Below are 144,179 nucleotides of genomic sequence, written 5' to 3'. Positions count from 1 at the left end.
GAGCATATAGATAATGGTGGAATCATAGTCATCTATGTAGGAAGGTTTTTTCTTTTTCTTTTTGATGGCTGAGGGAAAGTTTTCATTAAAACTTCTTTATTTTTCTTTTTAATTAATCAAAAAAATTGACCAATATTGTGTATATTTATTGTGTACAACATGTTTTGAAATATGTGTACATTGTGTTATGTCTAAATCATGCTAATTAGCATATGCATTACTTCACTTACTTTTTTGTGGCGAGAACACTTAAAACCTACCCTCTTAATTTTCAAGAACATGATACATTGTTATTAACTATAGTCACCATTTTATACAATAGATCTTTTGAATTTATTCCTTCTATCCAACTGAAATTTGTTATCCTTTGACCTACATCTGCCCAAATCCCCTCTCTCTCAGCCTCTGTAATCACCATTCTACTCTCTACTCTTATGAGTTCTTTAAGATCTCTTTAAATAAGAAAGTAATATCCTGGAGGTGAAAATCTACTCTACCTCTACACAAGGCCAGTTTGGCCTCTCTAGTAGAAGTTGATAAAAATCTACTTATAAGTTTTATTCTTACTGATAGAGGAAAAATTGAGAATGCAGAACTATAGATAACCCTAAATCATTTATACCCAGTTTTTGGAAGCAGTAAAGAATAGGCATTTAGCTACATGCTGGCATGCCATCCATGGACACACACATCATACACTCACTTACCCATACATTTCTTTTTTGTTTGTTTTTGTAACGACGACACTGACATGTGGAAAGTAGCAACAGAGAGAGACAGATAACTATTAGTTCACTGTAACTACAATTTGGCACTAATTCATTTCTTGTCAATGGAGCAAGTAAACAGAGACTTCACCAACATAGGAAGTTATGGTATATTGCCTTTTGTTTAATCATAGCCCCTGCTAGCCTGACAGAAAGCCACACCCTGGGTCTGTATAGCATGGGGAAATCACTACACTTCTGCTCAGAAGCACTCCACGTCTTAGATGTACCTCCTGGCTTTCCCATGCACAGTGGCTCACATACAAACCCTTGATGTATGGGTAATCCATGCTCAATGTGTTTACAGAGAGATCCCCAGCTGGGATCTCCTGCTGGAGGAAATGCTAGATATGATCCAGTGCACAATACATTTCAATTAAAGCAGAAAGGAGTTGCTAGTTCACAGAGTGCAGTAAGAGCTAGAAGATTTGTCTAGAATGTAAGATGTGAAGATAAAGGTATTGGTAATATTAGACAGTAGCTTTCTAGGTATACAATTACTTGGAACAGATCACGCTGCCTTCCCTTTCTTACCCTCAAGACTTTATTTCAAATCTAGGTGAAATCAGGTTAAAATAATTGGCTGCTTTGTCAGGACAAAAGAAAGAAGAGCCCAGCTTGAGGAGGTAGTGTACAGACTGGCGGGGCAGGGTAGAGGGAAGAGAGTAGCTCCCTCATTTTGCCTAGGTGATATCTCAAGTGAAGTGGTGGTGGTCATGAGTGAATGTTATGGGCATTTTAAGTGCATGGGCTCACATTAGTTCAAAAATGTCTCTAGATTTGAACTCAGGAAGTAGACACTTCAAGTAGGGAATAGGAATTTGATTAGGCCCTAAAGTTCTCTATTGCCCCTAAATTGCAGTAGCCCCTCTGAGATTTTCTAAAACTGTAATTCCTGCTGTCATCACCATGTTCAGCTGCAATGGGTCTATGGCTCTTCTTCCAGCATTCTAATTTAGTGTGAACAAAAACCCTTCTTTTTTTTGATTTTCTGTTTTTGTTTTCCCTCAGCATACTTGATATTAATATTTTCAAGAAAAGACAAAATAATAGAATATTTTTGTCTAAGGAGGATAAAAATAATAATATAATTGAAGAATATACTTTTAAAAGCCCTATGAAAATAGAAAACTTATGAAGAATGCGGTCTTTTGTTTTTGTTTTTTTTCCTTAAAGTTACTATATTATCTCCATATACCTACAACTACTGTGCTGGCTTTGGATTCTTGATTGCCTGATTCCCGATCTCCACTGAGTATGCAAATTTTAAGTTACCATTATCGAAATCATCTCCTGAACCATTTGTCCCTATTTTAGTGCAAACCAAAAGATATTATTTAATTATTTTATTTTAAGATATTATTTAATGACGATTCCCCCTTTGGCCATCTTCATTAAATTCCTTGTCATGGGCCTTTCATTGCTAACGGTTGGACCACCCACTTGGTTTCCCTAATGCTATGTCTACCTCATGGAAAACAAGTGACACTATCTTGGCCATAACACACACATGCATTGGATGTTGGATTTTGATCTACTTGGTCCAGCTGCAAAACATGTTTATCCAATAACAACTAAATCATCACGTTAGGTCATGAAAGAAAAAATAATTTAACATTAATTCAGGTTCTTTCCTTTGCTCACATTTCTTGAAAACAATGAAGGTCATTCATAGCTCTCAGCATACTATTTCTACTTTTTTTTTCTTCAGAAACTACCTTAATACCAAGCAGTACTCTTTACTGATTTATTCACAAATTCCATTAAAAAAAATCTTGCCTCCTCCCACCTCCCCACTCCAACAAAAAAGCTTTTCCCTAACCTAAGTCCATGCATTTCTTCTTTTTCTACTGGGCTTGATTTTACATTACAAAGGTCTGAACGACCACTCGGGGATGCTAGCAGAAGTCTGCTCAGCAAGCTGGCAAGGGAGAGGAGAAACTAAGAAAGTAAAGCCAAGATTCTTTTTAGTGGGCAGGGGAAAGGGAAAGTTTGGGAATGCGTAGATATTAATAATTATTGTTCTTCCATGCCTAGAATAAGAGTACACGTACTCAGCCCGGGAAAGTCGGTGTATCTAGCGTTCTTTGAAGGATAAATTGGCCAGGCCCTTTCCTGCAGTCCTCCTTATTCATAACCTCTGCCCCTTATCCAAAATTCTAGGGCCCAGGTCCTTCTCTGATCCTAGGATGTCCTATTTTTAATTCTTTAAGTCGATGGTATAGCAAAGCTATAACCCTCATATTTGGAGTCAAACCAAAAACCCTGAAAATATCAACAGTAACCCCAATTCTTTCAAGTTCATCAAACCTCTTCTCCATTAAAAAAGAGAGAAAGTCTTGTTGCCAATATTTTTTGAGATGGTAGCTGGGTTTTTCAGGTACTTTTCCCCCTACGCATATTTAACTTTGGCCTCAGACATGTGAATTTTACTTTAATATGGCTTTTAAGAAAGGAAAATAGCACTCAAAATAGCAAAAGCACATTTGAAGTAATTGCAGGATTTGAGAAGATATGAAATTGGGAATGTTGAAAGTAAATTCTTTTTGGAAATTTTCAATACTCTTTCTGGACCAGCAGTCCCCCTTCCCCCTTGACAAGAAACTCTATGGTTTGCAGGAACACACTGGTTTAATAAAATTGGCCTTCTTCCTTCTACTAAAAGTTTACCTGCGAGAGCCCCGAACATAATAAAATCAGATTATGAAGGCAATCATATTTACTTGTAATAAATCAAATCTTACAGACATCAGTTAAGTCTCCCTACTGCACTGGGACAATATCATGCGTGCATACATCAATACCTGAGGTGTCAGAAATATATTTCATAAGTTCAGAAAAATTGCACATATACTTGCAGCACTATTATGAGCAGTGAATTTGTAATGTGAACATTATGATGTATAAGGTGGCTTTGTTCCTACATTTAATAAGGACCGCATGTCAAGCCCACAAACCTAATGGAATTTGCTGGTGATTTCTTACCATTAAATGTAGGTTATTGTTTTCAGGAGAAAAAAAAAAAGAACTTTTCCTTGCTTTGCTAACATTATCCATTTCTAAGCACACAACCTCCCTCTATATAGTAGCAGCCTCTTTAAATTAGTAAATAAATAAATAAATAAATAAATAAGTAAAATCAGACCCACCACTGTGAGACTAAATTAGGTTGGACTAAAATACCCATTGGCCCCACTCTTTGTGTAGAAGCAGCTGCCATGAAAAGCTATGCCTTTTCTTTTCAAAGACATCTTTTTAAATTGTAGCAGTCCCAAAACGCACTGTCTTCTGTAGAAAGGCCTCAAAATAATACAACATTTTCATCATAGCTTCATGGAACTTTTACAACTCTTTCCCCCTACCCAATGCTTCAGATTGCTTGCCTATTTATATGGCTTATGAAATGAAATTTGAATTTGAAGAATTATTAAATTTTGCAGTAGGGATTTGGGGGACTTGGTATTTGTGAGTATTTAAGTGTTCTTTAATAATTTTGTAGGTTTATTATGACTATATGCCCCACTATTGAGAGCCTCTAAAACACAAGGTAGGGTCTGATAAAAAATAAGAATGAAATATCTCTTGTTTCCTGTATTTTCTCAAAAATTTTTCATCAGCAACCTATGTCTAGGAGGTCTTGCTATATTAGTTTATTAGCTCACATTCTCTTAGTGGAGGGGACAATGGTTAGAATAGTGTAGAAACTAGAAGGGGCAGCAGTAAAATTGATAAATCTGTATGGGATCAGTGTCTGAGGCAGGAGACAAGGGCCTGTCAGACATACCTGATGCTCCTAGAAATATAGGTTCTACTAGGCAAGAGTACCATCTCTCTGGCCGATTCACTTTTTGTTATTCGTCTCAAGCACTGGCATCTAGAAAGATTTCCCAGACGTTTCTTTTTCATTCTTTCCCATTTTCTTGTGCACCTTCCAATCTATTCTATTCTTTTCCATGCCACTTTAGTTTTACTGTAGTACATAGTTGGTGCCTTTGATTGTTTTAAGAATTAGGTAAATTGAAATGTGTGATGAACTCTCTACTTATATGCGGCTTACAAGATAGGGAAATAAGACAGTGACACCACACAAAGGTGTCACTGAGAAGACAAGATCCTAGCACATGCTCAAGTGAATGTTTACTGATAACAGATGGTGATGTTATTAAAGGAGAGAGAATGTGGAACTGAGTGGTGGGTTCCAGTGGGGACCATGAGGGGTAGGTTTTGTATCTGAACAGAATACAGACAGAGGGAAGAAAGGTCTGCAAATATTCTTTCCACTTTCTGGGAGAGAAAAAAATTCATTACTGTTTAATTTTGCTCTTTAAATTCTGCCCAAAGAAATTTCAAGCACCTCTCTTTAAAAAGTTCAGAACTTTTACTTATCACAGAGTATTTTTAAATGGAACATTTCCCTCCTTTTGATGTCTTAGAAATAAGCATTTCCATTCACAGCTGCTCTCAAAGATGCTACTTCAAAAACCGCCCACTCTGGATCTCCGAAACAGGTTGGTATTTAAAGAGCCCTATGGCTTATTGTTCATAACACTTAGATTGGATACACATACAGTGGAAAAACAAAGTTCGGTGCTGCAAGGGACTGAAAACACCGGTTTCATTGCCCTTAAATCTTAAAGAAAAAGAAAAGGAAGAAGAGAAACAGGCAGAAGGGAAGGAGAAAGAAAAAAGATTAGCCAACATTGCTTCAACACTTACTACATGCCAGCTTTGTGCCAAGTTCCCCTTATGTCTTTCAACCACACAATGACCCTTTGAGGCAGCTATAAAGATTATCCCCGTTCTTAAGGGCTGGGGATGCAATACAGAGAGAGGTCCCATGCTGCTACGTTTCAAACTCGGGTCCATCTGCTTTACAGCCTGTGTGATTATCCACCACACTTACTCCCTTGCTAAGAAGACTATCAAGAAGGGCAAGTGTCTGATTTTGCTTTGTTTTGTTTCCAAATCAACCTAATTTAACTGAACACTATCCCAAGATCTCAAGATCTTAAGGTTTCATGGCCTTCAAATCTTTTCCTTATTGCTAAATAGTTGATGGAACAAAAGCAAATTTTACTGGTGAATTTAATTTTCAATTATTCAATTAAAAGTTTTGGGTGGCTGATAATTTTATTATTAATAAGCAAAAATGAACCATCATTAGGAGGTGAAATGTCTTCCCTATGTCTCAGATGGGGAGTTGTTGTGGTCTGAATGTTCATGCTCTCTTCAAATCCCTATGTTGAAATCTTAACCCCCAAGGTGATAGTATTAGGAGGTGGGGCATTGGGAGTTGATTAGGCCACAGGGACAGAGCCCCCATGAGTGGAATTAGTGCCCGTGTAAAAGAGACCCAGAGAGGTCCCTGGCTCCCTCCACTGTGTGAGGTTAGAATGAGCAAACAGTTGGCTCTGAGGAAGCAGGGCCCTCACCAGACACACTGAATCTACCAGTGTCTTGATCTTGGAGTTTCCAGCCTCTGTAATTGTAAGAAATCAGTTTCTGTTGTTTATAAGCTAACCAGTCGATGACATTGTCTTATAGCAGCCTGAACAGACCAGGAGAGGAGTGAGAATGACTTGGTTTCACTATCTTCACTCATATTATCAAATACTGAATAACGGATGTGGAAAGTCTTCAGCGTGGTGGCTTTATAATGTGTCAACTTGGCTAGACTGGACTACGCTTCTCAGAGATCCCCCTTTTCTGCATGTTTTTGGGCCACCAGAGAGATGCCTGTGTGGGATTTGGTGAGCAGAAACAAAGCGCAGCCATGCTGTAGCTCACACGTTATTGTATACCCATGGTCTCTACTCACTGTTGCGGGGCAGTGGACAGGCTGGAACTGGCCCACCTTTCCCAGATCCTCCTTCAGCCTCTCTGACTCCTATATCTGGTTAGTATTTAGCTCTATGACAAAGTTTACTGTTTTCTTCTACAGGATTCCCACAATATCAAGGTCAGAGGCAATGCGAACTGACATGGTTTCAGTCCATGCCTGTGGGTTCCAGTTTATGCGTGCATGTCCCACTTTGTTCTTGCTGCCAAGCAAGGGGTTGAATTGCATCCTCTTAGAAAGATATGTTGAAGTCCTTACCCCTGGTACTTCAGAATGTGACCTTATTTGGTAACAGAATCTCTACAGAGGTAATCAAGTTAAACGAGGTCATATGACCTCATCCAGTTGGACCTAATCCAGTATGACTGGTGCCCTTATTCAAAGGGGAAATTTGAACACAAAACCATGCACAGAGGGAAGATGACATGAAGAGACACAGATAGAATGCCCTGTGAAAGTGGAGGACTAAATTGATGCATCTAGAAGCCCAGGAATGTGAAAGATCATTGGTGGAATGCATGGAACATGTTGCTCATATCCCTCAGAAGGAGCCTACACTGCCAGCAGACACCTTGATTTTGGACCTGCAGCCTCCAGACCTGTGAGAGAATAAATTTGTTATGTTCAACCACCTAGTTTGTGATATTTTGTTATAACAGCCCTGAGGACTTCAAGTTCCAGTGTCAGATGCAAGTACAACAGCCTTATAAGGATTACTTAATCAGCTTCCACAATCATGTAAGATCAAACCCCTGTAATGATTCCCTGGCAGTTCAGCTTCTCTGATTGATCCCTGACTGATAGGTGGAAAAGAAATTAGTTGAAAAAGGACCACAAAGCTCCAAGCACAGTTGCACAGTAGGTAAATTAAGGGTAACAAGAAGAGGAACACTACTATGATGTTAACAAACGGTATAAGCCTGAATCTTAATCAACGCAAAAAGCTGACGGCTTATAGCAAAAGTTCTTCTTTTTCTTCTAAACACCAAGGCTACACTATTAAACTTGTTAGTTTATTGATGTTTCCTGTGTTTTCACTGTTTAAAAGTGATAATTTTTTCCACCAAGTCACCAAACAAGCCTTGAACAATTTTTGCTCTTTCAAAGAAGTTAAATACGAAATTCAGGGAATTTTGTCTTTCATATTGCTGTAGACAACATAATTATCATTTACCAATACTGTAACTTTCTTCGAAAAAAATTTCAATACTTGGCAGGTATTACTTTGTTAAAACCCTGCCAGTGTCCTTCTGATTTAAGTCATAGTACAATTAATTAATGTTGCTTTCAACACAATCTTGGTCCAGCAGCTGGTCAGCAGGACAGTGAGGAACAGCACCCTGGTGGTTGTTCAGATCCACACACAAATGTGTTATTTCCTCATGGAGAATAGCAAATCTCCATTAAGCTTGTAGATTTCCTGAGATTTTTATTAACTTTATTACAATAGTTTTTTCTTAAGATTGCTAATTGTTTTGGATCTAAGCTGAGGAAACTTTATTAGTTACTAAACTATACAACCTAACCATAGAGAAATGTGTTCAAGTTAATTTTCTCCATGAACAAAAGCATTTTAATATCTTAAAATTTGCCTTTGAATTGTTTGCATATTTTTATACAGCAAGATATCATCTTATAAATTATCACTTATTGATATTTAATCCTTTCTTTTAAAGACTTTAATCAGATATTCAGAAAGCTCTCTGAGACTCAACCATTTGTAAAACATTTTATAAGTAGTCTTGGCAAAACAAAGATTTAGCGGTCATCCTTAAAACACTGCCTTATCGCCTTTAAGCAGGTCATCAGTTCAGCTATAAACTCCTAGAAGTATACCAACCCGTTCTCAAATAGATTTGTGAATTTAATATCTTTTTCAAGGTAGAACACAAGAACAAATCTAATCAGCACAAGCTCACGGTATCTAATGACTTTAAGCCTGGTTCTGGTGTTGCTTCTGTACTTGATACCATATAACTTATTTATATTAGTATGGAGAAGCTTGATATGGAATATTCATCATTTTGTCCAATTCCATTTTCCTTTTTATCCTGTTCTGCATGCTGCAACCGATATAATTATGTAGTACATCCATTTAAACACATGACAACTCTCCCGTAAAGCAGCCCCTATGTAAGAGGTGGTTTTTCTTTTTAATAGCCTGCTCTATTTCAGTTGTCTTTTAAAAATATTAAGATAAGGGAAAAAGTAATAAGCTATTTTTTTTTTACCAGAGATCTTTGACAGAGTAACAATTAGTTATTGGACCATTTTAACTCTCCTAAGCAAATTAACTTATTTGCTTCCATAGTCAAAATAGTGAGTTTAAAGTTAGCTGCAGGAGGTGACATAATTACAGTTGTTAAGAATAAAATATTTCTGGTTGAGGGAATCACAGACATTTTGCCGAGAGAGTAAGCAGGAAGAGAAAGACTGTGAATACATCAATCATAGAGCTGTTGGGAGCAAAGTCAAAGGAAAAGGAGAGAGGTGAAAGGAAAGAAGAGAGCTGGGAGAGAATAGGAGTAGAATCAGAGTGAGAAAGAATCATATACCAGTAAATCAACAAGTAATAAAAAGACAATGCTTTACTTCTCTGCATCATCAAGGTGAAGTGTTTGCAACCAAGAAATTAAATACTTTATTCAACAAAACTGCTCACACAATAGATGGAACAGGCAGAACTGGCCATATGGCATCAAACATAATAAAATCTATTAGTAAAATAAGAGTTAAAATGACAATTAAATATTGGATAGGGTTTTATAGAATTCCATTTTGGGTGCTCATAGACGTATTCATATTTCTTTTAATTATGTGCCCAGTTGCATATTTTCTTAAGAAACAGAGTTAACAAAGTAGTAATTTACATATCATTTAATAAAATATATTTGCTTTAACAGAAAGGAAACATTGCCAGGATCATTGGTGTGGGAGAAAGCAAATTAATTAGCTTTTAAGGGGCCTGGCTTTTGGTTCTAATTCTGCCATCAAATTTCTTTTCACCTTGAATAAGCGAGTACTTAAAAGGCTCCACTTTCTATACTTGCCAAATAAAGAATTTGAGGTAGACCAGCATTTTTCAAATTTGATTTTCAGCCACGCAACAGTTTCTTCCAGCATGCATTTTATAGGGCAACCCAGTCCACAAACCTAGAGCTGCTTTGCTTGAAGCTCCGGTGAGAAGAGCCTTGGGAGGCCAACTGAACTCCATCCTTCTCCTGTCCCCACCACATCCAAACCTCCAACAGCAGGGGGCAACCTGTTCCAGAACTGCAAGCACTGGAGAAAGTAACCATCCTCCAGAGGCTATATTTTGGTGCGCTTATTTCTCCTCTCAACTGAATCTGAAATGCCTGATTTCAGCTGATCTGCTTTGGGGACCATACGTCATTATTCTGGTTTTCTGTTCTTTTAGTTACTTACTTCAGTCATATTGTAAATTTCCTTTTCTTTTGTCATTGGTTCTCTCCAAGCCCAGGCGGGCAGATCACAAGGTCAGGAAATCGAAACCATCCTAGCTAACACGGTGAAACTCTGTCTCTACTAAAAATACAAAAAAAAAAAAAAAAAAAAAATTAGCCCGTTGTGGTGGTGGGCGCCTGTAGTCCCAGGTACTCGGGAGGCTGAGGCAGGAGAATGGCCTGAACCCAGGAGGTGGAGCTTGCAGTGAGCCGAGATCGCGCCACTGCACTCCAGCCTGGGCAACAGAGCGAGACTCCGACTCAAAAAAAAAAAAAAAAAAGAAAAAAAAAGAAAAAGAAAAAAAGAAAAAAAAGAACTTGTCCTGTGCCTTATTAGCAAATTAGCTCCACTTGGCTAATCCATTTTCATTGGAAATTCTGTGATTTGGGTTATATTTCCTCATCTTGGAGAAAATCTTTCATTACCCGTTTACATCAGCTTCACCCTTCAACATTTCGGAATGCTCAGGCTTCCTTCCATTTCCAGTATACTGTAATGCAGATGTTTTATCATTTCAAACACTTTACATAGAGTTGTGTTAAAGGTTTATTTATCAAATGAAATAATTAATGGCAAATTCATTCAGTCATAGTCTTTTTGCTTATACTGTCAACTAGAACAATCTACTTGTTTCTCTTCAGGTTGCCCTATTTCAGTCCCTGCCACTAGTTGAAAATTTAATAAAAATTATAATGAAATTTTGCAAGTATATTTCAATTGCAGATTTATGTTTTAATTTTTTGGAGTCAGAGAATATATGTGGATGCTTTTAAATGCCTTGCAGCTTCAAAACGCTTGTAACATAAAACAACACTTCTTTCTTCACTTCTCCCTGATTCTTGATTCCTGTCTCTGGCAGGTGACCATTACTTACATTTACTTCTGGTATCTGTTTCTATATTTCTAAATGATATCTTTATTTTTTAAATGTTATTTTAGATATTACCTATTGACCACTGCCCAAACCCAAAAGGCACACTTCTACTCCTTCTAAAAACTTAATGAAGTTATGTCACAATTTACATAAATAGTGTTTACATGGTTATGGGCTCTGTGAGTGTTATCTGTAGTTAAACCATGTAAAACACAATAGTTACATTTTTATATGCACTACTTTTTGTTTTTCCCAGAATTAGTAATTGCTTTACTTTTTTATTTTACAAGTTTTTTAAGTGCTTACTGTTCACAAACTGTCTTTAGAATTGTAATTCCTGGCCAGACACATTGGCTCATGCCTGTAATCTCAGCACTTTCAGAGGCCAAGGCAGGAAGATCACTTGAGCCCAGGAGTTCAAGATGAGCCTGGGCAATATAGTGAGACTGTCTCTACCAAAATTTTATTTTAAAAATAGCCAGACATGGTGGCATGTGCCTGTAGTCCCAGCTACTTGAGAGGCTGGGGTGGGAGAGTCACTTTAGCTTGTGAGTTTGAGGCTGCCATGAGCCTATCATGCTACTGCACTCCAGCCTGGGCAATAGAGTGAGACTTTGTCTAAAACAAACAAACAAACAAACAAACAACAACAACGTAATTCTTCACATATCCAAAAACATCAGGTAATCTGTTAGTTTTATTATTTAATTTTTTGAGGGCTATCTTATTCTTGCTCCAATTTTGCCTGTTTGCTCTTTTGTCCTGCTGCACCACTGTAATTCTAGGGTTTTACTTCATTACCTCATTTTGGTGTCATACATTTTCTAGTGGATTTCTGTCTGATAAATGGTGCATGGGAGCTACATTTCTTAAAATATGCATATCTGAAAAATGCCTTTTTTTCTATCTTTTCTTTTGGTTGATAGTTTGACTCCACAAAATCCATGGCTAGAATTTCAAAAGCATTTTTTGTTATTATTTTTTTATCTTACTTTAAGTTCTGGGATACAAGTGCAGAACATGTAGGTTTGTTACACAGGTATATGTGTGTCCTGGGGGTTTGCTGCACCTATCAACCCATCATCTAGGTTTTCAGCGCCACATGTATTAGCTGTTTGTCCTAATGTTCTCCCTCCCCTCACCCCATACCCACCGACTGGCCCCAGTGTGTGTTGTTCGCCTCCCTTTGTCCATGTGTTCTCATTGTTCAAACCCCACTTATGAGGGAGAATATGCAGTGTTTGGATTTGTGTTATTCAAAGGGATTTAATCATCATCTTCTATCTTTCAACTTTGCTTTTGAGAAATCCAGCACCATATTGATTCCTAATCTTTTGTGATGTGCTTTATTAATATGTTTCTCCTCTTTGGACGTATTTACCAACTCCTGTTGAGCCATGGTATTCTGAAACTTTATAATAATGTACTGAGTGAATGTTCACTTTCAATTGCAGAACTCCTGGCCTTGTGTTCTAGAATTTTTGAGTGTGGGTATTTTTTTTATTTGATCATTTATTTCTTTCTGTTTTTTTTCTTTTTCTTTTTTTTTCCTTCTGGAGATTTTGACGGTTTTGTGCAGATCCTTCAATTTACTTATATCTTATTTCTCATTTACTTTCTCTTCTGTTGATTTTATTTTGTTTAATTTTCTTCTCATGATAGAAGCCCAGAAATCACCTAATCTTGCATAGGTCTTAATGAATTCTTTATTTATCCTATTTATGTTTAATTTCAATAGTTCTTTTAAAATTTTCTCAGTGTTCTTATTTTTAAAAGAACTAGGATTATTGTTATTATAATAGCTTCTCTTAATCTATCTAAAGATAGTAATGATATTTTTATAATATAACTATATTTTCTACCACTAATGTACTGATTCCTCATAGTTTCCTCTTACTCTTTGTTTTAGTCCTTATGTTTCTGGTTGAGGTTTTCCTCAAATATCTGATGATCTTTAGCTCTCCCATTCATATTTGAGGCACTAAAGGGTGACATAGAAACTCTGGATCCTTAATCGGACTTGTCAGGTGATCTAACAAGAACTGATGGTTTAATTGAAAGATTCTTGAGTATTCTTTAAGGTTGGCTGGTCTATTTCCTCTGAGAAGAATTTGGTCAATCTTCAGGCTGGTGGTATAAGCTTGGCTGCAAATATTCTCGCTGTGGTGAAGGAAAGGAGCTGGTAATCTCACTAGTCTCTATGTGACATTCATTAGGTCTCCTGTTTCCAGCTGTACCTGATGTCCTCAACACTATGCTCCTTTTGATTAAATCTTCCCAGAGAATATACCTCTGACCTTTCAATCCTCCTCTGGAGTTGGGGAGGGATAGATTCTTGACTATGTGGGTAAAGGGAGAAAATGTAGGATGAACTAGCTATATAAAGTGCAGGTCCTAGTGAAATATGAAATTGTCAAGCTACTTGTTCAACATTTTTTCAGAGTTTCAAGACGGCAATAGCAGATCAGTAAAGTACACGGGGTGTTCCTAAGTATGGGACCCTGTGCAAGTACACAGGTTGCAGGCCCATGAAGCCAGCCCTAGATTTAGATATCTAAGTACCTGTTAATTAAATTTTAATGTAATTATTTACAGTCCTACCTGCATGCCTAGTTCTTCAGGGATACCTGGTGCCTCTAATCCCTGAGTTTCTTAAATTTCTAAGGCACAAATAAACTTATTTTTTGACTTTCTTTTTCTTCTCCAAGACTCCCTTTACCAAGTGCTTGATTGTCATGTTGCTTTAGTCATCTTTGACTAAAGCCTGTCTTCGAGCCTGCACAGTTGTGTTGAAATCTTTCACATGTTGTCTTCTCCTTTCTTGTTCTCTTCATTCTTATAGATTATTTGTCTTTTCACAAGTCTATTGTCTCTCATTTTACTTGTGTTTTGGAAGAAAATTGAAATACATTTTTGCCATATTGAATAGGAAATCTAAATTTTAGTTTTATAGTTTTCCCAAAACTTCTTCATTGATTTTTAATATATTTATATTTTCTGTAAGGAATAGAATGCTTATTTGGTCAAAAAATTATTATATTTAAAATATTCTAACAGAAAAATATTAATCTTAATAACCTGTAATAAAGTAATAAAGGCATTTAACAATTACTTACTTTGGTAATTAAGCCAAGTTAATTCTTAGATGTGCTTTCTATATTAAAGTTATCTCTATTATTTAATCATTTGACATTCAACAAATATTTATTGAAAACTTCCTGTGTTCCTATTGTTACTGGCGGAAGGTCCTGACTATGAGACTTCCACATTCCTGGCGTTTTGAACAAAGAATTGGACAAAACACACAAACAAAACAACGAAAGGATGAAGCAATAAAAGCACAGATTGATTGAAACAAAAGTACACTCCACCGAGTGGGAGTAGGCTAGAGTAAGCAGCTGAAGAGTGCTGGTTACAGAATTTTCTGGGGTTTAAACACCCTCTAGAGGTTTCCCATTGGTTACTTGATTACAATCTGTGTAAATGAAGATGTGGCCCGTGACCAGTCTGATTGGTTGTGGGAGGGGACCAATCAGAGGCTGAAGTAAAGTTACAAAGTTACATGCAAATGAAGACTAGGCCTGCCACCAGTCTGATTGGTTGTGGAAAGGAACCAATCAGAGGTACTTTTCATTCTTCCTCTGCAATGCAGTGCAAAAAGAGTAGCCTCTGATCCTTTTGTTACTTTGCTGTGGAGAGGTGGGGTTTTCCTTTTATTAGTTCTAGGAAGTTAGTGTGAATCAGTCATAGGTTCCCTGCCTCCAGATCCTATTCTCTTTCCTCACAAATGGCCAGGAATTGCTCTGAGTGCTTGGTTATATAACATATTTATAAAACATTACTGTATTAGAGAGCCTTGGAATCTCCCTTGGGGAATCTTGGAGAAAGTCAAGTTCAATGTCCTTACTTTAAAGATAAAAAAGTGAAGAAGACAAAGATAAAGAATAATCCAGAGAGGTTATTAAATTATGAAGTTCTTTAAGAAAGAGACGTAAAGTCTCTCTAGGCTCTTTGGTTGTTAGTTGCCTTGTATTAAAAATTGGTGATTCATAAGATTTTATTTTTAAATGTTTTAAGAGATATAGCATAATTTAAAACACTAAATTGGCCAGGCACAGTGCCTCATGCCTATAATCTCAGCATATTGGGAAGCCGAGTCTGGCGAATCACGAAGTCAGGAGTTCGAGACCATTCTGGCCAATATGGTGAAACCCCATCTCTACTAAAAATACAAAATTAGCCAGGCGTGGTGGCGGGCACCTCTAGTCCCAGCTACTCAGGAGGCTGAGGCAGAAGAATCACTTAAACCTGGGAGGTGGAGGTTGCAGTGAGCCAAGATCGCACCATTCCATTTCAGCCTGGGAGACAGAGTGAGACTCCTTCTCAAAAGACAAACAAACAAAACATTAAATTATAGATCACATAACATCTTATTTGTTATAAATACTTTGATATGGTGAAATGTATGAATATGTACATAGTTCTCAGATATTTGGATTTTGAACATTAAAAAGCAAATAATTTTAAAAGATGAAAATCGAACAGAAAAATTATATTAGGTTCTTGCAAACATAATTGTGGTCTTAAAAGTAATGGTGAAGACCACAATTACTTTTCCACCAACTAATAATTTATTCTATACAAATGAACCAAATGAAGACCATTGATCAAAAATCTAAGAACCTTTGCCTTAGGGAAGAGCACATCACTGGCAACATCTCCAGTCAAAGTCTTTTGGGGCAGCAGTGATACTCTGAATGCGACGTTGGTTGGGTGGCCCAGGAGACACAAGCAAGAGAAAGACCAGGAAGAAACTGGAGGCAATTCAGTGTTAATGAATGAAAGCCCCACCACTGCCTTTCACTGGATCCCCAGATTTGTGGTAACCCCAGTAGTCAGAGTCCTTGTGAGCAAGAAGCATTCAGCTGTAGCCCCTGTTAATAGGGTGGTCTCAGAAAGAAGCTGAAAATAAACTTTCATTGTGTCTCTTGTCAATGTCTTCTTGATAATAGATTAAATAGTTTTAAAAGGTAAAAATTAGACTCCCAAAGTCTCTTGAAAGCAAAAAGCAATTAATAATTTGAAGGGTCATTTGCAATCTTTTTGTACATTTTGCCCCACTAAACAATGACTAAAATAGTCAAAATTGATTAAATATCTAGTTGTATCAGGAGTTGGGCTAAGTGCTTTTCCTACATTGTTCTATTTGAATCTTATGGTTAACAATTTTGCAAGGTAGATGTTTAATAGAGAAATTAAGGTTCGTATAGACTAAATTCACTTGTCCAAAATGAAAGGGTAAGGGAAGGTGCCAAATTTTGAATTCAGTTTTCTCCTACTTCAAAGCCCGTGTCCAACCAAATACGCAGAAACCATGTTTATGACATATGGATTAGATTTATTTTAGTGTACATTTTTTCGTGATGCCGTGGCTGGCTCTGTTGACCAACTGATTACCTGATTATGAGAAAGAGTGAGATGAAGACATTAGTAACATCAGTAAAATTGTATCAAACAGGACTGAATAAAAACAACTGAGAACTTTATGGAAAGACATTCATAGGGCCCCCTGATTCCAGTGACATACATATGACTTCTGACAACAGGTCATCAAATATGACATGGTGACTCAAATTTATCATATCATGTAATGAGAACCGTATCACAGATTATTCTTTCTTTACTCATTAGTTGTCCTCCCCACAAAGTATGAATTGAACAAAATGAAACAAAACTCAACTCAACTCAAATCTGAATTCTTTCTGCAGGATATTGCATTATCCCCAGAAAAAAACATTGTATATCTGATAAAACATAACTATTGGGAAAAAACACTGACGTTGTGTTTTAAGACTGCTCTGTTTATGCCAAAGCATTAAAGTTTTCTGAAGATTAAAAATATCTTGCTTCTAGTAGAAACCTCTGAGAAGAGTCATGTGCCCTCCAAATCTGCAGAAGATGCAAAATTTATTGAGGAAATTACTAGAATATAGATGGTAACAGATAAAAAAGGAAAAAATGAGTACAAATTAGTTTTTCTTTTCCTTTCTCCAAGACAATATGCTCTGGTTAAAAATAAATTAAAAGTTCGTTATGAGAGAGAGAACTTAGCTTGGTAGAGCTGTGTGTGTGTGTGTGTGTGTGTGTGTGTGTGTGTGTACATTCCTAACTCAATTATTTATTTTTCTCTATCAACAACAAAGCATAATACTATATGAATTTAGATCAAAGAAAAAGTAATATGGACTACAGAGAGTGTTTTAACGGGAGAAGGAGGAAGGGAATGAAGGAAAGGAGGGAGGGAAGAAAAGAAGAAATGAAGAAGCCAAGTGCAGTGGCTCATGCCTGTAATCCCAGCACATTGGGAGGCCAAGGCAGGTGGGTCACTTGAAGTCCGGTGTTCAAGACCAACCTGGCTAACGTGGCAAAGCCCTGTCTCTACTACAAATACAAAAATAAGCCGGACGTGGTGACACACAACTGTAATCCCAACTATTTGGGAGGCTGAGGTATGAGAATCATTTGAACCTGAGAGGCAGAGATTGTAGTGAGCTGAGATTGTGCCACTGCACTCCAGCCTGGACAACAGAGTGAGGCTCTGTCTCAAAAACAGAAAGAAAAAAAAAAGTAGGAATGAAGGGAAGGAGGGAGGGAAAGAAGGATTATGGTTCACTGGCATCAAAAAAATATATGCATAACTAAGGCTATAGCTAAGTGAACTTCAGGAAAGCCAGAACAAATAGTACCGGGAAAGGAAAAATATTTTGTGGTTCTTAAACCAGTTGCCCAAGTGCCAGTGCTATTCATTGCTTAAGGTTTGGCAAATATGTTCTTTAACTCAGGTAAAGTAGAGTTCAAGTTTTTAAAAACAAGATATATTAAATGTATCAAAGTCTTTGGTGGGTTTATGTTATCTTGCAAGTAGAGTAAAATTTCAGACTCTTCACAGTTCTTGACTTGCTAGCAGAAGACATGAGAGTCCTGGGTCAGAGACAAAAAACTTTATTACTCATTGCATAGCAAGCATGGGTTTCCTTTGTCTTGGCAGGGAGACATGGAGGGTTCTAGGTAGATGCTGCACACACTGTGCTTTTATGTCACAGTTGAGAAAAGCTGAGCTTAGGGAACCTGAATTTTTTATCATATGCGATAAACAAACCTGCTTGCCCTTTGCTCCTGATAGAGACGTTCTGTTTATTATACTTGGCAGTATGAAGACCTGCCCTCTGCTCCAGAAGGAGGCACTATCTTCCAAAGTTGTTAGCTATCCAGACATCTATGAAAAGAGAGCGCGGAACAAAACCACACTGAGGACATTCAGAGACATGACAGATTCATGGAAAATTATCTTCTGACAGAAACATAAGGGTATTATAGTAAATATTCTAAGTGTGGATCAGTAATGAATTCCTAGGGAGATCCCCTAGATCATAGATTTGGCAACTCTTGTGAGTTACAGGCAGGATGATAATCAGAGTAGGAAAGACCTCCCCCAAGCCTCCAAATAATGCATCATATGGCTTAATAATTAGTATTGTATTTGGTAGTAAGCTTCTCAGTTACAAATTAGACAAATTATTTTGATCTTTCTGATTATATATTATTCTATCTATGATATTTAGAATAAGATTACATAGGGATTACAAAGTCAAATATCTACAAGGCCCAGCAAGTAACCGAAATGTGAAGTGAGTCACGTATGCACTGTAGCAGGGTTTCTCAATCTCCTTACTCTTGACATTTGGAACTGGATAATTCTTCCTGGTTGGAGGCCATCCTGTGCCTTGTAGAATGCTTAGTGTTATCTTTCGTTTCTACTTACTAGATACCAGTAGCATGCCCACTCTTAGTTGTGACAACCAAAAATATCTTCAGACATTGCAAGATGTCCCCAGAGGGGCAAAATCATGCTGAGTTGATAACCGCCGACTATAAAAGCTAAAGAAATCAGCTTAAAAGGTGCAGGGTCTATTCCCCCAGAACTGATGGTTGCAAGGTGGGAAGACTGGTCCCTTATTAAAAAATTTTCAAAAGAAGAAATCTATATATTTTAATGTATGAAAGCACTCAGTTTTAAAATATTGGTGTGTATATATGTGCCTTTCCTACATTATTTCTAGAGTATGACCAAGAGGGTCAGATATTTGAGGGGTTTTGGTCCAATATTTATCTGACCCTCATAGTCAGGACCATGTCCAACATAGAAACACAAATTTTTTTTTTTTCCTCAGAAATAATACCACACATCTACAGCCATCTGATCTTTGACAAACCTGAGAGAAACAAGAAATGGGGAAAGGATTCCCTATTTAATAAATGGTGCTGGGAAAATTGGCTAGCCATAAGTAGAAAGCTGAAACTGGATCCTTTCCTTACTCCTTATACGAAAATTAATTCAAGATGGATTAGAGACTTAAATGTTAGACCTAATACCATAAAAATCCTAGAGGAAAACCTAGGTAGTACCATTCAGGACATAGGCATGGGCAAAGACTTCATGTCTAAAACACCAAAAGCAACGGCAGCAAAAGCCAAAATTGACAAATGGGATCTCATTAAACTAAAGAGCTTCTGCACAGCAAAAGAAACTACCATCAGAGTGAACAGGCAACCTACAGAATGGGAGAAAATGTTTGCAATCTACTCATCTGACAAAGGGCTAATATCCAGAACCTACAAAGAACTCCAACAAATTTACAAGAAAAAAACAAACAACCCCATCAAAAAGTGGGCAAAGGATATGAATAGACATTTCTCAAAAGAAGACATTCATACAGCCAACAAATACATGAAAAAATGCTCATCATCACTGGCCATCAGAGAAATGCAAATCAAAACCACAATGAGATACCATCTCACACCAGTTAGAATGGCGATCATTCAAAAGTCAGGAAACAACAGGTGCTGGAGAGGATGTGGAGAAATAGGAACACTTTTACACTGTTGGTGGGATTGTAAACTAGTTCAACCATTATGGAAAACAGTATGGCGATTCCTCAAGGATCTAGAACTAGATGTACCATATGACCCAGCCATCCCATTACTGGGGATATACCCAAAGGATTATAAATTATGCTGCTATAAAGACACATGCACACGTATGTTTATTGCAGCACTATTCACAATAGCAAAGACTTGGAATCAACCCAAATGTCCATCAGTGACAGATTGGATTAAGAAAATGTGGCATATATACACCATGGAATACTATGCAGCCATAAAAAAGGATGAGTTTGTGTCCTTTGTAGGGACATGGATGCAGCTGGAATCCATCATTCTTAGCAAACTATCACAAGAACAGAAAACCAAACACCGCATGTTCTCACTCATAGGTGGGAACTGAACAATGAGATCACTTGGACTCGGGAAGGGGAACATCACACACCGGGGCCTATCATGGGGAGGGGGGCGGGGGGAGGGATTGCATTGGGAGTTATACCTGATGTAAATGACGAGTTGATGGGTGCAGCACACCAACAAGGCACAAGTATACATATGTAACAAACCTGCACGTTATGCACATGTACCCTACAACTTACAGTATAATAATAATAAATTAAAAAAAAAAATCATATCTAGATGACTTATAATACCTAATACAATGTAAATGTTGTACAAAGAGTTGTTATACTATATCATTTTTAAAAATTTGTATTAATTTTATTATATTTTTTCAAATGTTTTAGATTTGAAACATTTCTGTTTCAAATGATGAATAAACCACAGATAAGAAGAAAAAAAAAAAAAAAAGAAACACAAATTTTTATATATGTGTGTGGTTGGGATAGGTCATTTTTAAGTAATGCCCAGTAGGAAAGAGAGTGATATAGGGCATCGGAAGCATGCAAGGCAGCTTAAAAATGAGTCAATCAGAGAAACAATGAGATTAAAAAATGTTGCTTTGAGATGGCCATGTGTATTTATCCTTTATGGACCCTGCCTAGTATTCCTTTTACCTATTTTGGCTGCTCAGGTACTGCATCTGTAGCAAGTTGTTGGAAATTTTGACAATGGCATTGTCAGGGAGCTTCCCACCATGTCTTAGCTCTCCAAGAGAAAAATAAACTCTTGGGAGGAAGATGTGTTATCACAGCTCTTTTATCAACCATATGCACCATTTGCTGGTTTATCTACCTAGGATATGAGGTGTGCAATCCACTGGAAATAAACATCTTTATAAAATCAATTTTTAAAACATTTTATTCATTTGTACTAAGACTTCTGCTCACTCTCTTATTATATACTATGAAATAAATGTCTATGAGTCAATTCTCCAAAAATAATACCTTTTATAACAAAAAATTTTGGTAATAGTACTATATTTATGGAACATGAAGCAATATAAAAGTAATTCTTAGGATGATATTCTCCTTTTTTTAGTTGAGAAACATTCTAAATATGTCAAATCTACTGGGAATATAGTAATTAAGAATTATAGTTATTTTCATAAAGTGTTAAGTGATTATGCTATTTACTAATTAGGAATAACAAGTATTTTTCATCATAAAAAACAGAATTCAGAGTGATTCAAATGAAACAACACCATATTGTAATTAAATGACCTGGTCAGAGGAAAGTGAATGTTCACTGAATCTTTCACCTGTTATTCATATACAGCCACTTATTCCATAAATCAATTTGCTGACTTGGAATCCCTGAAGTCCAGTTTTGACAAGACTAACTCTCTAAAGTGTGAGAAGATAGTGATAGCAGAGTCTAGCAGTTTAAAAGTTATATGCTCGGGAAATATTTCAAAGGGTGTTAGACTGAATAAAGAAGTCTACCGTCTTTATGATGCCAACGAATCTAAACTTCACAACATGATATCTTCAGTTGCCAAGGTGTGTACTTTGTAATTCAATGACCAAAAATGGTTTCTGAAAACTTCATTCTCACAAATCTCTTTAGAAACAGATGGAGTTCTAAGACAAGCATGAGGTAGAGGAAGGTTTGCTTAGATTTCCCAGGCCAGTATTTCCTTTTATTTTACTTACTGCTCTGCCTACTTCACCTTTGGTTTCCTCACATTTACTCCCAAATTTATTCTCAGGAAATTATCTGATATTTACAATTTAGAGTGCGTTTGAGTCATATGTGGATGTATAAAGTAAGCCTTATATCTGACTATAGAATGAATGACTATTCCTTGTTATATAAATTTCAAGCATCAGCTATTAGATGTAGAAAAACCTGTCATGTAAGAAACCCTTTCTTTGGCCCTTGTAATCACAACATATGGATGGCATGAAAGAATTGCTAAAGAAAGGTTATATTTATGATGATTATGTCTACGTCAAACTCTTGTAGCCTGGCTCAGCCTAGGAAACATTCTGGATTTTTCGTTACTATAGTTTAACCTGAAAAGTTGGATGTAAAACAAGGATACGTATATATGAAACAAAGACAGAGTTGGAGCTCCCCAGAGGGCATTCAGACACAGGGCAGTGGCTCATGGAAACTTTGAGTCATATTGTCTAGGCACTGTGCCTCATTAATTCCTCTTCCTCACCCTTATCTAAAGTCCTCAAAGGCATCATGGAAAATTTCATGTGTTAAAAATCTTTTCAAAACTGTGCAGGCAAAGAGATGGAATATAGTCTCCCTGTTAGATTTCAAGAAATTGTATACATTTTATTCCTTCCAAAGCTGATACACACCTGGTCACTGTGGTAGTGAATGAATCAAAGCGCCATCTGTCACCTGTATCTTGAGTAAGTGCAACCCATGCAATGTAATCCTCAAGCAACTTCTATTTTCACTCCCACTGTCTCCCTAATTGCTCTGTTGGGTTAGTTCTTGCTCCTGGATAAAAACTCAGTCCCCAACTAGTTCAACTAGTTACTTTTGGGTAACACAGGGTATTCTCTAGTCACTTCCTGTAGTAAAACACAGTCTCAATTGAGTAATTATAAAGTCCATCTTGATTTGAAAATCAACACTGCCATCATGATTTAACTCTAAAAGCTTCTTCTCACTCATCTCCTACCTGCTGCATATAAAAGCCTCTGGTCAGCAAAGAGAGGGACAGCAGTCAGTTTCTCCCCTTCCAACCTAGGGCAGTGATTTTTTTCCCCCCTTTCTATGTTGCTAACCAGGGTTAGCTCGTAGGATGGGACAACATATAAGAAATCAATAATATAACTTAATGGTTACTGTCATTGTAATCCAAGGTCAGTGTATTAGTCTGTTCTCACACTACTGATAAAGACATACTCAGGACTGGGTAATTCATAAATAAAAAAGAGTTTTAATGAACTCACAGTTCTGTGTGGCTGGGGAGGCCTCACAATCATGGCAGAAGGTGAAAGGCATGTCTTACATGGCGGCAGACAAGAGAGAATGAGAGCCAAGTAAAGGGGTTTCCTCTTTTAAAACCATCAGATCTCGTGAGACTTATTCACTACCATGAGAACAGAGTGGGGGAAACTGCCTCCATGATTCAGTTATCTCCTACCAGTTTCCTCCCACAACATGTGGGAATTATAGGAGCTACAATTCAAGATGAGATTTGGGTGGGGACACAGCCAAACCATATCAGTCAGTATTTTCTGGGCTCAACAGACATTAAAATGTGACTCTTTCTATGAATTTCTGTAAGTTCTTCAGAGACCACTCCCATTACTCCCCTCATTGCTGAGGACCTCTTATCTACAATTCATTTGATGAGATCAAACACATCTCAATTCTGGCTTACTCCTTTCTCAGTTGCTAAGAATAGGGTGACTCTTTCAGCATCCTCTACTAAGGTCTGGTCGCACTTTTGAATAGGCTCTAAGATGCTCTGAGGCCAGCTCTCTGCCGGGCATGGCCCAAGTCATGCACAAGGGAAATAATCACTCACTTTTGGCCCTGAGAAACTCCAGGAGTATGAATAATTCATAGCAGCCCTGCTCCATTGCTCAATGTCTGGTACTGAGAGCAGGGGTTAAAACCCCTGCAATGTCAGTACTTTATCCACTTCTATCCTACTTAATCCATCAAATAGTGGACTTTGGAGCTATGAAGCTAGAGACAACACTGTAGTCTTCAAATGATTACCAATGACTGCAATTCACATGGTCCCTCTTCCCTTGCCTTATTAATAGGAAAATTATGAGAGTTTTCAGGAAGAAGATACATGGTCACTTGAGACTTTGTGTGGGTGAACATGACAGGCTTTAATGCCTTTTTGAAAATAGTTATCTACTTCCAACAATGAGAAGAAATGCTTTGTGATTCTTCCATTTCAAGCATCAATCTCTTGGAGGATCTCTCCCTAAATCCCTTCTAATAAAAGCACTCCCCAGTGATCTAGTGTCATAAGAATTTGCTCAGTCTAGGGCTAGTTTATTTCCCAAAAAAGCCATCTATAAGATCTACGTCAATTTCCTTTATAGCAACATTTTATGTAGTGTAGGGCAATAAAATAATTTTTAATCTTCATTTTGCGTGGGTTATTCACGGAAGAATACTTCTAGTCTGGAGAATTCTGACAAGGACTACAATTAAAGCTAAAATTTAGCTAGAAAGCAGAGTTTTCTTTTTAAGTATATTTATGGCCACTAACTTGAACAACTCCAAGGTCACTGCTTACATTGCAGTCAATGTGCATGACCTTATGTGGAGACTTGCACATATTTTGGGTGACTCCTATACATGTACATGCATTCTCATTCCTTTTTGGCAAGAGCAACAGAAAAGAAATTATGCAACTGTCACAAAGCATATGGGTGTGTGTGTGTGTGTGTGTGTGTGTGTGTGTGTGTGTGTATGTGTATTCTATTGACTGGAGATGGGCTTTGAAAAAGAACAAAAAAGAAAATATCTTGCTGCTCACTAGAATACAAGCTTTGTGATGGCAAGAGTTGTGTTCACTGATGAATCCTAAGTACTTAGACTATTGACAATACATCATAGAACCTCAAAAAATATTTGTTAAGTGAATGAATTGTTTGTGTTTCATTTTTCTCCATAAGAAAGAACTGAAAGTGATATTCCACCCAGTTCCCATGTGAGTCATGAAAAAATCTAATTTTATTTTACTTTATCTCTCAACAAATGACTTTTTCCAAAAGATACTTTGGAAAAAATAAATTTTATTTTGATAATAATTTATGAGGATTCTAATATGTTCCAGTTACAATCCCAGGTGTTTTCACCTAAGTTATTTAACTTGATCTTCCCAATAATTCTACAAGGAAAGTATCATTATGCATGTTTTTACAGGTAAGAAAACAATACTACAGAGAGTTGTGTAAGGTAATGCATAATAAATAGCAAAATAAGGACTTAAATATTGGTCTTTTGACTGCAAGCCCAACAGTTTATTCACTCTACTGAAACATGCACTTTAATTTTCATGCAGGAATTAGGTTATGTTATTTTATGACATGCTTCATTACATTATGTATTTCAGATTTGTTTCCTCGTTGTAGTATGAGAAACTCTATACCAAAGGAGAGGAGAAACTTAGAATACTTTTAGTCTTGACCCTAAACTTTTCTACCTAATCCTTCTTCCATTCAATTGGAATAAACTCTTAGGCTGGATTGATTCCAGCCCAGATGTGTAGTTGCTATAGATATATAACACCCTGGGGTGGGTGGTAGAGTGGAAGTGGGTTGGGGAGTATTGATACGGGCATTGTATTGACTAATAAGGGTGCGTGATTGTGAAAGCAACCCTCAGATCCAAGGCTATTTGAAGCAAAACCTGTTTTAATAACAATAGGTAGGCCAGGCACAGTGGTGGCTCACACCTGCAATCCTAGCACTTCGGGAGGCCAGGGCGGATGAATCACCTGAGGTCAGGAGTTTAAGACCAGCCTGGCCAAAATGGGGAAACCCTGTCTCTACTAAAAATACAAAAATTATCCAGGCATGGTGGCACATGCCTGTATTCCCAGCTACTTGGGAGGCTGAGGCAGGAGAATCACTTGAGCCTGGGAGGGCAGAGATTGCAGTGAGCTGAGATCGCACCACTGCACTCCAGCCTGGGCAACAGAGTGAGACTCCATCTCAAAAAATAAAATAAAATCAAAATAAAAACCACCACCAACAATAGGTAGATGTTAAAGACTTTCTTATGATTAAGATACATTGAAGCCCACTTTCTACATTACAACAGATATCTTCTTGGCTTGGGCTTGGCTCCTGATTGCAGTAAAAAATATGAGCCATAATGAGGAATATATCAATTCTGAGACAGAAGGTAGAGAAGCAACACTGATTTTGAAACATGATTATCCATGTGCTCCTAATTGAAGATCTCAAGGGTTTTGGAGTCAACTTAATAAATTATAGAAAAGCAGAGTTAAAATGAGAAAACTAGGTTTTATTTTAAATAATCCTGATGATATTTCTCAATATAACATAGATAAAGACTATCCATAGCCTTTAGTTTTCTGATTCTGGAAAAGTTAGGAAGTAAATCTGGGCATTGGGCTTCAACTCAAATGGTTGTCCACTGTGAAGGATTTCTTAAAATACTGAGGAAACATAGATGTTTATCACTCACACTCACTCTGTATCTCCGTTAGTCACTTATCTTATTGACCTGGAATTATTAATTTATTTACCTGCCTTCCATCATCAAATGTGTATTAAATGAATCAATGAATGAGCACCAGGAAACAATGTCACTGGAACATGTTGTTTTCTTAGAGAACTGCTATGGTTTGAAGGTCTGCCCTTTTCAAAACTCATGTTAAAACTTAAGCCCCAATGTGACAGTATCGAGGTGGGGCCTTACAAAGTGATTGGGTCGTGGTGAGGGCTCTGCCCTCGTGAATGGATTAGTCTATTCATGGATGAATGGATTAATGGGTCAATGAATTAACTGGTTATCATGAAAGTGGTGCTAGTGACTTTATAAGAAAAGGAAGAGAGATCTGCGTTAGGGCTCTTGGGCCTCTCGCCATGTGACACCCTGAGCTGCCTTAGGACTCTGCAGACAGTTACCACTAGCAAGAAGGCCCTTGCCAGATTTAGTCTCTTTACCTTGGATTTTTCAGCCTCCATAACTATAAAAATAAATTCCTTTTCTTTACAAATTACCTAATTTTAGGTATTCTGTTATAAGCAACAGAAAATGTACTGAGACCAGAACTTTGATTTAATATTTGCCTGTGTCAAATAGTCTGCACCATAAATATGTCTCATGATTGTTCTTTAGCTTTCTTTCCATTTCTAAGGGTTAGTAGTGGCTATAGATATTCTTTCCCCAGGCCAAACCAAAGGGAATAGAATGCATTTTGTAGTAATAACAAAGGACAAGCATCAATGACTCTTTTCTTAGAAATCGGTGATTTTCAGCTTCAGTTTGTCTACACATCATCTGGAAAGATCATGAAGAACACAGACGATCAGGCTGGTTGTAGAAGGATTGCTTCTGGCCTTCTTATTCTTACCAAGTTCCTAAGTGATTCTGGTAACTGGACAAAGTTTAATGATAGTTTCTTTGGTGGAAAACAATTGAATTGTAATACAATTTCTTTCCCCATTCGTGAAGCTCTGAACTAATGGAAACTCACCAAGGAATACAAGGGAAATACATAAAGAAAGAAATAGTGGCCAGGCACAGTGGCTCATGCCTCTAATCCCAGCACTTTGGGAGGCCTAGGCGGGTAGATCACCTGAGGTCAGGAGTTCGAGACCAGCCTGACCAACATGGTGAAACCCCATCTCTACTAAAAATACAAAAATTAGCTGGATGTGGTGGCATATGCCTGCAATCCCAGCTACTCGGAAGGCTGAGGCAGGTGAATCATTTGAAACAGGGAGGCGGAGGTTGCAGTGAGCCGAGATCACGCCATTGCACTCCAGCCTGGGCAACAAAAGCAAAACTAAAAAAAAAAAAAAAAAAGAAAAAAGAAAAGAAAGAAATAGTGCTAATGTTTGACAGCACTCCCTACCACAAGCATGTGGGTATTACACAGGCCATAGGCAACTGAACAACCAATAGTCAATTTGAATCCTTTGAGTTTGAAGGGAAATACATATTGTTTGAGGGTTTTCATATAGAGTTTGTGTGTGTCTGCATGCTTCCACAATTTTTTTTTCCAGATGAAATCTTATGTGGAATCTAGGCATGTAAAACTTGGTTGAACAGAAGTGTCTCTATTGAAATAAACGTGGTTGAGGGTGACATGGGCAAGTCAGGCCTACTTACCCACAGACCTACTCCTTTGCATCTTATAGTGGCTTTTAAGGGCTCCATGAATTCCTAGGGTTTCTTACAGCACAGTTTGAAAATCAGCAATGTATTTTATTACCTTTTCCCTACTATCCTCCCATATTCTTTTCGGTGGACATGAGCAATGCTGATTTAACAAATCATTACATCTAATTTATGGCCAGGTGTAGCGGCTCATGCCTGTAATCCCAGTACGTTGGGAGGCAGAGGCAGGCGGATCACTTGAAGTCAGCAATTCTAGACCAGCCTGGCCAATATGGCAAAACCCTGTATGTACTAAAAATACAAAAATCAGCCGAGCATGGAGGCACATGCCTATAGTCCCAGCCACCTAGGAGGCTGAGGCACAAGAATCGCTTGACCCTGGGAGGCAGAGGTTGCAGTGAGGCAAGATCATGCCACTGTACTCCAGCTTGGGTGACAGAGTGAGACTCCATCTCACCAAACAAAAAGAAAAAGAAAAAAAAAATCCAATTTATGGTCAGGTGCCAGTGACTTCCTACTGTAATCCCAACACTTTGGGAGGCCGAGGTGGGAGGATTATTTTAGGGTAGGAGCTCAAGACCAGCCTGGGCAACCTAGTGAGACCCCCATCTCTAAAAAGAAATTAAAAAAAAAAAAAAAAAACAGTCAGGTGTGGTGGGCCATGCTTGGAGTTCCAGATACTTGGGAGGCGAGGCAGGAGGATTGTTTGAGCCCAGGGGTTTGCAGCTGCAGTGAGCTAGGATCACACCACTGCACTCCAGGCTGGGTGACAGACTGAGACCGTCTCTTAAAAAAAAAATGCAATTTATACTTGATCCTCACATTTCAAAGGTACCTGTAAGCCAGGAAATTCATGCCAGATCTACTGAAAGAAAAGGCAAGATGAAATTCTTGGCATAGGTTTCCCTCTGGACATAGAGAAAAGCCTGAAGAACAGCAACACTGGGCATGCCAGGCAGATGAGTTTTCATCCTGCAGCTGCCAGTTTGGCTTCCTCGTCCCTCCTTCCCCTTTTAGGAGACACGTGTCTTTTTCAAGGGGAAAGGAAAGGAGAAAAGGTTCCTTCTGCTATTCCACGTGGGGCAATTTGCTCTCTTATCCTCAGAAAATGGTAACATGACTTTTAAACTTATTATTCAGATTGCCTCATTATTGCCTTATTTAATGCAGTCATTTTAACCAGAAGTTAATTTTTTCTTTTTATATGGACCTTGAGGAAAGCTTCTTCCTTTAATTTTAATTTTATAGTTTAAATTTCTTAGCAAACTGAATGCAGCTTTTAGAGGTTCAAGGGAATACCTGATATTGATTATTAATCAGACTATGTAATCTCTGAAGACAGGAAACAGATGTACATTTCATAGAGCTCCATCTACTTTACTTCAAAAGGAACTTGTCTGATATGTACATTTCATAGAGCTCCATCTACTTTATTTCAAAAGGAACTTGTCTGATATGTACATTTCATAGAGCTCCATCTACTTTACTTCAAAAGGAACTTGTCTGATATGTACATTTCATAGAGCTCCAGCTACTTTATTTCAAAAGGAACTTGTCTGATATGTACATTTCATAGAGCTCCATCTACTTTACTTCAAAAGGAACTTGTCTGATATGACACACGGAGAGATGATACAATTGTTTTATTTTTAAAGCAAAAACCATATTTATCCATGTTGCAAAGAAACCTAAGAGACGTACAAGCATAAAAACAAGATAGAATGAAACCTGCAAATATTCCTTTCATATCTAACATGACAATCTCCCTTTTACAATTATCTCCTAGGATTAAGTCACTAGAGGATTAGCTCCTTAAATCTACTTTCCTGAAAACAATTGTCAGGGAGTGCTAAAACTGATCCTTAATTCTTTTAATAGAGTAGCAGGAAGAAAGTGTACTTTTCCTTCAGACTATCAGAATCCTTTTGGGAAAAAGATATTTAGATGATAATAGTAGAATATTTTACTCTATGTTCTATATTTCTTTAGTGTCATTCTTAAAACTTTGCTCACCTGGCTGAATTTAGAGATGTTTACGGGAGAAAATTCTCTCTAGCTCCAAGAAGTGCAGTGAAAGAGAAAAGAGGTAAATTTCTTATTTGTATTAAAATACACATTTGTAAATGTAGACTAAAATCTAGTATTGGCATATTTTAAAATTGGTGGAAATAGGCAGCAAGATGTGCAGTTAGCTCTTCTCTGACCCTCATACTTGTGCTTATACACGAAGACCATGCACCTGCATGCATGTGATCAGTGCAGTGTGGAGCCTATAGTCCATCTGCAGACAGATGTTATACTGGCAAGCATATGTATCAGCTAATATCAAGGTTGCACATTCAGAATGGCACCAAAAATTTAGTCTTTACATTCGTAAGTGAAATACACTTTGAGGAATTTCATCTTCTCTGGTTGCTACATCTAGACTCACACATTTAACAAGAGCTTAGAATTGAAATTGGTTTTTCTATCATGCTACAAGTTTTTCCCCATTTTGGTTTTTGCCTTTAAAAAGGCAGACACAATATAAATATAGAAAGCAGTGGGCAAGACACACAAAATAAATGTAATTCGCTTTAATATTAGACCAGTCTTTTATGTAAAAAGTTTAAAAAGATAAACTGAACTAAGCCAAAAATATTACTTCAGGCATCAGGATGTTGATGTTTAGGGATGTAAAAAGAGATCGAATGACCCTTTCTTTGATAAATCTGCAGGTTTTTAACGATCTGGGCATAGTCCATGCAAAAGAAATTCAGGTGGTTCACTATAGGTTGAATGAATTTTAACCAATCTAGAATGTTAAAATAACAGTATGTCAGTAGTGATGAGAAAAGAGAATTATCCTATCTACAATTCTTGGAATATTGCCTAACAATCAGTTGAGAAAAGCCAAACCTCATCTGTGTAGTCAGTGCTTGTTGCCTTCTGATATGGAAGAGAATGAAGTGAGTTCTATTAGAACCTCAGTGTTTGTACCAATTCCTCTTCAAGATGAGAATGTTAAACTATTACTTATTTATTGCCCTACTTCAGGGTCTCGGTAATCTGAAAATATTTCCACTTCCACTGGGATAGGTTTATAGGCTTTTCCTAAATGCCATTTCTCTGTTTGAAGCAGCATTAGGAGAAAATGCCATGTTCTGATGAAAATGACATATCCCTACAGGAGACAGAGAAAGATCTCTTACAAGGGAACTGATGTGAATCTCCTAAAGTTGGAACATTAGGGAACTGGGTGCTGGCTAAGTCCTCATAGGTGAGTCACATCTATGGTGGCAGCCCAGGCCCAAATCCTAAATGATGATAACTACACCATCCGCTCTCCCCCTTTTCCTGGTAAAGATGAGTTTAGGGGCTTACAGGGGTGTGTGAAGGTTAATTTTACATGTCAACAGGCTGGGCCATGGGGTGTCCAGACATTTGGTGAAACATTATTCTAGGTGTTTCTGTGAGGGTGTTTTGGGTAATATTAACATTTAAATTGGTGAACTTTGAGTAAAGCAGTTTGTCCTTCACAATGTGGGTGGGCCTCATCCAATCAGTCGAAGGTAGGAATTGAACAAAAAGACCAGCCTCCCTCAAGCAAGAGAGAATTTCCCAGAAGATGGCCTTTAGATGTTATGTGCAGCATCAGCTCTCCTGGGTCTCCAGCATGCTGGTCCACCAAGCAGATTTTGGACTCTGGTTTCTTTAATGGTGCAAAGCAATTCCTTATAATAAATCTCTTTCTCTCTGTACATGTAAATATCCTATTGGTTTTGTTTCTCTGGAGAATCCTGACTAATATAAAGGGTAAAACTTATATGTGATTTCTGAGGACTTAGAAACTAACACTGTTTGGCTCAAAACCAGAAGATTATGGTCACCAAACTCCCTGGTAATGATTTGATGACTCTTTGATTAGATGTGACAAAAGTGGAGATGATGCGTTGTCAGGAGACATTGAAATGCTAGTCTGCAAGACAGCCAGTGTGCAAGAGTTAGCGATCCTTTACCCCTCTCATTCACTCATCCCTCCATTCATTTGTTGAACATTCAGTGAATATTTACTGAGAGCTTCCAAGGTGTCAGGCACTGCACTGGGCAAAGAATATTCTTGGATTGTAGTGATCAGTAGATAGAAACCACACTCTGCAGGTTTTACAGAGGAAGTTTAATATAAGAGTTAAGCTATAAAACTAAAACTCTGTAGGTTTTACAGAGGAAGTTTAATATAAGAATTATTAACTATAAAAGATAAGGAAACTTCACATAGTACCCTAGGGCTGAGGGAGAGTAGCCAAGAAAAAATAAACTTGGTGATCACATTGGAGAAGTTATATTCAGCCACAAAATAGGAGAGATATTCACCAGTTTAGCCAGTACAGTGTTAGTCTGGAATTCTGGGCAAACAAGAGTCAGCCCTTAGCACTGCAGGTGGGGAGCAGACCATCAGCAACTGTGACACGGCCATTCAGGCGGCCCTGTGCGTGGTGGGATGTGGGGCAAGGGGTCTTCGAGTTCTGCATTGAGAGTGTTGTGAACGGGTTATTACCAGATCCAGGCTACGCCGTTGGGTAGTTCCTGACTGTCTGTGACTCTGGCAGGCGGCAATGGAAAACTCTGGATGTCCTTCTGCCTTCCTCCCACCAGAAATTACAGAATGCTCCTTCCTCCTGCGATGCCCTGCCAGTGCCCTCTACTAAGAAGGCTTCACATCATGTTCCCTTTTAAGGAGAAATGCTTATAGGAACTCTGTGGTTTATCATAGCATATATTGAAGGATGTATTTGGAGCTGAGAGGCAATAAACTGGTAACTGACACACAGGTGAATAACATGTAGTCCCTTGCCTCAAGTTGCTCACTGCATAACATGTGGCACAAACCACGTATTAGGCTGCTTCAGAGGGATGGAACCAGTAGGATCCATATGAAAGTGGATTTATTAGGGGGAACTGGCTCAGACAATTACAGTGGCAAAGACTTGATAGGTTGTCTGCAAGTTGGAGAACCAGAGTCTGGTAGTGTGGCTCCCAGAGAAGCCGGTAGCCTGGCTCAGTCCAAAAAGCCCCAGAACCAGGGAAACCAACAGTGCAGCCTCCAGTCTGAGGCTGAAAGCCCAAGAGCCCATAGGGGTCCAGTGGTGCAAATCTCAGTGTCTAAACCTGAAGAACCTAGATTCTGATGTCCAAGGATAGTAGGAGAAAAAGGCCTCCCACTCCAGAAGAAAGAGAAAGAGTGCTTTGTGTCCCCTTCTTGTGCCTGCTTTGTACTAGCCAGGCCCCCAGCAGATTGGATGGTACCCTTAAGAGTGGCTCTTCCTCTCCCAGTCCACTCACTCAAATGTCAGTCTCCCCTGGCAACACCCTGAAAAACACACCCTGACACAATGCTTCACCAGCCATTTGGCATCCCTCAACACCAGCAGGTTGACACCTAATATTAACCATCACAGACAACTAAACAGACAATTATTTAATAGCATGACAAATGTTGTGTCTGAGGTGTCGTGTGCTAAAGGGAGATGCAACAGGGCACCTAATCCAATCTTGCCATGGTGGAAGATGGTGCTCAAGCTCCACCACAAATGTTCCCTTGAGTGTTATCCCCATTTGGTGGCAGACTCATGAATCTATACACTCCATGCATGTCTCCTCAACTTAGGCAAAGTGGAGTTAGAGTTACCCTCCAATTGCATGGTCTACAAATTGTCCCGAAATCTCTCAAGATAATTTCACATCTTTTTTCACGGAATGCAGTCTACATCTTACAATCATTATTCCCATCACCCAATCTGAATCAGATTTCTTATGGGGCATTTAGAGCTCTTGATTTCCTTAGAGAAAAAAAAAACAAAACAAAGAATAGAAAGACATTTTAAATCATGAGTTCTCTCCTCCTCTCAATGAGGAGAAGACTGAGAGCCTCTCACCCCTCTCACCTTGTACAAACGCAGTAAAAGAAGAAGATGAACAGTTCCATGAGGCAGTGCCCCACACTGGACACATGCACTCTGCCAATGGAAAAGTGATTTCTTTCTTTTGTCTGTGTCAGAAGAACCAGGTGTCTGCAAAAGCTTATGCCATCAGTGAACACTCAGCATCCTCTTAATGTAGAGCTTATCTTAGACATTATTGTATCAAATGACATAACATCCTGGAAGTCATAAAGAACCATATAAATGTTATTGTTATTACTTAGGATCATTGACCTGTAGGTTGGAAGAGCTGAAACAAGTATTTTTTATGTGTTTAAGTATGACAAAAAGACCAATAAAGACTACAGTCATGTTAGACCTTGGCTTTCATTTCCAGCCACGCCTCCTTCCCAGACTTGTTGCTGGCTTTTTCTCTTTTACTTCATGGCTCTCAAAGTTTGCCATCTTAACTAGCCCCAGCATAGCTAGTATCTGTTCAGCTGGGAGCATTGCTCTGGGGAAGCATTTTTTTGTTTCATCCCTGATTAACTGGGGGAAATTCTAGGACTTGAGGGTTGGTTGAATCATTTCTTGTTAAGATTCACAGGACTGGGCATGGTGGCTCACATCTGTAATCACAGTGCTTTGGAAAGCCAAGGCGGGTGAATCACTTGAGGCCAGGAGTTTGAGATCAGCTTGGGCAACATGGTGAGACCCTGTCTCTACTAAAAATTAAAGAAAAAAAAAAAAAACCTAGGTATGGTGGTGTGCCCCTGCAGTCCCAGTTACTTGGAAGGCTGAGGCAGGAGGATTGCTTGAGCCCAGGAGTCTGAGATTACAGTGAGCTGTGATCACACCACTGTACTCTAGCCTGGGTGACAGAGAGAGACTCAGTTTCTAAAAACCATCATATAAAAATATAAAACAGATTCATAGAGCTAAAGAGAAAGAAATCACGGGGTTGGGGGATGGGGGCAGGGAACTTATCCAGAATAGAAACTCAAAATCATAATGGCAAAAAAATAAAATAATAGGATAAAATTTGAGTTGCTTAGAACTACTTTTTTGTCCTTAAAATCAGCATATTTCTCCATTCTTTTCTCATATTGAAGTGATAAAAAAGACCACCCTTTCCCTAGAGTGATTGCTTTAGGTCATAAAGAACTGAGTGGTCACAAGTTGTCTGAGGTGCTCCTTATAAAGGACTTGACAGCTGATTGTGAAAACGCCTCCTTATCGCAGGGCTGAAATCAGAGCCCACCCTTGCTTAGCCTCAGTGAGGATAAGCTGAGGAAGTTTGGAAAGATTGTATCTGCCCATACCGTAGGAGAAATGTTTCAGATCCGAAGGAATACTTCTCTCTGTAAACCCCACGGATGCGTGCGTACATGTCTAGCCAGACTGCTAAGATAGAGGTTGCTCTTACTCACTCTCCTCAACCACATTAACTGTTAGAGGTATTTTATGTTAGTATTAAAAGTTTTAAAAAGAAAGAAAAAACTTCAATTTGTTATCACGCATATTCCTCGGTAGAATAATGAACTAGAAAGTATGTATACAATGTTTAACTATAAATTCCTCTCTGAAATCTCCTTTAGAAAAAGCTACATTCACTGATCTTATAAAATAACTTTATATCATATTCTTTTCTTTTCTTTTTTTTTTTATTCTTATACTTTAAGTTCTAGGGTACATGTGCTTAACGTGCAGGTTTGTTACATATGTATACTTGGTGCCATGTTGGCGTGCTGCACCCATCAACTCGTCAGCACCCATCAACCCGTCATTTACATCAGGTATACCACCCTGAACGCTCCCGATCTCGTCTTTTCTTTTCTTTCTTTCTTTCTTTTTTTTTTTTTTTTTTTTTTTGCCTTTGAAGGGAGAAAAAAGCTACTTTCTTCTGAATGGGACAAAGAAGTTTGTCTTGCACCTCCTGCTTGATGCTTTCCTGGGTTTTAACGAAACCCTCATAAGTGAACAGCTAATCTACCAATTATTTGAGTCCAGCCTTTACATTTAAATATGGATAAAATATAAAGTATTAGTTATACAAAAGGGAATGTGCCAGATTTCTCAATAAAAAGCCCCCTATGTCATAAAAATGTCCTTTCACTAATCAAAATATCACCTGAATGAAGTCATGATGTTAGCCTGATTGCATTTCCCTCATATATGTGCAGCTGCATTTGCAGCTCCATAAATGTCATTTGATTATGAGAAAATAAACAGGAAGAGACTCAAAGGGAGTCAGTACAGGGCCTGCTTGTTTACCTGCGGCAGCTTTCTTAGCTGAAGAACAAATGTCATGCAAATGGTGCACCAGCAATGAGCTGCCAATCACCCTGGCTTGGCATTCATGATGATTTGCTAAATCATTTAAAGAGACATGCTTTACTAAATGAAAAAATATCAGCGGCAAGGGCCTGTGTTTAAACACGAGGCTGAGTTATTATCCCAGTAGGCTGGAATGAAATGAAGACATCTTCCAATTAAAGCTTGCAGATGAACCCAGACAAACCCCCCTTTTTTCATAAAGACAGGCAGATTATGATTGGGAAGGAACAGCGACAGAGGCTTTCATTACACGCTGATTATGGTGATAAAATTCCCAGCGCTGTGTGTCTGCGGGCCCAACTTCACATTTGAAGGTTTTTAATATAATTTCCTTAGGGTGAAATGCTGAAGATTTATTAAACTTTATGAAGGGCTTACAGATCCAATTTAAGAGGACATATCATAGGGGCAAAACTGACAGACGATAAAATACATTCCAACTATAAGAAAAAAAAGCAAGGAGAAAGTTGAGCCGTGAAACTGTTTTTAAACATGTTTTGTTGGTGGTGGTGTTTAAGTGAAATCAATCATTTCCCCCAGTGTTACAGCCTTATTGGTCCATTGACATTTTCTTCATGCTTTTTACAGAAGGTGGGTATTGAGCCCAGTGAAGGGATGGAGAGCTTATCTAATTTTATTTGGAAGAAAAAATTTACCAAAATAATTTTGAGATCATCAGTTTATAAGAACTTCTCAGCATTTATAGTTTTTCTGCAGTGAAGCATGCATCACTTTATTCCAGCATCCCACCATTCAGACATCATGCTGATGTGGGTGCTAATCTGTTTCTTCAACCATTTTCATACAAACAGACACCTGTCAGGAAGACAAGTTTAGCAACTTTCATTGGCTCTTTTCTTCTTTGGAGGTTTCAAAATAGTTGTGGGGACAACTTTTCTTTCATTTTTATCATGATTTCATGAGCCTGTGCTCCTGGTATGAATTTAGGGTAGGAGTTTTATATAGGAAAACAAATAGTACAACATCACTCTTCTATTTGGCAGTGAAGAAAGGTTTCCTAGGTACCAATATAGTTTAGATAACTCCTAAGCTTTGCCCTTTCCCTCATATATAAGCAGCTCAGAATAGATCACAGGTAAGAAAGCAGTCACAGGAAACTCATGTCTTCTGTGGCCTTTACTTGAATTTGCCTAAATTGCTTTATGGATAAGACTTCTCTGGCCAGATATATTTTCTGGGCTTTCCTTCCTCTCTTCCTGCCTGCCTCCCTCCCTCCCTCTTTCTTCCTTCTTTCCATGGCTTTTTTTTTTTTTTTTTTGAGACAGAGTCTCGCTTAGTCGCCCAGGCTGGAGTGCAGTGGCGCGATCTCGGCTCACTGCAAGCTCCGCCTCCCGGGTTCACGCCATTCTCCTGCCTCAGCCTCCCGAGTAGCTGGGACTACAGGCGCCCGCCGCTTCGCCCGGCTAATTTTTTGCATTTTTAGTAGAGACGGGGTTTCACCATGTTAGCCAGGATGGTCTCGATCTCCTGCCCTCGTGATCCGCCCGCCTCGGCCTCCCAAAGTGCTGGGATTACAGGCGTGAGCCACCGCGCCCAGCGGCTTTTTTTTTTTTTTAAGTATAATTTATATAGAAAAAAATTACCTGTTTTAAGCATACAATCCAATGATTTTTAGTAAATTCACAGAATTACATAACTCTTACCACAGTCCAGTTTTTAAACATTTTTGTGACTCCAAGAAGATCCCCCGTGCCTGATTGCAATCAATACCAGTTTCCACTCCCCAGCACCAAACTCGAATCTGCTTTTTGTCTCCATAGATTTGCAGTTTCTAGATACTTTATACAAATGAAATCATACAATATGTTGTTCTACCTAGATTTTTCTTTTTTAAACCATTTCAGGGCCAAATCCAGATCTCACACTGGCACTTAGCAGAGACTCAATTTATATTCAAACTATCCTGGAAAACAGTTCAAGTCAATATAGGATTAACCTTATGGCTTTTTCATGATAAAAGGCTTTTTTTGTTTGTTTTTTTGAGAGAGGGTCTCACTCTGTCACCCAGGTTGGAGTACAGTGACATGATTTTGGCTCACTGCAGCCTCTACTTCCCAGGCTGAAGCGATCCCCCCACCTCAGCCCCCCACGTACACACCACTATGTCTGGCTAAGTTTTGTAGAGACGGGGTCTTGCCATGTTGCTCAGACTGGTTTTGAATTCCTGGACTCAAGCGATCCACCCACCTCAGCCTCTCAAAGTGCTGGGATTACAGGTGTGAACCACTGCGCCTGGCTGAGAGACTTTCTTAAGTAACCTTCGTGAAAGCCATTAGAAAGGTGGGAATAAAGGCCCTCTGTTTTTTAAATTTATTTATTTTTGGCATACTAAAATAAAATTAATATTACTTGTAAAGAATCTATTATATCTCAAAAATATTTTGCTTTTTACTGGGAAAAAAGTTTTCATTAGAGAATTTTGCACTATGCAATCACAAAGCTCTCAGAAGACGGATATAAACCCCAGACGGGGGCAAATGGGGGAGAAAACTAAATGCAACACACAGCCTAGCTTGGATCCTGGATCAGGGAAAATAAACACTATAAAGACATATTTATAAATAATTGGTGAACTTTAAGGACAGTATAGAGAAAATAGTATTATATTGATCCAGGATTTGATGATTGTGCTGAGAATGTATTTGTTCTTAAGAAAAACATCATGGCAAAGCATTTTGGGTAAAGGAGTGTGGCGTAAAAAATTATCTATGCAAAGAAAGAGAAGAGGAGAGGGAGAGAGCAAGACATAGGAAGAGAAGCAGAGAGAGAATGTGAGGGATAGACAGAGGTGAAATATTGCCAACTGGTCAAGGCTGTACTGGAATATTTTTTGTACTCTTCTTGCAACTCTTCTGAAAATTTTAATTTTTCAAGAAAAAAAGGCTAAAAACATGACAATGGTGTAACAGTTGTGTAAAGAATAGTTACAAAAAATTAAAAAAATAAAGCCTGCCCATTTCTCCATCTGCCTTTTTCTCAGGGTGAGCCTTACAGTTTAAAACTCAGGCCATTAACAGTGATGATGCTGATGTTTCATGAGAGCTCATTACATGCCAGGCATTGCTAAGTATTTTGTTTTTCTTTCACTTCTAAACAAAACGCAAAGAAAATGGCCTGACAGCCAAATGCTTTGTTTAAATATAATAATAAGAACAAGGACGTTCATAGCTTTCTTGACATCTTGACTATAGTACAAGCACAAGCAGAGTTCATGAAAGGCAGAAGATAGATCATGGTCCAGTATCCATGGCAGGCCAGCAGGTGTTGGATCCCAGTACCTGACTGCAGGCATCTAGGAGGAGGTATTGAACACGGCAGTTGCACCATTGTAAACACCAAGAAAAAGTAGGTGCATTTGTTATAACAAAACTACCAGCCACATTTAATGAATACTTACAATGTACCAGCTATTCCACAAAGTGTGCATGTGCAATGGATGCTTATGGTGTGTGTGCGTTTATATGTGTTTGTGTATGTGTGTTAGATCTATATCCTCATTGATTCCTCACAATAACCTCTGAGATAGGTACTAAATGTCCAGAATGAAGAAATTTGAGCTTGCCCAATGTTACATGGCTAGTCAGTGACAATGGAAGCCTCAAAGCCAGGTCTGTTTGACCTTGGGAATGGCTCTCCACCTGTAGTAGGTTAGTCTATATATTCAAATACAAGAAATAAGCATATGTGTTTCCTATTTGCTTTGTAACAATGGTAAGAGGATTTATGAAACAAAGATATATTATGATATGCTTTGTGGAAGAAATAAAGTTTCCTTAGCAGAACAACTGAAGCACTGGGAACATGATTACATATCAAAGAAAATCCAGTTTCCTGTCCCCTGGCTGTGTCATTGTCATGTATACTAATTGTATATCCCCATGGTTTAATAATAGGACAGAGGTGTGAAGAAAGGAGATATGTCTTGTTACCTACATTATTGTTAAGAGATTTACTTACCAATACAACTATGCATGACTCAGAATGGATTCCTGAGAGCAGATTCATTCAACTAATAATAGTTATATAAAATAAATATGTATTGTATTATATAATGTAATATTTATGACTCTATGATACATGATAATGATTGACATCAATGAAGATATGTTCTATTTTTACCTTATTTATTTTCATCACATGGTAGCTATTTTACATGAATGGGATTTGGGTTTTTGTTTTGTTTTTATTTTTATTTTTTACCCTAGCTGCTGCCACATATCTTTTGTGGAGAAATATGGCTCCAATCACCATTGCTTCTCTGATTTCCATATTCATTTCTAATTATATCTGGAAAGTGCCTCAAAAAATTTACTTGGGGATTGGAAATGTCCAAATCTGTTCAGGTTGCTGTAACAAAATATTATAACTGAGTAGCTTATAAATAATGGAAATTTATTTCTCTCCATTCTAGAGGTCGGGAAGTCCATGATCAAGAAGCCAGCAGATTCAGTGTCTGCTAAGGGCCAACTTTCTGGTTCATAGATGGCACCTTCTCACTGTGTCCTCACGTGATAGAAGGGATAAGCTAGGTCTCTGAGGTATTTTTAAATAAGGACATTTAATCCAATTCATGAGGGCTCAGCCCTCATGATCTAATCACCCCCTAAAATGCCCACTTCCTAATACCATCACCTTGGTTAGAATTTCAACATATGAATTTTGAGTGGACAAAAACATTCAGACCCTAGCAAGCATTAACTTTTCATTCCATCTGTCCCCTGCATAAACTTTCCTTATTCCTCTGTCATCTTTTAGAACTGAAGAGTAAGCCAAAGTTAAATTTTGCAATACATAGTTCTTTCAAAATTAGGTCTCACTTAATTCATATTCCTGGGACATTGCACTGATATATAATCCCTTATGGTAACTTGGGAACTGGCAACATTGTTATTATACAATATGATAAAAATATAACATATTCCCCAAAGGCATGGTGGAAACAAGAAGGAGACATGGCAGCATTCCTCCCTTGGAGCATCCAGACAATGGATTTTCCCAGTCTGCAATTTTGCTATGTTGCTATAAATGCATCTTAATCTCTTGACCACACTAAACTGCTCACGCCAGGATGGAAGCTTCATTGGCTAATGAACTACTGCACTCTTCTTTCCTAGTGCCCCAAAGACCTCTGTACAGCTTTAAAATAACACCAGAGTTAAAAATAAGAAAGCTTAACCAGAAGACAAGTGTTAAGTTTCTCATAACAGATTCTCAAGTTGTGAAACTTGTTAAAACTGTTGACTTGTTAAACTGTTGACTTTTAATGGAACTAAAAGAAATGTTTGCGATCATCCGAGCTGATATCAAATGTTGTAGATGGATGTATTAGTTTGCTTGGAGTTGTGGGCAAGGCTGAAGGAAAGGAATAGTGGAAGAGAAGTGAAAGAAAGAATTAAAATGACAGAGAAAGGAGGTGGAGATATAGAACAAAGGTACAAAAAGTGAAAGAAGCTAGTTTCCTTTGGGAATTGTAAAGTGACATTTACATTGTGAGAGTGAGAAATAAGATGGAATTGCAAGATGATATTGAGAATTAGAGAAATACCAAAGAGTCTTTTCTCTTCTATGGATAAATATGAATAAATTTTAGGAGACTTAATTCAATCAAATATTTATTGAAACCTATCATGGGCAAGGCATTCTGATAGGTGCTACAGCTTATACCGAGATGAATCTGACATGATTCCTGATTTAGAAAGAATTCAGATGACGGACAGACAGAGGAATTCTCAACAAAGGAGAGATCATGCCATTTAGGGAATGGGACAAAAATAAAGACTTAGTGAAAGATTGTGTCCTTGGACTAGGCTAGAAAGACAAGTGAGATTACAATAGTTGCAGATGGCAGTCTACAGGTGTGGCCATTCGAGAATTGCATGAGAAAAGAGACATAGCAGAAGGATTTAGGTATCTTCCAGAACCAACAAAAAGTTCAGTTAGACAAGCATGTGTGTTTTTATGTCAGCCAGGACAGGGAAATAAGCTTTCCTGTGTTGGAAGAGTTTATAATTTAGTAGGCAACGAAGAACACTGGACATTGGCTTTGGGTGTATTTGCTTGTTTTTTATTTATTTTAAACAGAAAACTGTAGGTGAAGAAGAGTTGAAGCAGTGAGTCAAAAGGAAGGAGTAAAGGCAGACTGAAGTCTGAAGAGACTCGAGGTAGAAAGCTACCCCTGGAGAACCAAACTGAGAACTTAAGCTGGGGCAATGGCAGAGAAGAAGAAATGATAGATTCAAGAAACATTAGGAAGGAAGACTGAACATTTAGAATTGATTGGGTAAGGGAAGGGAAGATTCAGAAAAGATTTTATTTGCAGATTTTCCTACAGGGAAACAAATTTGGAATTCAAACTTTCCTTTGATTCATTTAACAGATAGATATTTAGCTTCGACTCTGGACCAGATCCTACATTAAGTGCTATATGGATGAAACAGATCAATTAGATGTGATCTTCCCCCAAGGAACTTACAACCTGTAGTCAGGGTTAAACAAGACACAAATAAGCATTGTACAAAATGGAACGCAGGTCTTGTTACAGAGGTAAAAGTCAAGTTCCGTGAGTTTATGGAGAGAAGCACCAAGAAAAGGTTTAGGAAGGAAGAGGTCTTTGGACAGGGCCAGGAAAGAAAAAAACAATTTCAACAGACTAAATTATTTTAGTGAGCAGCTGGAGGAGGTGGTAGAGAAAGCGATACAAACTTAGATAGCTTAATTCCAGAAAGAATTTATATATGAAAAATGTCAATCTTTTTTTTCTCTCTCTTTCTCAAACCTTCCTTTAGATTTAGACTACAGTTACAATCAGAGAAGCCTCTTCCCCAACATCTTAATCTTTATCCGTATATCTCATATGGATAGTGTCAGGATTACCTAAAATATGTAAAGATCTTCCATAAAGTCAGAGCAAAACACCAGAGAAATATGTGTAAAATATGAATATAAATGAATAAGTCTGGCTTTCATTATCAGCTTACAAATACTTCGAATATAGCTACACAGCTGATCCCTCAAGATAGTCACTCTTGGAAGACTTCTCTTATGCTCCCAACAGAAGAGATATTTATTCAAATTTCTTTTTAAACAAAAACTCCTCCAAACTTACTCAGTTACAGATATTGTTTTATTATTTAGGATCTCTAATTTGAAAATCTGACGGGTAATGCCTGATGCTAGCCTCTGAAACAAAACAAAACAAAATGTTACAGTGGGCTTTTCTTAGTAATATCTGTTTCTAAGGTCATGAATTGAAAAGCCAGAGTTCTAAGTTCAAATCCACACCAGCTCAAGTTTTAGGCCAGTGCTGTAATGAACCTGAGGCATGGGGAAGATGAAATTATCAAAAAGCTACTTTCTGCCCTGAGCAAAGATTTTAGAACTAAATCAACATCACATACATCATATCATAAAGAGAATTATGAGTTTGGTGTACTGTTTTTAACCTGGTTCCTCAGTGAGCCAATTTAAAGGCAGGAAAAATGACCACTAAGGAAAAAGGGCTGGAATTAAGCAATGTTTGCTTATTCATCTCCAAAGGAATTTGAATGGCTCTTGACGAAGCATGAGGAAGCTCCAGCAGTGTTGAGCCTTGAAGTTATCTGCATTGATAATTGTTATCTGCATTGATCTTAGGGGATGATCTGCAGAACACCAAGTACTCAGGGTTAAATTCTGCATTTTCCAGTTGTGGTTTCTGCGATCTGGGAAATGTTCTCTCTCTGGTTTTCCTTTCAGTCATAAAAAAATACCAGCTACTTTTTCTCCCCTCTTTCAAGAATTACTAAATTCCTTAATGAGTAGTGTTCTTCATTTGCAATGTCAGTGAAGAAACAGAATATGCAGCAATCTTCTGTCTGGTGCAGAGGTTTATTAAACGAACAGTGGCTAGAAGAAGGTAGTCATAGCTATTTTCCAAGTCAGCTGTTAACCCACAGCCCCCAGGCCCTCACTGCTTCCTACACAACAGTGAGGAACTCAACCACCTACCTGGATTCCAGAATATCCACCGTAGTTGTGCCACTTGATACGGAGAAAATCCTTTTAGCTGTATGCTCAAGGACAGATTGCCATCAGATGGGATCAACAGTTGATGTACGTTCTTGTTTTTATCGTATTTTAAACTCTCAGACAGGTTCTTTATCATTGCATTAAACATTTTTCAAAGTACCTGATCACAAAAGGAGACAGAATAAATTATTTGACCAAGCAGAGTAGTAATTCCTTCCTAATATACTGCGCAATACCATCTTGACATACACATTTTTGATCATCACACATAGGTGGTTTCCTAATACTAAATTCACTAGGCGTTCCCTAGTACAGAATTTCTATGAATAATCCCCATAGCTGCTGCAGGGAGACACAGGGGAAACTAGATCCAAACAAACCACACAACTAAGTTTATACTATGTGCTTTGGAATTCTTGGCCATGGTGGGCCATGTGATGGTCCAACCCTGTTTTACTTCCATATTGTCTATTGCAACTACATTTCCAAGGACTAGGGAACAATATGCTAACTTCTAGTTAATAGCTAACAGTAACAGACAAACCCGTAACATTTCAAGCAAGAAAAACTAAGACCTATAAAACCATGATTTACAAGTTATTTCTTCCTACCATGAGCAGCTATCCTTTAAAGGAGATATCCTGATATCACCGCCATCCCTCCCACCCACATTCCTCATTTTTCTTTCCATCTCTGGCCTTGGCCACATTGTCTGCCTTGCATCAGCCCTTGATTGACTGCCCTCTGCAATTTCCCTCTCCTGTTCTATGCTAGTGGGTATTGATTCTCAGTATTGGACCTCTCCTTCTATGTCCCTTACCAGGCACTATTAAGTCTGTAATATATTCTTTCTGCAATGCAACATGTCAGCTGACTGAGTATAAGTAGAAACACAGAGTCACAGAATGTCAGAGCTGAAAGGAAAGCCAGAATTTATGCCATTCAACTCCATCATTTTACAAATGATGACACTGAAGTCAGAGAGGTAAGAGCCTTGCATAAGATCATCCAGGTAATAAAAGTGAAGGTTCTAGGACCCAGACCTGTGGGTTCTGTTTGCAGGTCCAGCTCTGGATTTTACTTTGCACAGTGTTTCATCTCCTAGAATTGTGAGGCTTACTCAGGAAATAAACTCATCATCCTATGGGTTTGGTTATTAAAAAGTAACATATTAAAGAAAGAATTTAGAATAGACAGAAGCCCTTTACAGTAGAGGATAATCAATTATTTAACATTTCTCAATGCCAGCCAAATTATAGACAATTTAAAATATTATTACTCTGTTACCCAAGATACTTCCTTGGGCCCCCTAGGTGAAGGTAGAAAATGAAAAAGAGATATTTTGAAAATTTCAAGCAAGCAGGATTTTTAGGGTTGGATAATCATTTTCCTGCACTAATGCATTAGTGCAGGAGAATGGCTCAGCAAATCCAACTGCTTACGACTTTGTTCTTTTTTACTTGGAGTGTATAAAAGCATGCAGAAGAGGGCTAGGGTATAGAGTTGGTTGGGTATAAGGGACAGCAGAATCTAAGCAACTGTTTCCTATTTTGGCTCCTGTGTTGGTTATTTTCCATCAGGTTGTCCTCCATCCATTCTCTGTCTTCTCTGCATTATACTTGCCTGGGACAGGGAGAGGGAGAAGACTTCTGTGCTCTCTATGACCTCTACTGGCTATATTAGCCAGCTTCCCTTGACCTCTGGCTTCTGGTTAGAATCAGTTAATGGGAAGCTCTGCCTGGCGGGAGAAGAGAGAGGACTGGTTGTTTGTTTACTTGTTTTGTTGGTTTTTTCCACCACTGTCATCCTGCTTTATGCTGTGGTTCTAGTGTAATACCTCGAACCCTCAACTACAGCTTCTGTGAAGTGGTTCTTCTCCATGGCTCTAGATCTCATCAGAATCCTCTAAGACTATTCCCTCCCCTTCCTTCTTCATGTCTAGAGGTGTTAATAACTTCTCCTTGTTGCTAGTCTCTGACTGCCTCAATGTCCCCTGGAGCTTCCCTTAATGCTGCTGCGTAAATAGTTCCTTCTGTAAATTGTCTCCTCACACTTTCCTCTGAACGGGTTTTCTTTGCTTGCCTGGGCACCGACTAAAACAGTTCATTTTGGGTTAATCATAGTCTGAAGTCACCATTTATCTTCTTTGCTGCAGCAGCAAAGCCATCATCATAAAGGATAGGATCAATTCTTGTTCATTTTGTATCTCATAGATCTGCTAATCCATGAGAAATGCGGCTAATCTGAGCGGAGGACTGACTCTTATCTCCAATTGCATTTTTGCCTTTTGGATTTGGTTGATACTAAATATGAAGAAAGACCATTAGCAGATACGAGGATACAAGAGCAAAGGTTATATGTGGTTTATGTTTTTACATTCTAACACTTTCTCGTGAATTATGGAGACCGACGTAAGAACTTTGTTGTTTATATAGAACCTGATAACATCCAATAATCAGAAACATGGCTCGTTTGGTTGATTATTGCTGGATAAGCCACTATATCTGCAAATTAAATAAATAAATAAATAAATAAATAAATAAATAAATAAATAATTGTTAGTGGGTAGGTTTGAAACTGGCCCCAGTTTCCCTCCAGAGCAGAATTACTGTTGACTTGTTTTAATTTTTTTTCTCAATCATAGTGGAGTTACCAGTGCTGATTAATGAGGGTTCATTCACTAATGATTATAAATATTAATTTTAGGTTGGATATTATCATTTCTACCAGTGGAAAAACTATTTACCTGTATTTTTTTTTTTTAAGAAATGGATGCTGTATGTTTACTCTTTTCAATGAATCTCTTATGAGTTCAGGGAGCTCTGCAGAAGGAAAAAGGCGCCTTTTCAATAATAGATAGGAAATGGGACAAGAAGTAGAAAATATGGAGGGTTCATGTTTTATCCTAGATATTGACTGGACTTAGGTGGTAGGTCGTTCATTCTTTTAGGCCATTTATATTTATTAAGTTAATATTTATAAAGTCCTATCAAGTATCAGAAGCTGGGGGTTGAAAGATTCATAAGACATGCTTATGTCACAATGGACTCAATCCAATGGAGAAGGAGATACCTGGGGGAGTAACTGTCCTTCACTAAGTAGAAAGATGGTGCCAGCCGCTACCCATTCTTACTCACCTATTTAGTTTGGGCTAAGAGTAAGGGAGACTCAAATCCCAACCCCTTGGCTTCATCATTGTAAGCCACTGTGGACTCTAGAAAAAGCTTCTAGCTTCACTTCGGGGAGCAGTGTTTGACAGGAGGGTCTTAAAGGGGAGCACCAGGTCTGTATTAAAGATTATTTTGATTGAACGGTCAACTGCTAAAAGAAAGAAGAGAGGGAGGAAAGAGAGAGAAAGGAAGAAAGGAAAGAAAGGGAAAAAGAAAGGAGGTAGGTAGGAACGGAGGGGAGAGAAAAAAAAGAGGGGAAGAAGAAGAAGAAGAAGAAGAAGAAGAAGAAAGAAGAAAGAAAGAAAGAAAGAAAGAAGAAGAGGAAGAGGAAGAGGAAGAGGAAGAGGAAGAAGAAGAAGAAGAAGAAGAAGAAGAAGAAGAAGAAGAAGAAGAAGAAGAAGAAGAAGAAGAAGAAAAGCAGAATGAGGAGGTGGAGGAGGAAGGAGTTAGAAAGAAGGAAGGAAGGCTGGAAACCCATTGACCTAGAGCAAAGTTCTGTGAATATTTTTTATAAAGCACCAAATAATAAGTCTTTTAGGCTTTATGGGCCATACAATCTCTGTCACAACTACTCTGATCTGCTTGGTAACACTAAAGCAGCTGGAGACAATCAGTTAATTTATGAAACACTGAAATTTGCATTTCATATAGTTTTTGCATGTCACAAAATATCACCCTTCCTTGGATTATTTTGATCACTTAAAAGTGTAAAAATCAGTTCTAAATAGTAGGACATATATAAAAAAACAACTATATCCATGGACCACAGTTTGTCAAATCCCAGGCTACAGTGACAAGCCTAAAGGAAGAGAAGCATCGTATACCATTGCTCTGCCAGAATACCCAAAAATATAGTCTCTAACACCTTCCATGGTTATTTGGTATATTCACTGATGAGGATCCACCATTAACTAGGTGCAGTATCTTCCCTGTGAACCCTGGGTCGGGTGCAACAGTTGACCTTCACACCACGCTCTTCTTTGCCTGTAAAATAGGTAAGTTTAGGCCAGGCGCGGTAGCTCACGCCTGTAATCCTAGCACTCTGGGAAGCCGAGGTGGGCGGATCACAAGGTCAGGAGATAGAGACCATCCTGGCTAACACGGTGAAACCCTGTCTCTACTAAAAATATAAAAAATTAGCCGGGCATGGTGGCGGGAGCCTGTAGTCCCAGCTACTTGGGAGGCTGAGGCAGGAGAATGGCGTGAACCTGGGAGGCGGAGCTTGCAGTGAGCCGAGATTGTGCCACTGCACTCCAGCCTGGGCGACAGAGCTAGACTTCATCAGGAAAAAAAAAAAAAAAAAGATAAGTTTACCTGGACTACTGAAAACTCACAGGTTTTGATGAGGATAAACGAAATAAAGCCCATCAAAAGTACTTTGTGCTTTTGGGAAGAAAAGCATTCCACAAACCCAATATATTATTAAAGAAAAAGCAAAATTATCAGAAGGAATTGGAAAGCCCCAAAGCACAGTACCACATGACTGAAAAATGTAGCCACGATGGAGCTCTTCCTACTAAGATAAATGATGTGGCCTTCTCTTCTGAACATGCTCTCCCCATATTTCATCATCTGCAAATGGGATGACTTTACTGCCAGTTCTTTTTCCTTCTTTTTTTTTCCTACCTCATTAATCCATGAGAGAATCAAATTGTTCCTCAAATGGATTGCTTGGTGGCACTTGGCTGGCTCCTTCTGTCTGATGCAGCCCACAGGGCTGTACTTAATGGGCCAAGGTCTGTGTTCGCTTTCCAAGTTTAATAATCACTTGTTAGGTTACCCCTTGTATAGTACACTACCAAAAAACCTTCTTACACAATTCAGAGAAAATATGCCTATGGTCTTTCTAGAGTCAACTTGTTTAGATAACCAAATAGTCCTTTCAAGGGTGGCAGAATGGGATACTTTTTGTGAATTAGATCTTTCTTATTCTTGGTATGATGTGACATATCTTAGTATTTTCTATGGTTTTTCAGGTTGAATTATTCTGGCATCTTCCCCTATAAAAGCAATTCTAAAATTGCCTGTTTTTTTTTTTTTTTTCCTGATAATTCTCATCCCCTCTGGGCCCAGGCACAGTTGACCAGTTACATTTAAAGACTGCACTTTGTCCACCTTAGATTGGGTCAAATTTTATCTGAAAGTTTTGAGCTTTCTGTCTTCCAATGTTATGGTTTCCAGATTTTTCTCTATCAAATGCAGCTGTGATTTCTAAGAATGACTAAAACAAGATTGCATAATATCTTCCTTGTCACGAGGGAATTTCTTCTGTCCACTGGAGGCTGCCTTGGCCTCAAGTTCTTGGTATATTTGTCTTAGAAATTATTTATTTTCATTTCCTGCACATCATCTTGTTTTTTTTTTTTTTTTTTAAGTTTACCTGTCAAAGCTGGCTCTTCAGAGTAGAATTAGGCATAGAAACACTTAAGTAGGAGACACTGTAGAGAATTTTGCACAGTAAAAAGGGATTACGCTTGTTTTTGGTTAAGGTTAAAATTTAGTTACTTAGCTTTTAGAGACAGTATGATTAAACACATCTTTTCTGTAATATCATCATTCATGCAACATACCTTTTTCCCTTAAACTTTAAACTTCCCTTCTTTATCCTGGCTTTATTTCTCAATGTTCTGGTTATTATTACATAAATAATATTTCTACATGTGTAAGTGACATGAATTAGCCCTTTCCTATTTTATAGTTCTCTTCCATTTATTTCTTCCAAACCTTCTCTTGTGCGATATAACTCCAATATTATATAATAACCATCCTCATCGTAGTTCAACGCAAACTTGTAATGTCAGTGCTGACAGAGTAAAAGATATTTTTCTAAAGCCTTGTCTCATGAAACTTGAACCATAATTTTTATCAGATGGAAAAAAATTGCTCCTAGTAGAGTGGAAGAGAAGAAAAGCACTTCTTTCCTTTAAAAGGAATTTTGAGTAGTTTTAATAACAAACCATTCTGGGCCATTGCTATTGTGTCTAAGAGGTACCAATGTCCCTCACTTGTGCAGTTTGTGCTTAAAACAGTGTCACTTGAATTCAATCAAGTACAGTCCTCTGATTACTTTTATTTCTGGGACAGATTTCAAGAGCAACTTCTAATTTTAGGTATTGTAGCTGAAATTCTTCCCATCCTCTGTACTCCACTGATGTTCTATGTGCATTAGCTTCCCTTTAAAGGCGACAATCATAGGCACTTCATAGAGGAAGCAGAAAGCTCATGTGGGTGGAGGTGAGGGAGGCCAGAGAGGGAGACAGATAAATTTTTTTGTGTTTTTGTCTGTGTGTTTAATTTCACATGACCGTTCTTACGGATAAGCAACTTTTAGAATCTATTTTGATAATTACAATCATAGAGACTAGAATACAATGTGGGCTATTCTAATTATTTAGAATAAGGCATAACGTCTCTTCTGTGAATACAACTCAGTTTGCATTCTTACTGTGCATGAGATACATATAACACATAGGGCATCCTCCTGGATATTTTAAATCTGCACGTAATGATTAGCAGTCTTTTCTGTCTGGTATTATTGCAAAGACCAGGGCAGATGAGCCAAAGAACAGTGAATATGGGTGCACAAATTAGGAAGTTCTGAAGTTTCATTCTGAAATATGTGTACCTGGGTGAGACTGGGATGCTCACCCAGATGAATGCAACTGTGCTGAAATGAAATTCTCTGAAATAAATTTGTTCGTGATCCTGAATGCCTAGAGCTCCGAATTCTTACCTGTCTGCATGCAAATACCTAAAGGTGAGCAGGCGCTAGTTCCTAGTCAGGAATCCCAGAGATTATGAGTGTCATAAGGACTGAAGATTAGTGCCAGCATGGGAAAATGAAGGAATCCATCATCTTTCTGTTTGGAATATGGAGAATCATTTATGTTTCTCACTTCAGAACCGGACTATCCACTGTGTACCTCAGCATGGTTTCCATTATGTGCTTAATCACTCTCCTTGAAATTGCATGTGGGTACTTGCAACCTCCCCGTGAGTCAGGATCCCAGCCAGAATCGGATGGCATTTCCCTGAGCATTTAGTAAAGTGATTGCTTGCAAAGAAGTGAGCTGAATTAAGGGGAACAAATAAGGGCTGATGCCACACCCTTGGGCTAACCATAGGGGAAGCCATTACCAGCTACAGGGTCAGGGTCAAGAGCGGGAGGCACATCCCAGTGGGAGCCGCTGATGGCTGTAACCACAGTGACAGTTAAGAGTGCAACCACTACCACAGCACGACCCAGCACTAGGGAAGAAACTAACCTCTCTTTAGGCTTGTTCCCTGGTGGCTGAAACCAAGTGACTGCAGAGGGCACAGGAGCTCCTGATGATTCCGCCTTCTGGCCAGAGACCAGGGCAGAGGAGGCTGGGCTGAGCTGGAGTGGGGATAGAGGATGCCCGCACATTCTCCTCATATAACCCTGCTTCTTCATGTTCCTGAAGTTCTTGGCTTTCCTTCTTGGTTTTCTCCTCCCGGCCTTATGCTCTCAGTTTCCCTGCGTAGCAGTATTTCCTCACTCTGTGCTCGCTGTCTGTGCCATCCCATCGTGCGATTGGCACCGCAGGCCTTCTCCATATGCCCGCTCCGGCGCCTCCCGCCGGCTCCGCGTGGCGACATCCAGGGTGTCCGCCGCTCTTCCCGCCGCCGCCCTCACCTGCGGGGGCTGTGCACGGGATGTCGCAACCGCCTTCCGGAATTGGAAACCTTTCCGGCACCAATATTTTGAAGTCACGCTTTGAGGTTGCAAATCTGTCACTGATACATCCTTTCACATAGCACCGTTTGTATTTTGAGTGTTGCGTAGTAAATCGTAATTGCCACCAACTAAAATAGATTTAGGAAATAGGAAGTGTGGGCATTTCTTATAATTTACCATTCACGTTGAATCTTTTCCTCAGTGTGACTGTAATCACAGCTCTTGCATAAAACACCAAGTAACATGTTGGCCCGAACTGAACAAAACTGCTTATTCTCTTCAAATTGCATTAAGCTTATCGTTTGGAGCCTAGCAGATTTTCTCTCCACAGGAATTTTGAAGATGCCAGTTGATAATATGTCTACTTGCCAAAGCCCAGTTGAGTAATTTAAATTGTTGGTAGTGTGGTCACTGGAAGTGCATGAATGTATCGGGATGAAATTTACATTGTCATGATTCTCTTTATGAGAATTCAGAGAAAAACTTAGCAGACCTCTGCTAAGAATTCCTGTGCTCCATCTGACACAGCTGTGGGTATTTCTGTAGCCTCTGGACACTGGAAAACTTGTGTATGTGAATCATGCATTTATCTTGGCTCTGGCAGTTAAGTATTTCAGTGAAATTTGAGATTCACCTCTAGCATGCTGCTATGGTCTGAAGGTTTATATCTCCCTGGAATTCCTATGTTGCAATCCTCATCCCAAGGTGATGGCATTAGGAAGTGGGGCCTTTTGGGCAGAGCCCTCATGAACGGCATTGGTGCCCTTATGAAAGAGACCTGAGATAGATGCTTCACCCCTTCTGCCATGTGAAGACACCACGAGAAGGCACCATGTATGAACCAGAAATTGGGCCCTAAGCAGCCACTTAATATGCCTTGATCTTGGACTCTCCAGCCTCCAGAATTGTAAGAAAGAAATGTATTTTGCTCATAAGCTACCCAGTCTATGGTATTTTGTTATGGCAGCCCGGATGGAATAAGACCGATATATTTTGTGCAGTACAACACCCTGTCATTATTATTTTTTTCACTTTCATTTGTTCATATTCAATCTATGGAAAAGCTGTTACTTCTGCTTCCAAAATACATTTGAGTCTACCTTCAACTTTGTTTTTTTCTTTTTTTTTTCCTCTGTCTCTCAGGTTCAAGTGATTCTCCTGCCTCAGCCTCCTACATAGCTGAGATTACAGGCATGTGCCACCATGCCAGGCTAATGTTTTAAAAAATATTTTTAGTAGAGACTGGATTTCACCATGTTGGCCAGGCTGGTCTCAAACTGCTGACCTCAGGTGATCCACCCACCTCGACCTCCCAAAGTGCTGGGATTACAGGCGTGAGCCGCCACGCCTGGCCTGAGTCTACCTTCAACTTTACTCTTAATGTCCACTTTAGTGATGGAGGGAAAGCCACCAGCATTTCTTCTGGACCCCTGCCACAGCCATATGACTACTCTGTTGCTTTCCTAGTCATCTCTCTCCAATTTCTTCCCCATGCAGCATCTTAACTTTTAAAAACATGAATCTAATTGTTTCCCCCTAATTTGCAAGAATAACACAATGAACATTCATATACTTGTTACCTATGTTTACTCACGTTTTACCCATGAACACTGTAGCATCTATTTGCTAACAAGAAGTTCAGCCTTCTACATAGCCACAGTAATGTTATCACACTCAGGAAATTTTACTATTATCTATTTATACACTAATATTCAAACTTCCACAACTGTCCCAATAATGTTCCTCACAGCTGTTTTTTGCTGCTGTTGTCACCTGTGTGTATGTTTTGTTCATTGTTAATTTAGTACCATATATTGAATTTAGCCATGAGGACTTTTTAATTTCATTTTGAAGAGTCCATGTCCATGGTATTGCAGAATATCTCTCAGTCTGGATTTGTCTGATGGTTTTTGCAGATTTGCTTCAGGTTAAAAGTGTTTAATTTTAATTTTTGCAAGAACACTCTAGAGCTGATGTGGCCTCAGTGTATCACGGCAAGGGGAACCGACTGTTAATTTATTCCATTAAAGGTAATGTGAAGTCTGATCATTTGGTCAAGGTATTACTCACCAGATTTTTTCATTGTAAATGTTTCCTTTTCCTTTTGTAATTTATCTGTAATCTGCAAAGCGATGAATCTAATTACCTGAAAGATAAAAATTTCCACTTAAAAAACTATATACAGAACACTTCCGACTGTTTTCCATCTAACTGCCTTTGTATATGTTTTTCTCACCACTATGTTTATTGCATAATTAGCTCCTTCTTATATTTCATGCCTAGGATTAAATTTCTGTCTTCAGAGGAGCTTTCTATGATTATCCAATCAAAGGAAGCCTCTCACCAGCCATCAGCTACTCAGCACCTTAGCACCCTGTTTGTTTCCTTTCTAGTACTTTCCAAGGTTGTGATTATGTGTCTGGCTATGCACTTAGTATCTACAGCTATAACTATACTATAAGGGCAGAAATATCAGGACTTTCTTTTTCACTTTTGTAGCGCCAGTGTTAAAATAGAGAGAGAGCGCTATACACGTGGTAGACTATCAAATAAACGTTTATTGAATGAGAAAATCAATGCATGTAAGAATAAATGTTATAAATTGATAGATTGGTTTTTTACATTCTTAGATATTTTAAAATAATTTTTGCAGCAAGAAGGCCAAGGAAGTGGGGCAGAGTCGTGAGGGGTTTTTGTTTGTTTTTGATACAGCCTCACTCTCTCATGTCACCCAGGCTGGAGCACAGTGGCATGATCTCAGCTCACTGCACCCTTCACCTCCAGGGTTCAAGCAATTCTCATGTCTCAACCTCCCCAGTAGCTGGGACTACAGGCATGTGTCACCACTCCCGGCTATTTTTTTTTTTTTTTTTTTTTTTTTTTTTTTTTTTTTTTTTTTTTTTGGTATTTTTAGAGAGATGGGGTTTCGCCATTTTGGCCAGTCTGCTCTTGAACTCCTGACCTCAGGTGATCAGCCCACCTCGGCCCCTCCTAAGAACTGGGATTACAGGCGTGAGCCACTGTGCCTGGCCAAGAGTTGTGGGATTCTATACCAAACTTTATACTCCTCTTTTCACTGTGTGACTTTGTCAGTGGGAAGCAGCTGCCCTGACAGGGACTATGTTTCCAGTGTCCCTAGCATCCAGGTGTGTCCAAGAGATCAGTTCTTGCCAATATAATATGGGTAGTGTTGTATGTTTCACTTCCTGGTCCTGCTTTTAAGAAGTGAATGGGACTTCTCCATTGTCTCTTTCTCTCTGTCAGCTAGAAGCTGTTAGGACTTGGCACAGCCACAGTCTAAAAGGATCCTAGGTCCTTGAGCTGTGACAGAGAAAAAGCTACCTATCAGACTGTGATGGGAATAAGAAATAAATTTTTAGTGCATTTATCCATGCAAAATTTGCCATTTACTTGTAATATCATCTCGAGTTACTCTGAATAATATAGAAACAAAAATTTGGAAGACTGGTAACCGCAAAGTAAGAGCATAAAAGTGAAAAGAAAGTTGTGATTACTTAAGATTCCCTGTTAGAATACTATTTTGAGAAGTATATATTTTCCAGATTCTTCAAGCCATACAGAGTAGGATTAGACCTGAAAACACTCAGGAGGGAGACTTTGAAGATGATTTTACTATAGAGTAAAAGCAGGGGCTATCTTTGCCTTTGGAAAAGGTGAAAATGCAGTTGCTTAGCTTTTAGAGATGGTATGGTTAAACCTCCTCGTTTCTCAGATGCTATATCCTACTGCCAAACTAATCTGGGGAAATTCCAGTATGATTTAAGAGACAATCCATCAAATCTTTCCTTCGTTGCCGCCAGTAAATTTTATCTGTTGTGGGTAGCATTACTAATGGAACAACAATCTAACTTGTAATTATTTATTATCAAGCCAGTGAATAAAAGGATTTGCTGAACTTTAGAGATGCAGGGGATCTTTAGTTTATTATACAGTGGGGCAGATAATGTAAGTGCTTGCCTCCCAGAGTTCAATACAGAGATAGCTACTGGCCAACATGAGCCCAGAAGCTAGGGCTCCTGGCCAAAGCAGTTAGTCACCTCCTGGATCCAAAGCTATATGACACTCTGACTATGACTTAGTAAAAGTGATTTTGAAGGATTCAGTTGATATTACCCACGCCTCCAGTTTGTTTCAGTTGTAACAGAGAAAAGTTGGTAGGGCATTTACAAATGCATTTCCTATATTTCTACCTTGAATTAATGTGACTGTTTCTAAACAAACATAACCAAGACACATTCAAATACTTGTGAGATTTTCAGGAGTATGCATTTATTCTAGTGATAGTGTCATTACCCATGAAATGTTAAAATCTGTATTTAACATTATGTAAGAGCTCACGACACATTATTCCTTCAATTGCTTTTTTCTTTTGATTACAAAAGTGATAGTATATACCCTGAGAACTGAAGAAAAAAGAAGAACCCAAATTGGTTCACTCAAAAGTAACCATTCTAAACATGATAAAGTAATTCCTTAAATGTAAATATGTCTAGGGGTATGTTTATGTGTGTGTGGTTATGTAATACTGTAGAAATGGTTTTGCTTTGAAAGTTTTATCATGTATATTTGCTTATAAAATAAATCTCTTAATTTTAGCTATCATATTGAGTTGGACAGCATTCATAGATCTTTGTTTAACATTCCAGCTATGGCAAGTTACTGAGTAAAATTTAAAGGCTTTTGATCCTTAGGTGGGGCCATTCTCTTGAATTAATTGATTAAATCAGCTGAATTGCTTTGTGTTAGTAAACATTCATCCTCAGATTTGTCATTTGAAAGCAAGCAAAAGATACTGGACCAAAATCTGGTGATTAAGATAAGTGATTAATTTAAGGAATGCTATTTTGAAGCAAATAGAAGGTGGCTAAATATATGGTGAGACACTCTGAAGGTGTCAGAGAAGGCAGGTTCAAAAGAAGGCTTCCAAAAATATTTCAGTAATGGAGGCACTTACCAAATAAACATGTATTACCATATGATGGCTACTTTAAAGAAAACATCACTTCAACGCTTATGTTCTCATGTGAATATCATAAAATCAGCTTCTTGAAGCTATTGTTATTTCTAGGCGTTTGCACACATTAGCACATAAAGGTGGAGGGCAAACAATCAGAATTTGCCATCTTATGTGTGTGCAGGAGAAAGCTGGGTTTTGTCATTTCTTATATCCTGTCCTATTACAAATAAAGAAAGAGGAAAAAAAAGAAGGAAGGAAGTTAGGAGGAAGGAAAAGAAAAAAGGGACATACAAAGCACAAAAAGGAAAGGAAAGAGAGAAGGAGAAAGAGAGAAAAAAGGGAAGGAAAATAAGAGGAAAGGGAAGAAAGGAAGGAAGGAAGATGGCTGACCCAATGTTCCTGTAAAGTAATAATAAAGCCAGTACTTACAGATGAATTTAGGAAGCTACTCTTAAACTTAGTGCAGACCAATAGTTTTCAAAATTTTAGAGATAAATGTACTCTTCTGTAATATTTCTAATACTCTGTAACTCCAATTACAGCGAAATTTGAGGATGAATTGAAGATGATGAAGCAGATCCACACAGATACACATTAGATACTGTCTTCATAATCACAGAGTTTCCAGAGAACAACTTTTGAAAACCAGTTTTAGGCTGATGAAGCCCATTAGTGTGGTTAGCCTATCTCCCCAGGGTTTCCAAAGAAGGGGCACTCATGATAACCAGATAAAGACAGCTGAACAAGGTTTTCGGAATCTGAGATCCTTAAAGATGAAGCACTTTGACCAGAAATGGAATCTTGGTGCCTTTATCAACTCATTATCCTGCGTGTGCTCTAAAAGGATAGCATTGTGCTGAATATGCCCATTAAAATCCACCACCTTCAATAATAAAATGTCACCCAGAATGACAGCCTATCTTTAATCATATTTTAATATAAAGCCTGAAAGAAATATTGACTTTATAGATACATTTTTTTTCCAGATCTGGGAAATCCAGTCACTACTTTCAATAAATTTCTATTATTACTTAAGTATAGTCTTTTTAAAAAAATTATGCACACAAATACACACACAGCTCAGAAACAAAAATTACTTTTCTATTTCCATCTGACTGTTACATGATTCTGGAATGAAACCATAATTTGTAAAATTCTTATAGCAGTGATTGGATCATTACATACTAACTCCTATGCATATAACAAGTAGAATAGTAGATGCTAGAAAGAATCTTTTACTCTTCCACTTTGTGTAGTGAAATATTTTTCTATAATATAAAAATATAGAAATAATAAATAATGAAAAAAACTATCTCAAATTTGTTGTTTACCTAATTATGCCTGCCAATAAAAATTCAGGGAAAGAATTTTTATAGTAAATAAAAGTAAATAAGTAAATAATATACTTATTAAAAAGGGTTTATTTTGTGCATCTGTATGGGGCTAAGCAAACTGTTTTATAAAAGATATAATACATCAAGGTCTGCTTTCTGGGAGTCTACATTTTTAGAGCAATTAAGACAGAAACAGATCAACAGAAAAGAAGTACAGGAGTAACATAAGTAAATAAGTAGTATCTATAAGCAGAAAAGGAAATAGGGATTACAAGAAGGAGGATGTAGTAAACAAAGTTATTGGCTGAGCGAGGTGACTCACACCTGTAATCCCAGCACTTTGGGAGGCCGAGGCGGGTGGATCACATGAGGTCAGGAGTTTGAGACCAGCCTGACCAACTTGGTGAAACCCCATCTCTACTAAAAATACAAAAAGTAGCCCGATGAGGTGGCACGTGCCTGTAGTCCCAACTACTCTGGAGGCTGAGGCAGGAGAATTGCTTGAACCCGAGAGGCAGAGGTTGCAGTGAGCTGAGATCACCCCACTGCACTCCAGCCTGGGTGACAGAGCAAGACTCCATCTCAAAAAAGAAAAAAGAAAAAAAAGTTATTGTTTATTACATTTTATCTTTAAAAATAAGAAATTTGTCTACCTTTTTAGATTTCAGTAATTGAAAATATCTATCATAAGTAAAGGATATACAAATAATAACTCAAAAATGTATTTCCACTCACAGGAGTGGTGGTGAATAGACTTTCAAAATCAAACTATTTCATAAGGTTTTTATTAGATGTGGTAGGCTAAGGAATGACCTCCTAAAGCTGTCCACATCCTAACTTCGAGGACCTGTGTATAGATTACTTTACATAGCAAATGGGACATTTCTGTAATTGAATTAAGAATCTTGAGATAGGAAAATTATACTAGATTATTTGGGTGGGCTGAGTGTATTGACAGGGTCCTTATAAGAAAAACAGGGAGAAAGGAGAGTCAGAGGAAATGTGAAGATTGAAACAGCGGTAGGAGTGATGTGGGGCCATGAGCCAAGGAATGTGGGCAGTCTCTCAAAACTGGAAAGAATCAGGAAACAGATTGTCCTTTAGAGCCTCCAGAAGGAATGTGGCCCCACCAGTCCATTTTGGGCTTCTGATCTCCAGAACTGTAAGACAATACATCTATCTGGGTTGCATTAAGTCATGAAGTATGTGGTAATTTGTTATAGCAGCAATAGGAAACTAATGCATTAGCTTTGGGGGGAAAGTGTTTTGTTAAGGAAAAGTCTTACAAAATCAGATGCAATTTCTCTTCAAACAGATGATCTCTCAATTTGGATTGATGTCAGATCAACCGGCAACTGTTTGTTTTTCTAATAGCTTTTGGACAGGAAATGAACTGTCGTTTCTTCTGCCTCTTCTAGGTACCAGTCAGAGTGATGTTTTTTTAAAAAATATTATTTCATTTAATCAATATAACAACTCTAAAATGGAAGCATCAGCTCCTATTACAGATGAAGTAGCTGATTCTCAGAGAAAATAAACAACTCAATGCATTTCAAGTTGGTGATAGAATGAGACAAATTCAATAATGGGATAAAAATTAGAAAGTAGATAAATTTATATTCCCTTTAGAGAGTAAATATACAAGACAGATAGATGAGACAGATAGATTTAGATATAGATATAGATAGGTAGGCAGGCCGGCTGACAGGAGAGGAGAAAAACACAAAGAATTTTACAAATAGAATTTAGTGTGGCCGAGTTTACAGAGCAAAGTTTTGGCCTAGATAGTTATTAGAAAAAAAAAATCTTTTGGACACTCCATCTAACCTCTTGGTTTCCTCTTCTATAAAAGAAAGATAACAATAGACGTCTCTCTCATAAAGAATCCCAAGGAACAGGGCTGAATGGTGTGACACTGAAGAGCTCTTTAAATGTTGATTCAACAGTCTGTGGTCTACTTAGGATCCCCAAACCAATTTGTGACTCATTCAACTCTAAGAGGTTATCTGTTCTGAAGGAGGAAAAGAGACATTGTAAATCAGGTGGCAATCAATGATTCCAAAGGGAATTGAACATATTCTTTGTCCAAATGAACAGAAGATGTTGGTTTGAGTCGTGTGCTCTCAGTGAGCCGAAGCTGGTTACCAGAGGGTGAGCACAATGCAAGGGAATCTTCAAGAACAGCAGCTCCCAAGACATCTTGGGTAAGTGTCTCAAGTTAAGTCATCAAGATGAATGAGGTCACCTAGATATAGTTTAGACAACTGCAAAGCAGAACAATATGACTGAAGACTGGCTTAAGACCTCAGCACAACTACAGAGCCAACAGCAGCTGGAAACTCTTAAGAACTAAATGCAAAGGAGAGAGTAATTTTGACATCAAAGGGATCAGTTTGACAAATGAAAATCAAATTGGATGGACTTTAATGCAAACAGCTGGGTGTGATGCAACCTAAAGAGGCAGATTTCCTGGAGTCAGTCAAAGAGATTTATTAGAATCCCACATACTACCCAAGGAGAATATAAATACAGATTTTTTAATTTTCAAGTTTTTTCCATTTCAAACAATGGAGAGGAGAGTATGGTAAGATAAACAGACTGTACCAAAATCTTTGGAATGACTTGATGGCTAAGCTTGTTCTGTGTCAAGATGTTTTGTTTTGTTCCTTCTACGTTTTCCTTCCTTCCTGTCTTCTATCTCTTCTTTATGTGTAGAAAATTTTTTCTTGAGATAGTATATCTGAATGAAATATGATTGATTCAAAGAGTAAATATATTCCTGCTGAATGATGTTTGTTACTGGAAGCTCACCTGAATGGGCCAGGACTTCACAATGCCTTATGTGAAAGGGAATAAAATAGGTACATTTGCTTCTCAATATGTGCTTGGCAACTGGCTTTTCCACAAAATGCACCAAGTGTGATATGGTTATACATCGGCTATGGTTGAGACCAGAGGGGAGGTAGCTCATTTGCTAATGGAAAGAGTTTAGACTCAAGGTAAGTGAAAGGAGGAACCAAAGTTTATCATCAGTTATGAAGTGGCTTGAGGGAATACTGTCTGTTCTATCTGGCAACAGTGATCTACCCTTACTCTGTTACCATTGGTAAGCCACTTGATTCAGAATGCAAATATCAAGTGTAAAGAATTAAAGTTGTTGGAAAAGGCAACACTATTGCATGTATGATTGCCCTGATTCCTCCGCTGTAATATAGTGAAAACTCCTTGAAGACAGAAACGCTTATCCAAGAAGCATAGAATCTGCTTAACACTGCACATTATTGTATCCCCAGAAATTTAACAAACTATGGCATCCAGGGGGCACACAATACATAGTTGATGTGGTAATGAGTAACATGAGCCAGAAATCTGTAAATGCATCTAGATATGGTTAAGTGTAAAGGGAGAGATAAGATACCCTCTGTTTCATTGTTGTCGTTATCTATTTCAATTACCTCATGTTGCAGGATCTGTAAAGAAAACTTAAGCCATAAACTCTAAATTTAGGATTTATTTGGGGGTTCCAATAAGACAAAGCAGAAAAAAAATCCTCTAGTTTTTGATACCACTTAATAGGGTCTGTTTGCCTAATTTGCGAACCTATGCAAGGATGTCTAAGCAGCATGTAGGAGACTTTAAGCTAATACACCACTTATCATGTTTTGCTGGCGGATCAGGGAACGATTTCATTGACCTGCAGCTTTGCTCTTGTTCTTGTACCCTTCTAGCTTATTCCATTAATATACTGAAGAAAGATGTGCAGGTGAGAGCTAATGGGCTCATCAGATATTAAGCCCCTTTTCTTTCTGTTTACTACTCACAACCCCTGCTGGTTTCAAGTGTTTGGTTTTTCATTTAAAGGTATATTTTGTTGACATAATAAGCTATTTAAGGCCAGAACTGATTTAACGTGAAGGTTTTCCTGAAAACTCATGCTTGCAAATCAGCAAAATAGAACATAGAGTAAAGGTACATGTATTTGTGTCTGGAAAGTCCTGTGTGCAATTAGCTGATGAATCTGCAGCAAAGCCTTGGGCACTGAAATGGTATATTTTGCTAATCATATTTGGAATAAAGTATTTCAGATTTTTCAAGATTTACTAATCTTCTAAGGAGTTTAAGAATAATAATAAATATGAAGCAGTGGATTCCAACCATGATTTTGCAGCCCAGATTATATCTATATTTTTAGATTAGTTCAGAAGAGACAATACCAGTGTTGTGTGTGTGTGTGTGTGCTGTGTGTGTGTGTGCATAACTGTGTGTGTATACACATTATGTATAAAGTCTAAACACTGCATTGTGATTACATTAGCTAGTTTTCAAAAGCCAACTTGGCTAGCAAGGAACATCTAAGCTGGAAACAAAAATTATAAAATATGTTTTGGATATCAGATCACTTAAGCATTAGTAAAAAGGGTGAGATCAACTTTATCTGGCTAAACAGTCACAGAGTTTTCAAACGCATTGGATATCAGTTCATAGTAGCAGTTGATTTTGTCATTCTCTGGATAAAATTAACTTTCTTCAAATAATACATGAGCTCATTCTGTAATGTCAAGCAAGACTTGGAGTGTCCAGATTTAAATTTCAAATGGTTCCCAGAATACTTAAATCCATTAAAATTATTTTCAGATCACAAAAATTGCATTTTCTCCCATTTATCAAAACCATCTCCTTTCCTTCTTACCTTTTACACTAAGGGAATAGAATAGACAGAAATTCAACAGAATTCAATATTGTAAACTTACCACATGCCCAAGATTGGTTCAATTTAGGCAAATCTCATGTGTTTGGGATGCTCTAGACCTGTGCCATTTGAAGTTCTCATGAATATTTCTATTTTTGTCTCTTAACCATTAGGAAGTTGACTCATTTATCTATGTGGGGAGGCTCTCAAGTAGCTGGTTCATTTCAGAATAAAATAGTTTTGAGTCAAAATAGTTTTAAGAATAACACTAGACTTTAGACTGTGTGGACACACAGAAAAAGATAAAATGAAAAAAATAGACTGCACAACAGCAGAAAAAATATAGAGGAGAAGGAGCTCAAAATCAGCTTCAGTCATTTGTGAGACGTCCTGACTTTGCAGAAAGGGTGATCTCAGCAGTTAGGAGTTTTCTACGTAGTTAGCAATGGGAGCCAAAGAGGTTAAAACAGCTCTTCACTTTATCAGGATTACTGAGGGTATGAGGGAGGCCTTAATGGTCTGGCAGTCCTTTTTGTCACAATTTAATGGCATATCGATCTTGCAGAGTGAACAATCATGACCTTCAACTGTTTACAGATGCTTTGGAGGGAAAAGGCTTAAGAAGCTTATTCCAGGGAAGCTGAGAAGGTTCAGCCCTGACCAGTCAAGTTGAGGAAGTCAAACAGCAATCAAAAAAATCCCAGTTTGGGGGCAACTTTCCACTAGGGGTGGCACTTACAACTGGGAAGATCACAAGTGCTTCAAGGAAAGCCAGTGGTGTTATAGACAATCAATAAATCAACCAGGAGTGTCATTAACCCAGAGGGGGAGGGGAGTGAGTAGTGTGTGTGTCTGTGTATGTGTGTGCGCAAACACACACATGCCAGTGAAAGAAGAACCCTGTGCATCGGGCTATGCATTTCTGCTGGAACAAGTTTCAAGAAAAGGTTTCACTTAGCGGCCTGTAAGGTTTGGAAGCTTGACATCAGCAGGCTGGAGATCCCAGGATGAGATCCCATATTTCATGAGACAAATCTTGGCAAAGAGCAATATGACAGGGTGTCTTTCTGTATAACACAATGAATTTGAGGCTCACGGAAGACATTTTCATGAGTTCACATGAAACTGCCTGCTCAGATGTGGAGAGCTGCTTTTTGAAGGAAGATGAATGCACTGCCATTAAATTTTCAGAAGGGAGAGGAGCTGTGATGTTTAGCTGCAGCCTCTCTTTCAATGAATCTAACCTAAACTACTGTTGAATTCCAGAACCAAGGTTCCAGCCCTGGCTTTGTCAAATCTCCACTATGTGATCTGCAAGCTCCTGGCTGCTATCCAAGGCAAAAAACACAGCTCCTGCCCTCAAACAGCTTATAAGTACTCTAACCAGTCACAGTTTCACATATTATTTCTGGCTATGAGGCTCTACCCCTTTGAGGGTTGCATGGTACCCCCTCAAAAGATATCTACATCCTTCTCTGAACCTGTAAATGTTAGTTATATTTTTCAGAAAAAGAAAGGTTTTTGAAGATGTAGTTAAGAACTTGAGATCATCCTGCTTTTCTAGGGGAACCCTGAATCCAATGGCAAGGGTCCTCATTAAAAGACACACAGAGAGAAGGGGATGTAAAGACAGAGGCGGAGCTTGGGGTGATGCAGTCACAAACCAAGCAACACAAGCATTTCTGGCAGACACTAGGAGCAAGGAGATGGGCATGGAAAGGACTCCCCTGTAAAGCCTCCAGAGGGACTGTGACTTTGCCAACACCTTGATTTCGGACTCTGCCTTCCAAAAATGTGAGGAAATAAATTTTTCTTGATTTAAGCCACCAAACTGGTGGTGATTTGTTAATGCAGCCCTAGACAACTACTGGAGACTTTTTACTGAGATTAGCTTTAACCTTGCTTCCATGTACTGGACTTAATGATAATACACAATGAGAGCCAAGATGTGTATCTGCAAAGTTACTAAATTGTAATAACAAAGTGCATCATTTTTGTCTTTCATCCTCACTACCGATTTGTTTTCTTTCAAATTTGTTTATAAGGGATTTTCCCCAGATGCTCTGGGAAATGCCCAAAGAAATGGGCCCTGCACTCTACTTGTCCATCTCTTGCTTGAGATGGGTCTGAACCTGTGAACCGCCTTGCCTAGCCTCCAGCCTCCCTACAACCATTCCTTACTCTGACAAAGATATCTTCCCATAATGCCAATTTGATCATGGTTCCTGTCTATTCTGGCCATATGATGCCTTGGTGACCTGTCTCCCACCTAATTCCATCTCTCACCTCATATTTTCCCAGACCCTCCTTGCATGGAGCAACACTTTAACCATTTTTAAACTCTTTGCTTTGCATCTGCAAAGGTGCTGTGCCTTTTCTGCACATCCACTTGGCTAACTCATTTATGCTTCAAAACAGAGCTCAAGGGTCTTCTCTTGTGAGAATCACTCTGATTCTTACAACAGAGTTACTTATTATCTTGTTTGGACTACCACTAGCCTACACCGAACTCAAATTGGAAATTATTCTTCACATGGCTCTGTTGTGTTTGTATAACTATCTGTCGTAATAGACTGTAAGTTCAGGGAGTAGAAACTTTGCCTTTGCTGTAAATGCCTATCTTCTGGGTCAATGTGTATCTTTTGTATCTGGCCTACAGCTGGACAAATAATTGGTATTCAATCAATGTTTGATGAATAAATGAAAGAATAACTCATTCTTACTGTGATTAGTAAGCTCTTAAAAGCTCTTAAGACGTAGGTTTATTCACAAGTCATTAACGTATGATAAGCTTGTCTCAGCACTTAAAAGATCTTTGAGGAGGAGACCGCTTTTTCTTGTGTTTAAAAATTTAATAAGTTAGTACTTTTTCATTATAAATGTAAAACAAGTTTCTCGCAGAAAATATGAAAAATAAAAATAAATGTAAAAACAGAATTCTTAGTCCTGTCACCCAAAGATAAACACAATTAATTTTTATTTGCATGTAATTAAAAATACATCCATATGGTCATGGGAGCAGATAATTGTGATAAAGTATAATATGTATGAAAACACAGACAACCATATGCTAATATATTCTCTCTCTCTCTCACACACACACAGACACACACACACACACAGACACCCACACACATTGTAGTCATAGTCCATACTAGTTAAGGTCACACAAGTTGATATAAAGCCCAGCCCCCAAAAGTACAATGGCTTAAACACCACAGAGATTTAGGTCTCACTTGCATAATTTCTAAAACAGGTACGCATGATCAGCAAGATGAGCGACCCAGACTACTTCTACCTTGTGGCTCTGCAATTCTCATCAGAGAGCTTCCAGGGTTCCCACTAAAGAACAAGAAGCATGTGAAATTTCATGTGGGAGGTTTGAAGTATAGGCCTAGAGGTGGCATGGATTAATTCAATTCTCATTCCATTGGCTATGACTCCACCAACATTGCCTATCCAAATGCAAAGCAGGATGGAAAACATTGTTAATCTGTGTGCCTAGGAAGAAAAGAAAATGGGTTTGCCAGTTTCTGCCATACATTGACTATATTCTTTTATAACCTGATATTTTTCTTTAAGAAATATTTTGTTATCATGATGGGATAACATTAACTACTATTGTAGAATTAGTGAGGCAAGTAGTAATGTTTGTTTTGCCAAACTGTCAACTTTTAAAAATGCTTAAAAACAATTGTTTAATATATTGTGATTATATGTAATTAGCCACATACAAATTCCTGACAGTTACATCTTCATTGCGAATTTTGCTGTTAACCAACATACTATGACTCTACTTACCAATACCTGAGGGAAATTCAGGTTCCATTTTGCTTTAAATAAATGCCATCTTTCATGCCTCCCCTGTGTTTGCATTTGTCTGGACATGTTCTCAGCATTCCTGAATCACTGTTTTGTTTGTATCCCTTGTAGATTGTAGACCAAATCTCAGAATCTTTGTCCCTTAAAATAAAGACCTTTAACTCTTTTTACATTTGCTTGTCAATTAAACTATTAGCTAATAACACGTTATTATATTTTATCATTCTGAAAGTCATTGTTCTTACATACAGACTTTGTTACCCATTTTATATTTATGTTGTCAATCAACATGCTAGTTTATACTTTCATTTTATATTTTATTATTTGCTTCACTAAAAGAAAATTTTTTGCTATTAAATAGGAAAATATTTATTTTGTTTTATATCCTACAACTGCTAACCTTTGTAAAAATGATGCTGAATAGATAACTCAGTTTTCCAAAATTGTTGTTCCATCAGTGTATGAACACATGAAATAAACGAGGAAACAAATCCAATTATTTCTTTTTAAATATGCGTAGAAACTTTTCTTGTTTTTATTTACTTCTACCTACTCCCACCCACTGCATAGTTTTAATAACTTGTATAACCTGAGCTACTAGACTCAATTTAACATTAGTAATTTCCCATTATATGTCCTTTTCATATATGAACAGGAACTTCAGTATCTATAGAATTGTTGGGTTTTATCTTAGTGCCACAAAACTTGTATTTCTGTGGCGATCTTAGTCATATTTTGCCTAACTCAAAATATTCCACCAAATCTTCAGCATAGCTTAATTCTGTGAGAACAGATAATTTATTCTGATAATTTCACAACAGAAATAGTCATATTGCCATAGTAACAAATGTTTGACAAATGTAATCCACATGGAGTCACATGCCAATTATTCAACCTTATTTTTATCTTATGAGGTATATTTTAAGTTCCACCTCCACCAAGGGGCCATCCTTCTCCCTCCACTCCACTTCCCTCTGTCTTCTATAATATTTGTGGTTTATGTTTTGCAGTTAAGTCATTGATTATAAGCCAGTTTCTAATATTACTTCATTGTTTGCACACTTGTCTTATCTGACCAACTAAATGGTAATTTCCTTGATGGCAAAGACCATGTTCAATTTTCTCTGTATAACCACAGTCATCTAGCACGGCAACAAGCACTATGGGCACTGCCTACATATTTATTGCTTGGTTTGATAATATTAAAGGGTAATTTTAGTTGCTAATTTCAAATTTCTTTTCTCATTGAAGTTTGCAAAAGTTGGAAAGAGTATAGCAGCTATCTGAATTCATTTGTTTCGCTATAACAAAATACCCAAGACTGGGTAATTTGTAATGAACAGACATGTATTTTCTCAAAATTCTTATGGCTGAGAAGTTTAAGATCAAGTTGCTGGCATTTTGTAAGGGCCTTCTCACTGTATCATCACATAACAGAAGGCAGACAAGCAAAGAGGGGCAAAGAGAGGCAAAAGGAGGCTGAGCCCACCCTTTTATGACGATGTGACTACTTCCCAAGGGCTCCAACCCTTCACAGTGTTACAACGCAAATTAAATTTGAACATGAGTTTCGGAGGGGTCAAACATTCAAATCATAGCTCTGGCCTAGCTCAGATCAATTATTTATTTTTAATCCTCACACTCAGTACAAAATGACATAAAACATTGACATAGTTGAAAGGTAGGCACCTAACTAAAACAAGAAAGGAAACAAACTCTGTGAGACACAAGAGCATCAGCTTTCTTTACTACTACTACAATAACAACCACAGCAACAACAATCGGCAGCAACCATAATAATAACTACAACCTTTAATGAATGCCAGACACAATGCTAAGTGCTTGCATTGTCTGAAATAATTCTTACCTCAATCCTGTAGTTAACTGCTATTCTCCCCATTCATAAACATGAGAAAACAGACTTACAGAGAGAAAGATGACAGAGAGAGAGAGAGAGAAAGAGAGAGAGAGAGAGAGAGAGAGAGAGAGAAAGGGAGAAACAGAAACAGTGAGAAAGATTCTATGAATTTCAGGATTATATAATTTGGAATGTTGGAGCCAGGATTTGAATTACACCTCAGTTTTCTTCTTATTCTCAAAATTATAGTCCACATTTATTGGTTACGTATCATGAAAATACCTAATATCAAACTTTGCTTTTAGATGCAGCATCATATATTGAAAACAAAACATGATTTCACAATAAACAGAAATGGGTTAGAAATTTGACTCTCTTGTAGTTACTGCTGTGTGAACATGGGTATGTTATTTAATATCCTTGTCCTCAATTTCCTCATCTATAAAATAGGAATTACATTTACATCATAATCCTTTTAGGATAATGAATGTTAATGTATAGAATGTGTTGGCACATGGTAGTTGTTCAATCGATAGCAATTATTGTTAAAACAATTATCACTCATTATCATCCTGCCCTCTCCATATCTCAGGCTATCGAGATCTGAATTTTCTGTTCAAGGCTCATCTTAAATGACATATTTTTATGCTAATATTCATAATTAGGAGGTGACTAATGTCCCTTGCATCTTAATCTTAATATCTCTTTATTTGTGTTATAGGGTGCTTCTTACATTTTCTCTTTAGTCAGTTATATCTATATCTATGTTCCTCTGTCTCTGAGCTTGTTACTTTTTCAATTTAAAAACTACCTCTTACTTTTCTTCACACTGTCTGCAGCCTTATGTGGTGACTCACTTAGAGTAGGTCTCCAACAGTATCTGACAACTTTGATTGACACAGCGCTGTGTATTTGTTAACTGTCATGTTTGCTGAATGATTTAGAAAAACACAACTTCATGTCCTTTCTGCCATTGGCCTCAGCATTCTGATGGTTCATTCTACTGGTGGATTGTATCTGTCGGTACATAGTTGAATCAAGTGGGCAGATGAGCAACACGTTTTAAAATGTCTTTAAAAGAATGAATTCTTAAAATATTCTTATGGTAGGGCTGCGGTTCTCAGTCTTGGTTGATCGAGCTGACACTTGACATGGTTTTTAATAATCAACATTGCTTTGAGTGAAAATGAGTTCCAGTGAGCTAAGGAGAACTTTAATGACCTTTAAAATATTGTATTAAATAAAATACAGGGGAATTGGCATGGCAAGCTGACACTGTTGGAAAGTATTTTATAAGGAGAGAAAAAAGAAGAAAGATTGTCCTGGAATCCTGTAAATAGCCAATAAAAATTCACCTTGTCTGTGTATTGTCCTAGGAGACACAATCTCATTTACATTTATTAGAAGTAATGATATAGTGTCCTGCAGATAATTAACACAATAAAATACTGCTAATTTCACAGTGTCATTATAAAATTTGCCAGTTCAAATTAGAAAGTGATTAACCCTCTGAGTGAGGCAATGACATTTCCATTCCCAGTTTGTGAATTAAATTTGAAAGGATGTTTCCTCTAGTTTGAAAGTTCAGCTCTTTCCCCATTCTGGTATCTTCTCTTTACCATGCCTTTCCAAGAATGAAGGCTCAGATTTAGCAAGATAATTTATGACTATTTTGTATCTTAGAAGATTCAAGCTAAGAAAGAAGAAAGAACGAATGAATGAACGAAAGAAAGAAAGAAAGAAAGAAAGAAAGAAAGAAAGAAAGAAAGAAAGAAAGAAAGAAAGAAAGAAAGAAAGAAAGAGAGAAAGAAAGAAAAGGCTTGTCTTGGAATAGAAATGAAACCAATTTACTTTATTTAAGAGGAAGAGTGAAATTAAGGAAGGAAGGGATGAGAGAAGGGAGGAAAAGAGGGAAAGTGAGAAAGAGGGAAGGAAGGAGGAAGAGGAAAATAGTAGTTTCAGATGAGTGTAATTTCATTAAGTAATGAACTTGTTGGTGCACATAAGTGTGAAAATTCTCCATTAACAAGTTGCCTTTAAAATATGCTTCATTTCAGTTAATGGCAGTTACTCCTTAACCTTTGCCCAGACACTACTTTATTCATTTACTGCATATCTCTTCTCCACAACTGATTTTAATTAATTCCTTAAAAACAAATAAATTCATTAAAGGGAAAAGGTGTATGGTGCCCATTTTAAATAGTCTTACTCAACTGAAATCCTCTTAAAGAATATTTAATGAGGAAATAATATTGTAAATGAATGAAATCTTGAGTTAATGATAAAATTGCCCAACCTGTTAAGACAACTATTAATTGAATAAATCTAATGCATACATTTATAAAGCTGCTAAAAATATGGTGGCAAGCCCATATTCCCTCCTTCACTCCTGTACTTCTTCTAATGATTCAGGGCTAAAGAGTATATAAGTAATGTGTAGGATGCTCTCTTAAAAAGCAGACATTTATTTCCAAAGCACTAGAACTTGCTAGGTATCTTCAAGGAATTAAAATAATGAGAAATGTTCAGAGAGCTATTAAAGACATCATTCTAAGATGGTTGAATTTTATAATTTCCTATATATTTATGAATGCATTTGTTACTGTTGATTCCTTCTTCACGAAGCTGTACAATTTTAATACTGAAATACTCAAAGGATTTTGTCTTAGGACTTATTAGGTTGCAAGTGATCAAACTTTAACTGGAGCCAGTTTTAATACAAAGAAGAAATCTACTTGGCTATTGATCCTGGATCCAGGGCCTCAGAAGATGGCATTCAGACTCCACCTCTCCATCTTTTAGCTCTCCTTTCCTCTATATGACTTTATTCTCAGGCAGATTCACTTTACATATGACCCTCCCAGCACCAAGTTCATATCTTAGCAGCTAAACAACCCTTATGGAGAGACAGCAAGACCCTAACCTGGTTCTCATTGGTGGAGACTAGATCAGGTATAATGCCCTAACCAACCACTGTCATTCTGACTAGCAAGTCTGAGGCACATGTCCACCCTGAGCAGAAGGATTAGTCCTACCCAAACTAAGTGACTAAGGTTGAGGGACAGGAGATTCTCCAAAAGTTAATGGGACATCATTACCAAAAAGGGGAAAAGGCAAAAACAAGGACTGTTGAGCCATTAAAATTAACTGATACCCAAAGCAATTATCTAGTGTAAACCCATTTTCTAACTGAGAAGACTGACATCTAAAGAGGCTATACATGCATACCTGGTAGTGCCAGAATTCTGGAATCATGCTGAGCTTTAGGCATTCTTCTATCATTCACCTGTGCTTTGGAAAACTGATGGACTAAACGGACTCCACTGTCCTCAATCTGACATCTGGCGACTCTGATTCGGAGTGGAGTATGGGGGCAGTGACTCTGAATGAGCCAGACACCAGCAGCCTTAGTCCCAGCCCCATCATTTAAAAGCCATGTAACTTTGAGAAATTCACTTCTGTTCCTTGGCCTTTAGTTTCTTTACCCATAAAAATAAGAAATTAGTATTAATCAATGGCTTTTGGCCCTTTTATTGGGGTCGAACCTTTTTTAGAAATTAAATATCAATAACCCTCAATTAAGTAGTTCCTGGTCCATGTGTATTTAACTGATGTATGCTTCTGACTTGGATGCTTTATGAGTGCAATGCTATTCAAAAGAACTTGTTCATCAATGACTAGGAAAATTCTTATAAATGTCACAGCAGCACTCAGTGGGATTGTTACCAGACAATGTTGTAAGTTATATGGAGAGTCATCAATAAAATACCCCATAGAGCATCCCATCCTCCCATCCTTAACCAGATACCCGGCACTCCCATTTGGGACCTGGAGTTTACACACCGGCACTGGAAGGTTTTCTGTTAGAGTTGTCATTTGTGCTTTTAGGTAAGCAATTTGTGATTATCAGAAAAGTGTCCTTTAGTGGTTCAGAGGGAATTTATCAAAGACTATCTCTGGAACCCCAAAACTCAGAAGGACCTGTGGTGAGAGCATGGGGAGCTAAACTGAGGAGAGAATTGGAGCCAAGTGTCAAGGGTGGGCAGCATGCTGGTTCATATTTTCACTGACAGGAAAAAAGCTGTCTCTTACGTGAGCTCTTTGAGAGTTGACTACCTACAACCGGCACAATGGAATCCTTCATTGCAATTGCCTAGAAACAAATACCTTTTCATGCCTGGATTTTTAAGTCACACATGCTTTCCAAGATACATCCCTCTTGTTTGTGAGAGAGTGCCTGCCTACCATACAAATCAAATGTGGGGAAGGGGGTTCTTCTCGCTAATTCCCTCTGTGGAACATTTGGGCTCCCTAGAACTTGTTGGGAAGCCAGTGAACCAGATATTCTTTCACATCCCACCAGCTGTAAAGTGTGAAACACAATAAAAAGTGAGCTGTTCTCAAATTCTTAATGTCCATTGGTGGGCAAGCTGAGAAAAGAATTTTCTCACATCTGAGTTTTCATTTACTTAAAGTGCTCTCTTGCTCTTGCTCTCTCTCTCTCTCTCATACACACACACGCACACACACACACACACACACAGAATCCTTTATAGTCTTACAAGTAACATCCTAACCCACCACCTAGGGTCATCATTTGATTTTTGCTATTACTAGTTTTTTCCCTTGGTAACTTCACAAGAAATTAAAGTTTCTTTGCTGTATCTTCTGCTGGAAAGGCAGATTGAGGGAAAGTACATATTTAGATCTGATTTGATTACAGCTCCTGCAAAAACCCCATGTAGAGATTATGTCCTGGTGGTATGTTCAATTGCACAACAGAAGGTAGCAAAACAGGCATTTAAAGCTAGTCCCTGATTTATGGGTGGAATCTTCAGAGTGGGAGTGCCTGAGAGCACAGAGTGTAATTGTTGAGTGTGCTGATTGGAAAGATAGGGGAAGAGAGAAAACAAATGTCTGGTTACACAATATTTTTTTAGTGTACTTAAACTGAGACTATTTTGTCCACCGTCAAGGAAACAAACTGCTTAACCGTAATCTATGTAACAATTTCTCCCACACATAGATGTCATTTCACTATTAAATGAGGCTGTTTTCCTGCAAATTTCAGCCCACAGACTATCTTGCCTTATCGAGGAGGCTTTGCCTTTTCATCTCCCTGTACCTACATCATGCCTTCTCCCCATGAAGGTTTTTCTCTCTGTATTACTGTGTACTTAATTTTATGCAATTTTGTAATGATATTACTTATAGTATAATTGTAGCTTAAAATGTATGTATTCTATTAACTAAAAAAACTTGAAACTTATCTGTAAAAGCTGTGTTTACATGAATAAACATTATATCTTTTATCTGATCCTTGGTTGGAGTTAGAAGGCTAGCTCCCCTAATTTCCCTTTCAAACCAGTGAAAATCTAAAGGAAGGGAAGGTTAAATGATGTATTTACATCTTCACTTTTTTAGACAGCCCTTGAACACCAACAGCTGTGTATATAATTTCCTTTTTCTTGGAGTTCAGACAAAACTGGTGAATCGGTTAATACATCTTCTTCATGGTTAGTTTTTTCTTTGAGAAAGAAAACCTATGCTATGCACAATATTAAGCATTTTACAAGCATAACTTTATTTGTACCCCCTTTACATATGGGGAAACCGCCTCTAATTTAACTTGACTGACCTAGAATTAGACGGCCAGCATTTGGATTGGGTGGGTCTGACTCTAATGTCCACACTTGCCCACTGCATCATGGAGCCTTCAGTACAAACCAATTTATTTTTAGTATGACAAATTCACACGAACATTCAGAAAGGGTATTGACTTAAATAGGGTGAGGCTGACTCAAGTATTACGTAAGTGCTGATTAATATCTGCCAGTCATGTGACCACAAGACGCATTGTTTCCCTACTTGGAACCTCATTTTTCTCAATAGTGAGTTAAACAAAGCTATAAGATGCCTTCTAGCGCTAACAATCCAACAATGTGTTATTTGATGGAAAGTTTTAGCTTAGACTCCTATACCTAACTGTATAGGAATCTAAAACTGAAAAAGAAAATATGTGAATTCACATCCTCATGAGTTTATAAACCTAATCTACATTAAGATAATGAGAATATAAACCTAATCTACATTAAGATAATGAGAAGACTCCACTTAGAGAAACAACAGCCAGAAAAAAAGGGTAGAACCCTGTGTGTACCTTAATTTGCTACAGAAACTCCTCCCCACCCGCAGGGGTAAGTTTGAGAGTGAAGTGAAAGATAGTATCATAAGCATTTGCAATGATACAAAGAGCCAAAGATTTTTCATTTATTATTTCACCTGGAGATATTTTTATGCTACCATTGATTTAGCTGCATTTATTTCTGCTTATTGTCCTCTTCTTGGATTGCATTAAAGCTTAGCTAATATACAACTCAAACAAATCAAGAACAAAGGCTTTTGTAAAAATGTTGTAACCATTTCAACTGAGGAACATGCCTGAGTCAGTGCAGCAGGCTGCTAAGCCCCACAGTGGCTTAGTAGCTACTGCTCTGGAGCACTTGGCTCCGATGGCTACTGTTCCAGGTCCTTCTACCTTGATGAGGTTTTAGGGGTGTGGTTGATATAAAATCCAGTAAGTTTTGCACATTGACAGGGAACATGACAGGATATAGAATTGATAGGTTGCAAAAGGGGAAAACAATTTGAACATGGTGTTTCTTGGTTTTGTTTGTTTGTTTGTTTGTTTGAGACGGAGTCTCACTCTGTCACCCAGCACCCAGGCTGGAGTGCAGTGGTGTGATCTTGGCTCACTGCAACCTCCGTCTCCTGGGTTCAAGCACTTCTCCTACTTCAGCCTCCCGAGTACCTGGGATTACTGGTGCCTGCCACTGCGCCTGGCTAATTTTTGCATTTTTAATAGAGACGAGGTTTCAGCAGGTTGGCCAGGCTGGTTTCGAACTCCTGACCCCAGGTGATCTGCTCACCTCGGCCTCCCAAAGTGCTGGGATTACAGGTGTGAGCCACCACACCCAGCCTGCACATGATATTTCTAATTTTCCTGGATGTGATTAGAAGGAGGTTTCCCGGGTGGGAGGAGTAAGCCAAAAGCCCTTAGTAATAGGATGATTAGAGAGATGCAGAGAAATACTTAGTTGGCTACAGGAATTGTTGTAGAGAGAAATGGGCAAAATTTAAAATGTGGAAATGACAATGAGAATTGAAAGAAAAATCGGCAGATAAATTTTTATTCTGAAGCCGAATCACTGGATATGGAGATCAATTATATAAAGAAGGTGAGAAAGAAGGCATGATCAAAGATGTTTCTGAGGCTCCTGGCTTAGACAACTAAGTAGAGGGTGGTGCCGTGGTATAAGAGAGGGGAAGCAGGAGGAGCAGCATGTATAAGCGACATCTAATGAGCTCAATTTGGGAACATGTTGAGTCTGTGCTAGCCGCAGGTTATCAAAGCAGAGATGTGGAATGGGGAAGAAGGCTGAACTAGCAATATAAAATTTGGATGTCATTAACATATAGGTAGCAGAAGCTACAGGTATGGAAGAGATCCTCCATCAATGCTAAGTAGACTGAAGCAGGAGAAGGTTTCAGGATAGGACTCTAAGGAACACAGGTATGTTAGATGTGGGCAGAGGGAAAGGTATCTGCAAAGAGAAGTAAAGAATCACTAGGAGGTAGGAGGGTAATGGAAGGCAAAGATCAAGAGAGCTTCAAAAAGGTGAAGAGTCTAATGATGAAGAAAAGTCCAGAACAGGAAGTTGAGTGAAATCAGACAATCTTCACCAATTTTGCAACTTTGACTGTGGACAAGCTTATTCAAGTGCATAAAAATAATGTGATACATGGTGTGGTAGAAAGATGATTGACCTTTCCTTTCCCACCTCTATGGCCTTGGGCAGGTCCTTTAAGTAATTAGAATCTCATATTCACATCTGTAAAAGAGGAGCCAAACTAACATTTTTTGTGTTTAGAGGACTGATATAAGAATATACAAATGAGAGAAAAATATTTGCACTTGGCAATATGAAGCAAATGCAGGGTAGACGTCTTGGTGGTTATTGATATGGTGTACATGTGTGTATGCCTAACAGGACATTTTTAAATAACTTACATCTTGCTGACATGAAGTATGAGCTCTCTGAAAATAGGTACTATTTTTTGGTAACATATATATCATCTGGTAGATACCAAATACTTAATTAAACCTTTCCATGATGATAACCATTATTAGAACGAATAAACCAAACTCTAAAGTAAAAGCTTAATTGCCAGGCTGTCTGAAAAAATAAGTTAAATTTGGCTTTTCCCACCCTAAGCAGGTATTTGGCAGCAAACATTTCCGTTCGAAAAGAGAATAATGTGCACTGTGAAGACTTCCAGAAAAGCAATGCTCTCCCGTTCAGAAATAATACAATTTTTGCAGCTGTTTCTAGATTCCAATCCAATTAAAGCTCTACTTAAATTGTTCTCTCCTCATTCTTGATTGGTATGGAATGCAATAATGCCTGGCAATTGTCCATAGCAGGCATTCAAGGTAATGAATTTCTTAGAATCCCATTCCTTACCTATAATGAAAATATCACCCACCTATCTCACACAAGCAAGATGCTAAATTAGCCATGAAGATCTTGGCAGCATTTGCAGAAATGGGTAAAACCAGTACCGGAAGCTGTGGCTTGCTAACTGCTTTGCATTCTTCATTATGGGTGAGCATTGAACACACACGTATTCCATAAATACTGATTCTTGTATCTAAAGAAGGTATAGCATCTTCCTCAGATTCCATGTCTCTACTCACAGTCATTAAGTCTAAACTTGGAGAAGGTTAGAGTTATCATTTTTCTACCATGATTGGAGAGTTATTTATTCAAACAACCTGGTAAAAATTAATAACCCTGTAACTTTTTAAATACCAAAACCCAGCAGTAGCTTAAATGTGCAAAGTATCAAACCAGGCTTGATTTAAGGTCTTAACTCTGGTTTCTTATTTAATGACCCTTCCTTCCTGACTTGAGCAATATCAGATACAATCACAAGAGATAATAAAAACTCGCAAGAAAGAGTAAAGGGTGAGATATTTGGCATCTGGGATGGGACTCTGAACCTATACTATATTCCTAATCTATCAAAAATAAAATAAAAAAGGAGGAGGAGAAAGAAAAGAAGAAATAATAAAGAAAAGAAGAAAAAATAAAAATGCAGAGATTAATTTGAAAGTTTGCAAAATTAACATACCACTAAAGAGAGACAGTAACTAAAAGCCACTGTTGGGGCTTTTGGAGCATTAGTGAATACTTTTTGAGACCTTTTAATATTCTCGGAATGAGACTGTCACATTCCATGATTATTTCTTACAGAAATTCAACTGCTGCTTCTAACTGTTGTAAAATAGTTCCTGAGGAGTTCCTCAGTGCTAGGCACTCTGCCATGTGCTCTGCATATAGAAATCAACCAGACGTTTGTTTGATTTATCACCATTATGTAAAGCTGTAGGGTGTGCAGCATAAGGAAGGGAAGGGTAAATTAGGGACCTGGAAGTTCCGCCATGGGTAATCTACAGCACTCTGGAGAGTTAGGTTCCATGCTAGGTTGTCAACCATTCTAAATGAAAGAACAATAGACTCCAATGAAAGAACTTGAAGAATGCACCTGATACTTTTCAAAGTAGTAATAAAGTGAGTTTTAAGTAAGGGGAGTAGATAGTATACATATGTTTTCATGCTCCGAAAAAATCCTTAAAAAAGCATGTCTTCTTCACTTATTTGTAAATAAGCAAACTGATTCAGGGTTTTAAGTAACTTGTTCAAGTTCCCACAGTTGTGTGTGGCTGTATCAACCATGACTATTTTGATTTCAAGCGAATGAAAGAAACTTGATTTAAAACATATCGGGGAGCAGGAAGACTCGTGGTTTACTTAACCAAACTCGGAGAAGAGTGGAAGTGCAGCTGGTCCTCAAGGATGACTAGAATCAAGTTTAAATGCTGCCAGAGTCCCTCCCTCAGTCCCAATTCCTATTATTTCTGGCTTCATGCTTTCATATAGCTCTCCCTCCTTGGAGTTAGAAACATGGCTATTTGACAACTCAAGTTTGCAACTCCAAAAACCACCTGGGTGTCAAGTTAAAATTTTCTTAAGGAAATGCAGTGATTGGTTCAACCTAGATCTGATGCCCATCCTTGGACCAATCAATGATACAGGGTGCTGGGATATAAGTGAACCACTTGAGTTAAGAATCAGGTAACTGTGGCCAATGGTGTAGGGGGCCTCTAAGATGGTAGAAACTTCTTTTCAAGCCACCACTGTGAACTGACAAAGACCAGATGTCAATTACAATTTTTCGTCGTCTATATAATTGCTTCCAAAGAAAAAAACCCAGATCTGTGTCAATCAAGTCATTTACATTTTCAGTAGGGCAATAGGAAAGAAAGCTGCCTACTACGTTCAAATTCCGGCTGCATAACTTATTAGCTGTGTGGTCTTGGACAAATTACTGAATGCCTCCTACTTAAGTTTCTCATCTGCAAAATTGTAGTATTAATGTTACTTACTTCGCAGAGATCTTGAAATAGCCCCAAACTGAATTTCGCCTCCTTTCCCCTGAAACCTGCACTTTCTCACAGCTTCCCTTTGTCAATTAACGGTGTCAACAATTCCTCAGATTTCACGTTCAAAATCTTAGAGTTATCTTTGAGGCTTCCCTTTCTCCCACATCTTATTTTCAGATGGTCTTCTACTTGCTATTTCATCTTTCAAGATGCCTTTTATAGTTATCACCACCACGTCACATGAGGCCCAATCAGTATTTATCTGGAGTATGGTTGTAGCCTCCTAACAGGTCTCTCTTCTTAGAAAACCTAAACTCTTTGATCCAGTTTTGACAGCTTTTCCAGGTGACTCGTTCTCTTTGAAAATACTCTTCAACTCACTAATCTAAATAAGAAAAAGACAAAATTTTAAGTTTTCTGTCCTCCTATATCATTTGGTTTTTGGTTTCTTGAAATTCTTAACTTTAGAAAAAGACTGGATGTTGGATTAATAAGTATACATGATGCTTTTAAATAAACTAATGCTTTTAATATAGTATATATGCCTAAATATTTTATACTTAATAAAAATTTGATTTTATAAAATAATGTATGTGCCATGTTATTATTTTATACATTTGTTTAGTATATATAATTAACAGACTATATCAAGGGCATCATTTTATAAATAAATTATAAACATATTAATGGAAATGTACATGATGTTAATATAGTTTATTATAAATTATTTATTCAAGGGATTCATTCTAAATTATTTTTCTTTTATTTGCAAATAATTTTCTATCAGTCAAATTTTGCTTTGTTTTAGTTAAGTGGGATTTGAAATACTGGACTGGGGAGAAGGAGCTATACAATTTTTAAAACAGAGCATCATATCATATCATGAATGTGCTTGTTAAGAAGATGCTGATTATATTGAGATCAGTATATTGGATGGAATGAAAGCCTGGATAAAGACTTAGCAGGTAAATGTCAGGTGAATTACCAAATGGAGAAAGAGCATCACACTACTTTTGTTCTTTTTTTTTTTAATCTTGTGTTTTTCAAATAAGATACATGCTAAAACTCTAGTTCTTTCTTAATTGATGACAAACTAGAAAAAAATCAGAGAACTTTGAGTTATAAATGTTGAAGGGCAATAGAGTACATTACTTGAATAATTAAAAAAGAAGGAAAATAATTGTCTTTTGAGGCTGTGAGATTTCAAACTGTGGTGAGAAATAGACTGCATAGATGTATAACATCCCTGGCACTAATTTAGAAAATATACTATGAGTATTTATGTATTCTCAGAATTATTTAAAGTGGTTTCAGTGTGGGTTTGTACATTTTAAACACAAGTAATTTATACCACTTGAAAGTTGAAAAAAAAAAACTACAAAAAAACCTTACCTATTGTTTCAAAATGCTGTATTTTTTTAAAATTTTGCCATAAGTTGTATAACATCCTCTTAAGTATGTAAGTGTTCAGCAAACATTTATACTTTCCTGTGCTCATTAAAATTTCACTTTTCATAGTAAATGTCATTTAATTGAAGCCTTGTTAATATTAAACAATGTAGAATAAACATGAAGCAGATAAGAATAAGTTTAGAAAAGCATGCTATTTTTGCTATCTTCTCTTAGTTGCAGATAATGTAGCATGTTGAATGCCTTCTACTTATGTAAAAGTACATAGTTTTGTATCATTCAAACCTCCCTTTCATAAAGTGGTGGCAAATGATTGACCTGCTTTTCATCCAATAACTGCCTTTTTGGTTAACTTCTTATTAACCAGATACTGAAAATCAAACCAGCCTCTTTTGTATTCTAAAGAGACACACCACACACAAATGCACACACTCAGACACACAGTCAAACACACGTCACTGTACCCCAATTATGTAAACAACAAACAAACCGAAGTTAAGAATCACTTGGTGATTTTGAAGTCAATGACTTCCATGACCACTTTTTCTCATCTTCAGTTTCAAAATAAGTCTACATATGCTCGTGACCCTTTCCAATATCAGGTCAGGGTCTAATGGTTTCTAGCTATAGCAGACACACATCTTTTGATTCTGAAGGGCATCATTATATGAAAAGACAGTTGCTATATGAAAAACTTCAAGCTGACCATGGTTTCTTATTTTACATGGGTTATGTGACAGTTTATCTACTGCAGGGTGATATGTGAATAGGCTGCATGAAGAGTTAAAAATGACTGAGTAGAGTACCTAAATTATGTTCTCTTTCTGATATTAAGTTACCACTTGTCTGTAAACTATAGGTATACTTTTCTTTGAAGGCAAAGGGGGTTAAGATAAAAGAAGAGTATATGGAGAGCTTCTGCTATATTTGTAATGTTTCATTTCTTTTAAAAAATTATGAAGCTAAATATTAAGATTTGACAGGACTGGATGATGAACACCTAAGTTTTGCTATATTATACTCTATATTCTCTACCATTATAGTTTTCTATTTGCTTAAAATATTTTATTCTGAGGAATTAATAGAATTTTCAACCTTGGCAAAAGGTTTCTAGGTGCTGAAAAATAAAATCCCAGCTTCTTAGCATGGCAAGCAAGCTTGTCATTATGTGGCTCTGCTTGCTCCTCTGCCCTCACCGCTCTCCCTTTGGCCTCTCTGGAATTATTGACTCATTAACAGTTTCTAAAAGAGACAAGGGACTGCATTTCACCTCTTTTTTTTTTTTTTTTTTTTTGAGACGGAGTCTTACTCTGTCGCCCAGGCTGGAGTGCAGTGGCCGGATCTCAGCTCACTGCAAGCTCCGCCTCCTGGGTTTACGCCATTCTCCTGCCTCAGCCTCCGGAGTAGCTGGGACTACAGGCGCCCACCACCTCGCCCGGCTAGTTTTTTGTATGTTTTAGTAGAGACGGGGTTTCACTGTGTTAGCCAGGATGGTCTCAATCTCCTGACCTCGTGATCCGCCCGTCTCGGCCTCCCAAAGTGCTGGGATTACAGGCTTGAGCCACCGCGCCCGGCCTTCACCTCTTTATATTCTCAAAATATCCCCATCCCAGTCCATTTGGTAAACTCCTATTCCCACTGTAAAACCTCGGTTAGGCATCATCTCTGTAAAGGCCCATGTGACTCTTCCCCACAGAACTGGATTGTCTTTGCACCTGCAAGAAGCACATTACTGCATTGTGTTTTCATGTATTTGTCTCCTCTAGACAATGAATTCCGTATAGGCCAGAGTTATGCACTCCTAGCACTGTCTGGCACAAATTTTTAAAAATTTTCATTAGTTATTATTTCTAATTTTTAAAGTAATGGATTCCCACTTTAAAGATTTCAACAGTTTGGAAATGTATAAGGTAAAAGTATGTCCTCTTTCTCATTCCCAACTTCCTATACCAACTCCATGGTTAGTAGTGTCTTATTTATATTTATAGAAGCATTATTTGCATATACTAGGATATAAGGATATAAACTAACATATGAATACATAAAGGCTCATAATCACTTTATATAAAAATAGGAAAGTGAACATTGTATATAATGTTCCCATATATATACACATATATGTGTGTATATATACATACATACATATGTGTATATATATATACACACAATGTTCTGCATCTTGATTTTTTTAAAAAATACAACAAATTGCAACTTACTTTGTCTTCTATTTATATTAGTCCCTATAGATCTTCATTATGCTTCTTAAAACCTCTAGATATCCCATATTATGCATGCAATTTAGGGGGACTTAAGAAGGAAGTAACACACAACCTGGTTGAAACTGTAAAGAGGATATAGAGGTTCATTAATTGGGAAGAACCACCTTGGGACTGGCTTGATTCAGCAATAAACACCATCATCAAGAACTTATTTTTATCACTCTGCTTGGGATTCCCTGGTATTAGCTCTATCCTTGGATGGCTTCTCTCATGGTGGAAACAAATTGATATACAAAGACTAGGTTTCACATCTAAAGTCACACTCCTGAGAACAATAAAGTATGAAAATGCATGGTTTTCTTCATCCTCACCAATGCCAGATTTATCATTGAAACACAAGCATGTTGTTATTGCATATTGTTGATCAGAGAACTCTTGAATTCAGAACTTTCTGGTACCTTGTAGTACCAGAGATGAGTGTGAAAAAAATAGATTGATATATGGTCAAGATAATGGTGTTGATAATGGAGGTAAGAAAGTTTGGACCCAATTAATAGTTATACAAGAAGCTTGAGATATTTCATCAATTTGAATTAAAGGTCAGAGGAAAATCAGATTGCTGTCAATATGGGAAGTATCTTAAAGAGGAGAGACAAGAAGTCCCACATAAAAAGTTTTCCTGGCCAGGTGCAGTGGCTCACACCTGTAATCCCAGCACTTTGGGAGGCCGAGGTGGGCGGATCACTTGAGGTCAAGAGTTTGAGACCAGCCTGGCCAACATGGTGAAACTTCACATCTACTAAAAATACAAAAAATAGCTACATGTTGTGGCAGGGGCCTGTAGTCCCAGCTACTCCGGAGGCTAAGGCAGGAGAATTGCTTGAACCTGGGAGGCAGAGATTGCAGCGAGCCGAGATTGTGACACTGCACTGGATGATACTGCAGCCTGGGTGACAGAGCAAGACTCCATCTCGAAAGAAAAGAAAAACAAAAAACAGTTTTCCTTTTCCTTTATCTTCCGGCTGATGCTTAAAACATGACCATAAAATATCTGATCCTTCATTTACAAAGAATTTTGTTAAAATTTTGATGTATTTGAAAAGGTAGCAGAGTGTATCATTGTGTGTCAAGGATGGTCCACTATGGGGAATGAAGCATCAGACAACAGGGAGAGAAAAATGATCCCCCAAGGATGGCTGTACAGGTGGGGCCGGGGAGGAAAATGCAGGGATCAGCTGAGATGGCCTACCAGGAAGGGAAGTTTTCCAGTCTTAAGGGACTTTTTCAGAGTTTGTTCTAAAGTTGGAGCTGAAACGTTAGTCTGAAGTCTTCAGTATAGTAACTATGAATTCAGTTATATCCGAAGAGAAAAAGTATCGTCACTCTTGGTACCAGGGTGTGGGTGCTGGGGTGGTTTAGAGAAGATGGAAGCTCAGTGCTCTATGAATAAACTCAGAAACATTTTTTTTAAATTAAAAAACAAAATATTTCAGCTCAAAGAAAATTTCAGATTGGTTACATATATATGTATATGCAGACAAGTTTAGACCATCATATTCAGATTAATTATACACCACACACACACACACACACACACACACACACAGAGTGAGAGAGAAAGAGAGAGAGAGAGAGAAACAGAGAGAGAGAGGTGAATTTAGGACTCTAAATCATGGCAATTGGCTAATAATGTTAGTAATAATAAACAGACTTAAATTCTAAGTTAGGGACTCCACTCCAGGGATGATAAAAGGCATTACAGGCCTACAATTACACCAGCAAAGATCTCACTTTGCTAGTATGAACTAGGTGTGGCCCTGCCCCCAGGCAGTGAAACAGACTCAAGTACCTACCTGTAAGCATAGCTTCAATGCTTGTCTCCACAATGCAGGCATGTTTGGAGTATTAATAAGATGGTATCTGTAGGGAATTTTAACTCTGAAGAAAGGCCAAAAACAACCTCAGTGCTGTGTTATTACCATCCTGTGAATCACTCAACAAAATTATAACTAATGCTGCCATGGTGAGATTCTGGAACCTCTACCACAACATTGAAACTCTGGACTTGACTTTGGTAGGCTGAAGTTACTCTTTCATTACAACTCTCATCCATTTTTCTATTGTGCATCAAAGGTGACTGTTTCACCAATGGCAAACTTTCACAATCTCTTCTTGCTTCCCTCCCCAACTGGCCTCAGGAGTAGAGAAGAATCGGGCATAGACAGAGAAAACCTTCTATTCTCAAAGAAGAGGGAAACTTCTGAATGTAACTAATCACACCATAGCAGCCAAGTGGCTGGAAGCACCAAGAGAATTACAGGAAAGCATATGGGACACGGAAGGTCAACTGGCAAACATGCCTGGCAGACATGGTTTTGCAATCAAGCTAAAAAAAGCTGCAGCTCTCCACTTTAACTAAGATTTTGCTAAGAGTCCAAGTACTGCTTCTCACTTAGTGGGACTAGGAGATAGCTAGTTCCAAACTTCTTAGAAATCTTTCCCTCCATTCCCCATCAAAAATATAGGGGTTCTTATCAAAATTAAATATATTAAATTGAATATGTGTTGTATATAGTCAAAATGTAAGAATTCAGCAATCATTTATTCACATAAGTTTTTATTAAGTCAACGACACATTATTGTGGACATATTTCATGCTAGACTCTGAATTAGGTATTGGAGATGCAGGAATGTATATGACCCTACTGTTGATGATGTTCAGTATAGCAACAGGGACGTAAGTAAACAGGTAAGTATAATGCAGAATGGTCATGGCAATGATAAGGCATGTCCAGGACACATTGGGATAACAAAGGAAAGGCACTCAGGCCAGCCTGTGGCTGTATAGTGTATAGGCACATTTGTATTTATGTATGTATGTATGGGCAGGCTGTAGACTGTGGAGGAGGGCAATTCAAAGAAGGCTTCTCAGACCTGGCAATTCTTTATATGTCCTGCAGAAAATGAACAGAATTTATCCAATCAAAGGGGGCCTGAAGAATGGACAAGGTTGGTAAACTGTAGGTATATAGGTCCAGTGGTGTAAGCCAACAGTTTCAGGACCTTACAGCTGGTTCTGAATGAACAGAACATTCAATGCATGTGGTGCAAATTGGGAGATAAAAGTAAAGAAGAAAGTAAAGAACATATAAAGCGTTTTGCATGCAAAACTAAGGGTTTGGGGTTTTATCCTGATAGTTATAAGGGTTTTTAAATCATTTAAATATTATTCTGTTGACACAAAGAGAAGTTGGAAATTGTCCATGGAGGCAGCAACCAATTAGGAGGCTGCAGTCTTAATAATCTTCATCCAGAGGAGAAGAGAAAGATGCCCAAATGGGAGCAGTCAGAGTGGAACTGGTAGGGAGAAGAAAGAGTTGAGAAATATGTAGAAAATTATTTATATAGACAATGTCAGAGAGCTGCTAAAAAAAAGGAGGGATCTAAAATGACTATTACGTGGCTGCTTTGGATAACAGAGTTAACATGTTGCCTTTACCTGAAATGCTAAAAAGAATAAAGAATAAAATTTGGAGTCTGAAAATAATAAAGTGGAAATGAAGAGCTAGTGGCATGGGATACAAGGGAGTTGAGATTTCCATGCCGTAGAAGTCTACTGGGGGATCAGCAGTATCAAGTACACTTGAAATCAAGTGTGTGCATAAGGCTACTGAAGAGGAGTATATAGAATGACTAGAGAAAAGGGCTAAAAGGGAAACTATCGAGAACATCACATTTAGTAAGTAAGTAAAGACAGAGGAGTATATGATGAACATTAAGAGGCAAAGTCCAACAGGTAGAAGGAAAACCAGATTAGAGTACCACTCTTTGAAGCCAAGAGAGTAGTTTCATGGAGGAAGTGGTTAACAATGCCCAATGTTGCCAAGGAGTCAAATAAGACCTTCAAGGAAAAATGTTCTTTGGACATTGTAGAGGCCCTTGGGGTCCCTTTTCAGAACAGCTTCATGAAAGTGGCAGTACAGATATGGTGGAGGAATAAAGAAAGTAAGCTGTAGATGCCTGCAGAAAGTTCCTAATTGTGACTCTACATACTTACCATACACACATACTTGACTGTACACAAACATTTAATTTTAATGCAAATGAGAACAGTTATTATTGTTCAATTGACCCAGGAATTTTGATAAAAAAGATGTAGGAGACCACTTCTCAGATGGCTCCTAGTTATCCCTACCTCGTGGTCTTCATGCCTTTGGGTAATTTCCTCTGCTTGAGTGTGGCTGGAATTAATGATGTGCTCCTCGTCCATAGAATGCTACAGAGGCGACGGGATGTTACTTCTGAGATTCAGTAAATCTCGGAAGAACACGGCTTTCATCTTGGGGGTATTCTCTGTCTCTGCTCCAGCTCTGGGGGAAACAAGCTTTCATGTTATAAAGAGCCCTGTGAACAGGCTTGCATGGCAAGGAAGTGGTATCTCCAGCCAAAAACCAGGGAGAGCCTGAGGCCTGCCAGCAGCCTCATGACTGAGTCTGGATATGGATCAGAGGGCTGCCAACAGTCATGTGAATGAGCTTGGAAATTGATCCTCCCCTAGTTGAACCTTGAGATGACAGCAGCCTTGGCCAGCTCCTTGACTGCAGCTTTGTGCGAGACTCTGAACCAGAGGCACTCAGCTAAGCTACATCCGGATTCCTGACGCCCAGAAATGCTGAGACTGAAAATGTTTGTTGCTTTAAGTCACTAAGCTTTGGTGTAATTTGTTACACAGCACTAAGTAACTAACGCATAGGATAAACATCAGGTGTTTATGTTCATCAAAATCAATTTTCCTATCTTAGCGTGTGCCTCCAGCTATAATCTCAGCCATGGGCGATTATATTTCAATAACAGGACTTTTTAGGGACACAGTTTACTTCATCTTTTTTTAAAATACAAAGTAACAAAAGTCTCCTGCTTAGCCAAAAACCAACAGCAATTACAGAGTTTTTAGTATTTCTTAACACTGCCATCATGCATGTGCTCCATTCATAATTGAAGGCTAGAAATGCAAAAGAGGTCATCATGGTTCATTCATTCCCTGCCAGCCTACGGAACAGAACCCAGCCATTATTTCATTGCCTTCCTAGTGATTAATTCATCACATCTGTCTCTCCTACCCTCTGCTTTCCTCAGCTGGCATCTTGTGCTCTCTGTTTACTAGACTCAGAAATGCCATGTCTCCTAATCCTCCAATCCTCATGTATAATCCTGTGCTCAACTCAAATGTTTCTTGATTGTATTGGATGTTATCACATCCTATTGACTGCCTGGAGTTTGCTGTTATCTCCAGAGGGTGTTCATCCTTTTGTAATTAACAGCTTATTTGATTCAATGGTAACAGAGGTCAGGCTGTGTGTATTTTACCATTCTGAGTTTGCAGGGGTATTTGCCCTCCCCTTTGATATCTTTATTTTAATTACTTCTGAGATTTGTGTCTGTATCCGTAGGATGTGGAGTGTCAGTTATTTTAAATATTTCTTTTCTTTTTAATATAGTTTGTGAATACTTCATTCACTCTGGAAAGATGCTGTGTCAGGTTTATCAAGCATTTGGTTTCTTTCTTATTTTTATTTATTTATTTTGGTTCAGCTCCACTATCCTCTGTCCTTAACCACCAAATTTCAGTTTGCATATTTTGATGCAGACATCACAAAAGGCTAGTTGAAGCTCTCCCAGGTAGACGTTAAAATAAATATCGGGAGGTCAAATATATGCCATGTTCTGAAACATAAAATGCAATATGAATAAATGTGATTGGCTTTTATAACACTTACCAAAACTTTCTGCAACTACATAAGGAATCTTGTAGGTCAGTGAACAGGAAAGACTTCCTTTTAGGTACAAATGATGAAGGTTATTTGAAAATTTAAAAAGAAGAAACAATAGTTCCATGATACCTGTTGTTGGTATCAGTCATTTGGCTAAAGATAATAAATATTCTTCATTAAAAGTTTGCAAGAAAGCAATATCAAGGTCCATGCAAAATACACACTACAGAAACAATTGCAGCCATCCAAGAAACAAAATGATCTCCCCCTTTATCCCAAAGATAGCAAAATTAAATATGCTTCTAGTTTATTACAGTAACCAGTGCCATATTTTGTCTTCAATAAATTTGGGTTTTGTGTTTGGTAAAGACCAACCTGATCATTCAAAGATAGGTACACAGATTTGCAAATGGGCATATTTAATTTTGTGATCAATTCATGTGATTATCCTAGAACATTAGGCAGGACTTATCAGTTGACTGGGGCATAGAAACTTAAAAGTGGTGGCCTGGCATGGTGGCTCATGCCTGTAATTCTACCACTTTGGGAGGCCTAGGCGGGCAGATCTTGACGTCAGAAGTTCGAGACCAGCCTAGCCAACATGGTGAAACTCTGTCTCCACAAATAATACAAAAATTTGCCGGGTGTGGTGGTGGGCACCTGTAATTCCAGCTACTCGGGAGGCTGAGGCAGGAGAATCATTTGAACCTGGGAGGTGGAGGTTGCATTGAACCAAGATCATGCCATTGCTCTCCAGCCTGGGCAACAGGGTAAGACTGTGTCTCAAAAAAAAAAAAAAAAAAAAAGAAGAAAGAAAAGAAAAGAAAGAAAGAAACTTAAAAGTGGTGATGGGGAAATCCAACCAGTTAAACAACAGCTTGAAAGAAAAAAAGCCTAAACGTCCAATGTCAGAGAAGGCCACAGCCATGATTCCAGGTTGTCAGGCAAGTAATGAAAAATTGGCTATGTAGCCCATAAGGGTGATGAATATACACATATGCTGACTCAGTTTCCCCAATGTACCCGAGATGAAGACAGCATAATGACATCTGATTCATATATTCTCACGTAATAACTTTCTAGGCAGCTGTAGCATTCTCCAGGGGGCCACCCAACTGACTCCTTCTTCCAAAATATTAACTAGATAATAGCAAGAGCATTTTTATATTCAAATTGCGCCATCAGTAATATAAATGAACTGTATTTCCTAATTCCATTAGTTCCCTGGATGTTGCTAACATTTTAAGGTAGTCAAATTACATGCAAAACCAATTAAAATGTGTGATTAAATAGTGTGATACTGGTGCATCAAAATAATGGAACACATTAGAAACTTCAGATACAGATTGTAGTTTAAAAGGAATTTAGTATATGATAAAGGAGACAAATTAAGGAGGAAATGAAACTGTTTAGAGACAGAGTCTCACTCTGTCACCCAGGCTGGAAGAATTCAGTGACATGAACACAGCTTCCTGCAGCCTGGACCTCCCCTCCTGAGCTCAAGTGATCCACACACCTCAACCTCCCATGTAGCTAGGACTACAGATGCACCAAGCATGCCCAGCTAATAATTGAATATATTTTGTAGGGACAGGGTCTTACCATGTTGCCCAGGATGGTCCTCAACTCCTGGGCTCAAGTGGTCCTCCATTTTCAAAAACAGTTTTGGAAAATTTGAGAAAAATCATGAGTCTCTATGGAGTATTTTCAGATATTATATTAATGGAGAATATCATATCTCACTTCAAGCTACTTGGAATTTCAGATCATTTAAAAGGAAGAACATTTGAGGGCAACTAGGTCAAAGGTTTCTTTTATAGACTAGAAAGCAAAGAGATAAAGTGATTTGTCCAAGATAATATAGCAGTGTTGATAGGTCTAGAGTCTAACTCTAGACTCATGTTGTGGGACACAGAGATCCCAAGCCTGGGGGACTTTCTTTTGAGCCATACTATTTTCAATGACAGTTATATATCAGGAACTGCTAGGTTTTCTGATTTGGCTAAATAAAAAGCAAAGAGGAGAAAATATCTATTTCACATTTCCCAAAATGAGTTCCTTGAAGCACCAGAAACACTTTGCTAAAAACAAACAAGCAAGAAAACAAAACAAGACTTTCATGGTTAAATTCATTGGAGCACATGCTACATAACTTTCTCAAAGTCACGTAAAAACTCTCAGAAGTCCTGCAATAATGAAGTTGGCTTAACTTTATTTAATGTAGCATTTCCCCATTTTCCAAAGATCTCTTTTATATAACATCTATTAATGCTGCAGAGAAGAACACACTATAGGCAACTGTTCTGGATTTAGGCTAAAGAAAAATAATTGCTGGAAATAGACAAGGAAAGAAAGTAGGAGTGGGCAGGAGATTAATGTCCTGTTCTTCCCAAACTCTTTGAATAATTGCTTCAATCCTCCATTTTACTTGGTAGTTCCAGGCCTATAATTAGGTGTGTTCTTGTGCCTCTTCCAGCAGCATGGGGCTGAGCAACAGGCCTGCTACCTGCAGTTTGGGACCTGTTCAGGTTCTGAACTGAGCATCCATGGACAGGGAGTGTGTTAGCATCCCCAGCCCTCCAAACATGGGATTTGGAGCTAGTCACAATGACACAGATTTCCCTGAGTCATAGCTTGTTATGCCTCCTCACTATGTTGACTGAAGTCCTTCAAGGGTCTTTACTTCCATTTGATGTATGGTGTGAGTTTTATCCAGAACCCTACATGTTCAGGAATCTCTGTTTCTAGGACTGCAACCTCCTACCAGATTCTTTTCACGTGCCTAACTTCCCTTTAGACATTGGCTAGGGTCTAACTATGAACAAATAACTATCAATAGAGCTTATATTTATTGAGCATTTGCTATATGTCAGACATGGTTCTAAGTAATTTACATCACATAGAGCATACCAATTTCATGCTTTCAATACACACTTTGTGCCAGGTACCGAGCTAAGTAATACAACCAAACTAGAAATGGCTCCCGCTCTCATGAAGCACAAAACATAAGGGGATAAAAAGATGTTATTCAAATAATTATATGCATACAAGATCATAACACAAATGAAGAAATCATCAGAGATAAGTAATATGAAGAAAAAATATAGGGTTCTGTGAAAATATATGTTAGGCATCTGAACAAGTTAGGAGGACTGAGATGGGTACTTTGATGGAAAAGTCAAATTTGAACTGAAATTTAAAGGATGGTGAACAGCAAAGACAGTACGAGCAAAGGTCTAAAGTGGCTGTGGACATGGCACATCCTGGAGAGTGAAAAAGCAGCCATTTGGGCTAGAGCTCAAAGAAGGGAAAGATGACTTACAAGATCAGAGAGATAGGGTCACGTGTTACAAGGATTTCAAGACCATGCTTAGGATTTTATGCTGTGAGTAATTGGAAGCCACTCCAAGATAACCTGACACAGATTTTTTAAAAATATCACTCCTCTATAGCATGAAAAACTAATTGGAAGGGGATGAGAGGAGATGAAGGAAGATGATGAGAAAACTACTGCATGGCCATGCAACACTGATGCTAGCTTAGGCTAAGTGGAAACTAAGAAATACAGATATTCAAGAGATGTTTAGGAGGCAAGATCAGCAGAACTCGGTGATGAATGGGATGTGGAGAGTGAAGAGGATATCCCAAGGGTGACTTTTAGGTTTGTGGTCTGTGTGCTTGGGTGGATGAAATGTCTCTCATTGAGTACAGTAGTCAGGCTATTAAGTACTAGTTGCTGGAAAGAAAATATCAGGGACTTAACTAAGTAAATATTTATTTCTCATTCACAATACATTAGGGCATTCATTAGATGGCCATTCATGAATGCCAGATCCTTGTATCTTCTGGGGTCTTGAGAGACGCCTACACGGATCTTTTGCTTTTAGCGAGCCAACAAGTGAAGATCGCACAGGAAGTTTTAAGGCCAAGACTGGAGTTGGCGTACTGCTGTTCACAGTCCATTCACCATTAATATGTCTCAAGAGAGATGGGAAATAAAGTCTTCCTCTGTGTCCTGGCATTGGTGAGCTTCTAGCCAATCTACTCCACTGAGATTGAAAACAGTGGAGGTGGATCCGATTTGGGAAGGATGGTAGACATTAAGCCTGTTCCCAATATTCTGGTTTTTCTCCCTGCGAGTACGTGGTAGAATTGTATTTTTCTGATCATTTGAATTCAGCATGGCAGAGTTTGACTGATGGCATGTGCATAGCAGTAACATGTGTTATTCGTGGGATGGAAGTTCTGAAGAACCCTGCCACAGCAACCAGTGATGTTCCTGATGATGGAGGCTCTGTCCGTTGGGGTCTTCAAGTGAGGATGCCCTGGAGCAGAGCCCTCTGCCTATCTAAGATGGGCAGGTAGCACAAGAGAGAAATAAACTTTCATGGTTTTAAGCATTGAGATTTTATGGTGGTTTGTAGTTGCAACATTACCTAATGTATCCTTACTGAGAAGAGGTAAGATTATGAGGTTTTTTAAAATATGAAAATTGTGAGGTATCTTTTAAAAATCAAAGACAGGATTTTGAGAAGATCATTAGGCATATGAGTCTAAAACTCGTAGGTCAGGGTTAAAGGTGCACATTTGTATGTCATCAACATATCACTTAATACTCCTTACAATTTTAGAAGGTGAGTATTATTATTATTATTTTATGTATTAAAGAACCAAGGCTTGGATTATTGCCTAAATTCATTCTTGCTATACTACTAAAGGGCTGAGCCAGGACTGGCCTTCAGATCATACTGATAAACATGGTTGTTTTATTTCTTTTCTCTTCAGCTTGCAATCTTGGTGCACTCTCATGAAATAGTTTTTTATACAGATCTGCCTAGCTGCCTTCATTCCTAGAGTACCCTTTCTGGACATAATCCAGAGGGTAGTTGAGAATCTGGGGAAGCAGATGGAAAGCTGATGATTCAGCATGTAATCCATATAGTATTTGTGTTATGGCATACAGATTAACAGGACAGGCGAGGCGAAGGTGGGTAGAGGGTCAGTGAGCAACAGGCACCCAGTAGGAACTCTATGTAGGAGTTTATAAATGGGCTAGATCATAACTTGAAGAATACAAAAGTGAATGGCCATTCCATAAAGAACCACAAACTCTACTCTAGGGGTTTTATTTTTAACTACTATTGTAAATTTTACTTTTTCTTTCCTTTTCTTTTTTGTGTGCAGTGTATTAGGTCAGGTACATGAATGACTGGGACTTTTTTCTAAGTCGAGGTGCTGATTAAATTGTCTGTGAAAGGTTCATAGTCAATAGTCAAACGGAGGTAGGATTAACTTTGTCTTTGTCTGTCAGAGCAAATTCTAAAGTCATTGTACAGGGATGAGACCCTCATCTCCTGGGTAATAAGTCAGCCCTCTTTTTCTGTCCAAACTTCCTATAGCTACCCCTTGCTACATTGATTACATTTAAATGATAACATCCTCTTAACTGATTCCTGAAGCAACGGATGAATCAAGTAACCTGGACAGATCTCAAAAATGAGAGACCACATGCAAAGGAAACTACGCTTTTACAACATATGGTTGGAGGGGTCAAAGAAAATGTGATGTATTACTTTCTATTTTATCATCAGCAGAACCATATGGATACTTGCAAGTATTTTTAACCCTTCATTCAGTATTCAGTGAGAGATATTACGGGCAGGCTCTGTTCTAGGTGCTTGGTTGGGGTATATTGGTGAACAAAATAGACAAAAGCCCCTGCTCTTGTAGAGTGCCTATTCTAGTGAGAAGAGACAGGCAATAAACAGTAGACTCGTGGCATGCTGAAAATGATTACTGTAGTTTTAAAAAAAGGAGAGTAAGGGGCTAAGGCTGGGGCGAGTGGTGGGGTTCAAAGAAGGAAAAGAAAACAAGGAAAAGAATCAGGCAAGTGGACATCTGTAGGAAGAGTGATACAGGGAGAGAGAACAAGCAGGGCAGAGGAAGGGGTGTACCTGACAAAGTTGAAGAACAAACACGACTTAAGACTTACTATAAAGCTATGGTAATCAAGACAATGTGATTGGTAAAATAATAGAAAAATAGATCAGTAAAACAAAACTGAGAGCCCAGAAATACACAAAAATGTAGTCATCTGATCTTTGGCAAAGAAGAAAAAGTAATACAATAGAGAAAAATAGCTTTTACAAGACATAATCCTAGAACATTTGGACATCCACATGGCAAAAGCGCATCTATACACAGATTTTACCCCCATCTGTCACAAAAGTTAGCTCAAAAATGGACCATAGACCTAAATGTAAAATGAAAGCTATAAAACTCCTAGAAGATAACATCAGAAAAAACCTAGATGATGTTGGGATTAGTGATGACGTTTTAGATACATACAACACTAAAGGCACAATACAAGAGACATAATTGATAAGTTAGAATTTATTAAAATTTAAAACTTCTGCTCTATGAAAAAAAATGTCAAGAGAATGAGAAGACAAGCCTTAGACTTGGAGGAAACACTTGCAAAAGCTTCATGCAAGTTTCTGTTGCCAAGGGTAGACACAGAGAGAACGGTTAGGAAGACATTGTGTAATTCAAGAAAGAAATGCTGATGGCTTGCAGTAGTATGATAACAACAATGAAGAAGAGAGGTGGCTGGGCACGGTGGCTCACACCTGTAATCCCAGCAGTTTGGGAGGCCAAGGCGGGCGGATCACGAGGTCAGGAGATCGAGACCATCCTGGCTAACAAGGTGAAACTCCGTCTCTACTAAAAATACAAAAAAATTAGCCGGGCATGGTGGAGTGTGCCTATAGTTCCAGCTACTTGGGAGGCTGAGGTAGGAGAATGGCGTGAACCCAGGAGGCGGAACTTGTAGTGAGCCGAGATCGTGCCACTGCACTCCAGCCTGGGTAACAGAGCGAGACTCCTTCTCAAAAAAAAAAAAAAAAAAAAAAGAGGTGATTGGATTTTATATATAAGTGTGTAGACACAGCCAAAAGGTTTGAATGTGAGGTGTGAAAGAAACGGAAACATCAAGGAGGACTTCCCAATCTATTTTGTCTTTATCATATGCTAAACTTTTTTTAAAACATAGTGCTTTGAAAAGCATATGAGCTGTGGAATCAGGAATGTCTGAATGCATTCATGTTATCTCACTCACCAGTTACGTTACCTGAGTCCCAATAACTTCAATAACCTTATCTGACATGATATAAGAACACCAATATCTCAAGGGTCATGCGTGCCAAACAAGAAAACTATATAATGCATCTAGCTTCATGAACGCATTACCGTAAAAAGTGAACAGGAGTTCAATTCTTTTGACTTTTCACTATTTTCTAAACCTGATAACAATGGGCCCATTTAAGAGGTGTTCTGTATTTAAATCAGTCTTCCATCCAGTTTTCAGATTTCCAGTTTCATAAGCTTTTCCAATTGACATTTTCAATTTCCTGTGTTCAGTAGAATAGAAAGAGGGAGAGACCAAGAATTTACTGCTTGCAGGATGTGAGGTAGAAGTCACAGTCTGACTCCTAGAGTGACATATTGGTAGAAATTTGAATTATCTCATTTCATTATTTCCCTAATATTAGAGAGCCCCACAGGGGATTATGTCGTGGAGAATTTCCTCACTTTCTTAACAAAGGGGCTTTCGGGAAACCTTTCCATTTATCTAACTCTTTTCCAACCAGTAGTGTGAAAAAGACAATTTTGTAAATTGAGGTTCTTGGGCACGGTCATAATTTATAAAGTTGATAGAAAGAGATTAAAAAAAAAAGGAAAAAGATATATGTTCCATTAATGTAGGTCAAGGCTATGAGAACATACCTGAACAAATATTCTACACTGAGCAGAAGACACCATAGCACTTCTAAGAAAAGAGGATGCTTCCTCAACCACGAAGTTCCCATAGAGATGCCTACTTACCCTGGATTGCTATAAAGATTCTGGCGTGTTCTTCAAGCAGCTCCTGTTTACCGTTCACCTAGGTGGTCTTAATCTCTTCTACACTTTCCTAATTGTCTTGAATACTTCAGGCATGAGTCTTCTTACTAACCAGTTGCAAGTAAGAGGTAAAAACTATAAGAAATTCCTGTTTTCTGAGAGATTGGCTAGGCCAAAGTTCACTTTTTCAAGCATTCTGCCACACTAGCCCACCTCAGTTCTAACCTAAGATCTTCTCCTGCAGATCCCCAAAGTAGAGAGACTGAATTACGACAATGACCTCGACTTGCATTTACTACGTATGAAATACAGAAGGTTCACAGTTTCTTCTTTCCTGATTTTCTTCACAGTTTTCTTGTGACACCTCTTCCACCAACATGTATACATAAGGACAAGAAATCCAGCCGTAGGGCCATGTTTAAGGGTTGATTGGTTCTGTAAGACTGCTCTCTGCAGCTTTCACAGCTTTGGGTTGACTGTGTCTGGTGTGTGCAGGAGATGTACTCCATGGGTGAGGAGGGCTCCATGCAGCCACTTACCTGTTCTGCTGGTGGGAGATAGGTAGCCCTGGAGCTTGAAAATAACTGTAAGAATTTTACCTACAGTGAAGTCACAGGACTGTTCAGAAATGGATGAAATTAAAGGAAGGCCTGAAAAGGCAAAGGAAGGAACATTTTTGGTCCCAGGGGAAAATAAGACCTCTTTAACATGTGCAGTGGCATTCCTGGAATGGATTTTTAATCAACAAGAGTTCTCATTTAGTGTAAGAGCCAGCCAATGAATAGACTAACACTACTGACTGACGTTATGACCCATTCGTCGGCTTAAGTTGTCTAAAATTTTCAGCTGCCAGCAAAGGATTAATATTGATTTTCAGGCTGTCTTTGTTAAATACCTGCTAGAGAGTACCACTCTCTTATTCTCCTTGCCAACTCTTCCCCCAATTGTCACTAGTATTAAAATGAAACCTACCTATTATTAAATCAATCATGCCTGGCAAAACTATTCAAAAAGAAGGGGAGCATCCATCACCTTAACTGTCAACATAAAGCCTGATTTTTTTTTTTCTTTTAGTTGGTCAACCAGGAATTACTGGCACAATTAATTAAAATGTCATTACATAACTAATGTAAAAACTGAAAGTAAAATTTCTGTGGGAGGACAATGGGTACAATTCCTCCCACCCTGTATTAATGGATTCCACATCCTCAGGTTCAACTAACCTCAGATGGAAATTATTTGAAAAAAATAATAAACAATAACAATACAACAACAAAATATAAAATTTTAAAACCCAATAATAACTATTTATATAGCATTCATACTGTATTAAGTGTTCTAAGTAATCTAGAGCTGATGTAGAGTATACAGGAGGATGTGCATATTTATTTGCACATATAGGTTATATGCAAATACTCTGCCATTGTATAGAAGGAACCTGAGTATCCACAGATTCTGTTATGTGTGGGGTTCCTGGAACCAATCTCCTGCACATACTGAGGGACGATTGCATAAGCAGAGGCAAACTCTATCCTTTTTTTTTTTTTTTTTTTTTTTTTGAGATGGAGTCTCACTTTGTCACCCAGTCTGGAGTGCAGTGGCACAATCTTGGCTCACTGCAACCTCCACCTCCTGGCTTCAAGTGATTCTCATGCTTCAGCCTCCCCAAGTGGCTGGGATTACAGGCATGCATCACCATGCCCAGCTAATTTTTGTATTTTTTAGTAGAGATGGTGTTTCACCATGTTGGCCAGGCTGGTCTTAAACTCCTGACCTCAAGTAATCTGCCTGCCTCGGCCTCCCAAAGTGTTGGGGTTACAGGCGTGAGCCACCATACCCAGCAACTCTATCATTCTGATAGATTAATGAGCATGTTTTTACCTTGGGTTGCTCCCAGCTCAAGCCAGGAGGTTTGGCTGACATGATATTTGACTAGAAGACCGCAGCTTTTTCACCTGAGCTCCACAAACAGAATGTGTGAGCCTGAACATAATGTTTTTGGAAAACTTATGAGCCTTTTTGGCTCACCTTCTATGTTTTTGCTATATCCTTTTCAATCCCAGAAACATGTCAGCTTTGATATTTCTCATCTCCTCATCTTTCCACTGGTTGTCCTTCTAGAACACTCCCAGTCTTGTGCCCCTAGTAAAATTCCTGCTCATCCTCCAAGATGAGCCCTTAATTCCTCTGCCAAGCAGCCCCAGGCCAACCTGGGTAAGCTAGTGACCACCTGAAGGTGGCCTCAGTGTCCCTTGTTCAAATCTCACCATATTGAATCACCTCCATAAAAGGCTGTGAACACACTAAGGATGGAAGCTGTTTTCCTCATCATCTCTGAAAGCCCAGCAAGGGACTGTTAGAAAAACTGAACAAAGAAGGTGCATGATAAATTTTTATTGACTGAATGAATTGAGTGGGTTTGGAAGTACATGATTCCTGTCTGGTTGTCTTGTGTAGAATATGCATTTTCTGAGTCCATTAAAAATTCAGTAGGGCATAATGGTTAAGACCTCAGGCCATAAAACCAGACTTTCCTGTTTTGAGATCAAAATCTATCACTTATTAGCTGTGTGATGTTGGACAAGTAGTAAACAATACTTAAAATATTACTCAATTTTACTTGAACTTCCCCATTTGTAAACTGAGGTTAACAATAGCACCAGTAGGGTGGGTGAGTATGTGGAGTAAACAAAATAATCCATGGAAGCACTTAATGTAGTGTCTGGTATGTAGTGAACAGCCAGTAGTCATTTACATGTGAAAGCCTTAGATTCATTCTGCTACATGTTTTAGGAACTGCATTCTTCATATTGCCGTATTGCCATATGAAGAAATTACACCAGATACTCACACAGCCAGTATTCCTCAAGGAGGTCATGCATTTCATTCATTACACATAATTTTTTTCCTTAAAGCAACAAAATATATTCATTCAAGAACTTCCTTTCAACAAATATTTCTTGATGACTTATCATGTACCTACCATACATCACTCTATGAATGCAAAGGTGAGTGATACATGACCCCCACCCTGAGGGAACACACAGTTGCCAAAGAGACTGTTACAATATATTAAGTGTTTTAGGAAGCTAGAAAGTTGGGATATAGGTTATCTAACACCTGCTCTCTCTTGTATGTGTGTACAAGGAATGTTCATAACTAAAGATTTGCATCATGTGAGCTTTATACTGAAATACCAGTAGATAAATATAGGGACCCCAATTTAAGACATCCTAATGACTACTGAAATGAACTATAACAAGAAAAATGTACCCTCCTAATAGTTTAACCATCACATTCTATACATCATAAGAATGTTTATGAAAGAATGGTCTGAAAACAAATATTCCCTATTACTACCTGAGCACCACAGATATGGCATGCCTTACATAGGAAAAATTTAGAGAATCCATGGATGTCCTAAGCAAGTTTTATTTCATGTGATAAATTAATGATGCAACTCAATATGAATGGAGTTCAATATGCATTTTAAAGGAGTTATTATTTCAAATAACAATTAAAACACAACATGTTTTTCTTCTGACTTTCCCCAGTTTGGGCACTATTCTCTGGCAGTGTCCTAATAGCTAGTTGAGGGATTATGGGAACTAGGTAGGCCTGTTTACCCCTGCCTTCCACGAGAGTAAGCGTAAATGAGGTAGAGAAAACAAAGACTCTAGGAACACAGTAGCACTTTTCTACCCTACAGATAGTCACTCTACAGAAATAGAGTGTATCTACAAAGAAGCTAAGCAAAATTCTGTCTCAAAACACATTTACCATAAATTTTCGTGATCAAATTAGAGGTATGTTCTTCTGGGACAAAAATCAGGTGTACCTATTAAAAACAATCATACGAAATCTTGCAGACATTTTATTACCAGTCATAAATTATTATTTTCATGTGAGATTCACATTTTAAATATATCAGTATGTCTTAGCTAACAATGAGGACAACATCCAAAATTAGTTTTTAGATGTAAATTCAAAGAAGCGAGGCAGATATTAGTTGAGTGTAATAAACTGAAGTCTGAAAAGTGACCAGCAGTGTTAGCATGAATCAACTCAGCCTCTGACTGGAGATGCTGTCTGGGTTTTACATACTTTCCCAAATATTAGGGTTCCCTGTGAATCTTCTTGGTTGGCAACCTCCTTAGCTGTCCTTTCTCTACCAGAGTATGCACTGGAATTTGTTGGTTTTAAGACCTACCTAAAATGTTTTACTATAATAGAAAAGTGTAATAAGCAGACACTTAAAAATAGGAAAAATGGAAGCACCCCAAAAGTCTACTCCAGTAAGTTATGACCAGGTATGTTGCACCTTTTGCCCCTGAAGGTTAATTTCTCATTTATCCTCATAACATAGTTTCTGTTCTTGTTACTTTTGCCCCCAGATAGCATTAGCTGTTGCGAGAGTAAATACGAAAGATGAAATTCATAATTCATTCACCCTGTGTTTCATCCACTTACCCCAAACCAAAACATAACAATCATTGAGCATCCACCATTCACATGTAACTGTGGTGGAAAGAGAGATGAAAAAACACAATGCCTAACCTCAAGGAGTTTACACACTATTCAGAGAGAGAAATACCATAAACAAATAATTATACTATACTAGAAGGCTACATGGGCTAAACCTATACCAAAATCGTAAGTATAATAATTGATAACTTATTTAATTTTCAAAATGAACATTTATTGAAACTGTTATCTTCTCCATTTAACAGATAAGGACATTGAGACTCAGAAAGGTGAGATGAGTTGCTCCAGACCACACAGGGTTGAAGCTGAAATTTTAATCTAGAATTCAGTTCCAGAATCTGTGCTTGTAAACGGTGCTGTGCTGTATTTGTTTTAAGAATATAGGGGTCATTTCCTGCTTGACTAATCAAGGAAGGCATGATGGAAAAGTTAGGTATGAATTGCTGGTTAAGATATGGGCTACCGCAACGATTTCTCAACAGGTGGAATAGTATGAACAAAGGCTTAGTGGCCAATATGCCACCTAGTGCTCCAGGAAGAGTGATTTGTCTGGTTTGGCTGGTATGTAAAATATATGTGGGAAGGTAGCAGGAATATAATATCCAAAAGGTAGATTGGATTCAGATTTTAATAGGATTCAAAAAACTAAAAATTCTGGGGTTGTTTTTCTTAGCATTGGGAAGCTATTACATTATTTTTTCCTTACTGCTATCCCAAAGGCATTCTTTCTGAGTTAAAAATTCATGTGCAAAAAACAGGATAAAATGGGTGAATTAAATACCATAAGAAAGAGTATGCAATCACACCGCTGATACAGCCCACCTCTAGCTAGCATAATTAATTTGCAACTCTAGTTCTTAAAATGACTTGTTTAGCAGATATGCCACTTCCATATTTACTCTTCATTATCTTTCCAATTGCTATAGTTACCAATTATTCAAAGGGAGTGGTGAAGTTTCATTTCAAATTTAGTAAGTAAGAGAGTAAGTAAATAAATTAAGGTAGCCTGAGGAAAGTGTGAACAATCTATCAAGGTGTGTGCAGGGGGAGGGGTTATCAGTGTGTGTATATGTTTGATGGAGTGGACAGAAAGTAAACTGATAAGTGCTTTCTGTGAAGCTTAGTAGTGTGTTAATTTGGCTCTGCCAAGAAGCAGATATGAAGACAGGGTTAAGTGGGCAAGAGATTTGTTGAGGGAGAGAATAACAGAAGATGGTGAGAGGGAGGGAAAGGAGGTAGAGAGAGCCGTTAGTGAGACCATGGTGCAGGTCTGACACCTATGAAAGGAGAGAGGGAAGGAAGGAATATAGAGTAGGAAGAGTCACGGGCAGCAATGGAGTTAGTTCCAAGAGTAATTCAGCCAGGTCAATGAGAAGTCCCTGAGTCCAAGTTGCTATGAGCTCTGCATCTTCCTGGAATGGACCTGCCCTGGTACTCACTCTGTGTCCAGGCATTAGCTAGGAGTAGCCTGTGAGAAGCATGGTGCAAATATGATAGTGGATCCAGAGGGGCTCTCAGTCAGTCATGCTCTGTGATTTGAGTGGTATATTTTCATGGCTACCAAAAGTAGCAATTTTCAGAAATCAGTATTTTGTGTACATATTTGCCTCTCAAAATTATGTTGAATCTAACTAGAAACAGGTTTGTGGTATTTATTAATCATACCAGTCACATAAGAAATTTGTTGTGTTTCTATATTCTCATACAGAATTAAATATTTTTATAACATAAAAATAAGTTAAATATGCAACATCGTTTTTTCCTATTTGCTTTTAGGAGCATCATAAAACCCAAATACAATTGTTCTGATCATATTTTTACTTCAACACATCTATAGGAAAGAAAGCCTTCCCATCACTAATAGTGACTTCTCTGGCAGCAAGCCTCAGTCACTGCAGCAAGAATACTACTTGAATATTATACTGGTATTTCCAAATTGGGATACGTGGGGTAATGGAAGTCTACCATCCATCACCATCACCACCAAACCTAATGTATGAGTTGCCTATTCCCTCCCTGGATAGCACACTGCACTACTGAGGATCACTGTTCTATGGAAGTGTTTTTCAAACTTCATTATGCATAAAAAGAAGAGCGAAGAGGCTTGTTAAATACAGCTCTCTTTCAGCAGGTCTGCAGTACTTACTACTAATAAGCATTTTTTAGGAAGCATTCTAGATGATTCCATGTATCCAGGAGGGCCACAGAAACATTTGCAAAAACATTACATCAGAGCCATTGTTGACTATCCCTAATCTGTAAGAAGCCAATAGTCATCTAGACCCAATGGAGCAATGCAGCAGAATGGGGGAAGCCCAGGGGGCAGAGTGAGGGCATCACTAGGTGGGGAAGAAGCAAGATGGTAAGGCAGAAGAGAATGGAGAAACTCAAACAATGAAGAAAAAGATATCATCTATATATCTATATCTTTCAATTTATCTATTTATCTATATATCCTATTACCAACTTCATCAGAAAAATATATTTCAGTTTGGTGAATGGAAAGGGAACCATATAAAAAGTTGTTATTTTTTCATACATCTTAGCATTTTATTTTCCTAAGGACCATCCTCATGAAATATATACATATATTATACATTTACACATATGCATATATACATTTCAGTATACACAAACATTGGCTTCTTAGGCCGTCTTAGCTTTATTTTAAATATAAAGAAAGTGGTGCTGATTCTGCGTATCATATATATTTGACTATACTTCTAGAAAGCAGAAGTCAAGAGCCATGATTATTGTGCACCGTATCTGCACAATTAGAATATTAGCAATAGTGCAGTTTTACTTTTGTTTTACAGTTTTCAAACTATAAGTCAAGTATGAGTGCCTGATGGAAAGCTGAGGCTAGCAAATAGATGATAAACCATTTTACCAGGGGAGGCAGAGATTCATTTTTAATTTTAGTTTCTATGTTATCCCCAAGTAGCTTTTTTGTATACTGATATAGAAAATGATGCCATCTATATGCTGCACAACAAAAGTGTTGATGTGTTTCTGTACCCCTTGGCTTGCATCCCTGTTGTCATCACCCAGCTGATATGATTGTGACATTTTGACACTGCATTGTGACACAGTGACCTGGTGCCTCCAGGAGCCTAGAAGGACAAGTTGACTAAGGCATATGGTGCATTAGGAAGCAGTGAAGCAGTTCATTACTGCTACAGAGAGAAAGTCTGCTCTGGAGACAAGAATTCTTATCTAAGGCACAAGATACTCTCGATTGTATTTGCTGTTCTGCTACTGATTTACTATGAGATCTGTAACAAATAATTTCAATTCATTTGTAACTTAGATTTCTCTCTGTAAAATGGAAATGACCCAACACACATGATTTTTTTTTTTTTTCCCTAGGGCAGTGATTGCATTTGCAACCCATTCTTGCCAAAGAGAAATTTGGAAGTACACTTCAAGGAACTAACTTCAGTGATAATCACACTTGATTGACTTTCAGTACTGTCATAGTTTGAGAACTATTTATTGCCCTGATTTGCTTTTTTCTCTGCCCTGTATTAAAGATCTTGCATGACAGTTGATCCATGAAATCTTCTTTGGTCTTTGCTTAACATTAAAATTTTCCCTTTACTTCTTAATGATAGCAAGTTGTATTTCACTCTATATGGTATTACACATCCCACTCAGCTCAAAATCCCACTTAATAGGCATGTTCACAATATTCAACCTCAATTGTTGCAAAATAATTACTGGTTGGTTCTGACAAGCAGGATTTATCTTGGAGATCATGTCACAAACTCCAGTGGAAGGGTGGCCTTCCAAAGTCATGGCTATTCTCAGGTGACTACTGGTCCAGCCCATGACCTATTTTGCACACTTGGTCTTTCCACATGCAAAGTACAACCTCAGACATTCTCAGGTCATCTTGATCAGAAGTGTTTTGGAGACATCAGTCCCTAAAGAAGCAAATGCTATCAAGTATGATAAAGTCCGGTCACTAATAGAGTGACCATCTATTCTTCAGTAAGTGGCAGAGCAGAATCTTAAACCTCTCATTCTCCCCGTGTTATGTCAGAGGCAAGATAATAAGCTGTAGGGGGTGAGCACAGCAGGAATTCTGTAATCAAGCCACAAGAGGGCAGGAAAATACGCCCACTTGCCACCTCAGCCCGGAGAACTTGGTGTGAGCTGTATTTTGATAGCCTTGTTTGTTTCCTCAGCTATCTGAAGAGCACACTAATAAGTGTTGTCACAGAAGAAGGCGAAGATGGGATTAAATACCAGGGAAAGTCATTAAAATGAAAGAGTAGGATAAGCCTCACAACTATTTCCAAAGCTTAGCTATTTCCTGTCCAAAGGCAAGTTCTCTTTATTTTGTAAAAGATGAGTGAAATGAAGGAAAAAGCATGCTTGTTCCCTAGGTGCCCTGTATTAGCCAAATCCTGCTAACAGTGAAGAGTTTGATCAGATGAATTACTAGGTGTCTCATAACCCCCTTCTCTTAACTATACAAAACTTATCTAGTTATTTTTAGAGGAGTCCTGTGCATGTTTCTTAGCACACAAAACTCACTACTTCTAACTACAGCAAAACCAACAGGAAAAAACGAAACTGGATTCTTACAGGAAAAAACTGGCAGAGCCTAGCTACCATGATTGATGGAGTGGCACTTACTGCGAAGAGCTTGACTCTTGATTTCTTATGACCAAACTAGCTAGGTATATGTCATAAGTACCTCACCTTTATTGTGGGAATCTTTTGTTATTTATGAAAAAGTCAATAACACAAGTTTAGTGTCATTAGTAAAGATTATGAATTCCAGAATAGAACCATATCCATTGATTTTTTATGTGTTAATTTTTAAATATTTAATTATAAAAAATTTAAAATAAAATAGACAAATAATAAACACTCATGAATTCTTCACCCAAAATTAACAGACAGATACTAACAATTTGCTAGATGGATTGCTCCATAGCTGCATTCCCTTAAAAAAAAAAAAAAAAAAGAAACAATATTTCTGGCTACAACTAAAGTCCTCTACCTGTCTCTTTTTCTCGTCTCTCCTTTGCTTTCCAAAAGAAACCAGTCCCTACCTTGGTGAATATTATTCCTATTCAAGGAAATTCTTATGCGTGTCTACAGCAAAAACATGGGCATTCTGGATAGCAGAATGGATACACAGACTGATTTATCCATGAAAAGGAATACAATTTAGTAGTCAAATATAGATAAACCTAAAAGAGATCACTAAATGGAAAAATAAAAGGATGCAAAAAGTGTATCACTTATGTAAAATTTTAAAACACATGACATTAATGTAAACCATTTATGAATACCTACATATGTAGCAACAAATGTGGATGTGTTTATTTTTCAGTGCCATGTTAAATATTCCCTTATTTGATGTATGTGCTCTACATAGCTGTTATGTACCCTGATAGGTATTGGGAGGGATCAAACTTGTGTGACTGGGGATCCCTAGTCCACCCTCTAATGTGGATATGGATAGGAAGATTACTGCCATAACTCTGGGCTGACTACTGTCCACATTAGAAAGTGGAAAGTAACATGAAAGATAAAAATTAGTCATTGTATCAGTAAGGTAGCATCTCGCAGAGATTTAAACAAGTCTAGCAAATAATGTAGTATTCAATACCTGTTGCTGATTATTGTTATGCCATTTAATAGATGAGAAAACTGAGGCTTGACTAAATGAAGTAATATATCTCAAATCAGTGTGAGCAAGGGGCAGAGCCAGGATTGAAACCTGCATTTATCTGACTCCAGAGTGGACCTCTTGACTACATCTTATTACACTAATTGGACCTCCTTACTGTGAAAAAGGAGGGCTTTATTGTTGTCAAAAAAATTAAACCTTTCAGGACTAAAGATAACACTGTGGGGACAGAAATAAGATCAATGGTTGCCTAGGATTGGGGTTGGGGATGGTGAAGTTTGACTACAAACGATTGTGAGAGATTTTTGGTGTTCATGAAAATGTTCTATGTCTTGATTGTGCTGGCATTCATTTGTCAAAACTCATAGAACTGTACATTTAAAAGGATGGATTTTACCATACATAAATTATCCCTCAATAAACCTGACTTTAAAAACAAAAATGGAAAAAAGAAAACCCAACAAACAAAAATCTTAAAAGACTTGTGGATAAATACCTTGTTCCGCGTGCAAAGGCACTTTTCTGTTTTCCACCGTTGACAATTTATTCCCACTGAAAAGTTAGAGGAAAATTTCAGGGAAAAGTCCTAGGTCAGTGCCCACAAAGTCAAATAAAAACTTTATAGTCTGTCTCCACCGCAGCTTCTGTTTGATAAACCAAGTAAGCTGTGCCTGCATTAAGCAAGACCTTTTCTTTTGCTGAAGGTGGCAGGGAGAGGTCATCTGAGAAGCCCTGCAGTGTTATCCAGGGAACCCTTCATGTTGAGTGAGCCTCAGGTGTTCACAGTTACTGCCCTAGAGGAGGGAGGCTCCCCAAGCTCCCAGGATCTCTGACGCACCTGAGCTGCTCTCTACGAAGACCACCTCTTGGCGCTGTCCCTGCAGATTGCACGTGGGAAAGCATGTGTTTTGAGCCTCTCTAATCTGCAGCCTGACTATCTGAGAGCAGCCCTCGAATCCTGGCAGCTTAGATTCTCTGATGATTAGTGGGACAGAGGCAGAAAGACAATGTGGGAAGCAGTTTAATCAAGGCAGTCGAGGAGCTATCACCACAGAATAAAGCCATCCGCTGTGTAGCTCTGGACTTTTGGTCTTCCTCCCTGAAAGCTACATTTCCTTGTGATTCTGGTTTGAGGAGTCACAGCTATTCTCTGAGTCAGTTGTAGAACCCAGCAGGATAAGACATTAACAAGCTTAAAAGGTATTACCTGCCTTGCCTTACCAGGAGGTTTGCAAAGACTGTCGGGGCTTCAGTAGCTCTTGTACTTTCCTGAGGGAATTAGTTAAAATTGCCAAGGTGGAAAGTATTTGATTTAGATTAATCTCACTTTGCCAAGCAGGAGAGCCTCATTACTGATTGGCTGACCTAACCATGCTGCCCCTTCTTGCTCCAGGAAGGGGTGAATGGGGGCAGGATGCTTCTGGTTCATAGCTCTTGATGGATAAGTAACATAGGTCATTATCAGCCTTTTGTGAAACCCATAAATGGCACAGAATGAGCTTGGAGGGCTAAACCCATGGGAGGGGTGGCGAACTATGACATCGCACCATTCTCAGCATGACAAGAAACCCTGAAAAGAAATATGCAAATATCATGTCCTCTGAGTACATTCATTCTTCCCGGGTTCTCTTCAAGTAATGACCAGCTGATGTTTTAGGTCCAGTTAAAACCAGCTGGAAAAAAGCATTCTTTAGAGATGATAAAAGTCTTTATTTGTTGCAAAGAGGAAAGCAACTACAACCACAAATTGGACTTCTTATAATTGACTGTAAATGAGAGTTTGCTGTCCTAGGCTTTATGAACCATTTCTATACTAAAAGTAGAAGGGATGCCCCTTTCAGGGAAAGCAAATTATTGGAAATAGAACCCTAAAATAGTGTTTCTCAAACATGAGGGTGCAATCAAATCATTGTAGACCTATTAAAATACAGACTCTGACTTAGATGACGATTCTGCATCTCTAACAAACTTCCAAGTGATGAAACTGGTCTAGGGAACATACTGTGAGTAGTAAGGCCCTAAAAAAGATACATAATACATGAAAAACTATTTGCAAACTAAAGGCCCTGAACCATGCAAATTACTCAAATTATTCAACATAGCATATATATTCACTGTCAGTTTCCAGTCATATTTTGTTAAGACCTTGTATCAAATTTCTTGCCCTTTTGCTTATCTGATCATCTACGGACAGCCACCAGGCTGTCTGATACAGCACAAGGAACCTAAAATGGTCTTGGCTGGTCATGGACTCCACATTTACTCTGAGATGTCTGCTTTTGTTGTTGTTTCTGTTGTTGTTCCTGGTCATGAGGATAAATTTACGATGACCTCAGTTTCCTAAATGCATACATGCATTTATGCCACAATTGTTGCTTTTTGCCCCCAAATTAGAATCAGTTTCTCTCCAAATCTTTGAAATGTTTGGCTCTATAGAAATCTATTTTTGATAAAGTGCTATAAAAATAATGTGGTTCTTTTGTCTCAATCCATTGGAACTCTGCTCTATGTGACCCGAACATGGAGTACCCCGATAAAGACATGGACATGAACAATTAAAAACCCCATGAAACTATAACCACCAATCTTTTGTTTATTTACTAAGCAATAGACAAGCTACATAAACAGATAACTCTAAAAGATTTTTAAAATTTGTATAAAATTGTTAATAGGTACTATATCCAGGCATAATTATATATTTTAAATAGAAAGAGAAGAGGTGGGTGTTTCTGAAATCTTCAGCAACAACTGGACCCATTTTTAGTGGTTTAGACACACATAATTAGCAGTTTAATTTCCTCTGTGGCTAAGTTAGTCTTAAGATTTCATCTAATAACAGGCACAATTTTATAGCCAGAAGCAAGTTTCCAGAGCCAGCTTCAGCTCAGCACTGCCCTCTGCCGTTCTCCAACCAATTCACGCTGCTCTGCTTAGGGTAAAAGCATCAGTATTGCAAATTGCAATTGGGCTGCACAAAAATTAATTGTGAGAGAAATGGAGAAGTATAATTCATTTAAAACTCTCTTTAACGAAGCTTTTATTTTTAGCTGAACAACAACAAAAAGCATGAAAGATTATATTCCTAACCGCCTTTCTTCTAGTCTCTCAGATAATACTCATTATCGTATTAGCCTTGAAGCAGGTTTCCCCTTCACACCACTTAGCACAATTAAAGATTATGTTGAATATTTCTATGCAAAGAATGGCCCCAAACAACTGTTGCTCAAAACAGCAGTTGTTACCCTGAAATAGTCAAACTAAGCATGATATGTTTTATGTCTGGCAAGCCCAATTTTGGCTTTAATTCCCAATCTCTTTATGCAATTATATTTTAATGGGAGAATAAAGTTTCTTCTATGCCTAGAGGGCCAGTCCCTTTGTGTTAACACTGAGTGTGACTGACCACCAAGAGTGGAAATGTGTCCTGAAGTTTCCTGCTAATGAGCTGACAAATGTCAAAGCTGTTCTGTTCCAAGCCTGTCCTCCTAGCCTTCTCTTTTCATCAGGATGGGGAGATTTGACAATTATATCAGTCTTTTTATTCAAAATTCCGAAAGGACTATGTGCGGTGTGCAGAAATGCTATCATTATGTTATAGAAAGTTGTTGCTTAAAATAAGAATCTGAAGAATTTACTAGGATATGGAGAAAACGAATGAATATTCTCATTGGAAATGCAGGTAGACTGAAAGCCCAAAAAGCAATGGCAGCCCAGTACATTGAAGCTACATGACCCGTGTCCTTCTCTGTGTCCTGCGAGCTAGCTCCAACAAGATTGGCCAGGCTGAGATGCTGTAGATAAAAAATCCATGCCACCAGAGCCTTGTACTGGAATTTATAAAATTTTGACTTAGGTGAAAGCTGAGGTTCATATGTCGGCTCTGGTGCTGTATTCGCTCTGTGATTTCATCTGGAGAAACTTACTTCCACTGCCTAAGTCTCAGTTTGCTCGTCTGTAACGTCGAAGTGATAACATGACTCATCTAACATGGTTGTTATGAGGTTTCAATTATAATAGATACCTTGTGAACACATGTGGAGATGGGCACCCTAAATTTTCATGGATTCTGAATGGTAGATTCAACAAGATGACTAGGAGAGGGATGCTGGAACAGAGGGAAACAAAGAGCAGACTCATCTCTCTGACAGTAGCTGAGATCCTGGGCTTTCTGGTGCCCAGGCCTGGATTTAAATACCAGCTCCACCATTTTTGATGACCTTGGGAATGTTCTAAGAACAGACTTGGAACAGAACAGTTTTGGCATTTCTCAGCACCTTAGCAGGTATCTTCAGGCCAGTTTCAAAGGAAACTCAGGGCTCTCATCTGTAAAAGAGGGTTAATGGTGATTCCGGCTCATAGCATTATTGCGAACAACACAAGAAAAGCCATCACCCTAGGGCCTTATTCACACGCAGTGTGTCAACAAGTAGGAGATATTAGTACGGAAGGAAGCTGGTTTGGGGACCCTTGTTGAAATTTCAGCGACAACATTTTGGTTGCCTTTATGTCCTTGCATAGCATAGCTAAATGTTCTAATCATTATTTCTCTTTTTAGTTCATAATAAGATTAACTATATTTCATCTAACAGGTTAATAGTGGCAAAGAGAAATGAGCTGCTTAGGGAAAAAGTCTGATCTGAAGATCCAGAAAATCTGCCAGTGTCTGTAGAGCTGTGTTAGACTCTGTGCCCAGTGGCTAAGGAAGAATCTTTACAGCTGGTTTACAGAATTCATTGGATGCACAACAATGACCTTGACTATTATCACCTCATATTTTCCTCCTCTTTTAAAAGGCAATGACCCAACTAATTTATAGCTCTGATTCTGGGACAACCAAGAAGGAAGTACATTGCTTCAAGCTTTTGTCTGGCATCTGGTACCAATGCGACTTAAGGAACAATTAAGAAACCTCCTGGGAGGAAGTGGAGCTGCCCATTTTCCTGCATTGCCTCCTTCACTGTAGTGTATTCCCAGAAGAAAAAATAAGAGATGGAGAGAGCCTTTCAGCCTGGCCAAGTTTTAGAGGGCCAACAAATGGTACTTTTCTGTGTGGCCGGAGTTTTAAACCAATTAAGAAACAGATGTGGAACAGACAGATGGAGATCAAAATAATAGCTTTGTGAGAGGTCAGAGCTGAATTGGCAATATGGCATTAGATCTATGCCCTTGTGGGCTCTCTGGTACTTCAGCTCAGAAAAAGATAGACATACCAACCAGGGACAGAGCTAAACCATCCACCTCCAACCCCTGACTCCATGTCTGAGGGCAGACCAGCACTAAAGCTCTGCACCCAGGCAGGTGCAGGAAGAGGGAAAGGGAAGGGCTGGAGTCAGGCTTTTCCTGCTGGTTTTAGAACCCTCATCACTCAGATCATCACTCTTCCTCCTGCTGGGATCAGTGAGTGAGGGGTGCAGCAAGAGACACCTGTGTTACCCCTAGATCAGGGGTTTACATTTTTATGTGCTATGCCCTCCTTCCAAGTCCAGTGAAGCCTCTGGTCTTCTTCCAAGGATTCATGTTTAAATACAGAAAATAAAATATATAGACTTGCAAAGGAAAACAATTATAACAAAATACAGTTATCAAAATATTTTTAAAAATTTGAGATACAGTAATACCTGTCTTTCTTTAACACCTTCATAATAATGTCTGGCATCAGGCCTAATAATCATTATAATTTCAAAGTAGCAATGAGCGTTAGTGATATTTTGAGATATACGCAACCCCTAAAATGTGATAGAAAAATATCTCTGATTTCTGTTGGCAACATAAACTGCTACATGCCACTCTGGTTTGCGGCCTACCTTCATAATGGAAGAAAATGTTAAGTTTTGGTTAGAGGTTAGTGAAAATAAAAATGGATTTTTTTTCTCATTCAAGCTTATGAACATTTAGTGTCTTAGTCAGCGTGGGCTGCTATAACAAAATATGATAGACTGGGTGACTTATAAACAACAGAAATTTATTTCTCCAAGTTCCAGAGCTTGTGACATCTAAGATCAAATTGCAGGCAAATTTAGTGTCTGGTGTGGGTCTGCTTCCTCGCTCTTCCGTGGCCATCTTCTTGCTCTGTCTTCATGTGGTGGAAGGAGCAAGGGATCTCTCTGGGGTCTCCTTTTTTTTTTTTTTTCTTTTGAGACAGAGTCTCACTCTGTCACCCAGGCTGGAGTGCAGTGGCACGATCTCGGCTCACTGCAACCTCCGCCTCCTGGGTTCAAGCCATTCTCCTGCCTCAGCCTCCCAAGTAGCTGGGACTACAGGCATCCGCCACCATGCCCAGCTAATTTTTGTATTTTTAGTAGAGACGGGGTTTCACCATATTGTCCAGGCTGGTCTCAAACTCCTGATGTTGTGATCCACCCACCTCGGCCTCCCAAAGTGCTGGGATTACAGGGGGCCTCTTTTATAATGATACTGAGCCCATTCATAAGGTCTTCACCCTCATGACATAATCATCTCCCAAAGGCCCCACCTCCTTAGACTACCACATTGGGAATTAGGATTTCAATATACGAATTTTGGGGAGACACAAATATTCAGTCTATAGCATCCAGGTAAAGTATGCTTAAGAACCACTTGAAATCAGTGGTTCTCAAATTTGAGCTTGCGTCAGAATCACGTAGAGGGCTTAAGACCACATATTGCTGGGCCCCGTTTCCAGAGCACCTGAATCTGTAGGTCTGGGTTGGAGCCGGAACATGAATATTTCTTACAAGTCTCAGATGATGGTGGTGCCGCTGGTCTAGGAACTCCACTTGGAGAACACTGTTGTAGACGAAAGCCCTCCACGTAGAAGCACTTAGCATGGTGCATGTGTTCTTTCCGGAACAAATCCCTGGCATCTCAGGGATTTCTCACCTGGATTTAGGCCTAGTAGACAGAATCCAGCTGGATATCATTACCATTATTGTCACATTACACACACAATTTCAAAGGCCAGCTCAAGTCTCACCTCTTCCTCACAGCTTTCCTTACGATTTCATGCACAGGGACCTTTCCCATCTCTTAAATCCTCTAAAACTCTTCATTTCTCTATCGAGCCCTTGGGAATCTAGAGTATTGCCTTGCTCATCTTCATTTCCTGTAGGGTATTCCTCTTCCCCTGACCAGAGTGTGTTCCTGATGGATAATTCGTTCCTGTACTAACACTACAATTCTCCAGGATGCCTCGTGCATGGAAGGCTTTAGGATGTCCTTGTTGATTATGTGGTCTTGTGAACTCACAGTTAAGTTCACCCAGTCAATTGTAGTATGGGTCAGTTTTCACTGATACAACGCATAGTTAAATCTTATGGAGATGTTTACGTTGCAAGCGTCAGAAAACTTACTTTGAGCAAATTAAAATTTTTAATGAGACTTTATGGTTCAAGTTTGTGTGTTTTCTAGTACATTTCAATGCCAAGATTCCTGGCGCCATCAAGCTTCTCTTTCCCTGTGCTTCACTGTTATGTATTTTGCCCTTCTTTGTGTATTCAATTTTTCCTCAGGCTAGACTCTCATTGTAGTAAAAGAAATGGCCATGCCAGCTCTAGAACTCACTCCTCGACTCTAGACTATCCAGAATAAGAGTGGCAGTCTCTTCTTGTAGCTCCCTCTAAGGTATGCAGAAACTTCTCTCTCAGAACTCCTAGCAAATGCTTCTTTACATCTCATTTGTCCAAATTGGGTCACATCCTAAAAGTGAAAATATTGACTAGGGCCAAGGGAAATTTTGAAGTCAAACTCCTCTATTCTTCCATGAACTGGGAGGAAGCAATGCTCGCATTTAATCAGCATGTTGTTACCATGGGGAAAAAAAGGCGGGGGTCAGGGGAAAATTAATGGATTTTGGAGAATCAAGACTAGCATATATTCGCTACAATAGCTTCTAGTTTCTAATTTTATATTTTAAGCTAGCCAACAACTCATGCAGTAACAGAGCTAGAAGCTTCCAAAAAAAAAGTACTTTGACCAAACCCATTGCTTCAGAGAGTTATGAACCTAAACTACAAAATAAAGTATCATCCCCAGGAGTGGAGACTTGTTTATTGAAGTCAGAAGATCTAGGATTGAGTGAACCATTGGTCATAAATAGTGGAAGGACTCTGTGTATAAAAGTTCATCACTCTGACCAGAGTCTCTGTATCTTTAGAGTGAGCAAGTGACAATACAGGATTTCTAAGGGGTTATTCAGTTCTAAGATTGATCTTAATTTAATCCATACATGTAAATGTGTGTGTCTCTGTGTGATGTATGTGTTATGTGTGAGTACGTGTGTGTGTGTATTGAGGAGGGAGGCCTCTTGAATTTTTTCCTATTACTGAAATTTAAACCAATTTCTATTATTCTATTCTCTATGATGGGTTGTAGATTCTCAGCTAACAATTTTTAAGGAGTTTGTCTTTGCTGTTCAGTTTCCTGAATTGCATCTTAGCCTAGCGTTTGGAGATGCATTTTTCCATTCTTTTCAATTCTTCAGCTCTCACTTTCTTTATAACCTCTTTCCCTACCAGGCTCTCTGAAGACAGACAGTTTGAAAATTATTGACACTAAAGTGTAAATGATTAGCTCGTATTAGAAGTGCAACTTTCCCAAGGGCATAAGAAAACGTTAACCCAAAGAGCTGGCCTTTTAATGTGGTATAATGGAAAGAGCAAAGGTTCTGAAGCTGACCAACCTAGCTTCAAATACTGGCTCTGCTCCTGATTAACTGTGTGACTCTGAGTACGTTCCTTCACTGTAGGAGGAAGATGATAGAGCCTCTGCTCATAGTTCTTTTAAGTAGGTATTTGTGCAGGCCATGCACAGTGTTTGGCTCATAGAAATGACTCAGTCCATTTTAGTTTTCTTTTCTAACGGAAATTTGGGTATCATTCAGCAGATAGGGTTAGTTTCTGGGATAACAGGCTTGCTTAGCCCCCTTAGAATCACTTCAAGGAAGTTACTTAACATAATGATTCTTAGAATCATCCTAAGCGAGTTATTAACATATTTACATATTGAGCTAAGCCTAAATCTACTATCCAACTTGTATTCCCTGTCCAGGGTCCTGCCTTTATTCTTCTTGTATGCAAAGTGAACAAGAAAAAACTGCTCCTTAAACAACCAATTTCTCCCCCATTCTCAAGTACTATTAAGTAACGCACACTGAGTTATCTCAACTATCTTAAGCCTCTTTTAAATGTAAACATGAAACCCCATGGGAATAGTGGTAGGACAGCTTTATAATTTTACTGTGGATTCCATACTCATGTGGATAGTAACCTCTACTATTTGCTCATTTGCATGACCTCAGCTACTTCTCTCCATCTTGGATCTGTATCCTACATTGAAGACCCCTGCCCTTTTCTATTTCAAATATGTTTAAGGAGGAAGGACATTTCCCTTACTCATAACATTAACTTGAATTTGTATTAGCAACTCCTTCCAAATAAGGAAATGAAGGTTAGTTGCCCTCTTTGGTGGCCACTAGGAAAGATCTTGACTAGAGTGACCACAGTGGGGTCCCTTTTGTATTTTTCTTTCCATTTTGTTTTTTGTAACACCCTGTTGAGTACAATGTTAGAATTAGTTTATGTTCCTTGACTTGTTAATAAGAATGTCAGCCAGGTGTGCTGGCTCACAACTGTAATCCTAGCAGTTTGGGAGGCCGAGGCAGATGGATTGCCTAAGCTCAGGAGTTTGAGACCAGCCTGGGCAACATGGTGAAACTCCATATCTACTAAAATACAAAAAAATTAGACAGGTGTGGTGGTGGGTGCCTGTAGTCCCAGCTACTCGGGACGCTGAGGCAGTAGAATTGCTTGAACCTGGGAGGCAGAGGTTGCAGTGAGCCAAGATCAAGTCACTGCACTCCAGCCTGGGTGACTGACAGAGCAAGACTTGGTCTCCAATAAATAAATAAATAAATAAATAAATAAATAAACAAATAAGAATGTCATGTAAAATGGGATCAGAATCAATACTCCAGCTGAAGTCCAGATGGTTTACAAATACTGCTTTCCCTTATCACCCTGGCCCATCACTCCAGTATAAAAGGAAGTGAGACTGGTCTGGAGAATCTGATCTTCACAAAGCTCTTGTGGTTGTGACACAGAATCTTGTTTTCTCACAGAAGGTTGCAATTTGATAGTTTGATTATTTCTTCAAGTACCTTTCTAGTTCTTGCAGTAAGATATAAAGTTGGGAATTACTGAAAATAATTCTTTCTCTCTTTATTAAATTTTGGCAACTTGTCTGTATTTGCCAGCCTTCAGAGTTTTTCTCTGCACTCTACAAATTTTTATAACGAAGTGGAAAATTCAGTTATCCACAGCTACTGCCTTTCTCCAATGCACAAATTCCGAAGAGATACAAGTTATGTCAGTTCTACCTTTTGAAAGGTTTTCAAAGTTTTCACCTTTTCATCTTTCTAATTTTAATGTCTTGGTTTAGCCCTTTGCCATCTCTCACTTTTATTTGCAAAAGCTGATAATTGATCTTTCTCCAACAAAATATTCCTCAATCAAGTCCATGCTCCACATTTCAGTCAAAATCAAACAAACATCCCAAAACAACATGAGGCCAAAACAGAAAAAAACAAAAGCAACAAAAAACAAATTCACAAACCAAAAAGCACAAATTTTTTAAAAAGCAAGGAATCCAGCAAAACTGGTTATATCATGACCATGCTGTTAACCAACCTTCCTTCCTTCCTTTCCTTCCTTCCTTCCTTCTTTCCTTCCTTCCTTCCTTCCTTCCCTTCCTCCCTCCTTCCTTCCTTTTCCTCCTTCCCCTCCTCCTCCTTTTTTGCTCTTTCTTTCTTTCTTTCTTTTTCTTTCTTTGTTTTCTCTTTCTTCTTTTTCTTTCTCTTTCTTTCTTTTCTTTCTTTCTTCTTTCTCCTTTTTCCCTTCCTTCCTTCCCTCCTTTCTCCTCCTCCTCCTCCTTCTTCTCTCTTCTCTTTCTCTTTTTCCCTCCTTCCTTCCTTCCTTCCTTCCTTCCTTCCTTCCTTCCTTCCTTCCTTCCTTCCTTCCTTCCTTCCTTCCTTCCTTCCTTCTTTCCTTTTCTTTTCTTTTCTTTTTTTGTGTGTGTGAGACAGGGTCATCATTGTCACCCAGGCTGGATTGTAGTGGTGCCACCATAGCTCACTGTAGCCTCAAACTCCTGGGCTCAAGGGTTCTTCCTGTGTCAGCCTCCTGGAGAGCCAGGACTTCAGGTGTGCACCATCATACCTGGCTTATTTTTTGTAGAGATGAGCATCTTACTATGTTGCCCAGACTAGTCTCAAACTCCTGGCCTCAGATGATTATCTTGCCTCAGCCTTCCAAAGCACTGGGATTACAGGAATAAGCCACCATGCCTGATCCCTATAAGTTTTCTGTTGTTCCCCTAATGGCTATAGCACAAGGTGCAAACTTCCCAGCATGGCAGGCAACATCCTCAATAGTTAATTCTGTGACCTCATCTTCCACTATCGCTTCTCAGCAACATGGACTTAAGTAAGGCCATTTTCTTCCCACTCACACGATATAATAATACCACACATATTTTTTTTCAAATTTCTAAAACAACCAGAGACTACCTCTCTGCTGATCTTTGTGTTCCTGTATCTCTAACACCTGAGGCATGACAGGCCCTAAAACAACAGATCAGGGGATGAAGAACCCAAACTAGATCAATTATATTATTAAGTCCAACTAGATAAATCCATTTATTTCTCTTTTATACTTAAGCAGAGTGGTCTTGCTCACAGACTGGCTTTCTAACTCCCATAACTCGGTGTGATTATTTGATTTGTGTTCACCTGGCAGGACTGAGAGATGGTGGAAAAGGAGGAAAGACATAGTCTGGAATGAAAGGGAAGGTACAAATTTATAAATAAATTTTACTGGCTCCACAGTTTCACTCTCGGTTTATCTAAGGACTCGGGAATCACCATCTTGATCTACAGCATGTGTCATTTAGTGAATATAGGAAAAATCTAGATAAGCGAGTGAGCACAGGGGTTGAAAGTGGCCTTTTTCTTTTTGTTCTCCGGTTTAGGAGAAGCCAGGCTGAGACCTGCTCTAACTGAACTGCCTGAGCTAGTCCAGTTGTGTTGCCATCTGCTACCAGGATAACTCATTCTTCCTGCAGATGGTATTCCCTGCTATCGAGGCCGTTGAGGTCAGCTCAGGATCCAGAGAACCACATAAGTCGACCCTGACAGTTCTAACTCTTGGGCAACTCTGGCTTCTCCAAACACAGATGGAAACTAGTAAAACAGGTGCATGTCAAAGTGGTATTAAAGCAGCTTAGCCCCTTTATGTAATAGAGAGTGACCTCATTTTATATTACCTCATTAATCTGCAGATTTTAACATGGTTCGACTTTTGATGTGAAAAAGGCAAAGATTGCTGTGAAGATGATAAAAATGAAATTCCTTTTAGTGTTGGAAGAAGAGAGCTTTGGAGATTTCCAAGGGCCTAGAGCCAGGCCAGCCCTTCATCGAACCTTATCTTATCATCTCTCAGAGGCCCAATAAGAAGAGATCTTTGGCTTCTTTTTTTCACTTCTGTGTAAGCAGACAACTTAGCAGAAAGAGTGTAAGGAGGAGAATTCGCAGTGGGGCAGTGAACCCAAAGGGGTGACCTAGGGGTTTTAGCCTGGAGTTTAGGCGCTCTTGCTCTGTTTACCTTAGAGACAGCACAGAATTGCTTTTTGTTCTCTGTGTGATCCCACTAGGTGCACTGGAAGATCTTTACTTAACTATCTTCAGTCCCACTGAGTGTCTAATTAAGCCTCTTTTCTAGTCTTTCCTCACAGGTTGTAGCCCTACCCTTTGGTCCCTGCAGTTGGTATTTCCCTGGATCCTCTCCCAAGAGCTCGAGCACAAGTTGGCTCACAAAGCCCTGGCTTCCCCCAGGGTTCACAGGCAGCCTAACATCTCAGTGAGAGAAAGAAAAGAACAGGTGAAAGCAAACAAAGGCATACAGGCTGCCATTCAGGGCAACAGCTTCCTGGTGAGGACCTGATCCCTCATGACTCTCCCTTGGCATGGCTTAGCTATTAGGCCAACTGGGATTTTGTCCAGACCTCTCTCCAGGTGAAGCAGCAAGCCCTGCTTCAGGCTGAGGAGGTGCCATTAAGTCATTTTCTTAATGCCTTTCAAACCAGCTCTGAACTATAAATAAACCAAATGCCCAGGAGTAGCCACAATGCTAGCTGTAAAGTTATTTGCATCCTTCTCTAGATCTGAATTCCCCTTATGCCAACTCTCCCTTTTAGAAACCCCACAAGGTTGGCAGGGCCACCACTCCTGCTGCCAATGTCAGTGCATTAGCACTTAGCTTAAGTGAAACGCATATGTTGGGGGGACTCATGGCTTCTTCCTCCTCTGTTTCCTAATGGAAACACTTCAGATAAAGAATTAACCCTCTAGTATATTGCATATACTTATTATATTATCTAGATTCCATTCTAGACTGCTAGTCCTTGAAAATAGTACTATATTTGCTAAGATTTTGTAGAATGATAACTATGGGCATGTAATTATAATAGAAACAATGAAGAAAATGATGATGAAATATTAATAACTAGTAGTGATAACAACTTAGGGTTCAATGAACGCCTGCTACAGGCTTCAGGATAGGTGCACTTTGTATTATGCATGATATGTGTTATTTTGGATCCTCAAAAACCCAGAGAGTCTTCCTAATCTTTAGATGAAGGAAAGGAGGCTTGGGGCCTTTAAATTACCTGTCTGAAGGTCCACGTGGGCAAGTAGGACAGTCTGTCTTACTCCAAAGACAAGTGGCTTTTCTACCCTTCCCAGATTGCCTCTATATTTAATTTCATGTGACAAGAAAAACCAGAAGGGTTTAATTTTTAAATTCATTCAAAAATTTTAAAGCAGTCTCACTTCTTTTAAATTTCATGGGAAAGCCAGAGAGCCAATAAATTTCAAAATGTGAAATTCAGTGTTGGAAACTAAGACCAGCTTCCAGTAGATTAAGGTGGGTTTCTTCACAACCATCATAGGCTAAAAATAGAACATTTAATATTCTCTTAGCTACACTGTCCAAGATATTTACTTTCCATGCAATTCTTTTTTCTTGTAGGCTCTAGAGGTGTCATTGGTAACATAAGGAAGACAACATTCCCAGCACACCAACAAGGCACAAGTATACATATGTAACAAACCTGCACGTTATGCACATGTACCCTACAACTTACAGTATTATAATAATAAATTAATTTTAAAAAATAAATAAATAAATAAATAAAAATAAAATAAAAATAAATTAAAAAAAAAAAAAGAGGACAACATTCCAAAGGTTTACATGACTTTAAAACTCCATTTTCTCCTCCTGTACAACTTTTTATTGCATTGTGGAAAGAACTGAGTTTCTCTGACTTCACAGATTTTTTTCATAGATTTGGAGATCTGGGGTGTGTGTGTGTGTGTGTGTGTATGTGTGTGTGTGTTAAAAACAAAAGGGAAGGAAGAGCTTTTAAACAAATTATTTGTGTGAACTTGAAAGAAATTTTCATCCACATTTTAATCATAGGCAGAATGAACCTGAATATAGCAAGAGAAAATTATTAACTCAGTTACCTATTCAAAAAATTTGAATCAATTAACTGCCCACTGGATCATTTTGCATTTCATCACCTTTGTTTACCAGTATAATAATTTTTTCTTTCTAATTGCTAAGGTTTGATATGGTGCCCAGTTTCTAGAGAACTCAGAGATCCTAAGCAATATGACATCTAGAGAGAAAGAACTGGTAGGGAAAGGACATTTTCATAAACCCTTGCCTTTATGAAAACAAAAATGTTGACCATGGGTTCACTCATTTGATTTTGTGATTGAAAATATAAATGTTTAATATCTGAAACTGTGGTATGGAAAGAAAATAACTAAAGTCTATTAAATTCTTTTATTCATTGCTCCCTATGAGGAGCTCCCTATGAATTGCTCCCTATGAGGAGCTCCCTATCAAGACATTCTTCTAAGAGCTTGATACATATATTTGTTTCTGTTGAATCTTAACAAAAACTTTATGAATACTTATGTCATCAATCCCTATTTTATATGTATATGTATGAAAACTGAGGTATACAGAAGAGTTCAATCACTCATCCAAAGTTACACAAGTTCAGGTCCAGAATAGGTTGAGATGGGATTTGAACCCAGGTATTTAGGCTTTAGAATCTCTGCTTGTAACACTCTTCCATGCGGCAAGCATCCACGGAACAATGAGAGTGAGTTCAGGTTATCTATCTATCTACCACTCCAAGCCATTAGCAGCAATAATTTTTCAAAAAAGAACTCAGTTTAATTCTTTGTCCTCACACATCAGAAAGGAACATTCTGATTGCCTTCTGCATATTTTAGCCTTTGATAACCATCTTCTTAGCATCCTTTGTAAAGCTTTCATGTACCATTTCTTTTAAATATCTACCAGAGTGGGTCTCATTTCACCATGGGCTGAGGAAGACTTACCCATAACACATGCACCAGAGCATGCTGCATTGACACCCTGCAAAAAATTACCAGACAGCTTAATCAAGGCTGTGGTTCCTTGACAGCCATGGGTGAAAGGGGTTGGAGAAGCACTAACTCTCATTTATAATTTAGCAGCATTATTTTATGATGATCACCTCTGCTCTGCTAGGTTTGTCTCACATCCACCTTGCCATTTTCAACAAAAGATGCTTTCCTCCAGTTCTCCTTCTGTTTTCCACTAGGGCATGTTATGTCTTGTCATATCAAGTCATGTTTGATATGACTTGACATGGGTGCTGTGTAACTCAACCCAATCAATAGATGAATCAAGAACGGCCCTGGTGAGTCTTTCGTGCAAAGCTGGGATCCAGGGTTGCAGACTGCTTTTTGACAGTTGCTATAGTTCTTTTGGTAACCAGCTAATGATGGGGTTAGTGACATCCTCATAACATGTGAGAATGCTCTATTTGTTGTTTTTATTTTCCCCACTATAAGCTGCCTAGTCAGGAAAGCTGCAAATGAAATATCTTTCAATAGTACACACTCTCACTAGTTATATTTTGTACATCTAGGACTGGCAGCAAAACTTGTAGAGCCCAGTGCAAGATAAAAAACAAATGTATACCACCTGGTTCAAAATTATTAAGAATTTCAGGCCTGGTGCGGTGGCTCACACCTGTAATCCTAGCAATTTGGGAGGCTGAGGCAGGCAGATCACCTGAGGTCAGTGGTTCAAGACCAGCCCCAACATGGCAAAAACCCCATCTCTACTAAAAATACACCAATTAGCCAGGCATAGTGGTGCATGCCTGTAATCTCAGCTACTCGGGATGCTGAGGCAGGAGAATCACTTGAATGGAGGAGGAGGAGGTTGCAGTGAGCCAAGATGGTACCAATGCACTCCAGCCTGGGTGACAGAGTGAGACTCCATCTAAAGAAAAAAAAAAAAAAAAGAATTTCAATTTTGAGATGGTAATGTCAGTGCATGGAGCTCTTCTAAGTGTGGGCCCCTGTGTGACTGTCCAGGTCACATTCCCATGAAGCCTGCCCTGTATACATGGCTCACACATGCTGATGGCTCTTGGTGTTGGCATCAGATGCAGGGGTCTTCCTATCTTTAGAAAGTGTACCCTGCATGATAGTGCACATTTTGAGGATGGCCTATCATGCCAGACACAAGAGAGAGAAGAGGAACGTCATTATAACTGCATTCAGGGATATTTCAATCGGTGCTGATTGCTACTTCTCCTTAAAGCACAGCAATTTGCTGCGCAGATTCTGTAGTGGTGGAAACGGCACCCACTGCTATTTCCAACCGCCGCCTACCTCCTTCTCCTCCTTACAACAGTTCCTTTCTTCTGTTTTGGTTTGGTTCATAATGCTTTGAGAAAAGATTACTTCCCTTACATTTTCATATTCCCACTTTTATTCTGAGACAAATCTCGCTGCTTCCTTTTGTTTTATTGGTCCTCTGTAAAATGGCAGCATCAGCGTATTACCCAATTAATTGGTGCAATTTATGGACTCAAAGAACTGACCCCTTTCCTTTGAGCTTTAAGATATGTGTATTTGTGTGTGTATGTGTGTGTGTGTGTCTGTGTGTGTTTTCACATCTACATCCAAACACATTTTTTAAGCAGCAAATATACTAGAACAAATTCATTTGGTATAGAAACACATGGCTTTGAAATTTGTTGAAATTTCTAAAAGTGCAATGGGCTTGAAACAGGAAAAAAATAAGAGGAAAAAATGAAAACAAAAAAGAACTTTAAAATCAAATATGTTCCTCTTCAAACAGGTTGGTATAATGGACCCAAATCTCTTGTTTCAAAACAAGCTAAAGAAAATTGTTTTAAAAATCCTAAAACATTCAGTCTGTGAATAAGATCCTGGATCCTTTCAGAACTGCCAACATTATAACACCAGCTGGCACCAGAGGCCCTGCTCTGAGGAACTTTGACACAGCAACCCTGTCTTTGGAGATCTGAAAAAAAGAAATTACCCAATTAAGATGTAATGGCCCTCCAGCCTTCCCTGACTGTGAATGAGAGGAGGCGTATTTACAATCACAGTGCGCCATAAAATTTTATCCAGTTATATTGAATCAGCAGGGCTAAATTAGCCTAAGCTGTCTTGATGAGGACAGCCACATGTGCTCATGCAAGCAAGGGTGGCAGGAATTAGGACCAGATGGGGTCAACAGTCAGGGAAATTTAGAGCGACGTTCCCTGGGCATAAGGTTAGGGTAAAGGGGTATGGAGATAAAATGGGGATGTAGAGTTCACCCAAGATGGTTATCATCTGTCTACAAAGAGATTCCACTAATCAAAAACAAAGTATTTCTCAAAAAAGAGCATCATTTAGGTGGCATAGGTGTTTTTAAATGTTTTCTAGTAAAAAATTAACACATACTAATTTTTAAAGGTTCATAATGCTTTGAGTGGTTCCAAGATATTTGGTTTTAATCACCTTTTAATTCTACCAGGCTTGCATGGGGAATTTCATTTTTTTTAACCATGAATGTTATTTATATGTATGAAGGCTGAAGGACTAAGTTTCCTTTCCAAGCAAAATCTTCTCTTCCTCCAAAGGTCAGGGATGATGTGAGCAGGTGGTCTAATAGTTCCTCAGAACTCTTTTTCTCATTCTTCTTCTCTCTCTTCCTCTTCTGCCTTACCAAGAATGGAGAAATGGTAAGTAGAAACAACCCCAAGGCTGCAAAAAGGAGGCTTTCATCCATTTGCTTTTGAAGAGAACAGGAACACAATTTGCTATGAATACAGTATATTCATGACGCCAAGCCGTACACCATCTCCTTCCATTTACTGCTCAGAAGACACAGAGGAGGCCTCACTCTGCCAAAACCAACAGAAGTCACAGCATCTGAAAGGTGAAGGGAGAAGTTCTCCCAGGGGATTGTGACGCCCAGCTGTGTGAGTGTGTGTTTGTGTGTCTGCGTGCGTGTTGGGGCAGGTGAAGAAGAGAGTGTGGAAGTAAAAAGAAGGGCTCAAGAGAAGCACGAGGAGCAGCTCAAACTTGCTCTGCTGGGGTTTCAACTCCTCTGCAAGGCTGTCTGTGTTTTACCAATCAGCATTTTAAAATTAAGATTCACTCAACCTCTGTTGTCCAAGACAGTAGCCACACTAAATACATGTGGCTACTGGGAGCTCGAATGTGGTTGGTCCAAATAGATGTGCACTGTTAGTATAAACTACACACCAGATTTTAAAATCTTAGTATGAAAAATGGAATGTACAATATTTCACTAATAATGTTTACATTGATTACATGTTGAAATGATATTATTTTGGATATATTGGATTAAACAGAATGTATTTTTAAAGTTAATCCCACCTATTTTAAAATACATTTTCATGATGCCATGAGAAAAACTGAAATGATATGCATAGCTTGCATTGTTTTCTACCAGATAGTGCTTCTCTCAATGTTTCAGTCTCTGGTGGGCGCAGAGGGAGGAGGGTGCGTGTTGGATGCAGAGTTGTGCGTCCTCGTCCACATATGTACAATTCTGTGATCTTAGCATCCTGTCCTAATCACCCCAAAACTTCTCACTGGATTACCCCCAGCCCAGGAAGATGTGACACATCCCAGAAAGGACTATCTATGGTGGTCAGTTTCTCCATGTCCTGTAATCCTGCAAAGGAAATATATTTACAAGGCACTTATGCCTGGCAGCTCTCTTCTCTTTCTTAAAATATGGGTGAGGGACTGGTTCTGTGATTGAGCACAAAATGAGAGCCGTTCTTTCATGCCATCTTCCAAGCAGGAGGTATTATGCACCAGGCTATGTATGCAGCAATTCTGGAGCCCAAACAGGAAAAGAGAAAAAAAATCTTTACTAAAAATCCTTGATTTCCTTCAGGAGTATACAGAACAAAAAAAAAAAAAAAAAAAGACATTTGGTATTAGCAGTAGTAGTTCATTCTCTGAATCTTTTGTAATTAAAGCTATCTTTAAATATAAAAAGTGATTAGTAGTATCTTGTTGTATTTGTATAGCTCTTTATGATTTAAAAAGAATATCTTCAGTTATTCTCTGATCTCTCATGATGACTCTGTGATTTGAAGGATTTTATTCCTTTTTGCAAATGAGGAAACAGAAGCTGCCTGAGTTACTGAACATATAGTTAACAGTAAGCAAGGAGAAGCAGGCCAATAATGAAACTATGATTCTAATTGTATATTCCCCTGAGCTCTTTTTACACTTATGGCTTGGTTGCTCTCAATTAAAGGAACTTAAAGGTGGTGTTCTCCTCAAACTCTGTAAGAGTCATAAGAAACCAATAAACTCTTTGGAGGGGCACACAGATCACTAAAGTCCCTTGTCATAGCTGTGTCACTTGAAATCAGTTGATTTCATCCATAACTGTGGATATGGTATGGGTTTGATGACCAGAAAGGGCTGTGAACAAACTGAGGGTCGCAAGTGTTAACGAGCATTAGAATCACCTGGAGGACTTGTTGACATACAAAGCCCTGTGCCCCATCTCTATAGTTTCTGATTCTGTAGATCTGGAGTGGGTCTGATAATTTGCATCTCTAACTAGTTACCAGTTGATGCTGATGCTGCTGGTTCAGGGGCCACATGTGGAGAACCACTGTGTTAGGATGCTAATTACATGGCAGAGATTCATGGGAACAGAGGGCACATAAGTGCTGTGACAGCAAGAAATCAATGAAAATGGGCGTTTTGAAGCTGAGTTAGGTTTTCTAGAATGACTTTTTGGGATCAGGATACCTCATATTAGTGAATTTCTGGGATATAGGCTATTTAAGAAATCAGAGCAGAAGGCGATAGAAGGTAGGCAGTAGAGATAAAAGGCAGACAGAGACAGTGAGAAAAAGAGTGAGAGAGAAAGTTAGAAAAAGAAACAGAGAGACAGAGAGAGGGAGACAGAGGTGGACAATAATTTAAGACAAAGAACCTTTCATAGCCAACTTACCAGATAAGAATAGAAGAGCAAATCAATACCACAGTTTCTTGTTGTACACTTATTAAGAATAATCAAACAATAAAAAGGTCATTAGTTAGCTATTTAAATGTTTACAATGTTTCCCCTATGAAGGGGAATGGTCATTTATCATCATGGTTGAAGTCATTTAAAAAGTCTAAATACACAGTTACCCAAGTTGTCAATGCAGGCAGAATCTCTTGCCTCTAAATTGGGGCCAAGCAATAGGATTTCAAAACTTTGTTAAAAAATATAAAACTGTGAAAGCAGATTACTTTTCAAGGAATGCAATCAACTACAGGTATTTTTACCTATGACATAAATATAAATGTTAATGAAATTGATCACTCAACTGTCCCCATCTCAACCTCCCAGGGAAGGGGAGGGGAACACTTCCCATTCTTTTGAAATGTCCTCTTCCTATGCCTGTTTCTTTTCCTCACATTCGTTCATTTGTTTGCTGTATGTAATTCTAAGTTTAAGAAATGTTATGGAATGACAAGTATTACGTAGCAATGGTCAAAAATTAAATTACCCAAAGTACATGAACAAAAACCCTTGCTTTAAAGCAAATCACTCTCCTATTTCAAATGTGGGATCAATGAAATTGTCAACCAAATGGTTTCTGAGGCATTAAGTTGTTCGTAGTGACACAGTGAAACAGTTTGATAATTATAAAGCAGTGTGTCACTTCAGAGAGTAATTTTTCGTATAAGAGAGAGAGCCCAAGAAGCCAATTTTCACAGGAAGTGCTTTCCGATTCGGTGGTTGTGGGCATGGAAGTAAAGTGTTATCTGGCTCCTGGTTGTCATAAATACATACCTGAATACACATTGCCCACACTTGCACGGTCTCAGCACAATTTTGGAATAGGCCTCCTTTTTGCCCTGCTCAGTTAAAAGTTGGAAAGAGTGCAGCCGTAGAAAGCTATGGCTTGCACATTGTTTTTTATGGGTAAAATTTATAGAGTAATGTATCTACTTTTAGCATGACTATTGTTAAACCTTGAGATCAAGCAAAGTGACACTGAGTATATTGCTTTATCAATTGGATTCGTTCGAGTGAAAAATGCTGATCAGGCCATGTCTATCCCTTGGGTGCAGAAACCCTACTTCAACTCTAGAATGGTCGATACATAAAAGTCAAATTCATTATAATTTGTAGCTTTTTTTTTTCTTGAAGAAGCATGCAGTTCTCAGTACATCAATATCAACTCTTAAATCCACATCGGATGGAGAGGGTACAGCACAGTAATTCAATCTCTTTACACTTAATATGGTCAGGAAGGGAGAATGAAAACAGCCTCTTGTAAAATGATGGAAAAAACAGGATGCAATCACTCTGATGGAGCGGTGCAAAGGAGTCATTTTACACCATCCGTTACCAGGGCAACAAAATACAGTGAGCCCTATACATCTAACAGGTGACATTTTAGCTAAGAAATTGCTTCTTTGGTATTTTTTCTGTCTATGAAAAACAATGTTACCAGCGTTTTCACTTGTCATGTACGATAGGGCAACATATTCCTGCTGACAGACCATAATGGAAAAATAGAGGAGTTAAATAGTATTACAGTCTAAGTTTTTGGATACATGTTAATATGCTCTTTAAAGAGATTTCAGACACTTTCTAACACCCCGGAGACTCAAGGGACTGAAATCTCTGCACACATCTCTGCATACCACTTGGAGTTTAGATAAGGAAAAAGTACTTTGTTTCCAGAATGTGGTGTAAAGTCCTAGACAGACTTTTAAGAAAAGTAATTAATATAATTGTCTCTTGTCATAAGGCCCCCTAGCTCTGCAAATTCATTACTATATCCCTATAGGTCTTTCTTAAAGAAGAAGAAAAGTAAGAAAATGATATTTTCATAGCAGAATAGTGTTCTCTTTCCTGTTTATCCCCAAGGTAATCTGATATTGAAAAAATAAGAGACAGAGAAATGAGGTTTTCCAAGAGACGGTTAAACTGTGTTACAGAATGCAATGTCAATGTTTTCTTAAGTACCTGGAGAAGATGATCATTCCTCCCTCTCCAAAATAGTCATGCAGAATGCTTCAGAAAATCCTGCATTAGTGTCTCTCTTTGGATTTCGTTTACTGCCCATCTAAGGAATTTTTATTGGGCCAAAGCTACTCTAGTTCTTCTAGGCTTCGATTCCAAAGGGGAATATTCAAATCTGTGGCTGGATCATTATTTTGCCTTCTCATGATGTTCTGTTGGAGCCAATGATGTACAATAATAGATTTGAGAATTAGGAGAGAGTTTAGAGAATGACTGTCCAAAATTTCATCTGCATAGATCAGTAAAGTGGTATCCAAGGAGGCCAGAGAGAGAGACAAATGAGACTAATCCCCTAATGCTGGAGCCAGTGCTCATTCAATCACTGTGATTAATTGTAATTACCACAATAACTAATTTCAATTACCTAAATATCATTCCAATATCCATTGAGCACCTGCTACATACCCAGACTTCCGGGATATAGAATTAAATAAAGCACAATCACAGCTTGCTGGGCACCCACAATCAGGTGGGAGTGGCAGAGAGTTATAAATAGAGTGGGCTGAGTGATCTGCTGCTGAGTGATCAACTGAAGATACACCCAAAGGCAATGTGGGAGACAGAGTTAGGAAAGCTCTTGTTTAAAACAAAGGTTATATATTGTGAGCATTCAAAACTAATCCCGCCCCTCACCATTAGGCTCAAATAGGAAGTCACATGTAAACCAATGCATCTGTGTCAAGAGCCAGAAATCTCTTTTTAAAAATTTTTATTGGGCTAAAAACTACATTAAAAGTTTGCCATCTTAACCATTTTTGAATGCACAGTTCAGTGGTGTTAAGTATGTCCACATTGTTGTGAAACAGATCTCCATAATTTTTCATCTTGTGAATCTGAGACTCTATACCCAATTCTCTTCCCCTTCCTGCTCCCCTCAGTCCCTGGTAATCACCATTCTACTTTCTGTTTTTATGAATTTGACTAGTTTAGATATCTCATAGAAACAGAATCATACAGTATTTGTCGTTCTGTGACTGGCTTATTTCACTTAGCACAATGTCTTAAAGGTTCATTCCTGTTGTAGCATATGACAGAATTTCCTTCCTTTTTCAGGCTAAATAACCTTTCATTCTCTGCATATACTGCATTTTGTTTATTCATCCATCCATCCATGAATAATTGGGTTGCTTCTCTGCAGCTCTTCATTATTGTGAATAGTTCTGCTATGAACGTGGATGTGCAAAGGGAACAGATAAACCGTAACACAGAGAAAGGCCAGGCATCACAAGGGGAAGTTCAGAAAAGGAGAAAAATGAAAAAAAAAAAAAAATTAAAGCGTGTGTGTGTGTATGTGCATGTATGTAGGTAAGGGAGATAAAATGCCAAGGTGATTGCTTTAAGAATACTTGTCTAATTTCAAATTTGAAATAAATAAAATTACCTGAATTTCACCACTTAGGGTCCCATTAAATAAGGTAATAAATACTAAAAAACTGAGGTAAAAACATTCAGTAAAAAAGGACAAGAAATGGTAAAATGACAGAGGCAATGTCAAAAGCAAGGAAGTCATAACCTAATGGGGGAAAAGAAAAAAACAAACAAAAAACTGGAGCGTTTTAGATAAAACTTCAAACTTCAATTTTGCCCTCTGTGGGTATTGTTGAAAAATCACCAGTGTTAGTTGCTGAACATGATGTGACTAAGATACTACTTATTATGGTATGTATGATTAGAAATAAGACAAATTGTGTGTGTGTATGTGTGTGTGTGTGTGTAAAGCAGGGTGAGAAAAAGTCAATTCAATGCCACAGTATGAATTTTGAATTATACAGAGGTGATAGAGAGACAGAAATGGAGGATTTACAGTTTTGGCTGAAACTAGAGAAACAGCTACATGTGATTACAAATCACATTAGATATAATAAGGCCAAATTAGACAACTACACAAATTTATTCTTAAAAATTTAGAAATAAATAAATACAAAGAAGGAATTATACTATTTTCACGCAATTTTTTTTTTTTTTTTTTGAGATGGAGTCTCGCTCTGTCCCCCAGGCTGGAGTGCAGTGGCGCCATCTCGGCTCACTGCAAGCTCCGCCTCCCGGGTTCACGCCATTCTCCTGCCTCAGCCTCCCGAGTAGCTGGGACTACAGGCACCCGCCACCTCGCCCGGCTAGTTTTTTGTATTTTTCGGTAGGGACGGGGTTTCACAGTGTTAGCCAGGATGGTCTCAATCTCCTGACCTTGTGATCCGCCCGCCTCGGCCTCCCAAAGTGCTGGGATTACAGGCGTGAGCCACCGCGCCCAGCCTTTCACGCAATTTTTATATACTGTTTCTATTATTGTTTGGAATGTTCTTTCCCATTCATTTGTTTTAAGTAGCTGATATGATTTATGAAGTCTTCCTTGTGTGGTGAAAAGCATCATGCCATCAGACTATATAAAGGTTTTTGTAACCACAGTATCCACAGGGCTAATGATCTCTGCTACCTGGGTTCTAAGGTGTCCATGGAGGTGGTAGCTCTTGGGACAGTTTGTGTCCTGTTTAGAGTCACACCTTGTTACAGAAAGACTGATAGAATTGACGAGTGTTTGAATAAGCTCCACAACAGTGTGCTGATGTAAAAGAAATACATAATACAGTATGGCAAACAAATGGGAAGGAATTTTCCCCCAGGTTTGTAAATAAGAGTCTGAGAGACCAGAACTCATGTCCCCTAAATTTTAAACTATGCCAGTCATTTATTTTTTATCTTTAATACAAGATTTAGAAGATTCAAGTTTAAAAACCTGAATGATTGCATTAAAACAAACAAAAACAGACAAAAGTACCCTAAAATGACAATAAAAAGACTTTAATGAGAGATTGTTCCCTAAACAGGCCTTGGAATAAGTAGATAAATGCTAAAATGATTGCTATCATGTAACAAGTATATTTAAAACTTTTCTAAAATTAAAAATATCAGGCCAGACGTGGTGGCTCAAGGTTATAATCCCAGCACTTTGGGAGGCCAAGGTGGGCAGATCACTTGAGGCCAGCTGTTTGAAACCAGCCTGGCCAACATGGTGAAACCACATGTATTTTTGGCTTCTGTTAAAAAAAAAAAAAAAAAAAAAAAATTAACCTGGTGTATTAGTCCGTTTTCACACTGCTGATAAATACATACCAGAGACTGGGCAATTTACCAAAGGAAGAGCTTTAATAAACTTATAGTTCTACATGGCTAGGGAGGCCTCATAATCATGGCGGAAAGTGAAAGGCACTCCTTACATGGCAGTGGCAAGACACAGAATGAGAGTCAAGTGAAACGGGTTTCCCCTTATAAAACCATCAGATCTCATGAGACTTATTCACTACCCCAAGAACAGTATGGGAGAAAATGCCCCATGATTCAATTATCTCCCACAGTGTCCCTCTCACAACACATGAGAATTATGGGAATACAATTCAAAATGAGATTTGGGCAGGACACAGAGCCAAACCATATTATTCTGCCCCGGCCCTTCCCAAATCTCATGTCCTCACATTTCAAAACCAATCATGCCTTCCCAAAAGTACCCCAAAGTCTTCACTCATTTCAGCATTAACTCAAAAGTCTGTAGTCCAAAGTCTCACCTGAGAGAAGGCAAGTCACTTCTATCTATGAGCCTGTAAAATCAAAAGCAAGTTAGTTACTTCCTAGATACAATGGGGGTATGGCACTGGGTAAATACAGCTGTTCCAAATGGGAGGAATTGGCCAAAACAAAGGGGCTACAGGCCCTATGCAAGTCTGAAATCCAGTAGGGCAGTCAAATCTTAAAGCTCCAAAATGATCTCCTTTGACTCCACGTCTCATATCTAGTTACATCAATGCAAGGGGGGAGGTTAAATGGTCTTGGGCAGCTCCACCCCCGTGGCTTTGCAGGGTACAGCCTCCCTCCTGGCTGCTTTCACAGGCTGGCATTGAGTGTCTGCGACTTTTCCAGGCACACGGTATAAGCTGTCAGTGGATCTACCATTCTGGGTTCTGGAGGACGGTGGCTCTCTTCTCACAGCTACACTAGGCAGTGTCCCAATGGGGACTCTGTGTGGGGGCACCCACCAGATATTTGCCTTCTGCACTGCCCTAGCAGAGGTTCTCCATGAGGGCCTCACTCCTACAGCAAATGTCTGCCTGGACATCCAGGTGTTTCTATACATCCTCTGAAATCTAGGCAGAGATTCCCAAACCTCAATTTTTGATTTCTGTGCATCTGTAGGCTCAATACCACACGGAGGCTGCCAAGTTTTGGGGCTTGCACCCTTTTAAGCCATGGCCTAAGATGTACGTTGGCCCCTTTTAGCAATGGCTGGAGTGGTTGGGATGCAGGGCACCAAGTCCCTAGACTGCACACAGCAGAGGGACCCTGGGCCTGGCCCACAAAACCAGGTTTTCATCCTAAGCCTCCAGGCCTGTGACGGGATGGGCTGCCACAAAGGTCTCTGACATGCCCCGGAGACATTTTCCCCCATTGTCTCGGTGATTAACATTCCTCTTCTCAGTATTTATGCACATTTCTGCAGACATCTTGAGTTTCTCCTCAGAAAATGGGATTTTCTTTTCTATCACAGTCAGGGTACAAATTTTCCAAACTTTTATGCTCTGTTTCTGTTTTAAAACTGAATGGCTTTAACAGAACCCAAGTCACCTCTTGAATGCTTTGCTGCTTAGAAATTTCTTCTGCCAGATACCCTACATCATATGTCTCAAGTTCAAAGTTTCACAACTCTCTAGGGCAGAAGCAAAATGCCTTCGGTCTCTTTGCCAAAACATAACATGAGTCATCTTTGCTTCATTTCCCAACAAGTTCCTCATCTCCATCTGAGACCACCTCAGCCTGGATTTCACTGTCCATATCATTATCAGCTTTTGGTCAAAGTTATTAAAGAAATCTCTAGGGAGTTCCACACTGTCCCATATTCTCCTGTCTTCTTCTGAGCCTTCCAAACTGTTCTTACCTCTGCCTGTTACCCAGTTCCAATGTTGCTTCCACATTTTGGGGTATCTTTTCAGCAACACCCCATCCCAGTACCAATTTACTGTATTAGTCCATTTTCATGCTGCTGATAAAGATACCCGAGACTGGGCAATTTAAAAAAGAAAGAGGTTTAATGGGCTTCTAGTTCCATGTGGCTAGGGAGGCCTCACAATCATGGTGGAAGGTGAAAGGCACTTCTTACATGGTGGCGCAAAAGAGAAAATGAGAACCAAGCAAAAGGGGTTTCCCCTTATAAAACCATCAGATCTTGTGAGACCTATTCACTACCACAGGAACAGTATGGGAGAAACTGCCCCATGATTCAATGATCTCCCACCAGGTCCCTCTCACAACATGTGGGAATTATGTGAATACAATTCAAGATGAGATTTGGGTGGGGACACAGAGTCATACCATATCACCAGGCGTGGCAGCATGCACCTGTAGTCCCAGCTACTAGGGAGGCTGAGGCATAAGAACTGTTTGAACCCAGGAGGTGGAGGTTGCAGTGAGCTGAGATAGCACCACTGTGTTCCAGCCTGGGCAACAGAGCAAGACTTTGTCTCAAAAAAAAAAAAAAAAAATATATATATATATATATGTCAGAAGTAATTTTTCATATTTGCATTCATTTGATGTACAGAATTTTTTTTCCAGCTTTAGTTTTCATAGTAAAACATTTGACCTTTTTTTGTCATTATGAATTCTTTGTAAATACTACTTTTCATGTCTGTAATATTCTATTAACTGGGTGGATAATAATTTCTTTAATTTGTACTCTATTATTGGCTATTTAGGTTTATATTTTATCTTTCTCCTATTAAAAAGAATGCTGTGGCAACGTGTGAGGTTTATTATTTTAGTTTGATTTTTTGATAGCAAACTGAAGCTCTTAATTATATTAATCCAGTTAAAACTGTTTATGCTTTCCTCTATGATGAAAATTTGCCACCATCTTAAAACTGTAATAAGGGCCGGGCGCGGTGGCTCACGCCTGTAATCCTAGCACTTTGGGAGGCCGAGGCGGGCGGATCACGAGGTCAGGAGATCGAGACCATCCTGGCTAACATGGTGAAACCCCGTCTCTACTAAAAATGCAAAAAATTAGCCGGGCGAGGCAGCGGGCGCCTGTAGTCCCAGCTACTCGGGAGGCTGAGGCAGGAGAATGGTGTGAACCCGGGAGGCGGAGCTTGCAGTGAGCCGAGATCGCGCCACTGCACTCCAGCCTGGGTGACTAAGCGAGACTCTGTCTCAAAAAAACAAAAAAACAAAAAAACAAAAAAACAAAAAAAAAACCACTGTAATAAGAAGACATTGCTTTTTCATTATAGTTTTAAAACATTGAGGTTCTTCTTTTTCTTTTACTCTCTAACAAATCTGTAAATTTTCATGAATCTTGTGAAGTATGTATTTACATAATATTGTTTTCCTAAATACGCAATCAATTCTTCAATAATGGAACTATCAAACAATAATTTTTTCCTACAGATTTATGACATCACTTTATATAATGTATATACAGTAGATATTAGCACACCCTAGGGGCTTTTTCTGAGCAAAGTAGTTGCACTTTCAAGAGCCACCAATCTATTAAAATCTAGTAGGAAAAAATTCAGAATGAGATAACGTAGTTTCACATGTTAAGACGAGAACCTTATTTAATAAGAATCATAATGATCCCTCATCTAGTTTTGTTAAAAATTTTTTTTATATTTTCCTGAGTAAGCATTAAGCTGATGAAACATTAATTTTACAAAATGTATTTGTAAACTCTGGTGATAAGGAGCATCTCATCCTCAGGTTTAATTTTAATTTTAATTTTAATTTCTTCAGATGTAATTCATTCACAATCCTCTCAGGAATCTCAAGAGTAATTATAGATACAGTATTAATCACATATTCTGGGTATAAATGGTGTTATAGAAAATGTAATCTATAAAATAACCACAGTAAATTGTGCCATGAGATGTAGATAAATGTAACCACTGTTACTGTCATGGTACTGGTACCAAAACAGAGATATAGACCAATGGAACAGAACCGAGTCCTCAGAAATAATGCCACACATCTACAGCCATCTGATCTTTGACAAACCTGAGAGAAACAAGAAATGGGGAAAGGATTCCCTATTTAATAAATGGTGCTGGGAAAATTGGCTAGCCATAAGTAGAAAACTGAAACTGGATCCTTTCCTTACTCCTTATACGAAAATTAATTCAAGATGGATTAGAGACTTAAATGTTAGACCTAATACCATAAAAACCCTAGAGGAAAACCTAGGTAGTACCATTCAGGACACAGGCATGGGCAAAGACTTCATGTCTAAAACACCAAAAGCAACGGCAGCAAAAGCCAAAATTGACAAATGGGACCTAATTAAACTAAAGAGCTTCTGCACAGCAAAAGAAACTACCATCACAGTGAACAGGCAACCTACAGAATGGGAGAAAATTTTTGCAATCTACTCATCTGACAAAGGGCTAATATCCAGAACCTACACAAGAACTCAAACAAATTTACAAGGAAAAAACAAACAACCCCATCAAAAAGTGGGCAAAGGATATGAACAGACATTTCTCAAAAGAAGACATTCATACAGCCAACAGACACATGAAAAAATGCTCATCATCACTGGCCATCAGAGAAATGCAAATCAAAACCACAATGAGATACCATCTCACACCAGTTAGAATGGCGATCATTCAAAAGTCAGGAAACAACAGGTGCTGGAGAGGATGTGGAGAAATAGGAACACTTTTACACTGTTGGTGGGATTGTAAACTAGTTCAACCATTATGGAAAACAGTATGGCGATTCCTCAAGGATCTAGAACTAGAGGTACCATATGACCCAGCCATCCCATTACTGGGTATATAACCAAAGGATTATAAATCATGCTGCTATAAAGACACATGCACACGTATGTTTATTGCGGCACTATTCACAATAGCAAAGACTTGGAATCAACCCAAATGTCCATCAGTGACAGACTGGATTAAGAAAATGTGGCACATATACACCATGGAATACTATGCAGCCATAAAAAAGGATGAGTTTGTGTCCTTTGTAGGGACATGGATGCAGCTGGAAACCATCATTCTTAGCAAACTATCACAAGAACAGAAAACCAAACACCGCATGTTCTCACTCATAGGTGGGAACTGAACAATGAGATCACTTGGACTCGGGAAGGGGAACATCACACACCGGGGCCTATCATGGAGGGGGGAGGGGGGAGGGATTGCATTGGGAGTTATACCTGATGTAAATGACGAGTTGATGGGTGCTGACGAGTTGATGGGTGCAGCACACCAACATGGCACAAGTATACATATGTAACAAACCTGCATGTTATACACATGTACCCTAGAACTTAAAGTATAATAATAATAAATAAATAAATAAATAAATAATGTAACCACTGTTAATTTGAACACAAGATGCCCAGTAGAGTAGGGAGAGCAGGGTGCCATTTATTATTCTTCAGAGGGCTTTTGGTTTCTCAAATGAGAGTTGTGAGAAAAGTAAAAAGTGTTGCAGTCAGAAAGCAAGATGATGCAAGAAGGGAGAGAGTCCTAAAATAAAATTTAATTTCTGAAACTTTATAAAAAGTTTAATAACCGATTTCTTGACTTTTCCATTTTCTGAGGAAGAAAAAGCAGCAATCATCATGGAGGAAAACCTGAGAGCACAAGTTTGTAGCCTACAATTTTTAAATTAGAAATATATAAAAGTAAAATGGTATATCAGCAAAAATATATTTTTGTTGACATTTTAATTTTCACAAAATATATGAAGAATATAAGCTCTACATTTAAACAGCAAGACAATCTTAGTCATATTAATGATTATAAACACTAAATGATGATTTAAACTTTGAGAAACATTTATTTACTCTCCTATACCACTTTCTTTTCTGTCCAATTTCAACTACTTAAAAAATTCCTATACATTAGATTATAAGTACAGATGGATGAATCTCTGGGGACTATTTTAATAACCTCCTTTATACTAGTGTCCCTAACACTATTGTCATTTGCCTCCTTGTAATCATCCTCTATTATGCTAACAGAATTATTTATGATTTGCAGATCAGTCATTATTTCTTTTATTCTACAGAATAAAGTCTGAATTCTTTGGCTTCAAGTGCAATTTGACTATTCCCTAATTTCTCACTTTGATCTCCAGTTCCTGGAAACCTCGTGTTCAGTGAACAGGAATTTCTAAACTCAGAACCTTTGCTTATCCTTCTACCTAGATTGCTATTCTGCAAACCTATGCTCCTGAAGAATTGCTGATAGGATGTAAATTTTTTTTTTAAAAGTCATCTAATAGTGCATTAGAAATAGACATAAGCAAAGAAATACCAACCCTGCCAAATAAGCTGACCCCAAAGTACAAGGACAGTGAAAAAAGAGTCAAGTCAGCTTAACCCCAACTGGCATTTACAAGATTCACAATATGGTTTGCAATGCACTTGGAAAGAAACCCACCGGCTTTAAGATAATTAAGTGCTACCATCAAGGAAGGATTATGCAGGTGCCAAATAAGGTTGTCTGGGACACCAAATCCTTTCCTATCTTTTAATGCTGTAAAAATAATGAAGAACTTGAAGAAGTATGGCCTTAATCGTATTTGTGATACTCTAATTCTGACTGAAGAAAGACTTAAGACAGTAACCTAGGTGGAGTAAAGACAGCAAACAACAAAAGAGTCACACGTTCGTTTAATATGTAAATCCAAAAATTTCTTGAGCACTCAAGACCTTTTCTTTCTTCCTCTAGTTTCTAGTTCTTGTCAAGTAAGTACAGACAATAAATCATGTAGTTGCACATCCACATTGTCTTGCCTCTTCTGCAAAAAAAGTACTATACACCAAGAAGGAAAATGCATGCCCTTCTTTCTGACATGAGAAATGAGAAAGATCTTGTTGGCATGTTCTTACCAATGCCCAGGAGGGCTGGGTCGACCCAGCAGGGTAAGTGTAGTAAAGACAACCGCTACTACCTCATCCTTAAAGTCCAGCTTGAAAACCATTTCCACTCTGTTTTTTTTTTTTTTTTTCAAATTTGTCCTTGATTTTCCAGACAGATTTTAATTAATTGTCATTTTTTTCTGTAGAACTGTATGCAAACCCACAACATAATATTTTGCGTTGTAGCCATACCCACATAAAAACCCACAACTGTTTGAATTCATTAAGGCTGGGGGTTTAGAGTTTCATCTTTTATAGTTCCAAAGCCTTGAGGATAGTCTGTATTAGAAAAATGTTTCTTTCAATGAATTGTTAAATTAAGCTATGAAGCCACAGTTTCCTAAGTCACATTGAAGTCTCTTTATTCTTGAAGTTTACTTCAATAGTTTCATGAAACCTTCCCTTTCCCTACAGCTTGTGACCAATGATCTTTTTTCTCTAAACTCCCATTGAATTTATTGTTAGTATCTTATAGTTTACAGCATAATTATTTCTCACGTATTAATTCTTGCTTTCTTGATAGATAATTGGATTCTTGAAGATGGAATCACATTTTATCCTAAGAAATGTCTAGTATAATACTGACACCTGAGAAGTATTTAGTCAATGCTTGTGTATTTAGGTCAATACCCTGGTTTTCACTCAGTGTATTAATATCTGGTACATTAATTTTAATAGTAACAATGAAAAACCTATACATCAAAGTCAGATGTAATGTAATTCCGAATCGCTTCCTCTCCTGGCATCATGGTTAAGACCAAACGTCTGGAATTTGGCTGATGTTGATGTGAAGCACATCTCTGTCCCTTATTATCAACGTGATCTTGAACTTAATCTCTTTAAACTTCACTTTCCTCAGACATAAAATGAAGATAATAAAAGCCCCTGCAACATAGGGTTGTTGCATGGATTAATTGAGATCATGTATATAAAGCACATAGTACAATGCCTAGCACAGATAAATGTTTCATAGTAGATATTATTATTGCAATCTTTAAGAAAAATAATTCATCACCCCATGGAATTTTAAGCTGATATTTAAGTTGTTTACAATATTTTTTATTTAAAATATCCCCCACCCTAAGAAAATACATGCAAATGAATGAAGGAATACTATTGGATATAGTTATTTTATATACTTTTTTTATTTTAAAAATTATGTAAAAGGAGTAATAGTGATGTAAGGAATTCCAAAAGTCCATGCCTCCATAAAAGCAACCACAACAGGAAAAAAAAAAAAAAAACTGGCAAAAATTTAAAAATCAACTTTATCAGAACCCTGGAAACTAACCAAAACCTTGCAGCAACCTAGGCAGAGCTGATTCCACAAAAATGACCAAATGTCATTGAGAAGAGTAAGATTTGTCCCATTTTCACTTACCCTAGTCCCATCACCAGTTCAGTGGTAATCTTGAAAATTATACCAGTTCAGTGGTAGTCTTGAAAATTACAGTCCACATTTCTGATACTTATTCTGAAGGAGCAGAAAGACATCATTTACAAATAAATGTTCATAGTAGATCCAGCTGTAGACCCCCTGGAAGATCTGTTCAAATGGCCTGTCTTTATCTTGGCTAACTTGGATTTCATCCAGCTAAAATCACTACCTTTTGGGCATTGGCCCAAAACCTTTATAATTAAATATTTTAGTGGCTACTACTTGAAGCAAAGGATAGCTGTTGGGGCAAACAATAGACTAACCAAAAATCTTGGGAAGAAAAACTAGACAATGATATACTTGGGGGGAATGAAGGCTTTGAAAAGCTCTGACATATCAGTTAGAATCTAGAGCCACATGCATGCCCAGGGCTGTTCACATTCCCAAGAAATTCCTGAAAAGGCCATAATCTCTCACCTCTTCTGGCTTTGAGTCTCTGCACAAGCAGAATGAAAGCTAATAAAGAGTTATAAAACACAATACTAATGGCCAAAGACATGCTCTAAAACACACAGAGCCCCTCTGTAAAGACTGGAAGATTCTTTTTGTTTGTTTTGGTTCTGGGCATTTAAGAAAATATCTATCCAATCATTAGTTAACCATTAAGCTAGTGAAACAGATACTTCAGTGGCCATGTACAACAAAGAATACTGAGTTTACAAAAGTAGTTTAGAAAAGTTACAAAACAAACAAAAATAATAAAAAATAACTACCAAATGCAGCAACAACAAACCCTGGGGTTAGAGGGAAATCTGATTTCCAGAGGTTGCCACATTAAAATATTAAAATGTTCAGTTTTAAACAAAACTTATGAGGCATGATAAGGAATGAGAAAATATGACTCATATGCAGAAACAAAGCAATCAATAGAAGCATTCTCAGAGAAAGCTCATACATTGTATTTACCAGGCAAATATTTTAAACCATCTACTTAAAAATGTTCAAGAGTTAAAGAAAAATTTGAAAAAAGCATGAAAATGACGTATCAGAAGGGACACAAATTATAAAAAGTAACCTAATAGACATTCTAGAATTGAAAACTACAACAACTAAAATGAAAAATACATCTAAGAAGACTTGAGCAGACAGAAGAGTCACTGAGATTGAAAATAGGTCAATGTAGACCATCTAGTGTGAGAAAAAGAAAGAATAAAGAATAAAGGAAGTGAACAGAGCCTAAGAGACCTGAGGGACTCCATGTAATGTATGCAGATATGCATAATGGAAGTCCAGAAGGAGGAGAGAGAGAGAGAGAGAGACAGATAGACAGAAGGGCAAAAATAATATTTGAAAAAATAGTGGCTAAAAACTTTTAAAATTTGTTGAAAAAATATTAATCTACACATGTAAGAAGCTAAACAAAGAAGTATAAATTCAGAGACACACCTGAGAAACATCATAATCAAACTGTTGAAAGCCAAAGACAAAAAAAACAAATCCTGAAAGCAGTGAAAGAAGTGACTCATCATGAACAAAGGATCTTTGGGAAGAGTAACAGCTAATTTATCATCAGGAACAATGGAGTACAGGAGGCAATGGAATAATGAATTCAAAGTGCAGAGAGAAAAATATTGTCAATGAAAAATTCCATAGTTAGCAAAGACATACTTCAAAAATGAAGGAGAAATTAATATATTACCAGACAAATTTTAAAATGAGAGCTTATCACATGCAGTCCTGCCCTACAAGAAATGCTTTAATCCTTCATGCTGAAATAAAAGGACACAAGAAAATATCTTTATATGAATAAATGAAGAACATCAGTAAATGTAAATATTTAGGTAATATAAAAGCTAGCCTTATGTATTTTTATTTGTAACTCCTCTTTCTTCTATCTTATGTAAAAGAAAATTGCATAAAACTAGTATAAATCTATCTATTAATGGGCACATACGTACAAAGATGTAATTTGTGACAATAATAGAGCAAAGAGGAGGGGAGGGGACAGAGTTATATAACATATTGTATACTTTTTTTTTAAGATGGAGTCCTATTCTGTCGCTCAGCTGGAGTGCAATGGTGCAATCACAGCTCACTGCAACCTCCACCTCCTGGGTTCAAGCAATTCTCCTGCCTCACCCTCCTGAGTAGCTGGGACTACAGGCACGTGCCACCACACCTAGCTAATTTTTGTATTTTTAGTAGAGTTGGGGTTTTACCATGTTGGCCAGGATGGTCTTGATATCCTGACCTCATGATCTGCCCACTCAGCTTCCCAAAGTGCTGGATTACAGGTGTGAGCCACCTAGCCCAGCCTATTATATACAATTGAAATTTATTTAATATTAATCTGAGCTCTGAATCCAGATATTATAAATTAAGATGTCATTTTAATCCCCAGGCAATCATTAAGAAAAAAAAGTAGTAAAAAAACAAGAGAATTAAAAAAGCACACTAGACAATATTCATTTAACACAGAAAAGAAGTATTGGAGGAAGTGAGGAATATAAAAGATATAAGACAAAAAAGAAAACAAATGGTAAAATGGCAGAAGTACATCTTTATAGCCTGGATAAAGAAAATGTGGTACATATACACTGTGGAATACTATGCATCCATTAAAAAAGAACAAGATCATGTCCTTTGCAGGGACATGGATGGAGAGCTGGAGACCATTATCCTTAGAAAACCAACGCAGGAACAGAAAACCAAATATCACATTTTCTCACTTACAGGGAGAGCTAAATGATGGCAACACTGGACAGAGAGAGAGGAACAGTACACACTGGGACCTATCAGAGGGTGAAGGGTGTTAGGAGGGACAGGATCGGGACAAGTAGTGGGTACTAGGCTTAATACCTGGTGACACAATAATCTATACAACAAATCTCCATGACATAAGTTTACCTATGTAACAAATCTGCATGTGTACCCCTTAAAATAAAGGTTAAGAAAAATAATTACATGTAAATTGATTAAGAGTTTCCATCAAATGCAAAGGTTGGAACAATTAATTTTTTAATAAAACAAACATGAACCAAGTGTATGCTTTCTATGAGAGAATTAACAATAGATTCAAAGGCACAAATATGCTTCCTGTGAAAAGATGGAAAAATATATTCTATACAAACAATAACCAAAAGTGAGCTGGAGTGACTATACTAACACCAGACAGAATAGACTTTAAGTAAAAAACTGTTACAAGAAACAAAGGGTTTCTTGTAATATAATGTAATATAATGTTAAAAGGGTTAATATATAATATAACAACTATAAACATACACACATCTAACAACAGAGCCTCAAAATACATGGAGAAACACTAACAGAATTGAAACGATAAAGTTCAACAGTAATAGTGGGGACTGCAATATTCCACTTTCAATAATAGAAACAACAACTAGATAGAAGATCAATGATGCAACAGGAGACTTGCACAACACTATAAGCCAAGTAGACCTAACAGACAATTATAAAATACGTTATTCATCAACAGCAAATAAACAATCTTCTCAAGTGTACATGGAGCATTCTCAGGG

This window comes from Theropithecus gelada, chromosome 15 (genome assembly GCF_003255815.1).
Source record: "Theropithecus gelada isolate Dixy chromosome 15, Tgel_1.0, whole genome shotgun sequence".
In the NCBI taxonomy this organism is placed as follows: Eukaryota; Metazoa; Chordata; class Mammalia; order Primates; family Cercopithecidae; genus Theropithecus; species Theropithecus gelada.
This window is presented reverse-complemented; position numbering follows the sequence as displayed.